Consider the following 143,832-nt stretch of genomic DNA (forward strand, 5'->3'; position numbering starts at 1 on the left):
TTGTGGAGCTTCCCGGGACTCTGGATCTTTGCAAGCTGTTCTCCAATCGGAGTGGGGAATTTTGAAGCCTTCAGGCGCATGGACTATGTGAGCTTGTGTTTGAATGCAAAAATTTTCTGGCTGGCTTCGTGGATAGGGAGGCAAAAGAAGGCATCTCTTAGGCCTAAAACAGTGAACCAGGTTAGCTCAGGTGTTAAACAAGTTAGTAAAGTATATGGATTTTCTACCACAGGGTATAAATTCTGTGTTATCTTATTGACAGACCTTACTCCAGTACTATCAATTACTGGGCTTATTCCTTCCTTATCATCCTTTTGAGGGTACTACTCAACTCTCACTGGTTATGTTCTTTTCTTAAGCTTGATTGCCATGGGGGGGCATTGTTCACTCTCCCTGGTACAGCAGAGGCCCATACCCTTGAAAACACTTTTTTACTTATTCTAATATCTCCTTACTAATGTCTTTCTTAATTTCAATGTCTGTTAATGTTAAGCCTAACATCTTCATTTGCCTCCAGAGTAACCCTTCTTATTTGAGAATGTTTAGCGAATTGAGCAAATTGTACAAAAGCTTCTAAGTGCACATAGTGCACGTTACTTTAAAGGTTTGCAAAAGTATGCCTTCTCAGACTGGCCAGTTGTTCAGTTGTTCCCCACACGACAACATAAACATTCTCCACAGGTACTAAAGCTTTATTTAAAACTTATTATATGTCCCTTGTGTCGACTAAAATTCTTCCCTTTTGGGTAGGTCATCTTTATCCTTCCTCCCTTACCTTAGGAGAAGCCTTTAACAAATCATATGTACTCATTTTGCGAACTGTAATCGCTTTTCATTTCAGCATGATAATCTTGCTTGACTTCATACGTTGCTATCTTATGCTGCATTCTGAACAACACGTTTGATTTGCTTTCTCTTTGCCTTGTTTACCTTTTCAAGGGCCAAGACCAGAGGGTGGTCTGATCTCACAGTCTCTTTGCCATTCTGGGTGATTTCTTAAAACAAAAAGACATATCAGCAAACAAAAACCCCATTCCATTTACCTTCCCATTTTAAAACAGTACTAACTGCAATGAAGTATTATAAATCTTTTTATTTTCTGAGCTGCTCCTACTGGCAGCCTTCTCCCAATGAGCCCCTCTCAAAAGGGGCTAATTAAGGAACCTCTTTGCTCTGGTCAGTTCTCATTATCTCTTTCTCCTTGCCCTATCTCACTTCCAGTTTCTCAGTCTTCCTCCTACACACACACAGCTCCAGGTGTCAGGTATCAGATGTGATTCCCACACACAAGCTCTAAGATCTTAGGTTCTGAATCAGCTTGATCAGAAACCTTTGATTAACACTCAGGGCATGTGCTCTGACGCATATTAGAACAGCAATACCAGTGTTTCTCACAAACACTGCACTGCAATAATACCTGCACATCCAGCTTTTGCCCACAGGTCATTCCCATGTTCCCTGGGGAAACAGCGCAGCCAGAGCTGTCCCTGTGCTCAGGGGACAGCCACTGTCACTTCACGCAGTGTGCCTGCCTCTTGATGCACCAAAGGCTCCCCAAAATTGTCCGCAAAGGCAGGCTATTCTGTTTATTACAGAGAACTCTCAATCCCTACAGCAGACTGTTCCCAGTCCAGACTTGCTATGGTACCAGCTGAAGTCTCATTAACTAATTCATCGCTTCTATCTAAACTCTGTTTTACAAAATATCAGTCTTTTCTAGTTCTCTTCTTGCACAATCTAATTAAGCACTGTGTCTACTTACACTTGTTTTACTGCCTTGCAAAAAGGCTGTGCTTGTCACAGCCAAAACTCTGATATGCCTGTTGAAAGCGAAGGGAGACGACCCATCTTTGTTGATCAGCATCGACTCTGATTTATTGATCAAATCAGTCATCTTTTATAATAGTGTTAATTAACTTCATGCATATTGCAAAATCCGAGCTCACGATAGGTTACAGAGAAAACTCTAACTCCTCCTTTTGTTTACAATGTCCGTGGTTGTTTATTGAAACCCAAATTAGTGTTCTCACTGTGATAGGAAAAATTCTCAAAACCTTCATATCTGTTCCCAGAGCAGCCAAGGACTGTTATAAGAAGACTGTCTGAGAATCCTGCTGTTTATAAAAAAGGTGCCTGAGAACCTAGTTATTTACAAAATCAAGCCTGGGAACTGCTGCTTTACAGCTACCTTTTACTTTCCCATCAGCTGTATACCTTCATGGCCTCTTTCTTTAAGCCATGCTTGAACCAGGCTCTCCACTTATGCCCACAGACACAGACACACATGTACCCCCCCCTCCTTTATTTACAATTCACTAGAGCCAAGGCTTGAATTGCTGTGAGATGGAGAATTCTTGGAATTCCTTTAATTCGCTTTATCGTAGCTAAGCATAAATCACCATACTATAGTTCTCCTGTGTAAAATACTACTCTTGTTGCAAACAAAATCTTAAAATCTCCACAAACACTACTATACAATCTGAGAATCAAATTACCACAATGCAGTGGAAGAAAATCACCACACAAAATCACTGGGAAAGGGCATATCTCTCAAAGTGCTCACTTTTGTCATCACAACACAGCATAACATAATTCAGCATTTACTCACATCAGTATTTCCTGGACACAATCAAAATAACAGCACACAGTCTAGAGATCAAGTCCAAACATCCAGGGCAAAGGAACTCTTTGAGCTCATACTCATGGTAAAATGTACCAAATCTACAAAAATCACTACATTTAAACACAATAAATACCATCACTGATGTTCCTCCACTCGCTTCTCTGCGGGGCACTTCTCTCCCTGCCCCCACAGCCTGCTGCAGCCTCAGGCCTCACTTGGCTGCTTCAAACATGGGTAGTACTCACCCCCCCAGCACTGTAGAGCACTGTAGATCTACTCACTTTTATACACCATACACTTGTACACTTGCACGATTACAAACACATTGCACTGACCACACACTGCATTAACCATACAGCGACAGAGTGTCCAGACGCCACACACACACACACACACACACACACACACACAAACAAAACACGGTGGGTTCAGCAGCTCTGCCCTATCAGAACAATGAACCCCGCTACACACATACACGGGTTCACCCGGCTCACCCCCAGAGCCACTAGCGCTTCCGCCCTATCAAAATGATGAACCCTGTCTCTAATAAAACTGCTCAAACAGCTGAACTCAGACGTCTCTGAGTCATTTTCTGCCTTCCTGTCCTTTCCCCTGGGGGCCCCTCAGTACATACCGTATTCCCCACCGCAGGCCGGCAGGTCCTTGTCTGTCCTCGCAGGAGGCAAGTTGAGACAAGCGGAGCCCCACCAGGAAAAAATCCTGGGGCGTGCCTTGGAGGTCCATCTATCTTCCCTGCCCCTGCGGGGACAGAGAACTCCTGGCTTGGCTCGCCATAATGCTTTGCGGAGAAAAGAAGAAACCTAACAACTTTATAAAAGTTATTAAGCTCGGTATGCTTTTATTACGGCACGCGTCGGATGCATGCAGAGCAAATCCTTCTCAAAAGGCATGCGTACCCCTGAGGATTTCAGGTCTCCTTTTATCCCCCTTCCAAATGCATATGCATACAGTTTCAGAATAGGTTCATGCATATTCATTCCACGTGACATTTATCGCCAGTTCTTTATCAAAGAAATTCCTAGGTCAGGGCAAATCGACCTTGTGGTTGTTTCTGGTTTTCTTTTTTTTCTGTCTCCTCACTGTCTCTGCCCTGCAGTTTTTCCTTCAGCTTTGGCCTCACAGACTTTTCACCTCTCCTAGACACAGACTTTTCACCTCTCCTAGACACTTCACCTAATTCAGAATGGATCTCTACCCTGTCTCAATGGGCACTGCTGGGACAGCCCTGACGCCTCAGCCCAGGGCCTGGGGGCTCCAGGGTCCTTGCCCAGGCTCTCTCAAGAACATGCTCAGGCCAATGCTCAGCACAGAAAAGCCCCGTGAGCAGCCCCAGGCTGGCTGTGGGCAGGCTGGGGGCAAACAGCATGGCTGGGGCTCTGCAAGGGCCCTTGGGCAGACGGGAAGGAGCAGCAGAGCAGGGGCTGATCCATCCCCAGTGCGCTGCACAGCCCAGGGCAGCGTCCCAGAGTGTCCTCATGGAGCTGCCAAGCTGCCAACAACATCCCCCCTCCGCAGCCTTGGCCTCTCCCCCCAGCTCACACAGGTGCCCCATACTTGCAGGCACAGACACAGCAGCACTGGCTCAGCAGCCCCTGTTTGCATTGCACACAGCAGGCAGGAGCACGCCCATGCTGTTGGTGTGGGCACATGAACCTGAGGGAGCACAAATGCCATCAGCCCCTGGGGCCAGCAAGGGCTGGGGGACACCAGGGAAATCACTCAGCTTTGTCCTGGCCTCTGCAGTCAGACAAAAAGTTTGATCCCATCTGCTGGGAGTTTCCTGTCCCACTGCAGATGCTGTTGCTCAGAGCCAGGGCTGCCTGGCAGCCATCCCCAAACTGCCCTGAGCAATTCCTTGGCTTCACCTTTGCTTTCTTTCCTCTTTCCTGGTCCAGATTTCTTCCTATTGCCATTGCTGTCCCTTCCCCTGCAAACAGCCCATCCCTGTTTGCCCTTTCCTCTCTGGCCCCACACCCCATTGCAGTTCCTGACTTGGCCCCATGGGAACGTCCCTTGGGCAGCAGGATCATCCTACAAGTGCTGCAGGAATTGTCTGCAGGCTGCTGCAGTGCCTGGTGCTGCTCCCTTGCCAGAGGCACCCCAGGCCAGGGGGGCACATCTGGGCTGCTGTGTCTGCCTCTGGGGCTCCCTGTTCTGGGCAGTGAAGAGGAGCTGGAGAGGCTCTGCAGGACTGACAGGATGGGCTTTGGGGGTGGGAGGAGAAGCTGAGGGACCTGGGCTGCTGGAGCTCCTGAAGAGGAGGCCCAGGGCTCCTCCTTCAACTGCTCCAAGGGTAGCTTCAGAGAATCACAGAATCAGTAAGGGTGGAAAAGACCTTGGAGATCATCGAGTCCAACCTGTGCCTTGACACTGCCTTCTCTCCCCTGAGCCTCTTCTTCTCCAGGATAAACAACCCCAGCTTCCTCAGTCACTCCTCACAGGACATGTGCACCAGACCCCTCACCAGCCTTGTTGCCCTTCTCTGGGCACGCTGCAGCCCCTCCATGACCTTCCTAATTTGGGGGCCCGGAACTGGACACAGCACTCGAGCTCTCCTATCCTCCAGGAGATCCACACTTGCAGTCAATTTGGTCACCACAGTTCCATGATGCCCTAGAGTGTCACAGTGGTCTCCATGATTCCATGAGTCCATAAAGGTTCAATACAGCCTTTTTGGTCTATGGCAGCTAGTAGTGTCAGGAACTCCCTGGGATCCTTGCGTCCCACAGTGTCACAATGTCCTTTGGTCCCAAGGGGCACCATGGTGTCACAGATGTTCCTTCATTCCATAAGTCCCTGCAGAGCGACCCTGGCCCATTGCTTCCAAGGGGCCCTGCAGTGTCACCATGGCCCCATCATTGCACAAAGTCCTGCAGTGTCGCAATGGCCTCCATTGTTCCACAAGATCACACAATGTCACATTGGTCCCTTGGTCCCATGAGGCCCCAGAGTGCCCCAATGGATTTCATGGTGGTGCAGTGTCACATGGACCCCTGCTTATACAAGATCTTGCAGTGTCACGAGGCACCCTTGGTTTTATGACACCAGAGTGTCACAACTGTTCCCTTATGTGCTGGTTTTTCATTAATTGAAACTTTGTGAGGAGAGAAGAAGCCACCAATGGAAATGATTATTCTGAGAAGAGCTGCTGAGAGCTTCCTCTGTGCCTAACAGCACCAATCAGTGACTGGTTTTGAATACTGACACCTTGTTAAACCACTAGAAAGGTGAACACACCTCCATGAACACACATGTTAAAAATGAACAAACCCCAGGAAAAGGTCTCTCCCTTCCAGCCTTGGAACAGGTAAGAAGGCCAGCCTGGCTCCTGTCTCAGCCAAGCCAGGCTGGATGGGCACTGCCGTGGGGCCAGGCCCCTTCTCAGGGACCCTGCCCAGCCCTGCCCTGGCAGGGCCGGGCACCAGCAGCTGCCAGGCAGGGGCAGAGGAGGCCATCAGCCCATGGCGTGTTCCAGCTGAGATCTCAGCCATTTCCCCCCAGTGTGGCTGCTGCACGAGATCATGTGGCTGAGGCCAGAGGCGGCCTTGTATCCCACACAGAGAGTGGCCCTGTGCCTGGAATTAAACACAGCAGGGGCCAGAGACCAGCCATGGGGCTGATCCTGACACAACCACCAGGGCAACCTGAAAAATCTATCACCGTGATTGCTTCGGCCACCACATGGCAGGAATCACATGAGCATCTGCAGGCCCTGGGGCAGATATTGACTCTTTCAGTGCATAGATAAGGCTTACAGACCTTCAGTCCTCCCTTGGGTGAGAGAAAATGACAGAGTGAAGACACGTAGAGAACAAGATGAGACATGAAGGTCAGTAAGAAGAAGTCAAGTCCCAGATGGAAGGGTTGAGGAGATGCCTCAGTCCTGGGCTGAAATTCTCTTGTAAGGCTACGGAGAAAATATAATTGATACATCAGGCTCTTTTTTCCCTGTAACTCATTGAAAGTATGCGAGGATGAAGTGTTCAAATTGTAGATATAAGCAAAGGCATTTATGCTAACGCAAGCAAATGGTGAAGTAGCTGTGATCCTATGAGAAGTTTTAACAGAGAGAGAGGGAGTAGAGTGATGAAGATCCTTTGCCCTCAGGGAAAGAAGAAAAATATCTCTGTTCCTGGAGATGAAGATAATGTCAGAGACAGATAAAGAGAATTTTTGCTCTTGAACAGCTCTTCCTTAAATTAATACACCATAATTTGACATAGCCCATAAACACAGCTGTGGAAAGGCTGCAAAAGATGGGAGACATTTCACAATTGCAGAATCCTAGGCAATTTCTATTCATGGAAATTAAAGGCCATGAGAGAACAGTTTTCTTGTGGAGAAGTCTCCATAAAATGACAAGAGGCACTCGGCTCCCTAAGTGAACTGAAGACTATTCTAGAGGTGATAAACTGACTGAATTGTTTCTGGACATTGTTAGTGAGAAAGGTGTAGGAGGGAGGACAAGTGTTTTAAAAGTTTTCTTCTGATTCTCTTTTTTTTTTTTTTTTAGTTACTGTCAATAAAATTTTCTTTATACACTTTTAAAGTCTAAACCTGCTTTGCATTCTTGCTAATCCTATCTCACACCAGCAAAGGAGTAAGTATGTTCTTTTGGGGGCACTGGCATTTAGCCAGCACTGAAGCCACCACACCTTTGTTCCACCAGTCCCTGCAGTGTCACAATGGCCCCTTGTTACATGGCTTTGCAAGGGTTCCTCAGGGTGAGAGAGATGGAGGAGAATCTTGGCTTCATGATCAGAAGGCTGGATTTATTAATTTATGATATATAATACATTATGACTATACTAAAAGGAATAGAGAGAAAAGAGTTGCAGAAGCTGCTAAGCTAAGAATAGAAATGAATCAATAACAACGTTCTGTGTCCAGGTAGAAAGCAAGGACAAACTCTCCCGTGAATGGTCAGCAAATCCAAACACTCACAGAAGACCAACCACAGATGCACCTGTTACATTCCACAGCAGCAGATAATAACTGCTTACATTTTTCTTCTAGGGCCTCAGCTTCCCAGAAGAGGAAAAACTCCTAAAGAAAAGATTTTTCACAAAAGATGTCTGTGACATTACACCCTTTTCACTGTAATAAATTAAAAAGAAAAAATGCTGATGTGAAATGAACAGGAAATTTCTTCACCTGTATAACATACAATACTAACATATCACTGAAACAATCTTACAATCTAAGAAAATGCAAAAAACAATGCAAAGAAAATTCAAGTCCAAGCAGCTGAGTTTCAGGAACAGTCCATGGGCTGAAGACCTTTTTCCTGGACATATCTGAGAGTCCTTTTTGGTCCTGAAACAGACTTGCTGTAAAACAATTTCAAACAATTTCAAACAATTTGAACAATTTTGGAATGTCCTTTTCTTCTGGCCGTTCAATGCTTCAGTGCTTCAGAGCTGCTACCAGCTATTTCTTTTTTTTTTTTTTTTTTCTTTTTTTCTGATCGAAAAGAGCAGCAGCAGCAGCAGAGCAGAGCAGAGCCAGAGAAAGAAAGGCCCAGGGGGTCCCGGCCCATGACGGACCCCAAAGCTGGCCCACAAAAGGGCAGGCCAGGACTGGTAGCAGAAATCACAACCCCCAGAGACATCAGGAGGCCAGGCAATGGCCCTGGCCCAGAAACTTTGGCCCAACAATCCAGGCCAAACCCACGAAGCAGGCTCTGCATTCCCACAGGCCCGCACCCTGCTGCCAGTACAATGGCAGCACGGGTGGTGAGACACTTCCTTTCCCCAAAACCACTGAGGCATGCCAGCAGTGAGGGAATAGAAGCAGCCCCAAAAATCCTCATCTCGGATCTGGAAATGTCTGCTCCCCACAGCAAACAAGCCATGGTCTCCTCCAGCTGTGCCCCCTCCCTCTGCCTCCCTCTGCAATGCAAATGCATCAGGCGTGTCTCCCATCTGCCTCCCGGCACCACCCCACCCCCTCTGGTCTGGGGACCAGAGACAGAGCTCTCTGAATGCACCTGCCCCCTGCCACTTGGGCACAAGTGGGGCGGCAGAGATGGCAACCTCCACAGGGCAATCCCCGAAAAAACACCCCCCAACCCACCAAGAATGCTGATCTTGAAAGCAGGCAGACGAGCTGCTCCCGCCGTCAGCTGGTGAGCACTTCCTGCTCCACAGAAGGGGAGACTAGCTGCCGGGCCCGCTGCTGCAAAGGCAACCGGCCCGGGGCGCTCCGAGCTCGAACAAGCTGCCGGTTCCAGGGCAGCCTCTGACGCAGACATGGAGGACAGAATCTCCGACAGCGGCAGAACTACTGGGGCAGCCGGTGCAGGCGGTGGGGGAGGCGGAGCCAGGGAGAATCCCTCCTCCACTGAGCCGGAAGCTGCAGACGCATCTTCGTCGCCTAGCAACAGTGGCTCAGCTGCAGGAAACGGCGGGGATGTGTGGGAACATGCCGCTGCTTTGACCCTTGCCTCTGAAAGCGGCGGCAGGCATGGCGCGGGGTTGGCGCCGTCTTCTGCCGCTGACTCGGAGGTCAGCTGTGGAGATGCAGTCGCCGGCGGAGTGCACACGGACAGCGGCAAAACAGCCAGGAGGGGCAGTGGTGGTAAAACAGCTGGGAGGGGCGGCGGTGGATTGCTGTTGCTCAGCAACATCGGTGCAGGCGGGGAAGCCGGCAGAGGCGGAGGTGGGATCGCCCAGAGAGGCAGCCGCTGTGCTGGTAGGGGCAGGGGGCCCTTGGGGACAAGTACCACCCCAATCTCTGAGCGGGGCAGGGTCTGAGAGGCCAACTGGGGAGACACCGCCCATTCCCATTACCCTGGAGAGAGAGAAGGGGGGGAAGAGACCGCTCCATCTGCGCACGCTCCTGACACAGAGTGAAAAAAAATTCTTCTCGTGGCGAAGTTTCACCCCCCCCCCCCCCCCCGCCAGGAAGCAGGGGGGGCTGGGAAGCAGCAGCTCATCCCCCAAAAGGTCTTCTCTTGCTGAATTTGGGGGGAACGAAGCTTGCCCAATGCAATTAGCAATCATTGGATAAACAGCTGCTCTCTGCTTCAAAACTGGAAAGAGCTTTCTAAATGCTGGGTAAATGCTAGGGAAGTTGCACCCCTGGCCCCAAATAAATTGGAAAATAGAGTTCATGTACTCCCACACGAAAACATCGAGGGCCTATAGCACATCAGTAAAGAATCCAAAAAGCTTTGCCCATCGAAAGAACTCATAGAGATCTGTTTCTGACAGGAAAAGTCCATCCTCTTCATTCCATTTTTGCCAGAGGGCAATAATTTTCTCCTCTGAAGGAGAAAAAGAAACCTCATTGTCCAAAGGGGATGTTCCCCATATGAACAGCCAGAAACTACGAAAGGCTGGTTCATCAGGAAGGGAAAAGCCAACAGTACCTTTTGAAAAAGTCCAGCATGCTCTGGCCCGCTCCACGGTTCTGCTGCTCTTTTCAATCATCTTCCTGAAGGGTTTGCAGGTTCTCTTGTGGTCAGCCTTGGCTGTGAACTCTGCCTAAATCAGGATCTTCAGTTCTTCAGCTCCTGGCTTGAATCCACTTCCGTGGTCACTTCTAAAGCAACCATCAAATGCTGCACATACAGGATTTACCCAGTACAGCAATCTGCTCCTCTGGTCTTATCAAATTAATTTTTGTCCTTACACGAGGGGTCCACCAGATGTTACATGGCTTTGCAAGGGTTCCTCAGGGTGAGAGAGATAGAGGAGAATCTTGGCTTCATGACCAGAAGGCTGGATTTATTATTTTATGATATGTAATACATTATGACTATACTAAAAGGCATAGAGAGAAAAGAGTTGCAGAAGCTGCTAAGCTAAGAATAGAAATGAATCAATAACAACGTTCTGTGTCCAGGTAGAAAGCAAGGACAAACTCTCCCGTGAGTGGTCAGCAAATCCAAACACTCACAGAAGACCAATCACAGATGCACCTGTTACATTCCACAGCAGCAGATAATAATTGCTTACATTTTTCTTCTAGGGCCTCAGCTTCCCAGAAGAGGAAAAACTCCTAAAGAAAAGATTTTCCACAAAAGATGTCTGTGACAGCCCCCTGGTTCCATTGGGCCCCAGGGTCTCACAAGGGTCTCCTTGGTTCCATAGTTTCACAATGGCCCCTCAGTTCAACAAGGCCCTGCAGAGTCACAGTGGCCTCCATGGTTCCACGAGGACCCAGAGTGTCACACTGGACTCCTTGCTTCCATTCAGGCCCACAGTGTCACAATGGGGCCTTGGTTCTGTGGAATCTTCAGCATGCAGTGTCACTGTGATCCTCTTAGTTCCATGAGGCCCTGCAGTGCCACAATGGCCCCTTGCTTCCCCGGGCCCTGCAGTGTCACAGTCATCATAGAATCACAGAATTAACCGGGCTGGAAAAGGCCTTGGAGATCAGCAACTCCAACCTGTGACCCAACACCAGCTTGTCACCCAGACCATGGCACTCAGTGCCAGATCCAGTCTTTCCTGAAACACCTCCAGGGACGGAGACGTCACCACCTCCCTGGGCAGCCCCTTCCAGTTCCCAATCACTCTTTCTGTAAAGAATATTTTTCATTTCCAGCATTAATGTCCCCTACTGTAGCTTATGGCTTTGTCCTCTTGTCCTGTCACTGTTCCCTGGGAGAAGAGCCCGACCGCCGCTGGCTGCACCCTCCTGTCAGGGAGTTGCAAAGAGTGATGAGGTCTCCTCTGAGCCTCCTCTTCTCCAGGATAAACAACCCCAGCTCCCTCAGCCACTTCTCACAGGACTTGTGTTCCAGACCCTTCCCCAGCCTTGTTGCCCTTCTCTGGACATGCTCCAGCCCCTCCATGTCCTTCCTAAACTGGGGGCACAGAACTGGACACAGCATTCAAGGTGTGGCCTCACCAGTGCCGAGTGCAGGGGAAGACTCACTGCTGTACTCCTGCTGGCCACATAATTCCTGATCCAGTCCAGGTGCCATTGGCTTTCTTGCCCACCTGGCTCAGCAGGTCCCCAGCTGCTTCCTCCTGTATTGTAGGGGGGCTGTTCTGCTCCCTGTCCCCATCCACCAGCTCAGGAGAACACTTGTCCTGAGGACAACCTGTCCTAATGTTGAAAACTGGGGCAAAGAAGGTGTTAAGCAGCTCCACTTTTCCTTATCTTTAGTTACTCTATTCCTCACTTCATCCAATAAAGAGTAGATGTTCTACTTATCTGTCCTTTTGCTATTATTTTATTTTTAAAAACATTTTTTATTATTTTTAACAGAAGTGGCCAGGTTAAGATCTAATTGACCTTTCACCACTCTACTTTTCCTTCTGCACAACCTAACAACATCCTTAAACACTTCCTGAGATGCCCGACCTACTGTCCAATGGTGACGCACTCTCTTTTTTTCTGAGTTCCCACAAAAGCTCATGCCCAGCCAGGACAGTTGTTTTCCTCCTAGGCTCAACTTTGGCACAAACGGACAGACAGCTTCTTCCACCTTAAGATTCCTTTCTTGGGGTATGTCCATCTTTCCTGGACACCTTTGTTTTTAAGTTTTTTTCCCTTAAAAAATCAGTACCTGATTCGGTACTCTCCAAACCTGCATCCTGAATCCAAGGTCTGCCCTGCATAATTCCAGTGATGAAGTTTTGTTTCTGCCCCTCCTTCTTTCACAGAATATTGGAATCTTGATTATTTCATGGTCACTGTGCCCCGGCAGCCTCCAACCACCACATCTCCCACCAGCACTTCTCTGTTTGTGACCAGCAGCAGACAGAGCTTTGCTAGGGAGTGGGAGTGTTACCAGAAATTTGGCAAAATAATAAAACTCCATAACCCCAATGTAGCATTAAGAAGCAACATTCTTTATTTGGCCAGATGCATGGGGGGATAGCTCCTCCCAAAGCTGTACATGCTGAGTACAGGAAAGTTTATATTTATATTCTGTATTTTGCATACAAATTCATTGATTGTCCTGGGCTAAACACACATATGATAATCAATTCCCCAAAGTCATTAATATATTTCCCCTCGCATTTACCCATGCATTCTCCTGTCCTGGGGGTCTCTCTGGTGGTCCCTGGTGCTCAGGGACCCCAATGTTCCAGTCGGCCTGGCTGAGCTGGCAGGACACTGAGGCTGGTGAATTTCAGTTGCCCTTCTCACACAATGGGCGTTGTGTGGTTTCCATAGGCTTGGCGTTTTGGAGAATCAGCATTGTGTGTGCTCACCTGGTGTAGACAATTGATCATCTGGTAGCATGAGGTCACAGAGTGGGCTATGACATCACAGAGTGGGTTTTGTGAGGTCACTGAGCAGCTACAGCATCATAGGTTGACTCTATGACATCACAGAGACAGCTGTGACATCACAGGGCAGAGTTCTGACATCACAGGGTAGAGTTCTGACATCACAGAGTTGGCTGTGACATTAGATATCAGCTGTGTGACATTAGAGATAGGGCTGTGACATCACTTGTTGCCATTGAGGGATACAACTGACACTAATAAAGGCTTCAAGCATCAGCCCTTTGTTGTTCTTCAGTACAACCTTTTATATCCTTCATCTGACACACATTGCACCTGTGTGCCCTCTGTACCATTTTGTGATTGGTCAGTACACCTCAGCACTCCATGTCTCATTACCTTTAATACTGTTCACTTGTCCTACATGGTTGTAGCCCCTAGAGATGAGGCTTAGCCATAGCCCCACTCCCAATTACCACAAACTGTGTACCTACAATTAATTCCCCTTTATTTTTTTTCTTTTAAATAAATGCCATGTCTACCATATCTCTACAGGGCCCTTGCAGAAGAAATAGCAACCATGGTACAAGTATCCCTTGTGTAGATTCCACTAACTCTGAAATGCATCCGTGTCCTGGCTTTGATTTATTCTCCAAACTTACATTATCTATCATCAAAAATCCTTTTATCTCCACTTCTAGACTATTGACAATACCAATAGTTGTACAAATTTATAAGGCGACACACAAGAATAAGCTAAAGGCAGTATATTAGGATAGTAACAAAATCAACAGCTACATAATTTTATCAATAACTATACAACTTGAACAACATCAATAACTATACAATTTCATAAAGTAACATACAAGGATAACATAGAGTCTGTATGTTCCTATCACCCTGTTGTGGTTTGAGAGGAAGTGATTTTTTTTTGGGATGCTGTGGTCAAACCAATAGGTGCTCAGATTTGAATATTGGCCCCTGGTGTGGCCACTGGGGACATGGATACGCCTCTGAGAACACAGGGGTTAAAAGCAGAGAACTCCCAGGAAAACTTTCTCTTAGGTTCTGGTGGTGAAAGAGTTCAGACCTCTCCCCTGCCCAGCTGCTGCCAGTTGAGTGGGGGACGGGAGGCCATACGGCCGGGTGAGGTAGGCCTGGGCCTTGGACAGAGATGGGAGGTGAAGATGCCCTGAGGATGGAAGGGTGGAGGAACAGTGGAGAGTCATCGGGCATCCATCTCCCACCCCCAGGAGAGAGAGAGAAAGAGAGAGTGAGCTGGTGTCTGTGCCTGTGCCACCTTGGAATTTGATAGCACGGCCAGCAAGAAGGAGAAGGAGGGGTGCAGCAAGAAGGTTCCTGGCAAGGCAGCCATGGGACTTCTGGACAGGCAGAGACTGAGATTTTTAACTGTTTTTCTTGGATGATGGAAACCTTACAAATGCTGATCCTCCTGGAGTTGGATGAGAAGAGAGATAAGAGATAAGATAAGAGGAAATGGGCCACAAGAGAAGTGAAGAAGAATCTTAGATGAGAAGAGGTCCTTTGCAAAGTCCTTTGGCTGGACTTTTCTTGTATAGCAATGGACAGAACTGTTTTTTGCTGTGACACAGAGACTGCATTTAGGGGGGAGGCAATGGCTTGGAGCCAAGTGAGTGCAGTGATGTGATCTGAAGGAGTGTGTGAACAGAGATGACAGGCAAGGAGGGTGGTTGGTGCCCTCAATCTTCAGGGGAAGAGAAGAACTCTGTTCTTGAGACTCCTCGGCCCCAGGGGGTGAAATTTGGAGGGGGACAGGTGTCCAGAAAGTGAGAGACTGTGCTTTTTTTTTTGAAACTGGACCAAGCACCCTTAAAAGGAAAATCCTAGAAGCAGCTCTGATCCATGCACAGTGGTGAGAGCACTGGACATGGAAGGAAGAGGTCACGATGGCAATGATCTCTGGGCAGTGCCACGTATGACAGGAAACACAAGAGGTCTCAACTGTGTTTCCAGGGGAAGCCTATGGCACAAGAGGAAATCCTCACTCCTTGATGAACTGAGAATTGATATCTAAAGGGTGGTGATGGACTGAGAGTTGGTGATCTGAGGGATGGATGTATTGGAAATTTGGTGGGGGGGGGGCAGAAATGTTTTTGGAAGGTTTTCATTCATTCTGTGTGTTTCTTTTTACATATAGTTGTAGGTTAATAAAGTTTTCTCTTCTCTATTTCTAAGTGGGAGCCTGTTTTGCTCTATTCCTGGTCACATCTCACAGCAGACACCAGAGAAAATGTATTTTCATGGGGGCACTGGCATTGCGCCAGCATCAAACCATGAAAGAGTGTAAGAATTGTGAATGCAAGTGGTTTAGGAGTTATTTGAATGGTTTAGGTTTGACTTAAATACTGAAAATAAGAAATAAGTTGAAAGGGCCAAACAAGCTTGAGTTGTTTAATCATTGCCTTGTCTGTCGATATTCCTTGGTTTGGGTAGAGGCACATTAGAGTTTCTTCGAAAGCCCATTGAGAAGGTATGGGGAAGTGTTATAGTAAGAAAGTAAATTCCCCAAGAAAGAATAAGAAGAAAATTAAAAACATCCCTCCCAATATTCCCTTAAGAAAACTACTTAACAACTGGGACAATTGGGAAATAACAGAAAGATTAAATCAAAAAAAATTGGTTCACTATTGTCAAGGATAAACTTACAGAGGGAGTGGCCATGGTACAGTACATGAGACAAGCAGTTGTGTAGCCAATGACATCAATACTTGAGTACTCAAGAGGACCCAGACATATAGCAGATACAGAATGTCACCTGTGGGCTAAAGTACATGTCAGAGGAGGAAAATACAAGAGTCTATAAATTGAAAGAGGGAAAGCAAGCTAGTAAAGTAAAAGAAGAAGAAGAGACTGGGAAGGCTGACAAAAAACTTGGACCTCCGTGACCACTCACTTCCTCCTACCCTTGCAGTGCCTCAAATCCTTCCTCCAATTCCTCTTTCTGTGGACCCAATTCCTCTTCCTCTCCCAGCTCTCATTCCTTTACAACCTCCTAACCCAGTTATATCTCCAACACCTTCCCCTCCACTCTCTGCTTACTCTCTTTACCCTTCACTACTGTTCCCTTACCTCAACCATCTCATGCACCCCTTATTCACCAGCAAGTTCCTGCTCTGCCTCCCCCACCACAAATGAGAAGCCAAACAACATCTCAGAATCTCATGCCCAAGAGTGAAGTTAGCCAGTCAGCCTCCACAGCTGATGTTGTAACACCCAGTCCAAAGAGGCTAAAGTGGAAATATTGTTCCCCCTCAGAGAAGTTCCCATAGGTGGGGTGACCAGTGAGATTGGATTTGTAAACATTCCCTTGACTGCGTCCGAAGTTGGAAACTTTAAGAAAGAATTGTGAAATTTAATGGAAGAATCAGTAGGGATAGCAAATCAAATTGATCAATTTTTAGGCCCTAATATTTATACATGGGGAAAATTGTACTCTATCTTTAACATCCTATTTCCCCCAGAAGAGACTCGAATAATATAAACTACAGGAATGAAAATTTGGGAGCAAGAAAACCAACCTGAGCCCCCAGGGTGACCAAAAAATGCCTTTAGTGGAGCCTGACTGGAACCCTAATCAGGAAGAGGGGAGAAGGAATATGAGAGATCACAGGTCTCTGATGACCAGAGGGATAAAAGAATCAGTCTCTAGAGGGAGTAATACCAGGTTAGTGTTTGACAGCACCCAGCAAAAACACAAGACCCCAGCACCATGGCTTAATAGGCTAAAGCAAAACTTCCAGATTTACTCTAATGTTGACCTGGATAGCCCAGAAGGTTAAGTCCTTCTCAACATACAATTGGTAACTAAATCCTGGCCAGATATCACATGAAAGTTAGGAAGATTAGAGGACTGGCAGGAAAAAAGTATAATGAACATCTGAGAGAAGCCATAAGAGTATATCTGAGAAGAGAAGAAAAAAACACAAAAACAAAAGCTAAAATTATGGTAGCCATAGCCAGAGAAAGTGTGGGAGCCAACAAGAATGGGCCAGTAGAACCACTTAGAAGAGACAAAGGTTTTATTGGACCAAAAGGGGCTAGGGCTCTACTCAGTGACAAATATTGCTATTACTGTGGAGAGAAAGGACACCTAAAGAGAAATTGTAAGAAACTCCAATTAGATGAAGCCATAGCCTGGGAGCAAGAAACTCTAGAGAACATCTTAAGAAGAGATGAGAAATATGCAGAATAGGGATGTCCAGGGTTCTATGCTCTGGGGAATTTAATGAACCATCTAGAAGAGCCCTTAGTAAATTTCGAGATTGGTCCCCCGAATGATGAATTTGAATTTTTAGTTGATACCGGAGCAGACAAGTCATGTGTGACTAAAATACCAACAGGAATCACAGTCGGTAAAATGGTCTGTAAAGTATAGTGGCCAAAGGAGAACCATTTGAGTCCCAGATTATAGAAGATGTAGAAATTAGAGGAAATTCAAGAGAGTGTCGAGCTAAGTAAATTTACATCCCCAAGTTAGGTTGTAATTTATTAGGACATGATTTACAAATCAAATTGGGAATTGGAGTAATGCCAAAAGAAGAAAAAATGGTAGTACAAATAATGGTCTTAACTAAAGGAGACATAGATGAAATCAACCCAAATGTGTGGGTGTGGGAGGGGAAAATTGCTTGTTTGTATAGGCCACAAATAAAAGCAGAGATGCAGAAAGACATCTCCCCCATTCGGGTAAGGCAGTATCCCATTGCCCCAGAGGGAAAGAAAGGACTCGCCCCAGTAATTGACCAGCTATTAAAGGAAGAATTTTAGAACCATGCATGTCTCCACATAATACTTCCATACTAGCGGTGAGAAAAGCTAAAGGAAGGTATCGATTAGCACAAGATTCAAGAGAAGTTAATAAAAGAATGGTTACAAGGCACCCAGTAGTACAAAACCCGTACACCCTTTAAAGCCAAGTACCTAAGGAGCATGCATGGTTCTCTGTCATCGATTTAAAGGATGTCTTCTGAGCGTGTCCCCTGGCTGAAGAGTGCTGGAACTGGTTTGCCTTTGAATGGGAGGACATTGAAAAGAAAAGAAAACAGCAACTAAGGTGGACAGGTCTTCCCCAGGGGTTTACAGAATCCCCAATCTCTTTGGCAAGCTCTAGAAGAACTCCTAGAATAGTTTAAAAATGAGAATGGGGTACATATTTTACAATCTGTTGATGATTTACGTGTATCAGGATAAGAACAAGACAAAGTTAGAAGTTCTAGCATACAGTTCCTAAATTTCTTAGGGGAAAAAGGTCTAAAAGTATCACAAAAGAAACTGCAATTTGTGGAACAAGAAGTAACATATCTAGGACATATAATCACCCAAGGGTATAAAAGGTGAAGCCCCAAGAGAATGTTGGGAATTCTGTCCATCCCTGCCCCAAAGACCAAAAGAGATGTTAGAAAATTACTAGTTTTGTTTGGGTATTGCAGATTATGGCTTGATCAGTATACTAAAAGTGTTAAATTTCCATATGACAAATTGATAGACTCAGAGCCTGTAACCTGGACCTCAAATGATGAGGAACAGCTTTCGAATCTGAAAACTAAATTGTCCTCTGCCCCTGTACTACATCTACCAGTCCTTAAAAAGAATTTTGACCTATTTGTAAACGTGGAAGAGGGGATAGCTTGTGTAGTCCTTACACTGGATTGGGGAGGATGCAGGAAGCCGGTCTCATCTCTCTCCAAGTTACCAGATCCAGTAGCCAGAGGGTGGCCAGCCTGTGTACAAGTGATAGAGGCAACAGCCACCCCAATAGAAGATACACAGAAACTAACCTGAAAGGGGAAGATCCAGGTTCATACCCCACGCAATGTGAAAGATGTTTTAAGTCACAAGGCCTCTCAGTGGCTAACTGAAGCCCAAATACAAAAGTATGAAGTAATCCTAATAAATACCAAGGGCCTTGAATGTGTCACTTCGAAATGTTTAAATCCAGCCCAGTTCCTCACGGGAGAGCTGTTAACAGACCTGGAGCATGATTGTTTAAAAGTATTGAAATGCAGAATAAAGTGAGCGAAAATTTAGAAGATGGGCCCCTCCCATATGGGAGAATTTTTTTTACAGATGTATCATCATGAATGGTACCCAGTAAACACGTCTCGGAGTGTTCAATCATAGATGGGCAGAACATGCAAGTTGAGGAAATGGGAAAGCTACCCTCAAATTGGTCTGCCCAGTGCTGTGAAATCTATGCCCTGAAGAGAGGACTAGATTTACTAGAAAAAGATAAAGGAACAATCTATATCGACTCCTGGTACCCATTTGGGATTGCCCATACATTCAAAAAATATGGGAAGAATAGGGGTACCTAAATTCTAAAGGCAAATATTTAATACATTAAGAGCTAAGAAAATTAGTAATAGAGTCCCTGAGGAAACCAACAGAGATAGCCAAAGTTCACATAAAAGGACATAAAAAAGGGGACACCCAGGAAATAAAGGGAAACCAATTAGCTGATCAAGTAGTGGAAGAAGTAGCTTTGGAACAGGAAAGTCCAGTTAAAATTCTTAAGATAGAGGGAACACCTGGTAGAGAAAGACGAGAGGAAAGACCCGTCTTCGACGAGAAAGAATTAAGAGAGTTAGAAAAGATGAGAGGACAGCAAAAAGAAAATGGAGAATGGTGGACCCCTGATGGACAGCAAATTTTAAATAAAACTCTAGCCCGAAAGGTGGTGACGGAGTTACACGAGTTGACCTATTGGGAAATACAAGGATTATGTGACCACTTTCCAAGAGATCATACGTGCATGGGAGTACATAACATAGTAAAGGCAGTTACCAAGGGTGTGGTAGCTAGGGAAGAGGCGCTGCAGAAGATTGTCGCGATGTCACGGAAAGCCAGGACCCTCTGTTTCCCATAGATAAGACCCTCTGTTACTCATAGATAAGAAACTAACATAGGAATGTGGCCCCACTAACAATAGGAGTGTTGCCCCACTGAAACCAGTAACTTTCCACTCCTTACCCAGTACTTTTCCATTCCCTACTAACCATAGATAAGAAAGATAAACCCCTTTTGACGTAGAGACCCCTAAGACTGTAAGACCCCAGGAGAAGAAGTAATAAACGCCATTTGACCGTCCACCACATTGGTGTCTGCTTATGTCATTGGCCTGAACGGCCCTGGAGAGTGGGCTGTCAAGCTGTACCTCAGAACCAGGTAGCCTGCCTTGATCTAGAAGGCAACATTTTGGTGCCTGAACCTGGGAAAGCGGCTTGCACCTGGCGAACGGGGATTCTCCTGGAAAGAGGACGGCGGCTGCGGCAGCAGGTCTGACCGCAGCGGAGAGGACGCTCCCGGACCAGCTTGGACAATGGAAGCCATAGCGAAGGTCGTAACAGAGATGCATGCACAATGGGGTATAGAATGTAAACTTAGGGATTTAACTCTCGCATTGTCGAGATTAATTAAGCTTAGGGCTATTGAAAGCCCCATGGACGTCCTACATTCGGACGTGTGGGATAATTGTACAAAAGCTCTGGCAGAGGACACTATGTCCTTGGGTTCAGGGAAAGCCCTAAAATCATGGGGCAGAGTTGTCCAGGCTCTGCAAAAAGCTCGACAAAAGCAAGAAACCTGGAAAGCCGCTCGAACTTGTTTATTAGCCGTGCCACAGTTGGGGGTGGGCGCGGCGACACAAACCATGGAGGTGCTTGACCCGGGCGGGCGCGCGGAGCCGCAAACGCCAGATCCCCCTCAGTGAGCGGACTCACCATCGGAGGGGGGAGAGCACACACGGGCGTTCTGGCAGGGGCTTGCGGAGGAGGCGTGGAACGCGGCCAGAATGTCGGATCCCATAGGGACCGATAAAAACGGCCCCCCACCATATCCGTTTGAAAATGGCGCCGGACCGCATGGTCAGGGCGGAAAGGAGGAGGAGGGGGGCGGAAACGCAGTCAGCCCACTTAACAACACATGAGCGGGCGAGCGGGGAGACGGGGCGGCCCCCGCGGAGGCGCGTAAGACCAATCAGAGCGCTTTAGTCAAAATAAGTCCTTTTAGGGCAAGGACCTCCCCCAGCAGGAGGCAGGGGGACCCCAGGGGGAGGGAACGGCCGGACCCTCGCAGGAAGGGGTGGGGTCGGAGCCCGAGGAAAAGGCAGAGCAGCCCGGAAGCGTCTCTTTACTCGACTTCCTGCTCAGACTCGGACTCGAGCTCGGAGCCCGAGACAGGGTCGGAGGATTCCGACTCAGATTCTAGCTTTAACAGAGAGAGAGCAGCGGCATGTAAGGTCACTAGCCACAGCGCTCCTGCATGGGTGAAGGGGTTACCAAAGAAAAACCGAACCCTGCTTACAAATTGGCGGAAAATAAAAATGGCTTGCTTGGAATGGGCTCCGTCTGCCACTCTGGTGTTCCCGGTTCGTGGTGGGGGGGGGGGGGGGGCAGGTGGAAACCAAAAGACCTATTCACCGGTCAATCCAAAAGATGTGCAGGCAATCGTTAAAGCGATTGCGGATAAGGGAATTAATTTGGCCATGGTTTGCACACTCATTGACGGCCTTTTCGGTGGGGACGATATGCTTCCCTTTGATATTAAGCAGATGTGTAGAATGATATTTGACGGTGCGGGGATGATCGTTTTTAAACAAGAATGGGAGGACAATTGCATCAAACAGCTAGCCTTGGTAACAGGGGCAGACCACCCACTGCATGGCTCCAGCATACAGAGGCTAATGGGCACAGACCCCACTATGATCACCCCCCAGCAACAGGCTGAGGGCTTGCGGGCCCATGAGGTCATGACAACAACCCATGCTGCCCGAGAAGCCATCCGTGACGCTTCTAAAGTGGTAGCCAAACCATCTCCGTGGTCTTCCATAAAACAGGGTGAGAGTGAGAGCTTCACTCTGTTTGTGGACAAACTTCAGGCCGCATTAGATTCCTCTGCGTTACCCTCAGAGGCGAAGGGTCCCGTGCTGGCAGAGTGCCTACGCCAGCAATGCAATTCAGCCACCAAAGACATTTTAAGGTCACTGCCGCAGGGGTCTAATATAGCTGCCATGATCAGACACGTTGCAAAGGAGGAACATCTAGCTCCCATTCAAGCAGCAGTTCACACCGCGATAACCAGTGTGATGGCGTGCCTTAAGTGTGGCCAGGCAGGCCACTTGGCAGTAAACTGCCCCCAGCCAAGGCGCCTATCAGCAGATGCTCCACCACGCCAAGGGGGAGGTAGGGGGCCGTGCTGGGTGTGTGGAAGGAAGGGACATTTAGCTAAGGAATGCAGATCCAGGCCCCAGGGAAACGGGAGAGGGAGGGGGTGGCCGGGTCGTGTTCAGCCCCCTCCCACCTGGAATATGCAGCGACCCAGCTACAGCAACCCCCAGTGGGGCAGGGGACCCTCATACCCTATGCCCCCACAGGGAGCAGTCAACTTTTCATCCCCTCCAGCAATACAATGGCAGAGTTGTGCAGCACCGCCCTCAATACCCTCGCATCCCCCACCGCCACAAGCCGCGCTGGAGTCACAGGAACAGCAGGGGACGCCCCAGAGCGGGATCCCTCGGTGGCCCTGGCCATGAGAATAGGGAAGGAACCCCTGATGGTGTGGGGGACATGCCGCCTTTACGGCAGCCAGGATCCCCACGTCATAGGGTTTCAGTTTTGGGCGGACACGGGATCAGACTGCACGATTTTTCCCCAAGCACATTGGCCCGGACACTGGCAATTCAAAGAAGTCCTTCCAGTGAACGGAGTGGGGGGGCAGTCCCGGGCATGGAAAAGCACCCAGCTGGTGGCTATAACACTTCACACGAAAAAGGGACCAGAACAGACAGTAGCAATCTACCCCTACATTTTGCAAAATTCTCCACCCCTGTTAGGAAGGGATGTCCTTTCCATGCTCGGATTTCGGATTACAAATTCATCCTCAGGGCCACTGCCGTACACCCTCCGCTACTAATCAAATTGACTTGGAAATCATCAGACCCTGTATGGGTTGAGCAGTGGCCCCTGACAGAGCCTCGAATGGCAGCCTTGCTGGAACTGGTCGACCGCGAACTGAAAAAGGGTCACATAGAACCCTCCACCAGCCCATGGAACACCCCTGTATTCGTGATCCCCAAGAGGTCCGGACAAGGCTATCGTCTCGTCCACGACCTGAGAGAGGTTAACAAGACGATCCGACCCCTGGGTCCAGTCCAGACACTGCTACCCACGAACTCAGCCATCCCCACAGGGCAGCAGTGCGCAGTACTGGACATCAAGGACTGCTTCTTTTCAATACCCCTGCACCCTGAGGACAGAGAACGACTCGCCTTTTCCATGGCGTTTCGGAACGGTGAGCGGCCCAACCTTCGCTTCCAATGGAGAGTGCTTCCCCAAGGCCTGGTCGACAGCCCGACCATATGCCAGATCACCGTGGACAAAGTACTGATGCCAGTCCGACACTCCCATCCCGACACAACCATCATCCAGTATATGGACGACATCCTGGTCGCAGCACCATTGACAAGCCAAGTGGATGACCTGGTGACCACAATCACGGAAACCCTTCAGGCCAACGGCTTCGACATCGCGAGTGCAAAGATCAAGAGAGGACCCTGCGTGACCTTCCTGGGAGTAGGAATTACAAGCTCCTACGTGACACCCCCGAGATGAAGGTCAGCTGAGAAGTCGAGACGCTCCACGACGTGCAACGCCTGGTGGGATTGCTGCAGTGGCTTCGCAACATCGTCCTGATTCCTCCTGAGGTCATGGACCCTCTATATGACCTCCTGAAAGGGAAGAACCCCTGGGATCCCAAGGAGCTGACACCGCAAGCAACGAGCTCCCTCGACTTCATCGAAAATCAGATGTCCACTGGCACATTTGCCAGGTGGAACCCAGCCATGCCACTGAACCTGTACGTCCACTTTACACCGAAGGGAGGAGTGGGAGCACGGGCTCAAGGACTCGCTGAAAAGGCCCGACCAATCCAATGGGTGGTCCTCGGAAGACCTGCTCGTGCATTTTCCCCAGGAATCGAATGCATCACCAGCCTCATCATGAAAGGCAGGAGACTCGCCTTGAAACACCTAGGGACAGAGCCGACAAGCATCCACCTTCCGTTTCGCAAGCAGCCGACCTCGGAGTCAGCCACAATATCAGAGTACCTGGCCCTTGCTCTCTCCGGCTTCGGAGGAGAAATCTCCTACTCCTCCAAGCCACCCTGGACGAAGCTGCTGACCGTAGTCGACATGGACATGCCACCGAAGGTCAAGGACAGACCGCAGCCAGGACCAACGGTCTTCACAGACACTTCCTCCACGACTTCAACCGCAGCAGCAGTGTGGCAGGCAGGAGAGCAATGGCACTGCATCAAAGCGTGTGACCCCACACTGTCGGTGCAACAGCTGGAGGCAGCAGCAGTGGTTTTGGCATGCGGACTCTTCCAAGACGAACACCTCAACATCGTAACAGACTCTATATTCGTGGCAAGGCTCTGCCTAGCCATGGCAGGACCGGGAGTGTCGACATCAGCAGCAGCCCTAATGCTGGAAGAAGCGCTTTCCTCGCGACAGGCCACCGTGTCAGTCATCCACATCAACAGCCATGACCCAGTCAAGGGTTACTTCCAGATCGGCAATGACAAAGTGGACGCCGCAGCAAAAGGCGTTTGGACCTTGCAAAGAGCTCGTCAACTGCACGAGTCGCTCCACATCGGAGTCAAAGCACTGGCGAAGAGGTGCGGAATCTCGACGGCGGACGCAAAATATGTGGTAGCCACCTGCCCTCACTGCCAGAAGTCACCCCTTTGGACCTGCGGGGTCAACCCGAGAGGTCTCAAGCCCTCAGAAATCTGGCAGTCGGACTTCACCTGGTGCGAACTGCTGAAGCCCCGAGCATGGCTTGCAGTGACAGTGGACACTTATAGCGGAACGATCATAGCCACACAGCACCCCAAAACTAACTCCAAAACCACAATTCAGCACTGGCTGACAGCCATGGCTTGGCTTGGTATCCCCAAGCAGATCAAAACAGACAACGGTTCCAATTTCACCTCCAAACAAGTACAGGAATTCGCCTCGAAATGGGGCATCACGTTAGTGCAAGGCATCCCATATAACAGTACTGGGCAGGCCACAGTTGAGAGAGCAAACCAAACCCTGAAAACCAAGATAGAAGTGTTGGCAAAAGCAGAGGGCTTTGCCAATGCCATTCCCCCAGGAGATCAGGCACGTATGCTGTCAACCGCTTTGCTGGCACTGAATCAATTCCCTAGGGGAGATGAAACAAACAGTACCGTCCAAAAACACTGGGCCACTCGAGCACTAGAAGAGGGCCCACAGGTGATAATCAGAAACGAGCTGGGCAAGTGGGAACGGGGTGGGAGGCTGATGCTCACAGGGAGAGGGTACGCGGCTGTCAAAAAAGACGGCAAAATCAGGTGGTGTCCACTTAAGTCGATTAAACCGGACCTTCATAGCGAGCAGAATGAGACTGATGAGAATTGCGAGTCTTTGTTTACAGGACCTGCTCATGGGACGTCCTCGTGACGCGTACATCCCGGTTCCAGACGAAAGTGACAGACCACCAAGCCGTCAGGCAGCACCCGAGAGACCCGCACGGGTGAGACCCAAGCACCAAGGGTGTTTCTGTGTGATTTTGCTGTTGGGGCTTGTTGCCAGAGGGCAAGCCAGCCCAGACCACTACCCCCATCGGCCCTTCAGGTGGGTCATGTGACACCTTAGTAGTGGCAAAGCACTCAGAGAAATCACCACACCAAACACTCCATCCTTCGTGCTCCGCATCATCGACCTGTTTCCAGGACAGCCAAGGGTAAACCCCTATTCCCCACACGTCACACACTCGTACCTATCCTACTGGTGCCCAGCTTCAAACCCTGGGAAAAGCTACTGCAATCACCCAGGGTGGGGATATTGTGGGCACTGGGGCTGCGAAACCATAGTTACAGATGCCAGACCGTCGGGGCCTGGGTGGGATCCACAAGAGCCAGACAAATTCTTACAGTTCACCTGGGCACCCATCAGCGGCAAAACACCCTTCTTCTTTCACGAAAACTTCCATCGAAACCAACATAAAATCCCTAGATTTCCGGCATGCACTGATTACAACCTGACGGTCTTGCAGCCAGATCACCCTAGCTGGGCCACAGGCAAGACGTGGACAGTAGTCCTTCAAGGGTCAAAAGAGAGGGTGAACGTGCAAATTATCAGGCTCCAGCCGTCAACACCCCGAGCAGTCGGACCCAACAAAGCGATTAAAAGCGTGCCGAAAGGGAGAAACATAACCTACCCCAAAACCTTACCCACGGGGGTCAGCAATGTCCCGACCGGTCAAGCCGAATGCTTTCAGATGAGTCGCTTAACCGAGTCAGACGCAGACCCAATCCTTCATATGTTAGAAGCTACCTTTGTATCCCTGAACAAATCCAACCCTAACCTAACTGAATCCTGCTGGCTTTGTTACGATGTCAAGCCCCCTTTTACGAAGGAGTCACTTTAAACACTCCCTTCAGTTATTCCTCAGCCAACGCCCCTCACCAGTGCAGATGGGATACCCCTCGCAAAGGAATCACCCTGAGTCAAGTCACAGGCCGAGGCAGATGCTTTGGCAATGCAGCCCTAGCTAAGCGGGGAGGCAACATCTGCACCAAAATTGTCAGGCCTAACAGGAAAAACAATAAGTGGGCAGTCCCATCCGTATCGGGGATGTGGGTTTGCCAGCGATCCGGTGTGAGTCCTTGTGTGTTCCTTCCCAAATTCAATGACTCTAACGACTTCTGTGTCCAAGTTCTGATTGTTCCTAGGGTCTTGTACCACTCAGACGAGGAGATGTACCATCTTCTTGAGGGACCCAGCCAGCTCCACAAAAGAGAAATAATGACAGGTGTAACTATCGCAATGCTGCTCGGCCTGGGAGCAGCAGGAACGGCCACGGGTGTCTCAGCCCTAGTGACCCAGCACCAAGGACTGTCCCAGCTGCAGGCATTGATTGACGAGGACCTGCAGAGGGTCAAGAAATCCATCTCCTTTCTAGAGAAGTCAGTCTCCTCACTCTCAGAAGTGGTCTTGCAGAACAGGTGAGGCCTGGACCTCCTGTTCATGCAGCAAGGGGGCCTGTGTGCCGCCTTGAAAGAGGAGTGTTGTTTCTATGCAGACCACACGGGAGTCGTGAGATACTCCATGACAGAACTCCGGAACCGACTGGCTCAGAGGCAGAAAGACAGGGAAGCCCAACAGGGCTGGTACGAGTCCTGGTTCAATCAATCACCATGGCTAACCACTCTGATTTCTGCCCTGATAGGTCCATTGGCGATGCTGTTTCTAACAGTCACCTTCGGACCATGCCTGCTGAACAAGCTGGTCTCGTTCGTTCAGAGCCGCCGGGAACGGACCAACATCCTGTTCATAGGGCGACGACATTTGCTGTGAATTCAACCAGGGAATTCAACCAAGAAACACTGCCAGTCACAAGATTTTCCAAACTTGTCTGGCAAAAGCTTACTCAGGTTTCCCAAAACCCCTTTCCCTTGTCAAGTTACAACCTTATACCTCATTTTAGTACCTATGTACACTACTACCTCATTCATTTGTGAAAAGGGGGGGGGAGATGTGGTAGCTAGGGAAGAGGCCCTGCGGAAGATTGTCGCGATGTCACGGAAAGCCAGGACCCTCTGTTTCCCATAGATAAGACCCTCTGTTACTCATAGATAAGAAACTAACATAGGAATGTGGCCCCACTAACAATAGGAGTGTTGCCCGACTGAAACCAGTAACTTTCCACTCCTTACCCAATACTTTTCCATTCCCTACTAACCATAGATAAGAAAGATAAACCCCTTTTGACGTAGAGACCCCTAAGACTATAAGACCCCAGGAGAAGAAGTAATAAACGCCATTTGACCGTCCACCACATTGGTGTCTGCGTATGTCATTGGCCCGAACGGCCCTGGAGAGTGGGCTGTCGAGCTGTACCTCAGAACCAGGTAGCCTGCCTTGATCTAGAAGGCAACACAAGGGGTGTTTAACTTTTCAAAAAATTAATCAGAAAGCAATGAGAAGAGTACTGTCTGATTTGGGGGAAGAGAGTTGGCCTTGCGGCCATTCCTATATGTACAGGTAGACTTCACAGAAATGTCCCCTGTCCGGGGACACAGACACTTATTAGTGATCGTGGATCATCTCACCCATTGGGTAGAGGGGTTCCTGACCAAAACAGAGACAGCCCAAGTAGCCACAAAAGCAATCCTAGAAAACATCATTCCCCAATATGGGTTGATAAATAATGTCGATTCTGACTGAGGTCCACATTTTACTGCCGAAGTCTTAGAAGAAGTTGTTGAAGCCCTGGGAATGAAATGCAGGTTGTACAGCCCATGGGCATCCCCAGAGCTCCAGAAGTGTAGAAAGGATGAATAAAACCATCAAAAACACGTTAACTAAATTAGTTACAGAAACCCAGACGAATTGGCTTAAATGTTTACCCTTAGCACTGTTACAAATTAGAACAAGGCCTTGATCAGGTATAAGAGTTTCACCTTATGAAAAGATGTTTGGACTCCCCTTCTTGATAACCTCATATAGCATTGGAATTTATCCAGAAGGAGAGACAGCCAGCCAAAAATATCCAAAGGCTATAGGAAGTATGTTTGAAGGTCTTAGGAAAAAGGGCTATCTCCCTCAAACCTCTCCCTAAGACACTAAGGGACATAACATCAATCCAGGGGACTGGTTGTTAGTTAAATCATGGAACACTGCACCCTTAACCTCTAAGTTTGAAGGCCCTTTTCAGGTTCTAGTCACCACCAATACAGCCATACGACCGAAGAGAAGGGGTGGACACATCTATCCCAGATTAAAGGACCTGTACCACCTCCCACTGAAGATTCAAAACCAACCACATCTCCTACTAAGTCTTCTAATGAATGGATTGTGACTAATCACTCAGACAATCTAAAGCTAACCCTCCAGAGGAGACCTAAAGACTATTAGAGTGTTTATAGTCAAAAACTTGTTAAGAACTGTTTAAATAATTAAAACTTGTTAAGAACTGTTAAAAATTGCAGTTAATGGTATTTATATTTTTCTTTTGAGTTTGAAAAGTAGATACTTTCCTGTTGCATTTATTATTAGTTAGTGTTTATTAATGAATGTACAGTTTTTAGTTTGTGTTGGAGCCTTTGTTTCGGCGTATATTGTGATTTTGTAGGATTAGGCATGAGAGTAAATACCTTATTATTTGTTTGGAGTATTTTTTTCTATCATTTTGAATACCGAAAATTCTTAAAGTCATCCAACCATTGAGTTCAAGGTTTTTAGGTCATGTTTTTGTGTGGAAAAGTTTAAATACCCCAGTTAATTCCAATCTCAGTGGACAAAGCAATCTCCTATAAAACATCCATCAGGGCAAAAATAAATTAGTAAATAAAAGTCAAATGTGTTGACACTGAGAGAATAAAAACTCTGTACTAAAACCAATGAGCTCTTCTGTAGGAGAAAAGCATAACCAGGAGGCAAGGCTGGGTGAGTCTACAGTCCGCCTAAAACCAGCCACTCCAATCACTGGGTGCAGCTCAGTAGTTGTAGAGTTTAGGGGAATGCCTCATACCAGACTCCTGGGAATGCTCTTACTGATCTAACTTGTTAACAACACGCTGGGAAGTCAGAAGAGCCCATTGTCATTATCATTATCATATTAAAATAGTAAATTAAACACTGAAAATCCATTGGGAAGAAAGAAATGGGGTGAATCTATCGAGAAGGATCTGAATTCCATGAGTGTACTGGAAAAGGAATAAATAAAGGAATAAATAAAGAAATAAAAGGAATAAATAAAGGAATAAATAAAGGAATAAATAAAGGAATAAATAAAGGAATAAAAGGAATAAATCCATTCTGGGGAGTGAGAGAAATATCCAAGTACTGGGAATTTCCAACGACTATCAGTGATGCTTCTTGGAAAGCTCCAGAAAACCTGGTTTGGATATGTGGGAATGTGGCTTACACTGAATTACCCGGGGAGCGCAGCAGCACTTGCACTATCGGAATTATTAAACCGTCTTTTTCCTTACACCCAAAAGAGTCTGGATTGAACCAAGGGGTCCCAGTATATGATTATTTGAACAAATCTAGCTGATGAAAAAGAAACTTAATTGAAATTGGAGGAACACAGACATGGAAAAACACAGTATGGATCCCCCAGGAAATAATTTGCACTTATGGACCGGTGACCGGGGCTCAAGATGAGTCCTGGGGACACCGGACCCCAATTTATACGGGGTTAAATTGGATTCTGATATTACAAGCAGTTCTCGAGATGGAATCAAACTGAACCTCCATGGCTTTAGACCACATAAACGACCAACTGTCCCAGACTAGAACTGTAGTGCATAAAATCAGACGAGCAGTAGGTTATTTATTATTTGTGGAAAATTTAACTCCTCTGAGCACTGCTTAGAAATAGATGACTGCAGTGAAGTCATTAGAAATATCTCAAAGGAAATCTGGAATTTAGTTTATGTTGGAACACAAGAGTGGACCCCTATATTCGATACCAGCTGGTGGGATAATTTCTCGTCATTAAAAGGAAACTGGTGGAAAAAACAGCCTTTTTCATCTTATGTGAAATTGCTAGTTTAATCCTCCTACTTTGCATGCTCCCCTGTATAATCTGAGTTGTAACATCTGCTGTACAAGCAAGTGTAATGATACCAAAAGAGCTTAATAAGAAAGAAGTAAAAGTAATCATGATAATGAATGATCAAGAACAGGAAGGCTCCAAGCAAATTTTCAACCAATATTAAAAATTGTACTTTCAAGAAGAAGTAATTGCTAATTGATGCAGGCTTGAGCCCAATTGAAAAATTAGAGGGAGAAATTGTAGAGAATTGATTATTAAAGGAGTTGATATAAAGTTCCAATGTTAGTTATAGATTGTTTGTTGAATGTTTTATAGTTATGTCAAATTCCAATGCTAGTTAAAGGATTTATAATTATGTAAATCCCCTCACTGTCAGGTGTTACACCCACTGCTCCTGTTAGCATTCAGAAGCACATAATCATGAGAATGATTCTATGCAGGTGCTTTTATTGAAGAGCTCTGGGTGTCAGGGGTACAAACCCAAATCTGTCTCCGACATGCATTCGGGATGAACATGTTTTTACATTCTATCGTTATATAACTTTCATGTAATTATTAAACACATATTGTTCTATTGTATACATAGATTTCATCCAAGCATGGGCTCCTCGTGGTCCCCCTCAAATTTCTAACATAGTTTCTCATGATTCTTCTAATGTTTGTACAATAATTGTATTTAATTACTAAACAATCATCACATCAAAGAATTATATCATTTATCAATACTGCTTAAGTAAATGCAATTTCACATGATCTGGCAAACACAAAGCCTTAGATTTTCAGAGTCTATTTTTAACATTTTTCCAGGGCCCCACTAAGTCCAGCTTCTTTCTAATTCCCCAAATTTTATGATTTTAAAACCTTTTACTATCACTCCCACTCTCATCTAAGATGGCGAACCACACGACACCATAAAGAAGAGGATTATGTCATAATAACCAAATATGAAAATCTCATAAGACCTAACAGAAAAGAATGACCTAATGAAAATCCCTAGAACAACAAGCCACCATGCAAATAAAGAATTAAAATAACACCTCTAACCAGAGAAAACATAAGACAACATCAGGACCACGGTCAGAGCTTTTTGCCTTTGTCACCCTAACAAGAGCCGGCCAAGAGCAATACAGGGACCATGGACCTGAAACCAACAGTGTCTACCCAGGGACTCTTGAAAGGAGAGAAAACCCAGCTCTGCCAGGCCTTGCTCAGCATTGCAGTTCCCTGCTCAGAGCCTTGGGCTCCCTGCAATCCTGCCCTCAAGGATCTGCTCTCACCAGGCCCTGGGCAGCCTTTGGCACTCCCTGCCCTCACTGGGGCCCAGCCATGCTCCAAGGCACTTGGAGTTTTGCTGCTGACTCCTTGAGCAGCTTCTCCATCCTTCTCTCCGTGCCTGAGGTTCCTGGAGCCAGCCTCAAATCCAGCGTGGGGCTGATTAAAATACAGAAAGCCCACAGGAGATCTTTGTCTCCCTTCCATTGTCTTTGAGTCTCCAGGGCTTGTCCAGTGATTGAAGTCAGTTTGGAGTTGTCTTCAGGAGGGAGATTTCAAAGTGCACTTCTTGATTTTTGGTAATAGTCAAGGAAATAGTTTTTTGTTTTTATTTTAGAGAAGAGGGGATAGAAGCATGTCCCAGGTGATCTTGATGCTGAATGTCTCCTTAGGGAGGTCTGGGCAGGGAGAAGAATGAGCCCCTTGCAGGCTGAGCCTGTTTGGCCAAGCTGCTCCTCACCCCCAGCCTCACCATGTCTGACAGCATCCACCTGGGACTGACAACTCAAAACTCCCAAAAATATTAATGGAATTTATTATTTTCTTTTTATTCTGTAACACATTATTTAGTGTTAATATTTCATTATTTATACATTAATTATATTTATTGATATTTATAACAACAGCATTAGCTTTTATAACCTAGGTTTTATATTTATATAAAAAAGCAATACAGTTTTATCAGCCAAGAAAATTAATGCTCAATATTTCTAAGTAACACAAGTCCCTTCATTATTAATTAAACTCTATTAGCTATATATTTATTCCTCTTTCTTACAAATAGTTATATTTGTACTCTTTTCGTCATCTTTTTTATAATCTTTTTACAATACAGTGTCAAGGGGGGGCAACATTGGGGTCCCTGGAGACATTTCTGGGGCACATTTGGGGCACTTTTGGGTCTGGGCAGGGAATTCAGAGAGAACTTGAGGGTCTGCAGAACACTTGGGGGAGCTGGGTGGGCACTTGGAGGGGCACTCAGGGATTCTGAGGGACAGTTCGGGGTCTGGGGCAGTACTTGGGGGTCCAGGGGGGCCCTTGGAGTTCAGGGAGGGGAATTTGGGGCCCTTCGGGGTCCGGGCGAGCCCTTCGGGGGCTCGAACGGGGCTCTCTGGGGCGTGGGGGCAATGGGAGTTGTAGGTGCGGGTATCATAAGGTTTAAAGAGGCCGCGGAGCATCACGGGAGTTCAAGGTGCAGCTGCAACGGCTCCCGGTGGGGCGCGGGGCATGATGGGAGATGAAGTCCCAGAAGTCGTTCGAACACGATGTTTGGGGGTCCAGGAAGGCTCTTGGGGGAAACTTTTGCGTCTGAGCTGCGACTTCAGGTCCTTGGGGGAACGTAAACGGTTTCGGAGCCCTTGGGAGGAGGTCTGGGACCTCTGACCGGGATCTTTAGGGCTCAGGGCACGGCAGGACTTTTAGGCGCGGGACTCTGTTCTGAGGAGCTCTGGGGCCACGGGGGATGAGAGAAGATGAATTCCCAGAAATGGCTGTACCGGACATCTGTGGGGTCAGGAGCACTCAGGGGGTCCAGGGTTGCTTTTGGGGTTCCCGAATGGGTGCTGAGGGGGCACTGAGGGATCCTGGAGGGTCTGGGGGACACTTAAGGGACAAAGAGGGGGCGGATCCCGGGGGTTCTGTGGAGCACGGTGCATGACGGGCATTGTAGTACCGGCTCCAATGCGATTCAATCGGGCTGCAGAGCATGACGGGAGTTATAGGCAAAAAAAAGGTAGTGCAAATATCAGGCAGCGCTTTCGAGGTCCTAAACCAGGTGCTGATTGGTTTTTGGCGGTGATGGGTGGGAGCCCATGCAAATGGGATGCAGCAGAGGTGGGAACATCCGATTCAACCTTTCCAGTCCCTCCCAGTACAGACCAGTTCATCCCCAGACCAGTCCAGTTCATCCCAAGTAGAACCTAGTTCAACCCCAGTGCCCCTCCAATCCCTCTCAGTACAGCCCAGTCCCTCCCAATACACATGAGTTTATTACCAGTCCCTTCCAGTTCGCCCCAATGTCATCCACAGGATGCCCCAGTGTCCCCACTCTTCTCCACAATGTTCCCAGTGTCCACAGTTTGCACCGGTATCCCCCAGTGTCACTCCCAGTATGTCCCAATGTCTCCCACAGCGTTCCCACTGTCCCCAGTATGTCCCAGTCCTCCCCAGTGTTTCCAAGTACAGTTTCATTTCTCTCAGTGGCCGTGACAGCCAAACCCAGCAGTGAGGTCAGTGCAGTGCCCATGGCCACAGCCCCTTGCAGTGGCCCAGTGCAGCTTGGGCTGATGATCCACCCTCACAGCTGGCCCAGGGCAGCTCTGCAGCACCTTTGGGGCACCTGGGGCTGGTACACACCTGAGCAGTGTGTCTGTTTGCAGTGGGGAAACTCAGAAGTTTCTGATTGCTGCAAAAAGTACAAAAAGGTAAAACCCCTCTTAGGCTGGGTGCAGCCAGCTCTGCAAGCACAGCAGAGCCCAGGGCAGTGAGGACAGACAGGATGGGGCCGGGCAATGTGGAGCAAGGTTGTCCACACTGGGTCAGAGCTCCAGGCACAGCTTCTGTGAGCAGGCCAGAGCTGCTGAGGAGAGACCCTGGGTCAATATAAATCACAGAATGCTGCAATGACCTCTACTCTTAACAGAAATTTAATAAAATACACCTTTACAATAGGAATGTATATTTTATTACTGCTCTTTGAAATCTTTCTCCATGACTGGACTAGGAAAACTTTATTGAGCCTCTCAGGGCTTTGCTGTTGTTTACATCAGACTCAGTCCTTGAGAGTGTCTTGAAAAAACTTCTCAAGAACTCAAAGTTAAATTTAGACTCCAAATTTTCTTGAAGTTTTAATGGCTCCCACTGAGGGACACAACTGCCTGCCTCTGCCTGCCCACACAAAGGCTCCTGCTGGGGGACATGCTGCACTACAGCCCTGCCCTGGCAGGGAAATTCCTTTCCGTTTGGGTTGTGTCTGGCTCTCCCTATCTGACTTTTGCATTAATTCTTTCTTCCTCTGGCTGTTCTCTATTATGCAAAAGGATCCACCATCTCTGAAACCTCCCTTCAGTCCCTCCCAGGGCTCCTCTGCTCTCCTCAGTCTCCACCCAACTGAACACAGAGTTGCTTTGTCTCCGTACATGAAATGGCTGTTTCAGAGGGTGTCATTCAAGCCTGAGCTCTAGTGAGGGATAACTCCCAATCTCACATGGACATGTAATTCTACCAGTGTGTTGCTTCTATACAGTCACTAAATGTGAATTACAATTTATCCATTTCCATAAAACCCACCCCAAGTTTCCAGATTCACTCCTTGTTTTCTCTATCCCTGCACCCTTGAGCCAGATGTCTTCATTTTCTCTTCCAACCATCCTTGCAGGGAAAGCAGCCCCTGCATACCTTGTTCCTGTGCTGAAAGTTCACAGGCAGGGTAAAAATGGAATTAACCCTTTTGGTATCAGCCCCAGGCTTTGTGTGGGCAGGCAGAGGCAGGCAAGAGGAAGAGCTGTCAGCAAAGGAAGGGCCCAGCCAGGTGGGGAAGCCAGGGGATGCTGACAGCCTGCAGGGACAGAGGCGCAGGGCAGGGACACCGTGAAACAGCCTGGGCTGCACAGGGCACTGGGAGGGGCAGCAGCTGCAAGACAGCCCTGCCAGAGCCAACTTGGGCAGCACTTTGGCCATGGCTTCTGGGCCTGGGCCTGAGGCAGGAGCAGGAGACAAGTGACCCATGCAGGGCTGGGGCCTCATTGCCTCCTTGTCCCTGCTCAGCAGCCTGGCAGGGGCCGCCCCATGCTCCTGCCCTTGCCATTGCACATTCCCAGATGCCAGTGCCCATCCCAGGAAGAGCCCTGAGCAAGGAGGGAGGGACAGGATCTGCCTGGCCAGGGGCTGGGGTTCAGGCCTCAGCCCTTTGCATTCCTCAAACACATCCAGCTTTGCTCAGCACCAGAGACAACTTGGCCTTGTTTGTCCCCAGCTGTCAGCACTGCCTCCAGTGTTCTGCTCTAACTGGAACCTGGGGACACTTTCTCAGTCATGTCCCTCACTGGGAGCCATTAAAACTTCAAGAAAATTTGGAGTCTAAATTTAAATTTGAGTTGTTGAGAAGTTTTTTCAAGACACTCTCAAGGACTGAGTCTGATGTAAACAACATCAATGCCCTGTGAGAATCATTAAATTTATCCTAGTCCAGTTATGGAGAAAGATTTCAAAGAACTTGTATGAAATACATATTCCTATTTTAAATAAAGTATTTTATTTTATTTCTCTTTAAAGCAGAGGTAATTGCAGCATTCTGTGATTGATATTGACCCAGGGTCTCTCCTCAGCAGCTCTGGCCTGCTCACAGAAGCTGTGCCTGGAGCTCTGACCCAGTGTGGACAACCTTGCTCCACATTGCCCGGCCCCATCCTGTCTGTCTTCATTGCCCTGGGCCCTGCTGTGCTTGCAGAGCTGGCTGCACCCAGCCTCAGAGGGGTTTTACCTTTTTGTACTTTTTGCAGCAATCAGAAACTTCTGAGTTTCCCCACTGCAAACAGACACACTGCTCAGGTGTGTGCCAGCCCCAGGTACCACCAAAGGCACTGCAGAGCTGCCCTGGGCCAGCTGTGAGGGTGGATTATCAGCCCAAGCTGCACTGGGCCACTGCAAGGGGCTGTGGCCATGGGCACTGCACTGACCTCACTGCTGGGTTTGGCTGCCACGGCCACTGAGAGAAATGAAACTGTCCTTGGAAACACTGGGGAGGACTGGGACATACTGGGAATACTGGGAATGCTTTGGGAGACACTGGGACACACTGGGAGTGACAGTGGGGGGGACTGGGACATACTGGGGACACTGGGGTTATTGCAGAGAAGATTGGGGACACTGGGGCATCCTGTGGATGACATTGGGAGAAACTGGGAACAACTCGGAATGTACTCAGGTGTATTGGGATGGACTGGGCTGTACTGGGAAGAACTGGAGGGGGATTGGGGTTGTACTGGATTCTACTTGGGATGAACTGGGCTTTACTGAGGTCATATTGGTCTGTACTGGGAATGAACTGAGCTGTAGTGGGAAGGACTGCTGGAGGCTGATTTTGCTGTTCCCGCCTCCACGGCATCACCGTTTGCAGTCAATCAGCACCAGGGATACGGGACTACGGGTGGTGCCTAGATTGGCACCATATTTTTATTTGCCTACATCTCCCATCATGCCCCGCGGCCGGATATAGCCACACTGGAGTCGCAACTAAAACGCTTGTCATGCCCTGCGCTCCACAGAACCTGCGCCATCCGCCCCCATCTGTCCCATAAATGTCCCCCAGACCCTCCAGGATCCCTCAGTGCCCCTTCAGCACCCATTCTGGACCCCCCAAAGTTTCCCCGGACCCCCTGATTGCTCCCAACCCCACAGATGCCCGGTAGTGCTACTTCTGGGTATTCATCTCCTCTCATCCCCCGCGGCCCCAGAGCCCCTCAGAACACAGTCCTGCGCCTGAAACTCCTGCTGTGACCCGCGACCTAAAGAGCCTGGTTAGAGCTTTCTGAGCTCCCCCCAAGGGCTCCCGACCAATTTAATTTCCCCCGAGGACTTCAACTTGCGTCTCGGACGCAAAAGTGTCCCCCAAGTGCCTTCCTGAACCCCCAAACATCATGTTCCAAAACACCTGTGGGACCACAGCTCCCATCATCCTCTGTGGCGCCTGTACAGCGCTATTCCAGCTGAGACTTTATCTCCCGTCATGCCCCGCGCCCCACGGAGAGCCATTGCAGCAGTGCCCAGAACTCCCGTGATGCTCCGCGGCGCCATCAAACTGTATGATACCCGCGCCTTCAACTCCCTTCACCCCCCGCGCCCCAGAGAGCCCCATTCGAGTCCCCCAAAGGCCCGCCTGGACCCCGTAGGGCCCCAAATTCCCCTCCCTGACCTCCAGGGGCCCCCCTGGACCGCCAAGTGCTATCCCTGGACCCCGAACTGTCCCTCAGAATCCCTGAGTACCCCTCCAAGTGCCCACCTGGCTCCCCCAAGTGTCCTCCACACCCTCAAGTTCTCTCTGAATTACCTCCCTGACCCAGAACTGCCCCAAATGTGCCCCAGAAATGTCTCCAGGGACCCCAAAGTTCCTCCCTTGAGTCTGTGTGAGAAAATAGGACAAAAGATGACAAGAGTGCTAAATTATTTGAATAAAAAAGGAGAAATCAATAGCTGATAGCTGACAATTAACAAAGGGAATTTTGTGACTTAGAATGAATGAGGAATAATTTTTTTGGTTGCTAAAAACGCATTGATTTTTCATATCACTTTAGAAATTGGGTAATAAGAATTTTGAATAAGAATATAATAAGAAAAATATTACTATAATTTTACTAATTATTATATTCTAATTTTCAAGTAAAATGTTATGAACAAAAATTCGGTTAATGTTTTTTTTTATGAGAAAATGTTTCAAAAAGGCAGCCAGATCACTGGCTCTGCCCACCTTCTGTGTGTTTTGTTATTGTAATCACAGGTCGTTGAGGCTAATCGCTCCTTTTGTATCAGCAGAGCCTTGCCCGAGGCTAAGTTGTACCTTTCTCATAGTGAAGACACCTGAGAAGGTGGGGGGGGGTTATGCAAAGTGACTCCAAGACCACAATGCAGCATGGATCCCCCACTATACTGAGAAGACCCCAAAAACAACGAGCCAAATAAGAATTGAGAGACTGGAGTGATGTCTGGATGTGAGGAGCAGAGCGCTAGACCTGCAGAGATGCGGGAAACCTTCATCGTTCCTCACCCTGTCTTCGAGATCCCCCGGGCCAGGTCTGGGAGGGAGCGAGACCCGGACCGAAGCACCATCTGACGGGGATCAGCAGGCCCTAAAGCCTCCCACGAGGATCTGATCCCCAGCTCTGCCCCTTGTGGACGAAGCTGTGCATATCCTCCTCCTCTGAGTCGCCCTGGGAGACGACGGGACGCTGCAGACCCGCCGAGCCGCCCAATCCTGAGCTGATCACTTTTAATAAAGGCATTAAAAAGGAGAAGAAGTCTCCTGGCCCTGTTTATTTCATAAAATGCAGAATTTTTTTAATGTTTTGGGATGTCAGACCCAGGTGTGTGATGTCAGACATGGTGAGGCTGGGGGTGAGGAGCAGCTTGGCCAAACAGGCTCAGCCTGCAAGGGGCTCATTCTTCTCCCTGCCCAGACCTCCCTAAGAAGACATTCAGCATCAAGATCACCTGGGCAAGGCTTCTATCCCCTCTTCGCTGAAATGAAAAGTAAAAAAATATTTCCTTGACTGAAACCAAAAATCAAGAAGTGCACTTTGGAATCTCCCTCCTAAAGACAACTTTCCTTTTTCCTCAACTTGCATGTTCTGTCCATCTATGATTGCATACCCTGAGACGTGTTTACTGGGTACCAGTTGTGATGATCCATCTGTAAATAAAATTCTCCCATATGGGAGAGGCCCTTTTTCTAAATCTTGTACTTTAGTCTGCATTTCAATAATTTCTAAACAATAATGCTCCAGGTCTGTTAACAGCTCTCCCGTGAGGAACTGGGCTGGATTTAAACATTTTGAAGTGACACATTCAAGGCCCTTGGTACTTATTAGGATGACTTCATACTTTTGTATTTGGGCATCGGTTAGCCACCGAGGAGCCTTGTGACTTAAAACAGCTTTTACATCATGTGGGGTATGAACCTGGATCTTCCCCTTTCAGGTTAGTTTCTGTGTGTCTTCTATTGGGGTGGCTGTTGCCTTTGTCACTTGTACACAGGCTGGCCACCCTCTGGCTACTGGATCTGGTAACTTGGAGAGAGATGCAACCGGCTTCCTGCATCCTCCCCAATCCGCAAGCTATCCCCTCTTCCACGTTTACAAATAGGTCAAAGTTCTTTATAAGGCCTGATAGGCTCAGTACAGGGGCAGGGGACAATTTAATTTTCAGTTTCTTTTCATTTGAGGTCCAGGTTACAGGCTTTGATTTGTTCAATTTGCCACATGGAAATTTAACACTTTTAGTATACTGATCAAGCCATAATCTGCAATACCCAAACAAACCTAGTAATTTTCTAACATCTCTTTTGGTCTTTGGGGCAGGGATGGACAGAATTCCCAACATTCTCTTGGGGCTTCACCTTTTATACCCTTGGCCAATTATATGTCCTAGATATGTTACTTCTTGTTCTACAAATTGCAGTTTCTGTTGTGTTACTTTTAGGCCTTTTTCCCCTAAGAAATTTAGGAACTGTATGCTAGAACTTCTAACTTTGTCTTGTTCTCCCTCTGATGCAAGTAAATCATCAACATATTGTAAAATATGTACTCCATTCTCAGTTTTAAACTATTCTAGGAGTTCTTCTAAAGCTTGCCAAAGAGATTCGAGGATTCTCTAAACCCCTGGGGAAGACCTGTCCACCTTAGTTGCTCTTTTCTTTTTTCTTTTCTTTTCTTTTCTTTTCTTTTCTTTTCTTTTCTTTTCTTTTCTTTTCTTTTCTTTCTTTTCTTTTCTTTTCTTTTCTTTTCTTTTCTTTTCTTTTCTTTTCCTTTCCTTTCCTTTCCTTTCCTTTCCTTTCCTTTCCTTTCCTTTCCTTTCCTTTCCTTTCCTTTCCTTTCCTTTCCTTTCCTTTCCTTTCCTTTCCTTTCCTTTCCTTTCCTTTCCTTTCCTTTCCTTTCCTTTCCTTTCCTTTCTTTTCTTTTCTTTTCTTTTCTTTTCTTTTCTTTTCTTTTCTTTTCTTTTCTTTTCTTTTCTTTTCTTTTCTTTTCTTTTCTTTTCTTTTCTTTTCTTTTCTTTTCTTTTCTTTTCTTTTCTTTTCTTTTCTTTTCTTTTCTTTTCTTTTCTTTTCTTTTCCATGTCCTCCCATTGAAAGGCAAACCAGTTCTGATGCTCTTCAGCCAGGGGACACACCCAGAAGACATCCTTTAAATCAATGACAGAGAACTATGCATGCTCCTTAGGTACTCGGCTTAAAAGGGTGTACGGGTTTTGTACTACCAGGTGCCTCACAATCATTCTTTTATAAACTTCTCTTGAATCTTGTGCTAATAAATACCTTCCATCAGCTTTTCTCAATGCTAGTATGGGAGTATTATGTGGAGACATGCATGGTTCTAAAATCCTTCCTTTAATAACTGGTAAGTTATTGGGGCTGGTCCTTTCTTTCCCTCTGGGGAAATTGGATACTGCCTTGCTCGAATGGGGGGGATGTCTTTCTGCAGCTCTACTTCTACTGGTGGACTATTCAAACAACCAATTTTTCCCTCCTCCGCCCACACATTTGGGTTGATTTCATCTATGTCTCCCTTTGTATAGACCATTATTTGTACTACCAGTTTTCCTTCTTTTTCCATTACTCCAATTCCCAATTTGATTTGTAAATTATATCCTAATAAATCACAACTTAACTAGGGATGTAAATGTACTTAGCTCGACACTCTCTTGAATTTCCTCTAATTTCTACATCTTCTATCATCTGGGCCTCAAATGATTCTCCTTTGGCCCCTCGAACTTTGCAGACCTTTTTACTGACTGTGATTCCTGTTGGTATTTTAGTCACACATGACTCGTCTGCTCCGGTATCAACTAAAAATTCAAATTCATCATTCTGGGGACCAATCTCAAAATTTACCAAGGGCTCTTCTAGATGATTCATTAAATTCCCCAGAGCATAGAACCCTGGACATCCCTATTCTGCATATTTCTCATCTCTTCTTAAGATGTTCTCTAGAGTTTCTTGCTCCCAGGCTATGGCTTCATCTAATTGGAGTTTCTTACAATTTCTCTTTAGGTGTCCTTTCTCTCCACAGTAATAACAATATTTGCCACTGAGTAGAGCCCTAGCCCCTTTTGGTCCAATAAAACCTTTGTCTCTTCTAAGTGGTTCTACTGGCCAATTCTTGTTGGCTCCTACACTTTCTCTGCCTACAGCTACCATAATTTTAGCTTTTGTTTTAGTTTTTTTTTTTCCTTCTATTCTGAGATATACTCTTATGGCTTCTCTCAGATGTTCATTATACTTTTTTCCTTCCAGTTCTCTATTCTTTCTAATTTTCATCTGATATTGGGCCAGGATTTAGTTACAAATTTTGTGTTGAGAAGGACTTGGCCTTCGGGGCTATCTAGGTCAACATTAGAGTAAATCTGGAAGTTTTGCTTTAGCCTATTAAGCCATGGTGCTGGGGTCTTGTGTTTTTGCTGGATGCTGTCAAACACTAACCTGGTATTGCTCCCTCTAGGGACTGATTCTTTTATCCCTCTGGTCATCAGGGACCTGTGCTCTCTCATATTCCTTCTCCCCTCTTCTTGATTAGGGTCCCAGTCAGGCTCCACTAAAGGCATTTTTTGTTACCTTGGGGCCCAGGTTGGTTTTCTCACTCACAAATTTTCATTCCTGTAGTTCTTATTATTTGAGTCTCTTCTGGGGAAAATAGGATGTTTAAGATGTACAATTCTCCTCATGTATAAATATTAGGGGCTAAATATTGATCAATTTGATTTGCTATTCCTACTTGGTCTTCCACTAAATTTCACAATTCTTTCTTAAATTTTCCAACTTTGGACGCCGTCAAAGGGGCGTTTACAAATCCAATCTCACAGGCCACCCCACCTATGGGAACTTCTCTGAGGGGGAACAATATTTCCACTTTAGCCTCTTTGGACTGGGTGTTACAACATCAGTTGTGGAGGCTGACTGGCTAACTTCACTCTTGGGCATGAGATTCTGAGATGTTGTTTGGCTTCTCATTTGTGGTGGGGGAGGCAGAGCAGGAACTTGCTGGTGAATAAGTGGTTCATGAGATGGCAGAGGTAAGGGGACAGTAGTGAAGGTTAAAGAGAGTAAGCAGAGGGTTGAGGGGAAGGTGTTGGAGGTATAACTGGGTTAGAAGGTGGTAAAGGAATGACAGCTGGGAGAGGAGGAGGAATTGGGTCCACAGAAAGAGGAATTTGAGAAAGGATTTAGGGTACTGCAAGGGTAGGACTAGGTAAGTGGTCAGGGAGGTCCCAGTTTTTGTCAGCCTTCCCAGCCTCTTTTTCTTCTTTTACTTTACTAGCTTTCTTTCCTTCTTTTAATTTATAGACTCTTGTATTTTCCTGCTCTGAGGCATTCTTTAGCCAACAGGTGACGTTCTTTATGTGATGGGCCTTTTGCAGGAACATGGGGCAAAAAAGAAAGTGCATCAACTTTTGGACAGAGAGGCAGGTAACTCAGGAAATGTTTAATGATGTTGTTAGGTCATGCAGAAAGAAGAGAGGTAAAAGCTTAAAGTTTAACCAGGCCACTTCTGTGAAGAATAATAAAAATGTTTCTATAAATACATTAATGGCAAAAGGAGGTACAAGGAGAATCACCATTCATTATTAGGGGAGATGTGGTTACCAAATATGACAGAAAGGCTGAGGTACCTAACCCCTTCTTTGCCTCAGTTTTCAAGACTAAGTCAAGTTGTCCTCAGGACAAGTCCTGAGCTGGTGGATGGGCGCAGGGAGCACAACAGTCCCCTGTAATCCAGGAGGAAGCAGCTGGAGACCTGCTGAGCCACTCAGATGCTCACAGGTGTCTCTGAGAGCAGATGGGATCCATCCCAGGGGGATGAGAGAGCTGGTGGATGAGTTCCCCAGGCTGCTCTCCGTCATTTACCATCAGTCCTGGCTCAGCAGAGGGGTCCAAGAGGACTGGAGGTGCCAGTGTGAGCCCAAGAAGGGCTGGAAGGAGGAGCTGGGGAACTCCAGGCCTGTCAGCCTGACCTGGGTGCCCAGCAAGGTTATGGAACAGATCACCTTGAGTGCCATCACAGGGCACCCACAGGATGGCTGAGGGATCAGAGCCAGCCAGCATGGATTTCAATGTCTGCACTGATGATCTGCATGAGGGGACTGAGTCCAGCATCAGCAAATTTGCAGATGACACCAAGCTGAGTGTGAGTGTGGGTCTGCTGGAGGGTAGGAGGGCTCTGCAGAGGGCCCTGGACAGGCTGGGTCCAGGGCCCAAATCCAACAAGGTGAGGTTTAACAAGTCCAAGTGCCGGGCCCTGCATGTTGGCCACAACAAGCCCTGCAGCTCTACAGGCTGGGGACAGAGTGGCTGGAGAGCAGCCAGGCAGAAAGGGACCTGCAGGGACTGATGGACAGCAGGCTGGACATGAGCCAGCCGTGTGCCCAGGTGGGCAAGAAGGCCAATGGCTCCTGGCCTGGATCAGAAATGGTGTGGCCAGCAGGAGCAGGGCAGGGATTCTTCCCCTGTGCTCAGCACTAGTAAGGCCACGCCTCGATTAGGAAGGACATGGAGGGGCTGGAGCATGTCAAGAGAAGGGCACCAAGGCTGGTGAGGGGTCTGGAGCACAAGTCCTGTGAGGAGTGACTGAGGGAGCTGGGGTTGTTTATCCTGGAGGAGACTCAGGGAGACAAGGTGGTGTCAGGGAACAGGTTGTACTTGATGATCTCCAAGGTCTTTTCCAACCTTGCTTCTTCTGGCACACTCTGAAACCACCCTTGGAGCAGTGGCAACAGCATCTGCAGTGAGACAGGAAACTCCCAGCTGGTGGGAACAAACTTTCTGGCTGACTGCAGAGGCCAGGACAAAGCTGAGTGGTTTCCATGCTGTCCCCCAGCCCTTGCTGGCCCCAGGGGCTGATGGCATTTGTGCTCCCTCAGGTTCATGTCCCCACACCAACAGCATGGGGGTGCTCCCCCTGCTCTGTGCAATGCAAACAGGGACTGCTGAGCCAGTGCTGCTGTGTCTGTGCCTTCAAGGATGGGGCACCTGTGTGAGCTCAGGGAGAGGCCAGGGCTGCAGAGGGGGGATGTTGTTGGAAGCTCCATCAGGACGCTCTGGGACGCTGCCCTGGGCTGTGCAGCGCACTGGGGATGGATCAGCCCCTGCTCTGCTGCCTTTTCCCATCTGCCCCAGGGCCCTTGCAGAGCCCCAGCCATGCTGTTTGCCCCCAGCCTGCCCACGGCCAGCCTGGGGCTGCTCACGGGGCTTTTCTGTGCTTAGCATTGGCCTGGCCGTGTTCTTGAGAGAGCCTGGGCAAGGAGCCTGGAGCCCTTAGGCCCTGGCGTGAGGTGTCAGCACTGCCCCAGCAGTGCCCATGGCCTGTCCCTGCTGCAGCCCCAGCACCGCCATCCCCAGGACTGTGCCCGGCCCCGAGAGCACTCAGGCCCTACAGCAACACCAGGGCCACCAGGACAGCGGGGCAGGGCCATGGCAGCAGCACTGGCAACAATAAGTGCTGGCTGCTGCTGGGCACAGCTGCTGGGCCAGCCCTGATCTGTCCCAGCTCTGCACACAGACATTGCTGCTGCAGCTCCAGAGAAGGGATCGCCTGTGAAAAGTCTGCTTGGAAGTCCTTGAGGTCATTTAAACCCACCAGGAGCATCGCTCCTCATTGACAGAGTCTGTGGGTAACAGTGAAGGTGTGGAGGAACAAAATGAGATATGTCAGGATAAATGGTTTTTGTTTAGGGACAATATTATAAAAGTAAAGCAATGAAACCAACAAGAAGTATCAAAGATGACTTCTATAAAAAGTAATTCGCAGAATTTGGCACCCAGTTTAATCCTTCTGAAAGCATCCACTCATCAGTCTCCACACTGCAGCCTTGAGCTCCTGGATCCTCAGGCTGTAGATGAGGGGGTTCAGGGCTGGAGGCACCACCGAGTACAGAACTGACACTGCCAGATCCAGGGATGGGGAGGAGATGGATGGGGGCTTCAGGTAGGTAAAAATTCCAGTGCTGACAAACAGGGAGACCACAGCCAGGTGAGGGAGGCAGGTGGAAAAGGCTTTGTGCCGTCCCTGCTCAGAGGGCATCCTCAGCACAGCCCTGAAGATCTGCACATAGGAGAAAACCATGATCACAAAACAACCGAACAACAGAAGAGCGCTAACCACAATGACCCCAAGTTTCCTAAAGGGTGGAGTGTGAGCAGGAGAGCTTGAGGATTTGTGGGATTTCACAGAAGAACTGGCCCAGGGCATTGCCATGGCACAGGGGCAGGGAAAATGTATTGGCTGTGTGCAGCAGAGCATTGAGAAAGCCACTGGCCCAGGCAGCTGCTGCCATGTGGGCACAAGCTCTGCTGCCCAGGAGGGTCCCGTAGTGCAGGGGTTTGCAGATGGACACGTAGCGGTCGTAGCACATGACAGTCCAGAGGGAAACCTCTGCTGAAATGAAAAAGGCAAACAGAAACACCTGAGCAGCAAATCCTGAGTAGGAGATGTTCCTGGTGTGCCAGAGGGAATTGTGCATGGCTTTGGGGACAGGGGTGCAGATGGAGCCCAGGTCGCTGAGGGCCAGGTTGAGCAGGAAGAAGAACATGGGCATGTGCAGGTGGTGGCTGCAGGCTATGGCGCTGATGATGAGGCCATTGCCAAGGAGGGCAGCCAGGGAGAATCCCAGCAAGAGGCAGAAATGCAGGAGCTGCAGCTGCCGCGTGTCTGCCAATGCCAGCAAGAGGAAGTGCCTGATGGAGCTGCTGTTGGACATTTGCTGTCTCCAGATATAGGAACCTTTTGAAGAAGGAATGACAGTGATAACTGAGGGGAGATTTCTCACAGAAAAGTCAAAGCCCTTTCTCATAGACTCATTTCTGCAACTAAACACCTCCCCCTGTCCATGTCTCTGAGATCTTACTTCACCTTGATTGCTGGAGCCCTGATTGCTGCTGGCCAATGTGTGAGGAGTTGGACCTTGCCCTGCAGGACACCTGGGAGTCAGCCCTGACCCCCAGTCAGTGCAGAGGAACAGTGAGGGCAGGGGCCAGTCCTGGTGTTGGGACTTGGATAAAGAATCTTCCCCTAAGGCAGAGGAGCTGCCTGGGTGAAGGCATAGGGATAACAGAAGGCAGAACGAGAGATTCTGCTGCACCTGGGAAGAACAGACAGTCCAGAGAGGCAGGAGGATTGTCTGAGGCTTAGTGCAGACTGAGGGGAGCTGCTCTGTCCCTCTCTCCTGGTTCGGCTGCCTGGGACTTGCACCTTTCTGAGATCCAATCCCATGTTACCCTGGACAGCCAGGAGACACAGCTGAGAGCAGAGGGATCCCTGGCACACAAAGTGGCTCCTGCCTTTCCCAGAGTCAGGAGAGTGGGCTCATTGCCAGCCTCCCAGGCTGCCCTGCCCAGAGCTGCCCGAGCACAGGGAGCTGGGACACCCCATTGCTGTGCTCAGCCTGCACAGGAGGAGCCCAACCGCTGCGCCTGGCCCTGCAGCAGGAACTGCCATTGCACAGAACCCCTCAGCAATGCCAGCAGCACCTAGCAAGCCAAGGAGAGGGAGAGAGCCGGGTCTGAGGAAAAGCCTTTCCCTGCCCAGCCCTGCCCAGCCCCTGCCGAGCAGCAGCAAGGCAGGACAGCAGGGAATGGGTACATGGCCACAGAGATGCCTTTCATCTCTGGGGCTGCTCTGCCAGCCCAGGAGGGACTGAGGGCCCCAAGCCCCCGGGCTGAGGGCTGTGCTGGCTGCGAGGGGACACAAGAGCTGTGCTGTTCAGGGCAGTGTCTGCCCTGCAGGGCAGGCCCAGCAGGTGCCACATCTGCCCTGCAGCAGGGCTTCCCTCAGCACTCTCTCCCTCCCTCCCTGCCCACGGCTCTGCTGCTGGAGCTGCCCCAACCCCAGCTGCTCCTGTGGCCCTGGGCTCCTTCCCTGCCAGAGCTGCCAGAGCCCAGCCCAGCCCCTGGGCCGGCCCTGCCCTGCAGCTGCTGGGCCCTGCAGGGATTAAAGAACAGCTCCCCCAGCCTGGGCACCACGGAAACGTGATGCTGCATGGATCTGGAGGCTGGGCAGGTGCAGGCACTTGCTGAGGTGCCCAGGAATCCTCAGGGTGATGGTTTAAGCGACTCAGCCCCTGCTGTGCCCTGCATTGCTGAGTTTCTATTGCCACCAAGCTGAGACAGGGAAAAGTGGGAGCACAGATTCAGGAAAGCAGAGACCCGAGCGGGAAAACCCAGCTCTGAATGAGCTCATGAAAAGTCCCCTCAGAAATGAGCTGGGCATGAGCTGGAGCTCTGAGCAGCCCTGGCTGCAACCCCAGCTTCTCCCCCTGTAGCCGTCCCTGGCAGCTGGAGCTGTCCTGCCCTGTCCCTCTGACGGTGCCCAGGGCAGCCCCGCTCTGCAGCAAACCCCCCCCCTCCTCCTGCTCCTCTGCCACAGAGAAACTGGGAGAGTCCTCCTGGCACATCCCCCTGGCTGTGGGGTGTTCTGGCTTCAGGAGATCCCTCCAGGAGCACAGGGGACATTGCCCTGCACTCACACACTCACCATGCACAGGGCTGTGAACATGTTTCCCCAAGTGAAGGCTCCGCTCAATGTCTTCCTAATCCTGATTGCCTTCAGCGTGTCTCTGCCTGGCTCCTGTCCCCTCAGTGCCTGCAGGCAGAGCCCTCAGCCCTGCTGGGCTGGGAGAGGAGCTGGTCCTGAGAAGAGCTGTTCCTTTAAAGCTCAGCAGCACAGACACAGCACAAGGATTTTAATGAGCCTCTAGGGGATTTGGTGTTGTTTACATCAGACTCAGTCCCTGAGAGAGTGCACAAAAAACTTCTCAAGAACTCAAATTTAAATTGAAACTCTGAAGTTTCTTGAAGTTTTAATGGGTCCCACTGAGAAAGTTTCCCCAAGTTAGTTAGAGCAGAACAGTGGAGGCAATGATGACAGCTGGGGACAAACAAGGCAAAAGTATCTCTGGTGCTGAGCAAAGGTGGATGTTTTTGAGGAATGCAATGGGCCGAGGCCTGAGCCCCAGCCCCTGGCCAGGCAGATCCTGTCCCTCCCTCCTTTGTCAGGGCTCTTCCTGGGATGGGCACTGGCATGTGGGGATGTGCAATGGCAAGGGCAGGAGCATGGGGTGGCCCCTGCCAGGCTGCTGAGCAGGGACAAGGAGGCAATGAGGCCCCAGCCCTGCATGGGTCACTTGTCTCCTGCTCCTGTCTCAGGCCCAGCAGCCATGGCCAAAGTGCTGCCCAAGTTGACTCTGTCAGGGCTGTCTTGCAGCTGCTGCACATGCCTGTGCCCAGGCTGTCCTGCTTTCTCCCTGCCCTGTGCCTGTTATACATGAGAAGCTTGACTAGGCCAATATTCAAGCAGCAATCAATTCATTTTTTAATATGGTAAATATGAGCAATACAGCACTGGGTACAATGGGGGAAGTTTTCCCTCCAACTGCAAACCAATAGTTGAGACTTACAGGTATTTATAGGAGTACTCCTCAGCTTTCTCAGCAGTTTCTATTCCAATTTTTACTTAGCAGCGGTTTCTATTCCCAATTTTTCTGTCGCAATTCTATACACTATTGTGATTTAGTTTTTCTCTGGATGTATGCCAAGAAGGAGTATCCCCAGATGGTGGTGGTCCAGTTTCCGAAAGAAGAAAGACAGATCCCATCTAGTGGAGTCCAGCTCCTCAGATGTGGGTCCACCTTTTGATTGCAGAGACTATAAATCTCATAACAGTGACGTCCAGCTTCCCTTGGTCAAAAATGTAAATCCTCGAGTTTATGTTCATCTTCCTTTCTCAAGCTGCTTTTCTCTTTTTTGTTAAGGTGTGAGATAAACATGTTTCCTTTATATATATTCCAAAGCTATAGTTTCAAGTATACAAGCAATATTCTAAAATTACACTTCAAAAGGTTATTATTGCAGAACTCTTTAAGGATTAGCTAGAAGCAAAGAGCAACATCCTTAACGCTTTAATTCAAATGCTCCTCAATCAACCAAGGTTAATTGCAAACAAAAGATAGGTTCAAAGGCCTTCTTCCCTGCTTTACTTTGCTCTGTTATTATTAGAATTCAAAACTGTCCCATTGTTGGTCTCCACACATATCGAAATCACAAATACACACGTTGCCTGTTTGTACCTGACACCAAACACAGCTTTGTATGTCTACCTGACACCAAACACAGCTTTGTATTTCACATGTGTCACAGCTGGCACTTGAAACACTGCATGTCCTCTGGGCAATACAGCATGGGCCATATTCCACCATCCAAAGGCTGCAAGATCAGCTGCACAGGGCATGGGAGACATAGCCTTGTCTGTCGGGGCTCAGCTGGCTGCACTGCTGGAGCTCTAAGGAGAACTGATCCTGGAGGCCACTGTCTGCTGGGGCCACCTTAGCCAGTGGGAATCTTCCTTTTCTTTAAGATTTTTCTTTTCAATTTTTTATCTCTATTGTAAATAAATAAATTATAGCGTAAATATAATTCTATATATTATTATATATTATAGATTACTGTAAATAAATAAATTCTAGAATGCGTTATGATACACAGATTGCCAGGAACATTCCTTTGCTGCACAGGGTCTGTAGGGCAACAGGCAGGAAAGGGTAAAAAGGGAGCTTGTGCTCAGCAGCACAGCAGGCTGAGAGGTGGTGAGGCCCTGAAGGGGGAGAAGGGTGCTTGTGCTCAGAAAGCTGTCCAGGCGTGCAGTGTTGCAGGGGAAATGGCCAGAAGCCCCTTTGCCTTTGGTGGTTCTGCTGAAACAGAACTTTGGTGGTTCTGCTGGTGACAGAGCGGCTGGGCAGGGGCTGGGGCTGCGGGGATCCCTGTGAGAGCGGAGCCTGGAGATGGCCACAAGCCCTGTGCCAGGCAGGAAGTGCCATCCGTGTCCTCCTGCCTGTGTGCTGCTGGCTGCATTGCTGAGGGCTCCCAGGTGCCTCTGGATGGGGCTGCTCTGGAGCTGCTGTGGGGCTGCGGTGCTGCTGCCGGGCAGCTTGGCCAGGCTGGGGCAGAGCCTGAGGGAACGGAGCCAGGAAGGGAAGAGAGGCTGGGAAGCCATGACAGGACATGGCAGTGGGAAGGCACGAGGGGGATGTGTGAGGGAGTGGGTGGCTGTAACGTTGGCTGGGGGGGAGTGAGCTGGAGACAGAGAGAGCACTCACCCCTATGTTCATGTGGCAAACAGAGAGCGTTCATTCTCAAGCCCTTCATTCTAAAGGGCTTTTGAAAAACCCAGTCTGGATAATTTCATTGCTCTGATCTCTATGCCTTGTCATATTCTGGCCAGTGAAATGCTGCAGCCCTGGGAGAGATGTGACTGGGTGAGGCCCCTGGCAGTCAAACCAGGGCTGGTGTATTCACACAGTACGAGCCAGCCTGCACTGTGACACACCGCAACAGAGTGCAAGGCACAGTTCTGGGTGCTCCCCAGGAACCTCAGCTCTGGAAGCACTGTCTGCCCCAAGCTCCAGGGGCTGCAGTGGGAGCCCGGCTGTGCTCTGCCCTGGGGCCATCCTGCAGGGACAGCTGGAAACAGGGAGCATTTCCTTGCCACAAACAGCCAAGCCAGGGCTGCAGGGCAGCTGCTCCAGCCCAGACTGCACTGTTGTGTGCTGTGCTCTGGGACTGGGGTTCCCCACACAGGGAACTGGACTGGTGTGCCACAGGAGACAGAGAATCTTCAGCTTCAGCCTAACTGAGGGGGGTGCATGGGCTGGGAAGGGTGGGGAGGCTCATGGGAATTAACAGAGCTCATCCTGCTGCAAGGATGAGGAAAAGGGAGTGGGAGCTCAGCAGTGAAGAGAGTTGAGGGCTGGAGAGTGGCTCTGAATGACACTAAAATCCCACTGGACCTCTGAGACATTGCTGCTCCTCAGCCAGTGACAGGATGAGTCCCTAAGCCTGGGGCTGTACCTTCCTTGTGGTGAGGGGCATCAAGGACCACTTGGGAAGTAAAAGGCAGGTGGGGGAGAGAACTGTTCAGAGAAGGGCTGAGCTAGAGCTTGAGCAAGCTGAAAAATGTCATTTGGGGTCATCCCAGATTGATTTAATTTCAGAAGTTACTGAACAAGTTTATTTTTTGGGTGGCGTCATGTTTTCCCTTGTAGGTGTACACTCTGTAGACTTGAGCTCTGCTGCCAAAATGCTCAAGCAAGTCTGTGCTGCAGGTCACACCATTTCTTCTTTGGCTGTCTCCAGTCCAGTGCTGAGCTCCAGCAGAGCCCTGGCAGAGCCCAGAGCAGCCTCAGCACCCACAGAGCCCAGCAGCAAGGAGAGAAAGCAGAAACCGCCCGTCAGCTGAAGGCTCCTGTGCCCTTGTCCCAGCTGCCCACAGTGCCCAGGCCGTGCTGGCCGTGCTCAGAGCCGTGCCCAGAGCTGCCCATCCCTGCTGCCTTTGGCACAGAGCAGGAGGGCAGGACATGTGCCCAGCCTGCAGCCAGCCACGGCACATCCAGCCCTCAGCAGCTGCCCAGAGCAGGATCTCCTGTGCTCGCTGCCATCTCCCAAAAGCTCTGATCCCACCATGCCAAGCACACCGGGACCCACCTCACACCCTCCCCCGCTGGAAGAAAAGCTGGTCCCAAACGATGTCCTCAGCCTTCTCCAAGGGCACGGCCCATCCACGCTGCAGCTGCTAGCAAGAACTTCCTGATCCAAACTGGAGCCCACCCAGAATGCTTCCCCTACAAAAACAAACAACAAATTACTGAAAATAGATTACAGACAAAAAGGGCAAACAAGAAGAAAGGTAAAAAATGTTATCTCTGCCAGGGCCAGATACAGTTTTATACTCTATCGTTACATAACTTTCATGTTAATTATTAAACTTATATTGTTCTATTTTATACATAAATTTAGCCCCTCTCTGAATTTCCAACATAGTTTCTCACTATTCTTCTTATGGTTATATAATAATTACATTAAATTACTAAACAATCATCACATCTAACAATTATGTAATTTATCATACTGCTTACGCAGGTGCAGTTGATCTGGGAAAGCACAAAGCCTAACATTTTAGATTCTATCTTTAACTTTTTCAAGGGTTCCACTATCACCACCATCACCATCGAAGATGGATGACAAGAAGAAGAAGAAGAAGGACAGGACACGTCCTAATTCCTCCATCTTGTCTCCTAGAACCCCCCTGTACTGAGATTCTAAAACCTGTGTTTTCACTCTATAATTAATCTATCCCTTCACCACTTCTCCCCGTGTGATCCTCCCATCCTCATACAAGTGTTGCGTCCCATGCAGGATCAAAGTCTAGCCACCAAGCACTTCTGGAAATGTTCCAGGACTTCCAAGCTCCCCAAGGGTTGTCTCGGCGACTCTGGACATCAGGAATGATGTGCTGAGTTCCCACACTCACTGTCCCCAGCACCAGCAGTCCCACCTGGTACAGCTTCTCCAGGGGCTGCTTCTCCTTCCCTGGGGTGAGACCAGGCTCTCAGGGTTCTGCCCAGGGCCCCAACTGTCAGGGAACCAGGACAAGCAAAACCAGCTCAGATGGCGGCCACAAGTGATGGGCAGAGCAGCTCAGTTCCAGCACATGGGCTGCGTGTTCCAATCTGATGAGCCCTGAGCAGTCACACAGGCAGTACAAAAAGTCTGGGTTCCTCTGCTTCTGATTGCCAAGGCATGTGTGCACCTGTAAATTACCAGGGCCCTGCATCACAGTGTGCCTGTGGCTCTCTCCCTTCTTCTAGGGCAGATGAATATCCTGCATCCAAGTATAACAGAGCAGCTCTTCTAATGAGGGCCTTTCCAAGTCCAGCATGGATAAACACCACCTGATCAGATCTTGGCACTCTGGGCAGAGAAACCAGAAACCGTCGGGCAGTTGGAGAAGGCTCCTGTTGCCTTTGCTCCGCTATTCCCATGCCCAGGCCATGCTGGATGTGTTCAGAGCTGGGCCTAAACTTTCCCACCAATTCCCTGTTTTGGAGGAGAGCAGGAGAGCAGGACATGTGCCATCTCCTCAGCAGCTGCCACAGTGGGATGCCCACGAGCCCACTGCTGTCTCCCAGCACTGGGATTCCCCCTGTGCCCAGAGATAAGGATCCACCTTGAGAGAAGCCCTTGTGGCAGCAAGAGCTGATGGTCCCAGCTGATGTTCTGGCCCCTGCTGAAAGGGTGCTCCCCACAGAGCATCTGGTGCAGCAGGATGCCCAGGCACCAGATGGTAGCTGGCTTGCCATAATACCAGCCAAAGTGGGTCCATTTCAGGGGGCTGTATGACCGTGTTGTTCCTATGGAATACAGATGGAGTTCATCAGGGGGATGCTGCTGCTCCCAGAGCCCGGCCCCAGCATCCCTGGGTGTCCAGGGGCTGCCCCAGTGGCACACAGGGTGACCACTGCCCTCTCACCAGCACCTGGGACTTGTGTACATGCTTGGGGTTGGGAGAAAAGCCACTGGTGATGGAAGAGGGAAGTGGAAACCATGGCAAGGTCCAACCATGACAATGAAGAACCCATTCAATGCTGGGAAAAACTATGCCCTCATCCTCTCTGCCTGCATTGGCACAAAAAAATTATGAACCCAAGATAAACCAGGTGAGTGGAGGAGTCCAAGCCCTTTCTCACCTGAACACCAAACTGGCTGGGGCACCGATTCTGCCCCCCCCACTCTGCTACCCCCACCCACGGGTGTTTTTGTTGGGCTGGCTGCCCCAGCCCCAGGCCCAGTTCTGGTCAGAGTGGTGGGCATCTCCATTTGCTGCTGCTGCTGCTCAGAAAAACAATGGAGGGAGTAAAGACACTCTGGTTTCTCTTTCTCCTGGTAGATTTTTTCATTTGATTAGATGCTCCAGAGGTAATTCCTGTAATTGTCTCTGTCATTTGATTCTATTTCAGCAGCAGCAACAGGGCTGTGTTTTGGCACTGCAAGTGCAGCCTGTGTGGCTTTAATTCTTCTTGACTTAGTGCTCAGGGACTTGGGAGCATTTCAAGATCTACTAACCATGATGCCCGTGAATCACCTATTGCTGGCTGAGGGCCATGTACAAATCACCAACAGGGTGGGACTGCTAAAGAACATGTCTTTAGCAGTTTGCCTTCCAGCATCAGTCTCATTACATGGTTATGAGAAGGGGATGATGCCAGCAGCTCGTGTCCTCGGCATCAGACAAAGAACTCAATGTTACAACTTACTTTAAAAGTTTTTTTACCAACCACACAAAGCAAAAGCATATTGACGGTAGTTCCATCCAACCACTATAAGCACATGTACCTTTGGTTAAAACATTGCTTGCTTATTTTGAATGCAATACCTCCTTGTGAGCCTTAAAACACAATGCACAGAGCTCAAGCTTCGAATTTCCTAATATACTTTTCTATAGCTTAGGGAGTTATTCTACCAAGCATTAATATAAAAACCATTTTTCTATTTTCCTTACTTTCTACGTATAATAGAACTTTTCTGCTGACAAATCTTATGGCTACCTCTTAGCTCTAATCACAGTTCTGCTGTCTCTGAGGCCCACCTTTTGCAGGTTTCCCAGAACCCTCTGATTTTAAGGATTCCCACATTCACCATCATGAAAGTGCTCAGGGTAGAGCTGATCAAAAAAGGCAATTGCAGTTTTACAGATAAATTTCAAGTGGCAAGCAGAAGAGTGGCAAGAGAAGCCAGGATCTCCAATTCACAAGGCAAAGGCAGCAACAGCCTCCTGCTGTCATCTCAGGCTGAGTATAACAGTGCTGAAAACAGCGCTGGAGCCCGATCCTTTCTTTCTCTGAGGGCTGGCTCAGTGCAGCACAGGCGGGCCCTGAGCAGTCAGAGCCGTGTGTGGGTGATTGCTGCTCTAGTCGAGAACTGAGCTGGAAAAAGCTCTTGGGAGCTGAGGCAGGAGCTGGTGGGAAGGGGCCGGTGCTGCTGCTGCTCCTGGCCGGGAGCCCCGGCTGGGCCGGGCCAGCGCCTCCTGCGCTGCGTCTGCTCCTGCCAGAGCCGGGTGGGACAGCAAAGGCCTGGCGGCTGCAGGGATGTTGGCTCTCGGGCCAGGGCCAGCACAGAGCTTCAGCCCGCAGTTAACCCTGAGGGAAACGCTGGGGAAAGGCTCCATTTCAGCCTTTCTTTACTTGTGGCTGTGAAGGGACCGAAATAAAAGGAGAACAAGCAGGGCCCAACTCCTTCTTCTTTGGGAGGAGCCCTAGGCCTGCAGCTGTGAGGGGCCATGAGGGGCTGTGAGGGGCCATGAAGGGCTATTAGGGACCTTGAGGGGCAGAAGGTCTCTGAGAGGCTGTGGGTGGCCAGGCACCTCATGGAACCAAGAGTACATTTTGGCCCTGTGGAACCAAGGAGACTGTTGTTTGCAGTATGGAACCAAAAGTCCATTGTGACATTCTGGGGCCCCAGAGGACCCTGGAGAACATAATGGCACTTCAAGACCCACTGAAACCAAGGGCTCATTGTATCACGGCAGGGCCTCAGGGAATCAAGGGGATCGTATTGGGGCTCCATGAGACCACAGGGACATTCTGACTCTGGGGAACCAAGGATACCATTGTGACAGTACAGGGCTGCATGGAACTAAGAACTGATGTGACAGTGAGGAGCCCAATGGAATCAAGAGGCCATTCCATACTTCTGGGCTTCATGGAACCAAGATGCCCTTGTGACACTGCAGGGCCTCATGGAATCCTGGAGGCCATTATGTCACTTTGAGGCCTCATTGAATCAAGGGGGTCTGCAGGCCTTTGTGGAACCAAGGAACTCTTTGTGACACTGCAGGGCCTCATGGAAGTAATGATACCATTCTGTCACTCTGAGTCCCCATGGCACCAAGGGGCCATTCTGACACTATGGGTCCCTATGGAAGCAAGAGGCCAGCGTGACACAGCCATGCCCTGAGGAACCAAGGGTCCATTGTGATCCTGGGGAGCCCAATAGAACCAATGGGCCATTGTGGCACTCTGCACAGTCCCATGGAACCAAGGAAACCATTTTGACACTGCGAGGCTTCATGGAAGCAGGGGGGCCATTGTGCCAATGGGGACCCAACAAAGCCACTATGATATCACTGGACTTAGGGAAACAAAGATCTTTTGTGATACTATGTGGCCTCATGGAACCAAGTGGATATTGTGAAGCTGCAGGGATCCAAGGAGCCAAGAACATGGAAAAGTTCTGGTTGGCTTGGCCTGACTGGTGCAGCTGACCTTGGCATGTTGAGTGTTGCTTGTCATCTGCCCCTAAAACTCTGGACTTCAGTGCTTTCCTTCCTGTGGGAAAGAACTCTCCTCCTCCAGGTGTTCATGGCTGAAATTGGGATTCTATGTCCAAATTCCATTATATCAAAGGATGATTCCTGTATGAAACCTTCAAGAATAGAGAGCTCTGGATGGCCTTGGAATCTTGGGGGCCACCTCTCATCTGCCTTCAAAACAATTAGGGGCCAAGCTTTTCTTTCCATGGAAAAATCACCTTTTAAGTCCAGGGGCCCATAGCCAAAATTGGGAATCCACCTCCAAAATACCTTACATCCAAGGACAGCTCCCAGAAAAAAAGCTGCCAGGACTGTCTATGTTCCCTTGGCTTCCTGAAGGCCAGCTCTCTTCTGCCTGTAAAACACTGAGACTCTGTACTTTCCTTCCTATGGAAAAGAACTGTCCTTCTCATCCAGGTGCCCATGGACAAAACTGGGATTTGGCCTCCCAAAGTTCATCTACCCAAGGACTGCTCCCAGACAAAAGCAGCCAAGACAAATAGGTGTGGCTGGCCTTGGCCTCCTTGGGGCTGTCTCTAATCAGCCTTCAAACACTGGAGCTCTGCCCTTTCATTCCTGTGGAGAAGAACTGTCATTCTGGTCCAGGTACCCATGGCTGAAATTGAATTCCACTCCAAAACTCCTCAAATATCCAAATGTTGCTTTCAGACAAAAGCAGGAAGGACAGAAAGGTCTGGCTGGCCTTGGCCTCTGGTTACTGCCTCTGATCTGCCTTCAAAACCCTGGGGCTCTGTGGTTTTCTTCCTGTGGAAAAGAACCGTCCTTCTTGTCCAGGCACCCATGGCCTCATGCACACGAGCACTGTACAGGGACAGAGGAAGCTCTGTGCTCAGTGGGGTGGGGACTGAGGACAGCAGAGGAGAGCGCTGGGAGGGACTGAAGGGTGGTGGCAGAGATGGTGGAGTCTTTTGACATAGTAGAGAAGAGCCAGAGGAAGGCCAAATTAATGCTAAGGACACCTGGGGAGGCCCAGATTCAAAACAAAGACAATGGAGTTTCTCTCCCAGGAAAGGGCTGTTGTGCAGCACATCACCCAGAAGGAGCCTGGGTCAGTCCCAGGCTTTGTATGGGCAGGCAGAGGCAGGCAGGAGGCAGAGCTGTCAGCAAAGGAAGGGCCCAGCCAGGTGGGGCAGCTGGGGGATGCCAACTGCCTGCAGGGACAGAGGCGCAGGGCAGGGACACCGTGGGACAGCCTTGGCTGCACACGGCACAGGGATGGGCAGCAGCTGCAAGACAGCCCTGACAGAGTCAACTTGGGCAGCACTTTGGCCATGGCTGCTGGGCCTGGGCCTGAGGCAGGAGCAGGAGACAAGTGACCCATGCAGGGCTGGGGCCTCATTGCCTCCTTGTCCCTGCTCAGCAGCCTGGCAGGGGCCGCCCCATGTTCCTGCCCTTGCCATTGCACATCCCCACATGCCAGTGCCCATCCCGGGAAGAGCCCTGAGCAAGGAGAGAGGGACAGGATCTGCCTGGCCAGGGGCTGGGGTTCAGGCCTCAGCCCTTTGCATTCCTCAAACACATCCAGCTTTGCTCAGCACCAGAGACAACTTGGCCTTTTTTTGTCCCCAGCTGTCAGCACTGCCTCCAGTGTTCTGCTCTAACTGGAACCTGGGGACACTTTCTGAGTTGCATCCCTCAGTGGTACCCGTTAAAACTTGGAAAACATTGGAGTTTCAATTTAATTTTGAGTTCTTGAGAAGTTGTTTGAATGCTCTCTGAGGGACTGGTTCTGATGTAAAAAACACCAAATCCCCTAGAGGCTCATTAAAATCCTTGTGCTGTGTCTGTGCTGCTGAGCTTTAAAGGAACAGCTCTTCCCAGGACCAGCTCCTCTCCCAGCCCAGCAGGGCTGAGGGCTCTGCCTGCAGGCACTGAGGGGACAGAAGCCAGGCAGAGACAGGCTGAAGGCAATCAGGATTAGGAAGACATTGAGCTGAGACTAGACTTGTGGAAGGATCTTCACAGCCCTGTGCATGGTGAGTGTGTGGGTGCAGGGCAATGTCTCCTGCGCTCCTGGAGGGATCTCCTGAAGCTGACCCAGGACAGGAGTGATGTGACTGTAAGTATGGCTCTGCTGCTCTTTCTACTTTGGGGGAGTATGTGCTGCAGATGGGGTTGCCATGGGCACCATCAGAAGGACAGGGCAGGATGGCTCCTGCTGACAGGGATGGCTGCAGGGGTTGAAGCTGAGGCTGTAGCCAGGGCTACTCAGAGCTCCAGCCCATGACTCAGCTCATTTCTGAGGGGATTTTTCATGAGCTCATTTAGGACAGGAGTTTCGTGCTTGGGTCTCTGCTTTCCTGAATCTGTGCTCCAACTTTTCCCTGGCTCAGCTTGGTGGAAATAGAAACTCAGCTATGCAGGGTAGAGTAGGGGCTGAGACACTTAAACCATCACCCTGAGGATTCCTGGGCACCTCCGCAAGTGCCTGCACCTGCCCAGCCTCCAGATCCATGCAGAATCACGTTTCCATAGTGCCCAGGCTGGGGGAGCTGTTCTTTAATCCCTGCAGGGCCCAGCAGCTGCAGGGCAGGGCCGGCCCAGGGGCTGGGCTGGGCTCTGGCAGCTCTGGCAGGGAAGGAGCCTGGGCCCACAGGAGCAGCTGGGGTTGGGGCAGCTCCAGCAGCAGAGCCGTGGGCAGGGAGGGAGGGAGGTAGTGCTGAGGGAAGCCCTGCTGCAGGGCAGATGTGGCACCTGCTGGGCCTGCCCTGCAGGGCAGACACTGCCCTGAACAGCACAGCTCTTGTGTCCCCTCGCAGCCAGCACAGCCCTCAGCCCGGGGGCTTGGGGCCCTCAGTCCCTCCTGGGCTGGCAGAGCAGCCCCAGAGATGAAAGGCATCTCTGTGGCCATGTGCCCATTCCCTGCTGACCAGGGCCTGAGGGCCACTGTCCTGCCTTGCTGCTGCCTGGCAGGGGCTGGGCAGGGCTGGGCAGGGAAAGGCCTTTCCTCAGGGCCAGCTCTCTCTCTCCTTGCCTTGCCCAGGTGCTGCTGGCATTGCTGAGGGGCTCTCTGCCATGGCAGTTCCTGCTGCAGGGCCAGGCGCAGCCGTTGGGCTCCTCCTGTGCAGGCTGAGCACATCAATGGGGTGTCCCAGCTCCCTGTGCCTGGGCAGCTCTGGGCAGGGCAGCCTGGGAGGCTGGCAATGAGCCCACTCTCCTGACTCTGGGAAAGGCAGGAGCCACTTTGTGTGCCAGGGATCCCTCTGCTCTCAGCTGTGTCTCCTGGCTGTCCAGGGTAACATGGGATTGGATCTCAGAAAGGTGCAAGTCCCAGGCAGCCGAACCAGGAGAGAGGGACAGAGCAGCTCCCCTCAGTCTGCACTAAGCCTCAGACAATCCTCCTGCCTCTCTGGACTGTCTGTTCTTCCCAGGTGCAGCAGAATCTCTTGTTCTGCCTTCTGTTATCCCCATGCCTTCACCCAGACAGCTCCTCTGATTTAGCTGAACATTCTTTATCCAAGTCCCAACACCAGGACTGGTCCCTGCCCTCACTGTTTCCCTGCACTGACTGGGGGTCAGGGCTGACTCCCAGGTGTCCTGCAGGGCAAGGTCCAACTCCCCACACAACATTGGCCAGCAGCAATCAGAGCTCCAGCAACAGAGCTGAAAGAAGGTCTGCGAGACATGGACACGGGGAGGTGTTTAGTGGCAGGAAAGGGTATGTGAGAAAGGGCTTTGATTATTCTGCGAGAAATCTCCCCTCAATTGTCAATGTGATTCCTCCTTCTGTAGGTTGAAATGTGCAAACAAAGCAAATGTCCAACAGCAGCTCCATCAGGCACTTCCTCCTGCTGGCATTGGCAGACGCGGCAGCTGCAGCTCCTGCATTTCTGCCTCTTGCTGGGCATCTCCCTGGCTGCCCTCCTGGGCAACGGCCTCATCATCAGCGCCGTAGCCTGCGGCCACCACCTGCACACGCCCATGTTCTTCTTCCTGCTCAACCTGGCCCTCAGCGACCTGGGCTCCATCTGCACCCCTGTCCCCAAAGCCATGCACAATTCCCTCTGGCACACCAGCACCATCTCCTACAAAGGATGTGCTGCACAGGTTTTCTTCTTTCTCTTCTTTATCACAGCAGAATTTTCCCTCCTGACCGTCATGTGCTACGACCGCTACGTGTCCATCTGCAAACCCCTGCACTACGGGACCCTCCTGGGCAGCAGAGCTTGTGCCCACATGGCAGCAACTGCTTGGGCCAGTGCCTTTCTTAATGCTCTGCTGAACACAGCCAATACATTTTCCCTGCCCCTGTGCCATGGCAATGCCCTGGGCCAGTTCTTCTGTGAAATCCCACAAATCCTCAAGCTCTCCTGCTCTAAATCTTATCTCAGGGAAGTTGGGCTCATTGTGCTAAGTGCTCTTCTATTTTTTGCTTGTTTTGTGTTCATGGTTTTCTCCTATGTGCAGATCTTCAGGGCTGTGCTGAGGATCCCCTCTGAGCAGGGAAGGCACAAAGCCTTTTCCACCTGCCTCCCTCACCCGGCCGTAGTCTCCCTGTTTGTCAGCACCTCATTTGTTGCCTACCTGAAGCCTCCTTCTATCTCCTCCCCATCCCTGGATCTGGCAGTGTCAGTTCTGTACTCGGTGGTGCCTCCAGCCCTGAACCCCCTCATCTACAGCCTGAGGAACCAGGAGCTCAAGGATGCCTTGGGAAAACTGGTGACTGCAAATTCAGAAGCAGTAAGTTCCCTTTTCTGCTACAGAGCCTTTAGAATATAAGTCTTTACATCTCGGCCTTTTTTCTGCTGTCTTTTTTTTACTATGATACCTTTTCTATTGTTGTAATATTTCTCACAAAATACAAAATATATATTACAAGTAATGTACAAATAATATTTCTCACAAAATGTATTTTTACTCTTTGCATTCCTATAATAATATCTGTTTTCTTTTTAAAACACGGAGACTTGCAAGAGGCTTTTTCCCTTGGCATTTAAATAAAAACAAGTGCCTGCCCCAACTTGTCTATCCAGGATTCTTCCTCAGCCCTTCTCTGTCCCTGCAGGGGCTGTGCCTGTGAGCAGAGGTGGAGGGAAGAGACTCCCAGCGCAGCAGCACAGCCAGGGACAATGGCCCTGGCTCTTCTCACATCTGCTCTGCCCAACTCCACCCTGTTCTTGCCAGCCCTGCTGTGGCTGTAAGGCTGGAGTGCTCTGGAAGCTTGGTCACTCTCCTGATGCGTGTCCCTGCTGTGGCCACAGGCAGAGCCAGGCCATGGGCACTGCTGGGACACAGCTGGGCTCCAGCACAGCAGTTCCATCAGCAAAGGGCATCTCCTGAGGGCAGGGCAGGGAGGCTTTGCTCCCCTCCAGAGCTGCTGTCAGCAATGTGCTCCAGGAATGCCCTGGCACAGCAAAGCCCAGTGCCTGGGGCAGGGGGGGGAGTGTGCAGGGGGGGCTCACAGCAGTGTCCTGGCACAGCCAGAGCTCCTGGCACGGAACCTGAGGCAGCAGCAGAGCAGGGCCTGGGGTGTGTCTTTGTTCTGGGACAGCCTGGGAAGGTGCCCCAGGGCAATTGTCCCACACCAGCCCCTGCAACCACCATTGCCAGCACTGGCCTCTTCCCTCACTTGCAGGAGGTTGTTTGTCCCTGCACAGAGGGACACCAAGTGACCAGGTAAGCAGGCCGTGTTTGCTCTGTGCTGAGGAGATCTCAGCAGTGCATCGTGTGTGTGAGGGGAGATGAACCCCAGTGAGCACAAACACCATCAGCAGCACCCAGAGGTGGCACAATTCCAGTGGTACAAACAGTGCCTTGAGGCCACTTCTCTCTGAGAGTAACTTCCTCTGGGAAAACACCTGAATACTTTGCTGGGTTGTGGTTATGACAGCATAGAGAGAAATATCCCAGACAGGGAGGGAGGCTCCAAGGAAAAATGCTCAGGGCAGCCATGGAGTGCACAGAGAGACACTGGATAGAGTGAGGGTCTGTGGGGAGAAATCAGAGCTGCCTCCCTTCTGAACCAGCCTGAGGACCTGGACAGGGCTGTGCTGTGTTGTGGGCACTGACCTGGAACTGAGGGATGTGGAAAAGGCCTTTGGTGTCAGGGCTATTGAGAAGGCTGGGCAGTGTCACTGTGGGACTTCTCCCAAACCCCTTGGAAAGGCCAGAGCCATCTCAGAGGGTCCTGGGCACTTGGGAAGGGCAGACATGGAACCAGTCTGCAAACAGGGCAGGGAGGGGGACTACGAGAGTCACAGCCTGGTCAGGCTCAGCAGGGAAGGGGATGTGGCAAATCCTCCTGCAGCCATTGCAGGCACTGGCAGGACTGGGCAGGGACTGCAGAACCCACATGGGAGGGAAAAGAAGGGGATGTTGTGTGCCCAGACTTCAGCCAGGCCTGGGAAAAGGTCTGCTGTGGTCTCCTCAGAGCCAGACTGGAGAGAGCTGGGCTGCAGGAGTGAAACATGGGCTGGGTGGGAATTTGGCTGAACAATGAGGGTCAAATGTCATCCATGGTACAGAGTCCTCTTGGCAGCCACGCCCTGGTGACATCCCTCAGTGACCAGCCCTTGGCCACCACTGTGGAATATTTCTATTGTCTCTAAAATGGCAATAAATGTACTTTCAATTCCTTTATGGATGCTGCCAAATTGCAGGGAGTCTGTGACTGAACTCATCTAGTTAATGGTGACTGCAAAATGTAATTGGGCAAGATGACTGAGTTATGTAAATTTGTCTTGCTTTCAGGTGCCAAGCAAGCCACAAGAAAGGGCAGAAAAAACTAATGCATCAGAACAAAGGCAGTTCAATAGGGAAAAACCCAAATCCGACCAAAAAAATCCCAAACCAAATCAAAAAAACCAAAGCAAGACCCACCCACAACAACAGGAAAAAAACCCACAAACAAACCAACCACAAAAAGAAAAAGCCACAGAAGAAAAGCAAATCCTCAGGAAATCTCCTACCAGCAGAAAATGTTTGACCACCTTGTGGCAGGAGAGGATTCTGTATGTGTAGGTGCTGTTTTGAAAGAATAATGTCTTAAAAAAGAAATTAATCTCCTACCCTCCTTCTCCCTCTGCTTCTCTCAGATGATTGCTGATCATGGTGTGACATGGAATGGAACATCGCTTGGGTCAGTACAGCCCAGCTGTCCCACCCCTGTTCCCCAGGAACACTTGCCCACCCCAGGCCCATAGGTTGGGGGGGGTTGCATACGCCTCATGCGGGGCGAGCACTGAGACAAGGACAGGAGAACAGAACAACATTTTCTTTTGTCAAGAACAGTAGAACAGAACAGCACAGCCTTGGAGAAACTGATTGAGGATGTACCTATGGCAAACAGAAGTCACACAAAATGCAAGTAGGATGCCAGCTCAGCTCTGCAAGGCTGACAAAACAGAAGTTAGGCAAAACAATAATATTGCCATTACTCAAAAAGAGGGGTCAAGGAACAGCCACCTAAAAAGGGCACTGGATGTTGAAGACAAAACACAATGAACCATGAAAGGATTTGAGATAAGGGGTGCAACTCTGTCAAATAAACTCAAAGGAAGTGGGGATAACTCATGAACACATAATCAATGTGTGTGACAAAAACTCTGTTCATTTGATGCTCAGTTCACTCCAATGGAGGAAGGATAGCCCAAGTGACCACCATGCTGTAATAAAGAATACCTGCTTTCAAATACTCAGAACTCTGTTCAGAAGTTTCTATCCAGAGGATTTCAGTATCAGTGGTGTCCTTGACTCCACTGTGCCCCACAGTTTCACAATGGCTCCTTGGTTCCATGAGGCCCTGCTGTAGCACAATGGACCCTTGGTTCTATTGGGTTTCGTACAGTCAAAATGGCCTCCTTAGTTCTGCACTGCCACAATGCTCTCCTTGGCTCCACAAGGCCTTGGTGTGTCACAACAGCCTCTTGGTTCCATCAACTGTCAGAGTGTCACCCTGGTCTCTTGGATCTGCAGTGTCACAATGGACAATTGGTCACAAGCAGCCCCACTGTGTCACCATGAATATTAGGTTCCGTTGCCCCCCACCACAGTGTCACAATGGCCCCTTGGCTCCACGAGGTTCCACAGCATCACCATGGTCTCCTTGGATCTGCAGTATCTCCATGGACCATTGCTTCCGAGTGGCCCTGCTGTGTCACAGTGGTTCCTTGGCTCCATGAAGCCCCACAGCATAACATTGGAATCTTGGTCCCGTGAGGCTCTGTACTGTCACAATGGTCTCTGTGGTTCTGGACTCTAACAATGGACCCTTGGTTCCATGAGGTTCCATGATGTCACAATTGTCTCTTGCTTCTGGACCGTAATAATGGACCCTTGGTTGCACAAGTTTCCATGATGTCACAATGGTCTCCTTGGTTCCACAAGGTTCCATGATGTCAAAATGGTCTCCTTGGTTCCACAAGGCCTTGTTTTGTCACAATGGACCCATGAGTCCCTAAGCTTCCATGCTGTAACTATGGTCTCCTCAGATTCACATTGTCACAATTGACAATTGGCTCCATGGACTCTGCTGTGTCACAATAAACCCTCAGTGCCATGAGGTTCTGTTGTGTCACAATGGTCTGCCTGGTTCAACGAGGCCCTGGAGTGTCACAATGGCTGCTTGGTTCCATGAGCTGCCACCACATCAACAATGGTCTGCTTGTTTCTGCAGTGTCACAATGGTTCCACAAGGTCCCTAAATGTCACTGGTCTCCTGGGTTCCATGTGGCCCTGCTGTGTCAACACAGCCCCTTGGTTCCATGAGTTTCTGTACTGTCAGCAATGGTTCCTTTTTTCCAATGAGGCCCTGCTGTGTCACAATGGACCCTGGGTTCCATGAAGTTCTTCAGTGTCACAATGGCCCCCTGGATCCCTTAGGTCCCACAGTGTCACCATGGTGTCCTTGGATCCACACTGCCATAATGGGCCATTGTTGCAGCCGCAATAGCTGCCAATAAATCCCAGGGTAGGGAAGCAAAAAGGGCCTTTGCATGGTACCCACAGATATTTAATTCAGCTGTGCGGTGAGATGTTCAGGGTCACAAGGCAGGACTCCTGCGAGGAGTCCAGGTTTCTGTATCTCCAGAGGAAGGGGCTGATCAGTGCCATGGAGGCAGTACAAAGATGGGGCCAATGAGGGAATGGGGAGGGAGTGGCTGAGGGACACAGAACAAGGGGAAGGAGCCAGCGAGGTCAAACAGCTTTTGAGGGAAGCTTCTTGTGTCTCCCTAACCCAGGGAATGCCTCTCAGGGTCTCCAAAGCTGCAGAGTGTCAAAATGGCCCCTTGGTTCTTTTGGGGTCCTCAGGATCCCAGTGGCTCTTGGCTGTAGGAGGCCCAGCTGTGTCACACTGGCCCCTTGCTTCCATTGGGCCCCAGAGTGTCACAATTGTCCTCCTTTAGTTCCATGAGGCCCCTCAATGTCAAAATAGACCTCTGGTTCCATGAGTCCCACACTGTTCCATGAATCCTTAGTTCCATGGGGATGGCACATCCTTAGTTCCTGTAGTGTCACAATGGACTCCTTGGTTCCATGGAAAAACAAAGTGCCACAATGATCCTTTGGTTTCACCAGGCCTCCAAGTGTAAAAATGGCCTCCATGGTTCCATGAGGCCCTGTTGTGTCACAATGGACCTTTGGTTCCATGATGCCCCAGAGTGTCACAATGGTATCCTTGGTCCCAGGGTGTCAGAATGGACCCTTCATCCCATGGACACCCACAGTGTTCCCTGTAGTCCCCTTGATTCCACCAGGCCCTGCAATGCTCTAATGGCACCTTGGTTCCAGTGGGTCCCAAAGTGTCAGAACAGTCTCCATTGTTCCATGAGGCCCCACAATGTCACTGTGCTCCCCTTGGTTCCACACGGACCCACAGTGGAGCAATGGTCTCTTGGTTCCATGAGGTTCCTCAGTCCCAATGGTCTCCTTGGACCCACAGTGTCACAGTGGTCCTTTGGCTCCATGTGGCCACGCTGTGTCACAATGGCTTATGGTTCCATGAGGCCACACAGTTTAACAAGGGACCCTCAGTCCCACGAGGCCTTGCTGTGTCACAATGGACTTCTGGTTCCATGAGCTCTCACACTGCCAGCAGCAGTCTCCTTGGTTCTGCAGTGTCACCATGGACCCTTTGTTCCATGAGGTCCTGCAGTAGAACATGGTCACCTTGGTTCCGAAAGGTTCTGCAGTGTCACAATGGACCCATGGTTCCACCAGGCCTGCTGAGTCACAACGGCCCCTTGGTTCCAAGAGGTTTCTCAGGGTCACAATGGTCTCCTTGGATCCGCAGTATCACAATGGACCATTGGTTCAATGTGGCCCCAATATGTCAAATTGGATTTTGGTTCCATGGGGTTCTGCTGTGTCACCATGGACCTTTTGTTCCATGAGTTTGCACAGTGTCACAGCTGACTCCTTAGTTCTGTGAGGAACCACTGTCACCAAATCTCTGAAATATAAGAATAAGGCTCCTGAACACTAATTTGCTATTTCAGAGGGTGTCATTTATCCAGGCCTGGAGCTCTACTGATGAATAACTCCTAACCTTATGTGGACATGTAATTCTACCATTGTCTTGCTTATGAATGCACATTCAGTAAATATGAATTACAATTTACCCATTTCCATAAAACCCACCCCAAGTTCCCAGATTCACTCCTTGTTTTCTCTATCCCTGCACCCATAGGCCAGTTGTCTTTGTCTTCTCTTCCAAACATCCTTGCTGGGGAAGCAGCCCCTGCATGCCTTGTTCCTGTGCTGAAAGTTCACAGGCAGGGTAAAATGGAATGAACGCTTTTGGTATCAGCCCCAGGCTTTTTGTGGGCAGGCAGAGGCAGGCAGGAGGCAGAGCTGTCAGCAAAGGAAGGGCCCAGCCAGGTGGGGTAGCCAGGGGATGCCGACAGCCTGCAGGGACAGAGGCGCAAGGCAGGGACACCGTGGGACAGCCTGGGCTGCACAGGGCACAGGGATGGGCAGCAGCTGCAAGACAGCCCTGCCAGAGCCAACTTGGGCAGCACTTTGGCCATGGCTTCTGGGCCTGGGCCTGAGGCAGGAGCAGGAGACAAGTGACCCATGCAGGGCTGGGGCCTCATTGCCTCCTTGTCCCTGCTCAGCAGCCTGGCAGGGGCCGCCCCATACTCCTGCCCTTGCCATTGCACATCCCCACATGCCAGTGCCCATCCCGGGAAGAGCCCTGAGCAAGGAGAGAGGGACAGGATCTGCCTGGCCAGGGGCTGGGGCTCAGGCCTCGGCCCTTTGCATTCCTCAAACACATCCAGCTTTGCTCAGCACCAGAGACACCTTGGCCTTGTTTGTCCCCAGCTGTCCTCACTGCCTCCAGTGTTCTGCTCTAACTGGAACCTGGGTACACTTTCTCAGTTGTGTCCCTCAGTGGGACCCATTAAAACTTCAAGAAAAATTGGAATATAAATTTAAATTTGAGTTGTTGAGAAGTTTTTTGAAGACACTCTGAGGGACTGAGTCTGATGTAAACAACATCAATGCCCTGGGAGGGTCATTAAAGTTTTCCTAGTCCAGTTATGAAGAAAGATTTCAAGGACCTTGTAAGAAATTCACATTCCTATTTTAAAGGATGTGATTTATTTTATTTCTCTTTAAAGCAGAGGTGATTGAAGCATTCTGTGATTGATCTTTACCCAGAGTCTCTCCTCAGCAGCTCTTGCCTGCTCACAGAAGCTGTGCCTTGAGCTCTGACCCAGTGTGGACAACCTTGCTCCACATTGCCCAGCCCCATCCTGTCTGTCCTCACTCCCCTGGGACCTGCTGTGCTTGGAGAGCTGGCTGCACTCAGTCCAAGAGGGTTCACTTTTGGGGGTTTTTTGAAGCAATCAGAAACTTCTGAGTTTCCCCACTGCAAACAGACACGCTGCTCAGGTGTGTGCCAGCCCCAGGTACCACCAAAGGCACTGCAGAGCTGCCCTGGGCCAGCTGTGAGGGTGGATCATCAGCCCAAGCTGCACTGGGCCCCTGCAAGGGGCTGTGGCCATGGGCACTGCACTGATCCCACTGCTGGGTTTGGCTGCCACGGCCACCATGAGAAATGAAACTGTCCTTGGAAACACTGGGGAGGACTGGGACATACTGGAGACACTGGGAACATTGCAGAGAAGCCTGGGGACACTGGGGCATCCTTTGGATGACATTGGGATAAACTGGGAGGGACTGGGAATAAACTCAGGTGTATTGGGAGGGACTGGAGGGGCACTGGGGTTGTACTGGGTTCTACTTGGGATGAACTGGGCTGTACTGGGGTTGTACTGGTCTGTACTGGGGATGAACAGGGCTCTACTGGGAGGGACTGGAGAGGTTGAATGGGCTGTTCCCATCTCCACCGCATCCCATTTGCCGAGGCTTCTGCCCACCGCCGCTCAAAGCCAATCAGCGCCTGGTATAGGACCTGGTAACCGGTGCCTGATATTGGCACCACCTTTTTTTTCTTTTTGCTTACAACTCCCGTCGAGCCCCGCGGCCGGATTGAGCCCATATTGGAGCCGGGACTACAATGCCCGTCATGCCCCGCGCTCCACAGTTCCCCCCACCCTGGGATCTGCCCCCCCTCTGTCCCTTAAGTGTCCCCCAGACCCTCCAGGATCCCTCAGTGCCCCCTCAGCCCCCCTTTGGGACCCTTCACAGCATTCCCAGACCCTTGAGTGCTCCCAACTCCACAGATGCTCGGTACAGCCACTTCTGGGAATTCATCTCCTCTCATCCCCCGCGGCCCCAGAGCCCCTCAGAACACAATCCCACGTCTAAAACTCCTGCCATGCCCTGCGCCCTAAAGAGCCCGTTTAGAGTTCCCCGAGCTCCTCCCAAGGGCTCCCGAACCATTTAAGTTCCTCCGAGAACCTCAAGCCACAGTTTGGACGCAAAAGTGTCCCCCAAGAGCCTTCCCGGACCCCCAAACAAAGTGTTGGAGCCACTTCCGGGACTACGGCTCCCATCATGCTCCGCAGCGCATGTCCAGCGCTATTCCAGCCGGGACGTTGTCTCCCGTCATGCCTTGCGCCCCACCTAGAGCCATTGCATCTGCGCCCAGAACTCCCGCGATGCTCCACGGCCCCGTTAAACCGTATGATACCCACGCCTACAACTCCCATCACTCCCAGTGCCCCAGAGAGCACCGTTCAAACGCCCCAAGGGTCCGCCCGGACCCCGAAGAGCCCCAAATTCCCCTTCCTGACGTCTGAGGGCCCCCCTGGACCCCCAAGTGCTGCCCCGGACCCTGAACTGTCCCTCAGGTTACCTGAGTGCCACTCTAAGTGTCCACCCGGCTCCCCCAAGTGTCTTCCAGACCCTCAAGTTCTCTCTGAACTCCCTCCCCAGATCCAAAACTGCCCCAAATATGCCCCAGAATTGTCTCCAGGGATCCCGAAGTGGCCCCTTTGACCCTGTGTGAGAAAATGATGATGAAAAAAGATGACAAAAAGACAACAAATATAATAATTACCATAAAGAGGAAGAAATAAATAGGCAGTTGATATTAATTATATAATCAAGGCAATTGTGTTTCTTAGAAAAAGAGATGAATAATCTTTTTGACTGCTAAAAAAGTATAGATTTTAAAAAATATATAAAAATAATGTAATAAAAACTAAAGGGTATTATATTAATTAGAATAATATATTTATGATTTCATTTATTAATTAATTTATAAGGAAAACTGCTTAAATTTTTCTTATGTTTTGGGATGTCAGTCCCAGGTGGGTGATGTCAGACATTGTGAAGCTGGGGGTGAGGAGCAGCTTGTCCAAACAGGCTCAGCCTGCAAGGGGCTCATTCTTATCCATGCCCAGACCTCCTAAGGAGATATTCAACATCCAGATTTCTTGGGGGAATGCTTCTATCCCCTCTTCTCATAACTAAAAAATAAAAAAATACTGATGTGATTAAAAAACCAAAAATCATGAGCTGCATTTTGAAATCTTCCTCCTGAAGAGAACTCCAAACTGACTCCAATCCCTGCACAAGCCCTGGAGTCCCAAAGACAATGGAAGGGAGACAAAGAGCTCCTCAGGACTATCTGTATTTTATTCAGCCGCACGCTGGATTTGGAGCTGGCTCCAGGAGCTTCAGGCACGGAGAGAAGGATGAGGAAACTGCTCAAGGAGTCAGCAACAACACTCCAAGTGCCTTGGAGCATGGCTGGGCCCCAGTGAGGGCAGGGAGTGCCAAAGGCTGCCCAGGGCCTGGTGAGAGCAGATCCTTGAGGGCAGGATTGCAGGGAGCCCAAGGCTCTGAGCAGGGAACTGCAATGCTGAGCAAGGCCTGGCTTGGCCGCAGGAAGCAGAAAGGTCAAGCCCTGAGCCCAGGCTGGGACAGCAGGGCCTGTCCCTCACGGCTGCCTCGGGGCTCTTGGTGGGCCAGGGGGATGTGAGGGGCAGCAAGGACAAATGGCATCAACCTACACCCTCTGCAGCCTCCCCAGGGAGGCCGAAGGAAAAGCAAAGCGCAGCCCCTGCCAGGAAAGTTCCTCCTGTGGGGCCTCCAGAGGCGCTGCCCGAGCCCAGGGCACAAAGGCCTGGGTGCCTGTGGCCCTGCTAGCCCTGCCCAGCCCTTGGCCATCTGTCCTGCAGGCTGTGCCCCCTGGGCGTGCTGCTCCTCTGCCCTGGCCGGCTTCACTTGCCCATCTCGCTGTGCCCCAGCATTTCTCACCCAGCGTTTCTGTGCCCTCCCTGGGCTCCCTGCATCCAGCGCTGCTGGCTCCTGGCACACAGAACCCGGCCATGGCCCAGCCTCACGCTGCCACACCTCCAGCACCGACATTCTGCCCTGCGAGGGACTTTGCTTTCTCCTCAGCTCCAGGCTGAACCTTCCAAGCTGCACTTTGGGGAGGTTTCCTGCAATTCCCACTGCCAAGGAAAGCTCTGTCTCCTGCTGGTCACAAACAGAGAAGGGCTGGAGGGAGATGTGGTGGAGAGAGCCTGTTTGGGGCACAGCGACCATTGTAGACATGATATTTTCTGAAAAACCCCTTTACTAGGATTTTTCTCCTGAGAAGCTGAGGCCTCAGGAACAAAATATATACAATAATTATCTGCTTCTGTGGAATGCAACAGGTGGATCTGTGATTGGCCTCATGTCGTTGTTTCTAATTAATGGCCAATCACATTCCAGCTGTGTCTCTCTCTGGTCAGACACAGGATTTTGTTATCATTCCATTCTTTCTCCTTTGCTTGCAAGCCTTCTGATGAAATCCTTTCTTTTGTTCTTTGTGTATAGTTTTAATATAATATCTATCATAAAATAATAAAATAGTCTTCTGAAACATGGAGTCAGATCCTCCTCTCTTCCCTCTTCTCGGAGCCCTGTCAATACCACTACAGACCATGAAATTATCAAGTTTTTAAATATTCTCTGAAAGAACGAGAGGCATCAACTAAACATCTACAACTGGCTGGATGGCCAGTTGAGTGGCGGTGAATGGTACACCTGAGAGTGGTGGTAAATCTGCTGCATCCAGCTGGAAGCCAGTCACCAGTGGTGTCACTCAGGGGTCTCTGCTGGAGCCAGTTCTGTTCAATATTGCTACTGACAACATGGATGAGGGTGTTGAGTCTTTCAGTAGTAAATCTACAGACAAAACTAAACTGGGAGTGTGTGTCCATCTGCTGGAAGGTAGGAGGGCTCTGTAGAGAGATCGGGAACAGTTGGATGGATGGGCAGAGTCCAATAACATGAAGATTAATAAGTCCAAATGCCGGGTCCTGCACTTTGGCCACAACATCCCTTGCAGTGCTACAGGCTGGGGACAGAGTGGCTAGAAAGCGGCCAGGCAGAAAGGGACCTGCAGGGACTGAGGGACAGCAGGCTGGACATGAGCCAGCAGTGTGCCCAGGGGGCCAAGAAGGCCAATGGCTCCTGGCCTGGATCAGGAATGGTGTGGCCAGCAGGAGCAAGGCAGGGATTCTTCCCCTGTGCTCAGCACTGTTGAGGCCACACCTCGAGTGCTGTGTCCTGTTCCGGGCCCCCAATTTAGGAAGGACATGGAGTGGCTGGAGCGTGTCCAAAGAAGGGCAAAAAGGCTCGGGAGGGGTCTGGAACACAACTCCTGTGAGGAGCAGCTGAGGGAGCTGAGGTTGTTTATCCTGGAGAAGAGGAGGCTCAGGGAGACAAGGCAGTGTCAGGGCACAGGGTGGACTTAATGATCTCCAAGGTCTTTTCCACCCTTGCTGATTCTGTGACTCTCAGGAACCACCCTTGGAGCAGTTGCAGGAGGAGCCCTGGGCCTCCTCTTCAGGAGCTCCAGCAGCCCAGGTCCCTCAGCTTCTCCTGCTGCCCAAGGGACGTTCCCATGGGGCCAAGTCAGGAACTGCAATGGGGAGTGGGGCCAGAGAGGAAAGGACAAACAGGGATGGGCTGCTTGCAGGGGAGGGAACAGGGGTGGGCAATAGGAAGACATTTGTATCAGGAAGAGGAAAGAAAGCAAAGGTGAAGCCCAGAAAATGCTCAGGGCAGTTTGGCGCTGGCTGCCAGGCAGCCCTGGCTCTGAGCAACAGTGTCTGCAGTGGGACAGGAAACTCCCAGCTGATGGGAACAAACTTTCTGGCTGAGTGCAGAGGCCAGGACAAAGCTGAGGGGTTTCCCTGGTGTCCCCCAGCCCTTGCTGGCCCCAGGGCCTGATGGCATTTGTGCTCCCTCAGGTTCATGTCCCCACACCAACAGCATGGGGGTGCTCCCCCTGCTCTGTGCAATGCAACCAGGAGCTCCTGAGACAGTGCTGCCGTGTCTGTGCCTGCAAGGATGGGGCACCTGTGTGAGCTGGGGAGAGGCCAGGGCTGAAGAGGGGGGATGTTGTCGGCAGCTCCATGGGGACGCCCTGGGACGCTGCCCTGGGCTGTGCAGCGCACTGGGGATGGATCAGCCCCTGCTCTGCTGCTCCTTCCCTTCTCCCCCAGGGCCCTTGCAGAGCCCCAGCCATGCTGTTTGCCCCCAGCCTGCCCATGGCCAACCTGGGGCTGCTCATGGGGCTTTTCTGTGCTGAGAATTGGCCTGGCCGTGTTCTTGAGTGAGCCTGGGCAAGGAGCCTGGAGCCCCCAGGCCCTGGCCTTAGGTGTCAACACTGCCCCAGCAGTGCCCATGGCCTGTCCCTGCTGTAGCCCCGGCACTGCCACCCCCAGGGCTGTGCCCAGCCCCGCGAGCACTCAGGCCCTACAGCAACACCAGGGCCACCAGGGCAGCCAAGGGAATCTAGATAGTCCTGGAAGCTTCTGTCTGGGAGGTACCATTGGATATTAGGAACTTTGGAGGCGGATTCTCAATTTTGGCCATGGATAGCTGGACTTGAATGTGTTTTTTTCAATGGGAAGAAAAGAACGGGCCCCCAGTGTTTTGAAGGCACATGAGGGGTAGCCCCCAAGGGGCCAAGGTCCAGTGATATAACAATGGTCTCCTTGGCTCTGCAGTGGCACAATGGCCCCTTGCTTTCCATAGGGCCTTGCAGTGTCCAAATGGTTTCCTTCTTTCCATAGGACTGCACAATGTTCTTTTGCTTCCATGAGGTCACAGTGTCTCCAAATGGCCCCTTGGTTCTATTGGGTTCCCCAGGATCACAGTGGCCCCTTGGTTCCAGCAGGCCTGGATGTGTTACACTGGGCCCTTGCTTCCATGGGGACCCACAGTGTCCCAATGGCCCCTTGCTCTCATGAGGCCCTGGGATGTCACAATGTTCTCATCGCTTCCATAAGGCCCTGCTGTTCCACAATGGCCCTTGAAGTGTCACAGTAGTCCCAGCGGGTTCCCCCGCTGGTTCACAATGGCCTCCTTTATTCTGTAGTGTAACAATGGTATCCTTGGTTCCACCATCAGAATGGCCCCGTGGTCACATGGAGCCCTACAGCCCTTTATAGAGCCCCACAGCCCCTTATGGAGCTCCACAGCCCCTTATGGAGCCCCACAGTGTCACTTTGATCCCCTTGAGTCCATGAGGCCCTGCAGTGCTACAAGGACCCCTTGGTTATACAAGGCCCTGCAGTGTCACAATGGCCCCTTGGTTCCAGTGGTCCTGAAGCGTCCTAATAGTCTCCATGGTACAATGAGGCCCCACAATGTCACAATGGACTTTTGGTTCCATGAGCTTTCCTACTGCCAACAACAGTGTCCTTGGTTCCACAGTGTCACAATGGACCCCTTGCTCCATGAGGTTCATTGGTGTAACATGGATGCCTTGATTCCCTGAGGTTGTGTAGTGTCACAATGATCTCCTTGGTTCTGGGGCCCTGCTGTGGCTGCTGAGTAACAATGGACCTGTGGTACAATGAGGTTCCATAGTGTCACCATGGTCCCTTTGGTTCCACAAGGCCTTGCTGTGCCACAATGGCCCCTTGGTTCCATGAGGTTCTGTACTGTCAACAATGATCTCCTTGGTTCCGCAGTGTCACAATGGATCCTTGGTTCCATGAGGAGCCTGGCCTCCCACAGCCCCTCACAGCTCCCTCACAGCTCCCCATGGCCCCTCACGCCCCTCATGACTCCCTCACAGTTCCCCATGGCCCCTCACAGCTCCCCATAGCCCCTCATGGCCCCTCACAGCCTCCCACAGCTCATGGCTCCCTCACAGTTCCCCAAGACCCCTCACAGCCCCTCACTGTGGATGCTCTGGAAGGGAGAGAGAGAAACAGCTAGTGTTTCTCACAGCAGTGTGTGAGAATTTTTAGGGTATTGTAGGGATGTGATAACTTGTTAAGTATAAACAATCTGCAGGTGGTGTTCTTCTACTTCGTCTTTGCGTTCTTCTCAAGGACAGTGTAATGTGTTTTTGTTAACCAGCCAAACAAATAGAATAAATCATCTCACGCTATAAAAACCGCAAGGTTCTCTTGAATAAAACCTTCTTTCACTCTCTCTACAAACTGCCTCCCGCCTGTTCCTGCGTCATTCTCGACTCAAGAGTGACATCTCACAGCCCCTCATGGCCCCTCACAACCCCTCACAGTTCCTCACAGTTCCTCACAGCCCCTCATGGCCCCTCACAGTTCCCCATGGCCCCTCATGGCCCCTCACAGCCCCTCACGGCCCTTCATGTCCCCTCACAGCCCCAGACGCGGGGCTCCTCCCAGAGGAGGAGGGGTCGGGCCCTGCTTGTTCTCCTTTCATTTCAGTCCCTTCACAGCCACGAGTAAAGAAAGGCTGAAATGGAGCCTTTCCCCAGCGTTTCCCTCGGGGTTAACTATGGGCTGAAGCTCTATGCTGGCCCCGGCCCCATCGCCACCATCCCTGCAGCCGCCAGGCCTTTGCTGTCCCCCCGTGTCTGTTCCCTGTCCCCGAGTCCTGCCCGGCTCTGGCAGCAGCAGCAGCCGCAGCGCAGGGGGCGCCGGCCCGGCCCAGCCGGGGCTCCCGGCCAGGAGCAGCAGCAGCACCGGCCCCTTCCCACCAGCTCCTGCCTCGGCTCCCAAGAGCTTTTTCCAGCTCAATTCTGGAGCAAACCAACCAGCACCCACACACAGCCCTGACTGCTCAGGGCCCGCCTGTGCTGCGCTGAGCCAGCCCTCAGAGGAAGAAAGGATCAGGTTCCAGAGCTGTGTACAGCACTGTTTTACTCACCCTGAGGTGGCAGCAGGAGGCTGCTGGTGCCTTTGCCTTGGGAATTGCAGATCATGGCTCTTGGCCCTCTTCTGCTTGCCACCTGAATTTTATCCAAGAAACTGCAAATGCCTCTTTCAGTTGGTGCTATCCACGATGCTTTAATGACAGTGAAGTCAGTATTTTTGTCGCAGGCATAAAGATCAACAGATACTGGAATGCTCACCAACCCCAAGCACTAAGGTGAGGGGAATTAAAGCCTCACAGGCCACATTTGCAGTGCTCAAACACAGCCCTGTTGCTGGCGTTGTTGAAATAGAATAAGCTAACAGAGGCCATCACAGAAATTGCCTCTGCAGTGTGGAATTAAACTAAAAAATCCACCAGGAGAAACAGAAACCAGAACTTCTCCACTCGCTTCATAGCTCCTTCCCAGCAGCAGGAAACAGAGATTCCCACAGGTGTTTTGCAGTGCTGCTGCCCCCAGTTTACAGCCAGGCTTGTATTCCCTAACAATTCCTGGTACCACCTCCTGTTTTTTTTAGCCTGGAACAGTAACAATGAAAACCTCACCAATGGCACAACTCCCCAGTCCACCAGCAAAATAAAGGACAAGTTGTCAAGTTCTCCAAACCTTTGTCCTGCTTTGCTGCAAGAGTCCTGCTGCAGGCACAGTGTGGAAAGCCAAGAGAAGCTGCAGTTGGTGCCACATCTTGTGACAGGAGCTCGACCTCATTCTCCAGGAAATGTTTTTGAAAAGAGCAGACAGGATTACAGAGAAGATTCCTGGAAAACTGAATCAGCTTTCTAGAAGTGAAATGAAAATGGAAAGAAATAATGTGAAATGTTTTCCTCAATTTATTTCTGTGCTCCCCTTTTCCATCTTACACTACTTCTCCATGCCATTAATTCCAAATGCATCTCACCTCTAAGATCAATGACTTAGCGAGTTTTAGACACTCTAAAATACCATGAGCTGCACAGTTTGCATTCCCCTGTTTTTGTTGGAAAGCAACGCTGGAGACACAAGTGCAGTGCTTGGGTCGGGCATGAATCCTGCAGGCAGGGAATGTGCCCCGGTGTTGGGGAAGATGGAACAGGAAAGCCTTATAAATATGATTGCCTGGCAAGAGATTTTGAGAATATAGAAACTATAAGCGAGATTGAAATGGAAGTTAGTTTTGAGATCCCTTAGTTACTGAACAACTGGAAAACAATGGTGTGGCCAGCCGAAGGTAATCCCCTCTTGATGAAACAATACCCTCTGCAAGCAGGCAGGTCCAAGGGTCAGAGCAGACCCTGCAGCTTGGCAGATAGGGCCCAAAGAGTAAGATTTAGGGTTTAAAATATAACACAGTATGGTAATGTAGTGATTCTTATAGGTTGTATGGAAATGTTATGGGATATGCATGCTGTAGTAGATTGGTTGAAGAGAATCTGAATATTCAACACTGAAGATGATTTATTGTACTGTAACGGGAACTTCGCTCTCTTCCACTTCTCTCTCTCTCTTCCCTTTCCTCGCTCTTCCACTGCCCTTCCTCCACTCTTCCTCTTCCTCTCCTCTTTTTGCGCTCACCTCTGCACTTCTTCACCCCCTTCTTTCTACATGCTCTCCGCTCTTAAACCTTTAATTCTCTTACACTTTAAGCCTCTCCTCTCTGGGCCCTGCTCCGAGCTGTGGCTGGCAGCTCGCAACAGGGCCCTGCACCCACGCCCTGTGTAATAAACCGATAGTTTCACGACTTGGCTGCAGAGATTTCTCGTCCCATCCGTACCGACAGTGCGTGACCCCCGACTCTCCTACAGACTGTCTTACAGACTGTTCTACACCCCGGCAGTGTGTGACCCTCAGCAGGAACAATGCTCAGCAGCAATTCTGCAGGCAGGGAATGTGCCCCGGCAGTGTGTGACCCTCAGCAGGGACAATGCTCAGCAGCGTTGCTGTGCTCGATCCCCATGGAGCCATGCCAGGAGCAGCTGCTGAGCTCAGAAGCCATCGCAGCCCCCGCCCTGCTCCAGAGCCCCTTGGGCTGGCTCTGTGCCAGGAGCCGGCAGCGTTGGGTGCAGGGAGTCCAGGGAGGGCACAGAAACGCTGGGTGAGAAATGCTGGGGCACAGCGAGATGGGCGAGTGCAGCCGGCCAGGGCAGAGGAGCAGCACGCACAGGGGGCACAGTCTGCAGGACAGATGGCCAGGGGGAGAAAACAACAAACTGCTCAGGAGTGTGGAGAACAAACTTTTAGTTGCAGACTTAGTTGCAAAGAGAATAAGGTACTTGGGACATGTGAAACAATGCGGAATTACAGTACATCACTTCATAAAGCACTCACTGAGCAAATTCTAACCTGTCCAACTTGAAGGTATCCAGATTTTGAGAAGACCAAGTCAGGAGAAGAGAGAGTGAGACAGAGATCCACAGTCAGTCTTGGATCTCAGCTGCTGTGAGCTCCGGGGCCATGGGACGTGTCAGTGTCACACCCGTGTCACAGCCTGACCTGCTCTGGTCCCTCTAACAATTGGGATTTTTGGGGTGCCAGGAGCTTGGCAGCCACTTTGGGGCTGCACCAGAGGCTGCAGTGGCTGGGGTGGGGCAGCAACCACCCCACCTATGCAGAATTCTCCCTGCTCCCAAACACGCACTGGAGATGTCTGGGGCCGTTCATCATTTCTCTACTCTCCAGCGCTGAGGCAATGGACTCTGGCTACAGCTCTGAGCTCCTGCGCAAGGCAACTACCCCTGGCAATGGGGCTCCATGGAGCTGCTCTCAGGAAACCCTCAAAAGCTGGGGAGTGCCCCAAAACTGCCTCAGAAACATGAGATGCCTCAAATTCTCTTCAGGAATGTGGATTCCTAAAAAATTCACTCAGTAATGGGCTCCCCCTCCCTTCATCATCCCCAAACTTTGGCTGTCTCATTCCAGACCCCAACCCACCTCCCCAGTCCCAATCTCAACCCATCCCACCCCTCCTGGACATCAAGACCCCCTTCCCAAACCATATGTTTCCCCATTTCCCACCTCCCAAACCCCATCCCACCCATCCTGCCCCACCTAATGCCCATCTCAACCCTCCTGACTTGAAGCCTGCTTTGCTCAATCCCCTTCCAACCCCATTCCACACCAAAGAGTTGTGGAATTGAGGAATTTTGGGGTGGGATTGAGTAGTTTTCAGTGGCATTGAGGTGACAGATTGAACCCTCTTGTCTCTTTCAGTGCCAAGAAAGGGAAACAAGTACACCAAATACCCCCAAAACCCCAAAATTCTCCCAATTATCTCCCTGAATCCCAGATTCCCCCAAAACAAAAGTAAAAAGTGAGGCTTTAGATGCCTTTGATGAATTTATTGATTTTTACCACAATTTTGTCTGTTTTAAAGGGATGAAGATGAATCCAAAGAAAATTAGGGCCAAAACAAAAGAATACCCAGCCCAGTGTCTTCCCAACATGGATCACAGGGAAAGTAGATGGCCAGGGCTCTGACCAATGTGGGTACTCCCATGGGGGATGAAGCTGGAGCAATGCACGAAGCTCTTCCTGCAGTTGGGGCACTCACAGGGCTGCCCTTACCCGTGACTCCGTTGGTGTCGGGTAAAGAACGAGCGGTCTGAGAAGCTCTTCCCACACTGGGGACACTTGTAGGGCCTCTCCCAGTGTGGATGTGCCGGTGCCTGATGAGGGTAAAGTTGTGCTTGAAGCCCTTCCCACAGTCAGGGCAGCGGAAGTGCCTCTCCTCTGTGTGAATGTGCTGGTGCAGGAGGAGATTGGAGCTGGTCTGAAACTTCTTCCCACATTGGGGACACTCGTAGAGCCTCTCCCCAGTGTGGATGCGCTGGTGCCTAACAAGGTTGGAGTTGCGCTTGAAACCCTTCCTGCACTCAGGGCAGAGGAAGGGCCTCTCCTCCGTGTGAATCTGCTGGTGGCAGAGGAGATCGGAGCTGGTGTGAAACCTCTTCTGACACTGGGGACACTTGTAGGGCCTCTCCCCAGTGTGGATGCGTTGGTGGGTGATGAGGGCGGAGCTGCAGCTGAAGCCCTTCCCACACTCCCCACACTTGTAGGGCCATTCCCCTGTGTGGATTATCTGGTGGCGGATCAGGTGGGAGCTCCGCCTGAAGCTCTTCCCACACTCCAAGCACTTGTAGGGATTCTCCCCATCATGAATTTGCTCATGAGCCACCAGCTCCAAGCTCTGGCTGAAGCTCTGTCCACCTTCCTGGCTCAATGTGGTTCTTTCCTTCTCAGAGCAGCCTGGGCTGGGTTTGCAGCCCCTCCTCTTGTGGGATCACTGGAACTTTTCCTCCCCATTGTAATTCTGCATTGTGGCACCACTAAAAACAGCCTCTTCCACGAGGTTCTGCTGCAGGGATTTGTCCTTCCTGGTCTCCATCCTCAGCTCCTTCTCTGGGGAAGGAAGGACAAGGAGAGGATGGGATTTGCCTCCGTGCCAGAGGGAAGGGGAAGGAGATCCCCCCAGTGCATCCCCAGCAGGACAGCATTTGGCAGCCGGGTTGTCCTGCAGCTGGGGGCCATGCTGGGCTGGGAGATGGAGCAGGAGAAAGGGGGAAAGGGCCACTGACTTCCTCCTCACCTGCTTGGGTGTCCTGGGGCATCTTCCTCTTCCTCCAAGCCTTCTCCTCCATCAGGTGAAGGTTTGGGAATGGGAAATCCTGGTTTGGGGAAAAACAAGGTGTGAATCCTTGGATTGGGAATTCCTCCCAACCAAATCCATCTCCAGAAGTCATCTGGTGTCCATAAAAACTTCCAAAAATCAAGAGTGAATTAAAAAAAGCCACCAGGAGCATCCCATTTCCAGTCTCATCCCTCTGGGGTTCTGGTGGTCCCCTGTCTCAGGGCTGCTGGGGATCCCATGGGTCCTGGGGATCCCTCTCTCCAGGGTCCTGCTTAGGGATGCTGGGCGATTTCAGGGTCCCCCACTCCAGCCTCCCCCAACTCCAGCCACTTGGGGGTCCTCTCTCTTCCCGCAACCCTGTCCTGGATTAGGGCAAATTTGGGAGAAAACCTCCAAAGGGGTTTTCTCTAAAAAGCAAATTCAAGCAGCCACTCCCCCAACCAGATCAGGAAAAGACTTCCTCGGAGAAAAGGGGAAAAAACCTCTTTATTTAACAGGCAAAGCATTCATCAGCACAAAAAAAATGAACAATATTAAACAATAAAACCTCTTGCCGCTACAAAAGAGATGACAATCTCAGAAAGTCCTTCTGTGGGCTGGAGCTCAGCTCACTCAGTCTCTTATCAGTCTCTTATCAGTCCCTCCACTGCTGGAAATGCTGCGGCCCAGGCTCAGCCTGGTGGGCCACAGGTGGGAGCTGCCAGCAGTGTTCTGGGTGTTCAGTCCAGAGCAGGTTTAAACAGCTCCAAAGAAAAAGAAAAACCACACTCCAGGGAACTTCTCTGCCTCAGAGAGAACTAAAAGCAAAGGAGAGCTCTGTCCTGCTGTCTGTCAGCAGACAACTGATACCTTAGGTTTTAAGTTTTTCTGTTCTGTTTTGGTGTGCAGCTTTTAGCTTTATATTAAGTGTTACTGGGATCTTTTCACAGAGTGTTGAAGACAAAACAATCCTGTTCTAGCTGGAGACTCAAGGACAATCTTTTCAAACTTCAGGCCCAAAGCATAAACAACATGAAAAGAGGAGGGCGGGCAAGCAAGCAAGGAGGATTAAACTTCATAATTTGAAGATATTAATTGGGCAGTTAACTCCTATATGCAAACAGACTAAAACTCATAAAAATGTGAGATCTCATGACCAAGCCCTCTATTGCTCCCATCTTGGAGCCATCCAGGCAGAGCCACAGCTGTGGCTCCAGTATGGCCAGGGTGTGGCCTTTGAAGGCATTTCAGTAAAAATCCACTTTATTCCTCTCAGCTCCATCTGGCCACTGTTCCAGCTTCTTAAGGCATCACAACAGTCCAGGAGCAGGAATGTGGAGGAGTGAGTGCAGTTTCTGAAAACAAACTGCAGCTTCTTCCTCCTCCCCTTCGGTCTCAGAACCAGCCTTAAAGGTGCAGAACTCATTTCTGGGCTAAACAGACTGATGGGGTACGAGCATCATGAAGTCACCCCAGGACACGCCCCTGTCAGGGTCAGGGGGTCCCTTCCCCGCCTCATCTCCGGGCTGCCGGGGGTCCCCCAGCTCCGGTATCGCCCCTTCCCCTCTCCCCGCCCCGGGGGTCCCCCATTCCACAGCCCCGGCTCTCACGGGGATCCCCAAAACCAATGTCCCGCCCCGTCGGTACCGAGCCATCCCCACGTGGACCCCCGGGACCCTCCCGAGGGGCGATCGCGGCTCCTCTTCCCCCGAAAAAGCTCCTCTTAGGGAGCCCGGAGATATCCGGGGCTCGAGTCCGGGATCTGCCGGCTCCGAACACTCTCCAAAAAATCCTCCTGGAGACCCCTGGCTGGAGCCGGGGCGAGCTCGGCCTCCGCCCTCACCTGCGGCTCGGGGCTGGGGGCGATGCTCCCGGGGCAGGGGGTGCTGCAGGCTCGGCGTGCGGGCGCTGCGAGCGCCGCGAGCGCCGCGATTCTCCCGCCCTGCTCCTCCTCTCCCTCCTCTTCCTCCCGCATTTCCTCCGCTCCCAGCCCGGACCCCCCTTTCCCACCGCTCTGCCCCGCGGCCCCGCAGCACCGGCTGCTGGGTGGGGGAGCCCCCGATCGGCCCCAGGGCTGGGCAGGGGCTCGGGGACCCCCCGGGGCGGATCCGTCCCCCCGGCCCGAGCCCCAAATTCCGCTCCGGGGCCGCGGGGCTCTGCGGGCCCGCCTGGCAACCGGTGAGAGTCATCGGCGAGAAAAGCTCTGGTTGGCTGGAATTTGGTTAGCGCGTCCTCTGATTGGCTGGAATTCTGAAAGGCGCTGCGCCCTGCGGCTGTCCCCGGGACCTGCAGAGTCCGGGCTGGAGCCTTTTATATTTCTTTCTCTCTGAGAAAGTTTCTGATTTCTTTCTCTCCCTCACTCCTTTCCATTTCTTGTTCAGTACAATCCAAGTTCGAGCAGATCCACAGGTTGCGTTCCCATGGTCTCATTTGCACCTTCACTCAGGTGCGAGATGGTCGGAGAGCCCCCCCAGCCCCGAGCACCCTCAGCGGTGAGAGGGACACAGAGCCCCTGGTCCCCAGCCCTGCACAGGCATTGCCTGAGGCCAGAGGGACGAAGGCCCCCCAGGCATCCCCCAGGGTGAGGGGACAGAGACCCCCAGGCATCCCCTGGGCTGAGAGGGACAGAGACAGCCCCGAGCACCCCCTGGCACAGGGGTGAGAGGGAGGGAGACCACCCAGGCATTCCCTGGGGTGAGAATGATGGAGACCCCCTGGGGAATGGCCTGGGGTGACAGGGACAGGAAAAACCCCCTCCAGCCCCTCCCAAGCATTCCCAGGGAATCAGGCACAGAGACCCCTCGAGCATCCGCTGAGCACTCTGTTATAAATAAGAAGCTTGACTAGGCCAATATTCAAGCAGCAATCAATTTATTAATTAATATGGTAAAGCATGAGCAATACAGCACTGGGTACAGTGGGGGTTGTTTTCCCTCCAATTGCACACCAATAGTTGAGGCTTACAGGTATTTATAGGGGTACTCATCAGCTTTCTCAGCAGTTTCTATTCCAATTTTTACTCATCAGCAGTTTCTATTCCCAATTTTTACGTCACAATTCTATACCTATTGTGATTTAGGTTTTCTCAGGATGTATCCCAAAAGCAGTATCCCAGATGGTGGGGGTCCAGCTTCTGAAAGAAGGAAGAAGTCTCCCAGATGGTGAGGTCCAGATTCAAGATGTGGGTCCACCTTTTAAATGCAAGGACTATAAATCTCATAACAGTGATGTCCAGCTTCCCTAGGTCGAAACTATAAATCCTTGAATTGATGTTCATCTTCCTTTCTCAAGCTGCTTTTCACTGCTTTGTTAAGGTGTGAGATAAGCATGTTTCCTTTTATATATTCTAAAGCTTAGTTTCAAAGATCCTTACTACAAGTAATATTCTAAAATTATACTTCAAAAGGTTCTTATTGCAAAACTCTAAGGCTTAGCTACAAGAAGAAAGTTCCTGTCAAAAAGCAGCATCCTTAAAGCTTGTCCTAGTTTAGGGCAAATTTGTTAAAGAATCTTCAAAGGAGGGCCCCTCCAGAAAGCAAATTCACACAGCCACTCCCCCACAACCGGTTCAGGAAAAAATTCCTTGGAGAGAAGTGGAAAGAACCTGTTTATTTGACAGGCACAGCACTCCCCAGCACACAAAATGAACAATACTAGATGACACCGCTCTGAAAAAGATGGCAAAATCAGAAAGTCTCTTTCGAGGGTGGTTGCTCTGTTCTCAGTCCCTCCGGCGCTGGGGCAGCTGCTGCTGCCAAACAGTGCAAACCCTTGGTGTTCCCAGGTCCCAGTCCGGAGCAGGTTCGAGATGGTCACAGAAACAGGAGAAGAGAACCAGTCCAGGAAGGAATTTGGACTGTTTAGCTAAACTAGCTAATAAGCAGAAGCAAAAGCGAGAGCAGAGAGACAGCAAGCAAAGCAGAAAAGCAGCCCTATGTACTGCCCATCTCTGTGTCCCTGATAAGAGAAACCCAAACAAAACTTTCACTCCTCAGAGCCGGTCTTAAAGGCACAGAACATATGAATGGGGATACAAACGTCATGACGTCACCCCAGGACATTCCACCCCTTATTCCCATATCATCAACATACTACCACACATCATGCATTATTCATACAAAATTTCCATCTGTTTCCCCAAAATTACAAGCAATACCCATAATGCCTTCATCACATCCTCACACTGGACCACTGAATCCAGGCCCTCTATTACAGAGCTGCAGGATTCCCCCTTTTCAATTTACTCACTTAAAGCTCCATCTATCACTTGCTCAGGCCTTCAACACTTACACATTTCCTTCTCCATCTTCCACTTGCCCAGACCTTCAACTCTCACACATTTCCTTCTGTCTCATGTCTGTATGGTTTAATGTACAGACAATGGCAGTAACATCCAACGAACAGTGATATTGCATATCATTCTTACCCCACAATCAGATCTCCCTGAGGTACAAATCGTGTCATTCCATCTCTTTGCATTATCCACCATGTGCAACCTGGTCCCTGAGCAAAGACAACCCCACGAATGGGTTTGTCTGTACTCGAGGCAAAATTGATCCACACAGTCTTCCCTAACAAACCTCTGATATGTACCACTGGGACTTTGTCTCCTTCTATTATATTCAGGGACTCAGACTGGGCAGGATGTGCTCGGTTGGTGGAACCTTGGGTGTTAACTGACCAGGTGGCCTTTGCTAAATGCTGCTCCCAATTTTTTAAAAATCCCCCACCGAAAGCTTTCAACTGGGTTTTTAGTAGTCCATTGTACCTCTCCACCTTTCCTGCAGCTGGTGCATGGTAGGGGATATGGTACACCCACTCAATGCCATATTCCCTAGCCCAGGTGTTGATAAGGCTGTTCTTGAAATGAGTCCCATTGTCTGACTCGATCCTCTCAGGGGTGCCATGTCTCCACAGAACTTGCTTTTCAAGGCCCAGGATGGTGTTCCAGGCTGTAGCATGAGACACAGGGTAGGTTTCCAGCCATCCAGTGGTGGCTTCAACCATGGTCAGCACGTAGCACTTGCCCTGGCGTGTCTGGGGCAGTGTGATGTACTCAATCTGCCAGGCCTCCCCATACTTGTAGTTGGACCACTGCCCACCATACCACAGGGGCTTCACTCGCTTGGCCTGCTTGATGGCAGCACACGTCTCACAGTCATGGATAACCTGAGCAATATGTCCATGGTTAGATCCACCCCTTGGTCTCGTGCCCACTGATAGGTGGCATCTCTGCCCTGATGGCCTGAGGCATCATGGGCCCATCGAGCTAGGAATAACTCTCCCTTATGTTCCCAATCTAGGTCTATTTTGGACACCCCTATCTTTGCAGCTTGGTCTACCTGCTCATTGTTTTGGTGCTCCTCATTGGCTCTACTCTTGGGTACATGGGCATCTACATGGTGGACTTTCACAGGTAGCCTCCCTACCCTGGTAGCAATGTCTTTCCACTCTTCAGCAGCCCAAATTGGTTTGTTGTCATTTAGCCTTTTTCCACCTCTCCAGCCATCCCCACAGAGCATTGGCTACCATCCATGAATCAGTGTAGAGGTAGAGCTTTGGCCACTTCTCTCTCTCAGCAATGTCCAGGGCCAGCTGAACAGCTTTGAGTTCAGCAAGTTGACTTGATCCACCTTCTCTTTTCGTAGCTTGTGCAAGCTGTCATGTGGGGCTCCATATGGCTGCTTTCCACTTCCGGTTCATCCCTACGATGCAACAGAAACCATCAGTGAAAAGAGCGTAGCGTGTTTCCTCTGGGGGCAGTTGGTTATAGGGAGGAGCCTCTTCAGCCCGTGTCACTGGTTCTTGTTCCTCTTCATCTGTGACACCAAAATTCTCACCTTCAGGCCAATTTGTAATTACCTCCAAAATCCCAGGCCGATTCAGTTTACCTACACAGGTGCGCTGAGTGATAAGAGCAATCCACTTGCTCCATGTAGCATTGGTGGCGTGATGAGTGGAAGGAACCTTGCCTTTGAACATCCACTCCAACACCGGTAGTCGGGGTGCCAGGAGGAGTTGTGCTTCAGTGCCAAGGCAGCCTGGACTCCTTCATAGGCAGCCAAGATTTCCTTCTCTGTTGGAGTGTACTTGGCTTCAGACCCTCTGTAGCTTCAACTCCAAAATCCCAGTGGTTGGCCTCGAGTCTCCCCAGGCACCTTCTGCCAAAGGCTGCAGGACAAGCCATGGTTCCCGGCTGCAGAGTAGAGCACGTTCTTCACCTCTGGTCCTGTTCTGACCGGGCCAAGAGCTACTGCATGAGCGATCTCCTGCTTGATCTGTGCAAAGGCTTGTTGCTGCTCAGGGCCGCAGTGGAACTCGTTCTTCTTGTGGGTGGGTGACCAGGTAAAGAGGCCTCACGATCTGACTGTATTTGGGAATATGCATCTTCCAAAAACCTATGGCACCCAGGAAAGCTTGTGTCTCTTTCTTATTGGTGGTTGGAGACATTGCTGTGATCTTGTTGATAACATCTGTAGGAATCTGACGCCATCCATCTTGCCACTTCACTCCCAGGAACTGAATCGCACAAGCTGGTCCCTTTACTTTGCTCTTTTTAATGGCGAAACCAGCTCCCAGGAGGATCTGGATGATTTCCTTCCCTTTCTCAAACACTTCTGCAGCTGTGTTCCCCCACACAATGATGTCATCAATATACTGCAGATGTTCTGGAGCCTCACCCTTTTCCAGTGCAGCCTGGATCAGTCCATGGCAGATGGTGGGGCTGTACTTCCACCCCTGGGGCAGTCGGTTCCAGGTGTACTGCACTCCCCTCCATGTGAAGGCAAACTGAGGCCTGCATTCTGCTGCCAGAGGAATGGAGAAAAATGCATTGGCAATGTCTATAGTGGCGTACCACTTTGCTGCCTTGGACTCATGCTCGTACTGGAATTCCAGCATGTCCGGCACAGCAGCGCTCAGTGGTGGAGTCACTTCATTCAATGCACGATAGTCCACAGTCAATCTCAATTCTCCTTCAGATTTTCACACAGGCCAAATGGGGCTGTTGAAGGGTGAATGGGTCTTGCTGACCACCCCTTGGCTCTCCATCTCTCAGATCATCTTATGGATGGGGATCACAGCATCTTGAGTGGTTCTATACTGTCGTCGATGCACTATGGAAGTGGCAATTGTTACTCGTTGCTCTTCTCCCCTCAGGAATCCTACTGCAGATGGATTCTCAGACAACTCAGGCAAGGTGTTCAATTGCTGGATGCCCTCTCTCTCTACAGCAGCTATTTCAAATGCCCATCTGAGTCCTTTTGGGTCTTTGAAATAGCCACTTCGAAGGTAGTCTATGCCCAAAATACATGGGACCTCTGGGCCAGTCACAATAGGATGCTTCTTCTACTCATTTCCCGTTAGGATCACATCAGCTTCCACCAAAGTGAAATCCTGGGATCCCACTGTCACACCAGCAATAGAAACGGATCTGTCCCCACATGTCTTCATGGGATTAATGTACATTGCACACCAGTATCAACCAAAGCTTTGTAGTCTCTTGGTTCCGATGTGCCAGGCCAACGAATCCACACAGACCAGAAAACACGATTTTCCCCAGCCTCTACCTGACTAGAGGCAGGGTCCCTCTAAGCCTGGTTATCCTTCTTTCCCTGGGCATATGTTTTGGATTTTCCTTCAAGGGGATCAGACATGTCATCATCATCATACCTGGCCGTTCAGCTACAGGCAACTGGAGCTGCTTTCCTTCTGGTGGCTTCCTTCAGTTCACGCAGCCGTTGTGCCAGAACAGCAGTAGGTTTTCTATCCCACCTTCTCATGTTTTCTCCACAGTCACGCAGGTATAACCACAGCTCAGCTCATGGGGTGTACCTTCTCTCACCATCTGGGAAACATCTGCCTTGGATACCACAACCTCTGATCTGTACTGCTGAAATTTGGAGAATGTCTTCTTTATACTCCTCTCTAAGCTTCTTGTGATTCTCCTCTATCTTATCCTCTAATTTCTTCAGACATGTTTCCACCGCTGCGATTCTGGCATGTGTCGAGCCATGTACAGCATCTGCATATGCTCGGAGCTTCCTTGCCATGTCAAGCACAGTCTCATCCCTCTCATCCCTCTTCATGATGGCTAAGGCAGAAGCATATTCTTGTGGCTCAAGTCGTACGAGTTTTCATCATCACAGACATGCATGGTACTATGTCTGGGTTCCTAGTTGTTACATCATCTGACAAGACAATCTCTGCCACTGCCATTTCTCTCAGGCGTTAGATCCCTTGCTCTATGGTCTTCCACTGAGTTGTTGCATATAGAGATCATCTGCACACAGGGATCTTCGTGCAACACTGTCCAAGACCTGTGCCCAGAGGTTGTGAGGGTTAGCTCCGCTCATCATTCCTTGGTCAATGACAGGATCCTGTGACAGGGATCCCAAATGCCTAGCTTCAGTCCCATCCAGAATTGTAGCCTCACCTGCAGCATCCCAGAGACGGACCAGCCAACTAATTATGGATTCATCAGGTTGTCGAGTGTAATCCTTCTGTAAGCCACCAAGGTCCTTCAATGAAAAGGACTCAATATTTTCTTCGGATCTTGCACCTGCTGCTTTGACTCCTGATTTTATGTCAGGAGACATTGAGGTTCCTTCTCCTTCATCATCATCATCATCATCCACCGGTTGATTGGTCTTGTCGGTGCATTTCCCACTTCTAGTGCTGGTAGCAACAGCCGTGGGTTTAGATGCTGGCTTCGAGCCTGGAGTGTTAGCTGCAGCCTGAGTCACGGGGATAGTTGCTGATTTATCTTCCTGCCCCCCTGCCTCTGTCTGCTGCCCTACAGTATCTAGCAGTGTGCAATAAGCATATGCCAGGGTCCAGCTCACTGCAATGACCTTCCTCTCCTTAGGCTCATCCTGGTACTTCTCTTTCAGATATTTCCCCACCTCAGCTGGGTTCTGAATTTGTTCATGGGGAAAGTCCCAGACTATAGGGTCAGAGAATTCCTTCAGGATTTGGCCCATATTCTCCAATTTTCCACACCACTCAGGATTTTCCACACTGGGGACTACTCCTGAGTCGGGGGTCTCATCAGCCCCTCTAGAAATCTCAGCCCTCATTCTAGAGAAGCAGCAGGCTGTATAGAGGAAGGTTACCAGATTGAATACCAGAAAGATGGTTTCTCTGACATTGAGGGGAAACTGAACACCCTTCACTAGTGATGCAACCGATTCATAGGAGAAGAAGGAAAGCAGAGGCTGAAAAACCTCATTCCCTCCTGCTCCTCTAACAAACTGGATGCATAACCATAGCCATGAACCATTCATACCTGGAGCAGACCCTAGCATGTTTATAAACTTCCTGCACATCATTGCCACCAAGCCCAGCAGGATAGCTACTGTGGTCACTGCCCCTCTGATGTAAAAACTACGTATTAGGGACAATACTAAAGCAATTTCTGGGTAAGAAAATAAACCTAGGGACCATAGAGGTATTAAAATCTCAAAAAACCCTAGGGACCAGAAATGCACGCAAACCTTCATCCCAATAGACATTATGAATTCAAAAAACATGGAACACAGAGTAATAGCAACCAAAATGCAGTCAAAACAGGGTTTTTCCACTCTCTTGAGCCACCATGATGGGCGCCAATATTTTGTCCTGGTTCAGGGCAAATTTGTTAAAGAATCTTCAAAGGAGGGCCCCTCCAGAAAGCAAAACCCACATGGCCCCTCCCCCCAACTGGTTCAGGAAGAATTCCGCAGAGAGAAGTGGAAAGAACCTGTTTATTGACAGACACAGCACCCCTAGCACACAAAATGGGAAATACCAGATGACACCGCTCTGAGAAAGATGGCAATGTCACAAAGTCTCATTTGAGGGTGGTTGCTCTGTTCTCAGTCCCTCCGGCGCTGGGGCAGCTGCTGCTGCCAAACGGTGCAAACCCTTGGTGTTCCCAGGTCCCAGTCCGGAGCAGGTTCGAGATGGTCACAGAAACAGGAGAGGAGAACCAGTCCAGGAAGGAATTTGGACTGTTTAGCTAAACTAGCTAATAAGCAGAAGCAAAAGCGAGAGCAGAGAGACAGCAACCAAAGTAGAAAAGCCAAAAGCAGAAAGCAAAAAGCGAAAGCAGCCCTATGTACTGCCCGTCTCTGTGTCCCTGATAAGAGAAACCCAAACAAAACTTTCACTCCTCAGAGAAAGTCTTAAAGGTACAGAACAGATGAATGGGGATACAAGCATCATAACGTCACCCCAGGACAGTCAAGTGATTTCAGATTTCCCAAATACCTCATTCTCTGAAGTTTGCAACTAAAATGTTGTTCTCCACACTCCTGAGCAGTTTGTTGTTTTCCCCCCTTGGCCATCTGACCTGCAGGCTGTGCCCCCTGTGCGTGCTGCTCCTCTGCCCTGGCCGGCTGCACTCGCCCATCTCGCTGTGCCCCAGCATTTCTCACCCAGCATTTCTGTGCCCTCCCTGGACTCCCTGCACCCAGCGCTGCCGGCTCCTGGCACACAGAGCCAGGGCAGGAGCCCACCCTGCCAGGGGGCTCTGGGCAGGCATGGTTCCATGGAGACCAAGCACAGCAACACTGCTGAGCATTATCCCTGCTGAGGGTCACACACTGCCAGGGCACATTCCCTGCCTGCAGGATTGCTGAGCATTGTCCCTGCTGAGGGTCCCACATTACCGAGGCACATTTCCTGCCTGCATGATTGCTGAGCATTGTCCCTGCTGAGGGTCCCACACTGCTGGGGTTCATTTCCTGCCTGCAGGATTGCTGAGCATTGTCCCTGCTGAGGGTCACACACTGCCGGGGCACATTCCCTGCCTGCAGGATTGCTGAGCATTGTCCCTGCTGAGGGTCACACTCTGCCGGGGCACATTCCCTGCCTGCAGGATTGCTGAGCATTGTCCCTGCTGAGGGTCACACACTGCCGGGGCACATTCTCTGCCTGCAGGATTCGTGCCTGACCCAAGGACTGCACGGATGGCTCCAGCATTGCTTTCCAGTAAAAAGAGGGGAAGGAAAACTGTGTTCAGCTCATGGTATTTTAGAGTGTCTAAAACTCGCTAAGTCATTGATCTTAGAGGTGAGATGCATTTGGAACTCATGGCATGGGAAGTAGTGCAAGATTGAAAAGGGGAGCATATAAATAAATAGAGGAAAATATTTCAGATGGTTTCTTTCCATTTTCATTTCACTTCTGGAAAGCTGGTTCAGTTTTCCAGGAATCTTCTCCAAAGTCCTGTCTGCTCTTCTCAAAAACCTTTCCTGGAAAACGAGGTCGAGCTCCTGTCACAAGATGTGCTACCTACTGCAGCTTCTCTTGGCTATCCACACTGTGCCTGCAGCAGGACTCTTGCAGCAAAGCAGACAAAGGTGTGGAGAACTTGACAGCTTGTCCTTTCTTTTGCTGGTGGACTGGGGAGCTGTGCCATTGGTGAGGTTTTCATTGTGGCTGTTCCAAACTTGGAAAACAGGAGGTGGTACCAGGACTTGTTGGAGAAGGCAACCCTGACTGAATTCAGAGAAAGAATTTCCAGAACCTGCAGTCAGAAATGGAGAGTTGTGTGATAATCATTCAGGTTGTCAGAGGCAGTTTCTTTCTGTTTTCACTTGAGATGATTCTACATCTTTCGTGCTGGTATAAATCAAGAGAGCAAACAGTTCATGATAAGCAGCAGAAGAAACTGCACATCCCAGAGTAGAAGACTGAAAGAATCTGAAAAGGAGAAATGCAGGGAATTACTTGGTGAACCTTGTCGCTAAGAGGGGTAATTTTTTCTAAGAATTTCTAATCCTTTTCCTCTGCTTTTCTCCTTCTGAAGGACATTTCCTTCCCAGGTTCCTCATTAAATGAGAAGCTGGAGCTTGTGGAAGTGCCTGAAAGATGCCCTGTTCTTCTGCAGGGACAGTCAGGGTGAAACAGGAAGCAGTTTTGAAATAATTGTGTGATAGATGAGTAAAGCCATGTTTGAGTCTCACAATTAAAAGGCAGATGTAATAGATATGTTAAGAGAAGTTTTATAGATTTATGGTTATGTTTTACGCCCCCTCGTGTTGTTATCACAGGGTTACCTGGTAGTTGGGGTATTTGGGAGGGTTGGCTTGGTAATATAGCAACACCTGACCTCCAATCAAGATGTAAGGAAGTGACCTCCACCACTGGACAGCAAATAAAGAGTTGATTAACAAGATTTTTAGAGGGGCTAAAGCGTTAAAAGGTGAAACATCCATTGTGTGGACGCGCACATGGTGGGAAAAAATCCTTTGCTCCCGGTGCCGTAATATTTTCTCTATTCAGTCTTCTGTTGTCTTTTTTGATAAGGTTTTAATAATCCTTTTGAATTTTTGGAAGTGAGCATCATTTCTCACAAATAGAGACCAATACACCTGGTGACCTTAGGAGTTTTCAAAAGGAGTGCCCCCTGCCATAGATTGGGCAGAGTCTGTCGGACTCTCCCTGTTCCACCAGTGGTTGCAGGTTGGAAGCCCAAAGACACCAGGAGACTGGATAAAGAAAAGAGGGGAAGAGCGGTGAGTACCATCCACATTACTATTTCTGGCCAGATTGTGACTCTGTAATTCTGGTGTATGAAAGTAAGCTTCACATTAGTAATATACTGGTACCATCCTGGTCCCTTGAAGCATCAGGATATTGGACAGTAGAAAGGAAAAAGGAACAGTGGGACACATGGGAGGGAGGAAAGTGAGGATCCTGTAGACAAGGACCCCATGACTGGAGGGACATGTAGGATTGAAGGGTTTGTGGGGACTTGGGAACTGGGTTCACCCATTGGGGAAACATTGTTTGTGCCGGGATGGGGACCCACAGCGGGATTCCTATCCAGCACACACCAAGGGAGCCAGTGAACTCCAAATGGCACAGTGACTCGTGCAGTGTTCAGAGCGGGAGCAGCCTCTGGGGTGCAACCAGCGCTGTAATTTCCAGGGCCAGCCAAAGCCAGGCTGGAAGCGGGGTGACTGCCAAGGGGTTTGCTGCAGGGAGTCACCCAGGAGCTGATGCAGCAGTTCATGTGCTTGAAGCCCCAAAACAGATAGCCTTCAAGAAATAACGAGTTAAAACATAGAATGTGAGGCATTTGAAGAAAAGCATAGCATTAGGAAACACATAAAGCAATAAGCATTAGGAAACACATAAAGCAATAAATCAGCTAAAGTATGAAACACAATGACAGGAAAGAGAGATAGGGGTAGGGGAACTGATGGGCTAAGCATGTTCAGAGCCAACAATGTCAAACTTACCCGAAGAGCTTTGCCAAGCCATAGGGACCAAGCCAAGTACACCGGGAATTGACCAAATTAGGAAAGGAGTTCAAGAGTTTAAGGAGGAAGACTCATCAGGAGACCCCAGCCCATGATGAAGGCAACCGGTATGACCACCAAGATGATCCCCAAAAGAGGTGTCCCTGCCCACGCTCCGCCTACACCACGCCCCGTATGAATATTCATGCAAAAATATGATTATGTATATGATCTGATGTAATCTTATATCCAAAACTGTATAAAAGCTTGCTTTTGTTACGGGAAACTCAGAAATCCATTTTGTGATTTCTCCGATGCATCGCAATAAAATACCTCCTGCTTATCTGACTTAAGCTGAGTCTCTTAAGCAGTTATTCTCGCCTTTTGGGGCAAAATTCGGCATCATTTTCTGGCACCCCAAATGGGACCAGACAGGAGATCCAGGCCTTGAGGGTCCTCCCGAGCTGAGTCCGGGGTCGGGACCCTCTGGGCGCCCCTTACGAATTTTTGTCAGAAGAGACTCCCCCCCGAACCAGCGCTTTTCGGTGGACGAAGGGTTCCCTGCATCTCCTGCTCCAATTAAGAGGTATTTTAATTGTTTATTGGTTTTGGGATAAAGCGCTTTGTTGGGAAACGGGGGTCAGACGTGACCGCCCGAAGGGAAGGCTGGGGGACGCCCCGGTAAAGAATCCCAGCTGGGTTAGAGTCCAAGCATTGGTTTTGCTAGGGTTAAATTCCCAGCATTGGTTTTGTGAATGCAAAAAAAAAAAAAAAAAAAAGAGAGAAAAAGAGAAAACGCAGGTTAAAGTCCTGCTGGAAGGAGTATTTGTTTATCTTGGTATCTTTGGTTCGTTTTTACGGTGTGGGAAACTGTTTTAACATTGTGTTTAATGTTATAATACTGTGAATTAAGGGTCAAGAACTAAGATTGCTCTCTGAGAGGTCTGTCAGCCGGTGATCTTCTCGTGTCTGTTCTATGTGTCTGTTGCCAAATCTTACAGGAAACATCTTGCCGCTCTCTCTGTAATCTTTTAGAAGAGAATAAGTTTGATAGACGCCCGGGAAGAAATTTTTCACCCCCTGCAATTGTTATACTGTCTACGGTTGTGATTGCATGAATCTGGCAAACCGGTATCTCACGGTCTGTAGGCGACCTCTCGTGACCAAAACTGGTAAAACTGTCTGTTCTGATATAGACCATAAGGTAGGAACTATTTCATAAAGGTGTGTGGGTATGGCTGAGAGTGAATGAGACGCAGCATTGCTGCGAAGTGAGACGGAGTCCCACTCCGCATTTCCTGTTCTTCGCGAGAAGCCAGGTCGGAATACGACAAAGCGAATAAAAATATTGTGTATGAAGTGTTAAAATAAATTGGCATACAGTACTTGTGAGAAGGAGACTGATCTAGTTAAACAGACACAGGGAATAGCCATGGGAGGTCAACAGAGTAAGGACGTAAATATGAAAACCCCCTTAGGATGTATCTTAAAGCACTGGAAGGACTTGGGAGGGATTCCAGGGGGAAACATAAGTAAAAAGACATTCCTTAAATATTGTACACAGTGGTGGCCCTTGTATAAGTTAGATGACAATGAGAAATGGCCACCGGAGGGAACAACTAATTATAACACTATTTTACAACTGATGCTCTTCCTCCGCCGACTTAATAAATGGGACGAAGTGATGTATGCTGACATGTTCTTTACCCTAAGAAACAAACCAGGGTGGCAAAAAGAGTGCGGGTAAACGTAGCACCTCAGGACCCCCTGGTGCTAGCCCTGGAAAAGGATAAGAAAGGTTCAAAGCCTAAAGAACGTTGCTGTGATGCATGTAGCATTGGGCAACAATGTCTTAAATTAACAAGAAGGGATAGTGGAAAGGAGAGCGAAATAAGCCTGTGGGAATACCATCCATTCGCCCCGGGACGGGAAGGGCCTCTTCCCAGGCCAAAAGAGGAACAAGGGGATCCTAGCCGGTTAAAGGAACTGGAAGGATGGTGGAAATCCAGGTTTGGGCACAGCCCTCAGAGACTAGACAACAGTTGGGAAGAGGATAGCCCATTAAAATCGGGGATTGACAAGAGGGAAAGCAGCCCGCAGGGACCAGATAGTCTACAGGGGTCAGGGAGCTACAGGGATGCTGACAGCCCACCCAGACTAGAAGTTGAGAGGGAAGAAAGCAGTCCACATCGAACATAGAGCCGAGGGGAGACACGCAGCCTACCTGAACTAAGCCCATGTGGGGATAGTAGCACACCTAGGAATGGAAGTTCAAGGAAACCAGGTTCCTGTAGAATAGAAACCAGCACACCGAGGACTGGAGACAAAAGTAACTCACTGGGAGGCAGTGTCTCTAAGTTGAAATATAGTGAGAAAAATGACAATGAGACATGCGAAAGGGAGGCAGAGAACAACTCACAGAAATTGAATATAGTAATTCAGATCGAGGATAAGAGAGATGGAAAGGGAACAGAAGATGAGGAGGACAGCAGCCCTGAACAGGATAGGCGCCGACAGATGCGGGAAGAAAGGCGACAGATGCAGAGCGAGAGGCGGTTGGACTGCGTAAACCATGTTAGGGGAGTGGTAGGAAAAGAGTTAACAGAAACAGAAGGTGAAGATGAAGAACAGGGAAAGAGAAAAGAGAAGAGAAAGAATAGGGAAGACATTGAGGCACAGGAAGAAGATCCCGGGGAGGGGACCAGCCACTCATATTATACCAGATCTGTAGCATGGAGGGAAGCAAAGCAAGGAGAGGAAGGGAACCATACAATAGCTCCTCTCCGACAACTTATGCCAATGGTAGGGGAAAGGACTAGGGTAAAGGTACCGTTCTCCACGAGTGACCTGAACAATTGGAGGGATGAGGCAAGGAACTTCAGGAGGAATCCAGAGGGAGTAGCGAAGAGGTTTGAACTAATGGCAAAGAATTTAGATATTGATTGGGAAGATATAGAGGTAATGCTGTCAGAATTGACAGATACAGAAAGGGAACTTGTATTGGAGACAGGAAAACGACATGCTCAAGTACTATCAGGGAGACTAGAAGATAATTTCCCCAGCAGTAAACCAGAATGGGACCCGGGCAAAGAAGAGCACTATCGCCGACTGGTGCAATATAGAAAACTGATAGCGATGGGCTTGCGTAATGCGATCCCTAAGGCTATCAATTGGTTGATGCTATATGACATCAGGCAGGGAAAGGATGAGACCCCATCAGAGTTTTTGGATAGACTTAGGGCAACCATGAGACAATACACACCCCTGGACCCAGCAACAGAAGAAGGGAAACAACACCTCTTAGGATTAATGATGGGACAGAGTAACCCAGACATCAGGAAGAAATTACAAAAGCTTGAACATCCAGAAAATAAAAACCTGGAGGCGTTGCTGAATGAGGCATGGAAGGTATATAATAATAGAGAAATTGAGGAGAAGAAAAAGGAAGACAGGAGGATAGCTCGAGTAGTGGCTGTGGCAGTGGCAGCTCAGAAGACAGGTTACTCAGAACCTGGAATCAGGGGACGAGGTAGAGGCAACCCAGTAGTAGGGGGAGGGAGACTCCAACCCCACCCAACTAGAGTAGGGCCAAATCAATGTGAGTACTGCCTACAGATGGGACACTGGAAACAAGAATGCCCCCAGTTAAAGAAAAGGCTAATGGCCACTACTACTACCACACATCAGGATAGTTAATGAGGGGGACCGGTGGGCCATACCCTAGCAGACCCACTGGTTAAAATGGATCTAGGGGAAGGTAAAAAGGAATTGGACTTTTTGATTGATACGGGAGCAACTTTTTCGGTTTTAAATCAAGAATTGGTACCTAAAAGTGATGAATTTGTACAAGTTGTGGGAGCAACAGGCCAACCAGAAAAGGCTTACTTTTTGAAACCCATTAAATACAGAATTGGGAAACAAATGGGAATTCATCAGTTCTTATATTTACCAAATTCACCAAAGCCCTTATTGGGAAGGGACCTATTGGAGAACTTGGGAGCCATAATAAAGTTCAACAAAGACAAATTGGAATTTCAAGTAAATGAGGAGCGACTGATTACAGCTCTAAGCCTAACAATCAGTTGTGTGGAACCTAAACCTGAGAACCACAATTTCGAGTGAATCCTGAGCGAGACATACCCATTAGTGTGGGCTACTGATATACCTGGAAAATCAAAACAAGCAGCACCGATTGTTGTTGAACTTAGAATTGGGGCAGGACCGGTGGTAAGAAAACAATACCCTCTGAGGATAGAAGACAGGAAGGGGATTGAGCCCATAATAAAAAGGTTTTTGGAACTGGGATTATTGGTAGAATGCGAATCGGATTTTAATACACCAATCCTGCCAGTAAAGAAACCTAATGGAGCTTATAGACTAGTTCAGGATCTGAGAGCAGTAAATGAAATAACTAAGACATTACATCCGGTGGTTGCTAATCCATACACGCTTTTAACTAGACTGAAGGATAACTTGGCCTGGTTCACCGTATTAGATTTGAAGGACGCATTCTTCTGCCTTCCCTTAGCTCCCAAGAGTCAAAAGATTTCTGCCTTTGAGTGGGAATCTGTAGATAGAGGAAGAAAGACCCAACTTACCTGGATGGTATTGCCTCAAGGATGGAGCAATTCTCCCACGATTTTTGGGAATCAGTTAGCCAAAGAATTAGAACAGTGGGAAAGGCCGCTGGGAGATGGCACCCTTCTGCAGTACGTAGACGACCTCCTAATAGCAACAGTGACAGAGGAAGAATGCATTGAATGGACTATTTCCTTATTAAATTTCCAGGGTGTAAGTGGATATCGAGTTTCTCAACAGAAAGCACAGCTCGTGCAAAAAGAAGTGGTGTACCTGGGATATGAAGTCTCCAGAGGACAGCGATCCCTGGGAGCAGCTAGGAAAGAGGCCATCTGCCAGATGCCTAAACCAAAGACAGTGAGAGATCTGCGCGCCTTTCTGGGGATGACAGGTTGGTGTCAGCTATGGATCTACCAGTACGGGATACTCGCTAAACCACTGTATGATTTGTTGAAGGAAACTAAGGACGTTCTAGTTTGGACTCCCGAGGCAGAAGGGGCCTTCAAGAAGTTGAAGCTGGAGCTAATGAGAGCACCAGCCTTAGGCCTCCCAGATGTATCAAAACCATTCTGGCTGTTCTCCCATGAACGACAAGGGATGGCCCTAGGAGTCCTAGCACAGCAGTTGGGACCACACAAGAGGGCTGTGGCCTACTTCTCCAAGCGATTGGATGAAGTAAGTAAAGGATGGCCAGGCTGTCTGAGGGCAGTGGCCACAGTGATAATTAACATAGAGGAGGCCAGGAAGCTCATGTTGGGCCAAAAAGTGACTGTGTTAGTATCTCACACTGTGTCGGCTGTGCTGGAACAGAAAGGCAACCATTGGTTGTCGCCTTCCAGATTCCTAAAATACCAGGCCATCCTGGCTGAATCAGATGACATAACCATTCAGGTAACTAACATTGTGAACCCAGCTTCATTTCTAGAAGGGAGAGCCCCAGCAGAACCCATCGAACACGACTGCCTGGAAACAATTGAAGCCGTCTACTCCAGTCGCCCAGATCTCAAAGAAGAGCTGCTCGAAGATGTGGACAACTGGTTCTCGGATGGCAGCAGCTTCGTGAAGCGAGGAGTAAGAATGGCTGGCTATGCAGTCACTACTACAGAAAGGGTAATTGAGTCGAACCCCTTGCCTGCAGGGACTTCAGCCCAAAAGGCAGAGCTGATAGCTCTGACTCGAGCCATGGAATTGGCAGAAAACATGCAAATTAATATATGGACAGACTCTAAGTATGCCTTTTCCGTTGTACATGCTCATGGGGCCATCTGGAAAGAAAGAGGACTGTTGACTACACAAGGAAAAACAGTCAAACATGCAGAGGAGGTTCTGCGATTGCTAGAGGCGGTCCAACTCCCAGCACAAGTGGCCATAATGCATTGTAAAGGACATCTGAAAGGTAACACTATTCCAGAAGTAGGGATCAGGAAGGCAGATACAGAAGCTAAATTGACTGCCACAAGAACTACGGAAGTGGAAATAGTGGCCCTAATACCAGGAGAGCTGGATACCAATATCCAGCCAGATTACCAGGAATCAGATCATAGATGGATTCAAAGAAATAAGGGCAAAATATTAGAAAATGGTTGGGGTCAATTGGAAACAGGACAGTTTGTAGTACCAGGAAACGTGATGTGGCAATTTGTAAAAGCAGAACATGAGAAGGCCCATTGGGGTCTAGACCCGCTTTACCAATATTTGCGGACCAGGATAGCAGGACCGAAATTATTTACTACTGTAAATCACGTTACATCCCAGTGCGAGCGATGTCTGAAAAACAACCCGAATACGGGAACCAAGGTACACCAAGGAGCCATAAATCGAGGTAAATTCCCAGGTGAAGTATGGCAAATTGATTTTTCTGAACTCCCAAGAAAAGGGGGGTTTCGGTATTTGTTGGTGTTAACGGATACATTTTCTGGGTGGCCTGAAGCATTCCCCTGTAGGACAAATAAGGAAAGAGAGGTAACTAAAGTACTGTTGAATGAAATTATTCCACGGTTTGGGGTACCGAAGAGCATTTCTTCAGATAGGGGTGCACATTTCTGTGCAAAAGTAGTGAGAGCAATAAGTAAAGCATTACAAATCAAACGGCAATTACACACGCCTTACCGTCCACAGGCCAGTGGGCAAGTGGAAAAGATGAATCATCTTATCAAACAGCAAATTGCCAAAATATGCCAGGAGACTAATTTGCAGTGGTATCAAGCTTTGCCTATTGCTCTGCTGAGGCTGAGAGTCAAACCAAGATCAAAAGAAAGGTTAAGCCCATTTGAAATTTTGTATGGTAGACCTTATGCTATGCAAGTTGTAAATGGGGACGCCATAGACAAAATCAGTAATCAATACATTTACGATTATGTAATTACGGTGGGGAAACAGTTTGATAAAAATGCTACTGTGATGATAGAGCACCAACCTAAACAACCTGATTGCAAATTGCATCCGTTTAATCCCGGTGATTGGGTGTATGTTAAGAATCTTTTAGGAAAACCCCTACAAGAGAAGTGGGAGGGACCTTTCCAAGTGCTGCTGACTACCTTCACCGTGGTTCGGATCAAGGAGCGACCTATGTGGATCCACTATTCACGGGTCAAGAAAGCTGTGGAGAACAAACAAGAGGAAGAGAACAAACAAGAGGAGCAGACGTCATGATCCTGACTCCACCTCAAACCTTCACAACTCTGATCATTGGACTCTCGATAAGTATAGCTCTTCCCCAAGACTCTTCCCCAATAGACCCATGGTCTCATGCACACCAGTGTATCCACCTGGAGTTGGGAATGAGCGGACCCTATTTCGAGGTTTATGCCTTACGTAACAATCAGCCATACGCAAGTGAAGTATGGGATCAGCCCTCCATGGTAGCATACAAGGGAGACCAAATCCAAATTGGGTGTCGAGAGCTTGACCCAGTAGAAGGAAAAACAAGGCGACTAGTATTAACAATTCAACCCTCGATGCCAGCCTCTGAACATAACCTAATTTCCTTTAGTCTAGTGAAAATGGGCAAGCCCACTGTCTGGATCCAGCAAAAGGGCCCAATTTCATGTCAGTGGAGTGACTTCAGGGAAGATCCGCCCGGATCACAAACCCGAAACTCGGTGATTTATAGAGAAGATTCGCTTGGGGAACTACGTCCTCAAAACATAACCCTTGACTTTCATCCCCTTCTCTCTCCTGCGGGAAAGATCGTAGCATTTAGTGGTCCTGAGGAAGGGAAAGCACAGTGTGAGATGGCATTTAGATTGAATCAGTCGATGACGTTCACATGTGAAAGGGAGTTGAAAACGCTGGAACGGGGTTTTAGCTTCCCTGGGCGTGCTCTCGAATATAAGGTGGAATTACCGGGAGACGTGATCCCATTGTATCCAGATCTAGACTTGCCCCAAGAAACCACTCTACTGGTGGAATGTAAAGCAGTACATAACCTAACCTTTATAGGGCGTCAGGTGATAAGCAAATCTAACGAACTAAAATTATTGTTAGACCCCACTTATTCCCTGAAAAAGGTGCAGATGAACATTCACGCCGATATTACGTATTTGCAGAAGGATTGCCGACCATTTATACAGCAAAGCCTTAAGGGATGGAATGCATGGCTAGCAACAAGGTCTCATCACAGAAGAGCAAAAAGAGATCTAAGCGGGTGGATTGACATCGGATTTGGTATAGTAAACACGATAGATCAAGAGGTATTAGTGAACAAATTAAGTACCGTCACGTCGAACTTAGGAAAGCTTAAGATGCCCCTCAGTTCATCCATGCTTACATTAGCTGAAACACAATCACTAGTAGTAAAACTACCAACCATGGTAGCAAACCATACTGCAGAAGATTTTGTGAAGCTCGCTGACTACACAGGGGAACTTAGCAGAGACATTGCACTTGCTATCCAATGCTCTCAGACGCAACAACGGGTACAATCAGTAGCGGCAGGAATAATGAGAGAAGGAACATCAGGTATATTACCTCAAGAAATAAGGGAAACGATATTAAAGTACTACCGCGACCTGAGTGGGTGCGGCTGGTGATAGAGAGACGGTGCATCTTGTATCTTGATCAGAAGGCTTATTTATTAAGATAATATATATAATACATTATGACTATACTAAATAGAATATAAAGAGAGAATTGCAGAGCTGCTAACTAGGCTAAGAATAGATAGAAAAGAATCCCAAACAAAGCTGTGTCCAGGGACTCAGTCCCCTAGCTTGTACTGGTGATTGGCCCTTAATTATAAACATAGGAAATTAACCAATCAAGGTGTCCCTGTTGCATTCCACAGCAGCTGATAATAATTGTTTACCTTCCCTTCGGGGGCCTCTGGCCTCCCGAAGACGCAGAAATCCAAAAGAAAGGATTTCTGTGGAGAAATGTCTGCGACATTAAAGGACAATCATACTACAAAATTTGAAAAGGACCACCAAGCTTGGTGGCAATTAGTAAACTTCACTTATGAGCCTCAACAAGAACACATTGAAGCATTATATCCTCACCATTAGTGCGGCAGAGGAAAGAGCTATCTTTCCTATCCTCACTCTAGGGACAATACATCAAGATGTCATTGTCAGGCCAATAGACCATAATGTCTGGGCCAGTTATGATTATATCAAAAATAGGTGGCAATCGGTTAGCACAGAAGCATGTATTCCTAGAGGACAATTAGGCTATGTTTGCGAAAATGCTGTGGTCGAAGCAGAAGAGTTATGCTTAGATGCTGAAAATAGTGTATGTACCTTAGAAATGCTTCCACATGATAGAACACAATCACAAGTTTACTATATAAGAAATGGGTGTGCTTGCGTAAAGACAGCTTGTGACAACGTCACTATAGATAATTACCAAGAAGAAACTAACAATACTAACTTCTGTGTATGTAACTTTACCAAGATCGTAAGTTGTGATTTTCATTACACTGTCCCAATAACTACCCAACAGCTAATTAACGCAGATTTCAACCTATATCAAGAGATACCGAAATTACAAATAGGGATGGACGTCAAGATTCTTAAAGCAATGCTCGCACATCCCAAAGTAAAAGAATTGGTGCAAAAAGTAAATCAAATGACTAGAATAGTATGGCAGGTAGAACATAATTCAGAAAAGATAAAGAATGTCCTGACCGAAGTAGAACAAGTGGGCCAGCATCATTGGTGAGATATCTTTACAAGATACTCCCCAACAGCTACACAGGTCTTCAACTACCTGGTGCACCCAATGCTAATAGTAATAGTAGTTCTGTTACTATTAACTCTCACAAATATTTGTATGTAGTAGAAACTAAGAGTCATAATGAAAAAGACCCAAATAGTTTAGGCTATAGTACGAGCGTATCAGCGCCCTATAGGATCAGAACTTGACAAAAGAATTCACAAGTTATAAGAAAAAGGGGAGAATGAAGCCCCAAAACAGATAGTCTTCAAGAAATAATGAGTTAAAACATAGAATTTGAGGCATTTGAAGAAGGCATAGTATTAGGAAACACATAGAGCAATTAATCAGCTAAAACATGGAACACAATGACAGGAAAGAGATAGGGATAGGAGAACTGATGGGCTAAGCATGTTCAGAGCCAACAATGTCAAACTGACCCTAAGGACTTTGCCAAGCCATAGAGACCAAGCCAAGTACACCGGGAATTGACCAAATTAGGAAAGGAGTTCAAAAGTTTAAGGAAGAAGACTCATCAGGAGACCCCAGCCCATGATGAAGGCAACCAGAACGACCACCAAGATGATCCTCAAAAGAGGTGTCCCCGCCCACGCTCCGCCTACACCACGCCCCCTATGAATATTCATGCAAAGATATGATTATATATATGATCTGATGTAATCCTATATTCAAAACTGTATAAAAGGCTTGCTTTGTTACGGGAAACTCAGAAATCCACTTTGTGATTTCTCCGACGCGTCGCAATAAAATACCTCCTGCTTATCTGACTTAGACTGAGTCTCTTAAGCAGTTATTCTCGCCTTTTGGGGCAAAATTCGGCATCAAGCTTATGAATATTCTGTAAGCCAAGCGATCTATTGGGTAAACTATACCATCAACTCTTCCTCATTCCTTTGGGCCTGCGTTCTCTATTTCTTACGTCTCTCTGTCCACTCGTTTTCATACTCAGCTAGGCCCAAGGACACGTTATCTTGCAGGTGCAGGACTTGGAATTAGCCACGGCCTTGTACTTTTCCATTCTCTAGTCGGCTAAATTCCCAACAGACACCCTGCCTGCAAAAAGGGCCTCTGCCCTAGTTAGGACATCTTTACCAAATTGATTCGGCTGTGTCCCCTCTCCTCAAACCACTCTTTGACAAAACTCTCCACACTTCCCCCGTTTTGTTCTTGGGCAAGGAGGTTAGTCTGCCAGGTTCTTTCTATCATTTGGCTGACCATGTTTTGAATACAATTAAAGATACAAGGCAAAATAAGCAAAAGCATCAAAATCACACCCAGTATCCCTATAGCATATGTCACAAAGTTTCTCAGCCACAGTCCAAGTCCTAAGCTTTTAAGCCATTTGTTGATTCCTAAACCCTCTTCTTCTTTAAGATTGTGAAGTCCCTGCTATAATTCTTTTATCTTTGCATGAATAGATACAGAGTGATTGGACAAATTCCTGCAACACATTCCCTCAAACTCTTCACATCCATGACCTTGTGCTAAAAGCAAAAAATCTATAGCGGCTCTATTTGCAAAACAGCATGATTAACACTTTGCACATCTGCGGTTAGCATATCTAAAATTTGTGACATCTTGTTTAGCTCATCCTTGGCCCAGCATCCCAATTGCTTTGCTAAGTTCATAGCTTTATTTGCAGCTCCTCCTGGCAAGATAGTTGAAACTATCACTTGCTTTAACTCACTCCAAAACTGTGGGTCTCCTATCTGGCTGCAGTCTGAGTCATGCAGGCTTCGTCTCTTCCTGCTTGAATTTTGACTCAATTGCATTAATAAAGACACATTGGGGTGAAACAATGACAATTTTCCCAAATAGCAAGGTCCACCCTGTGGCCTGGCTGGTATACCGTTCCAAGCTCTGTCTCCACAAATTCAAAATATCCCTGTGGGTAATTTCATCAGTGCCGTGATGTTAGTGCCGTTACATTGGCTATAAAGCTGCTGAGACACTGTACCCAAATTCAGGGATGAATCTAGGGTAGCCCATGTTCCTCTATGCTGATTTAAATTCTGGGGATCTAAGGGATCGAAACTGAACCATCCACCATTTGAGGTGTTAGTCATACTGGCGTTTGCACTTCCGAAGATATCCAACTCCTCTGGAGGAGAGTACAAAGTAGTATTAAGTGATAAGATTATTAAGCATTGGCAGTAACCGTCACTTTGACTTGTAGTGTACCCTTGTTGTGTGGGTAACCTAATGTTTGTCATATTCTGCATGCATAGAGTTTGGTTATCAATCAGACTACAAAATTCCCAAGGAGATCACACTGGAAGCCCCACCAAGCATGTTCTAAATGGGTTAGTAACCCCTCCAAGGCTAAGACAAAGTGATGATTGGTTAGTTTGATTAGCAAGCGTTATCCATATGTTATCTCTTGGCTGATTAAAGCGTGTTACTCCTACTGCCCCATCCGTCACAGCACTGAGCAGTATAACAAAAATAAGCCTCATTTTTCTGTTTTCTTTCTCGCTTTCCTTTTCTTATCTGTCTTTAACCTCATCGATCCTAACTCTTGCAATCTCCATCTCTGTAGGGCCTCGATGCAGGAGTCCAATGCCTGATCAGGATCTCCTCTGATGGGTCCTACAACCGAATGCTGTGTTAAAGGCACCAATTTTCTACACCTAGCAGAAGCTATGTATGACTTACTTTGAGCTTTAACTCTTTTCACAATACACTGTACCTCCCACTGGTAATAGGCCAAGATTTTGTGCTCGGGAGACTCATAAAGATTTAAAGCTAGAGCCGTACCTAGTCCCGTCTGTCTCCTTAGTTCCCTTTGCCAGTCTTCCCCCCATGCGTAGTCATGCTTGCAGGTGTTACACCATAAACCCCAGATCCCGGACCGTTCTAACCAAAAGGTTTTACCACAACCCCCATAATACAGAGCTACCCACGCAGCACAACAGTGGCTATGACACTCAAGGCAGTGCTCCCTTGCTGGTCCTTTTATGTGGAAGGTCGATAGTGTTTCAACATTGTCAATCAGCTCCCTGGCCATCCGGTAGCGGCGTGTCACTGCTCTGTCCACTGCTTTCGAGTGTCCCTTCAGCTGCAGCAATAAGGGTTGTAAAATCAGCAGCAGCTTCTTCTTCAGGCGCTCCTTGTCCCCCTCCTTAAGGTTGTTCACCAGATGCTGCATTAAAGACAGGTTTAGTCCACTTGGCAGACACCCACAAAGGCCCTGTTGGTGAGGAAACACAAGGATATCCCCGACCCCAATATAGCACTTTTGTGAGTTTTTCCCATATCCCTGTGCTTGGGTTCTTCACCCAGATCTCTGTTTCCTTAATAGTTTCCTGACCTGATCTCGGGTGATGTTTAACTGCAGGGGGGGCATCGTCCTCCCCAAAAATACATAAATGATTGATCACATACAAAACCTTAGCCAGGCATGCTTGTGGGTCCTTTAAATCCTGATGTTTGTCAATATATTGTTTGAGGGTACCATTTGCTCTTTCTTCTATCGCCTGTCCTGTGGGGGAATGCGGAATACCTGTCACATGCTTGACAGACCATTGGTCCAAAAACTTTCGGACTCTAGCACTTGTGTAAGCCGGACCATTATCCATTTTGATACCTTGTGGGACTCCCATAACAGCAAAGCAACTCAATAAATGCCTGATCACATGTATCGCTTTCTCTCCTCCCTGAGCTGTAGCCCATATATAATGGCTATATGCATCTATCGTAACATGCACATACTTAAGCCTGCCAAACCTAGCTACATGCGTGACATCCATTTACCATTTCTCATTCATTTCTAAACCTCGAGGATTAACTCCGCAGCCCAGACCTATTCCTCCATTATGATAACTGCATATTGGACATGGCCTGACAATGGCCTTGGCTTCTGATAAGCCCAGATCAAAGTTCCTCGCCAACCCTTTCACATTTTGATGATATCTACTATGGGCTTCTCCTGCCAATGTATGCTTATCAACAGGACAAGAGTTATCAAGGGGTAAGGTAACCAGCTTCTCTGCACGCTCATTCCCTTCCCCCAGACCTTCAGACCACTTATGACTCCTCATATGGATTACAGAATACACTGCACTTCTATCCCGGAGAGCTTTCTTTAATTGAACCAGTAACTCATACAGCTGTTTGTTATTCACTTCCTTAATTGCTGCTCCTTCTATACGTCTGGCTACTCCAGCGACATGCATAAAGTCTGTGACCACATTCAAGGGCTTATGCATGTTAGACATTGCCCATACTACTGCTAACAATCCTAAGGTTTGTAGGCTGTCTGCAGGGTCTGCTGTAAGAAGTTGATGCTTCCATTGTCCTTTTTCTTGTCAAGTGACAGCAGCACATCTCGATTTCTTCCCTGCGTCTGTGAAGTCTGTGGTGGCTCCTTCTATGGGGCGCTCTCTTCTCAGCGGCTGAGTGATCCAGTCCCATTCTGCCATCCATTGCAGGACCCTGGGCACTAACTTGCTTGTCTCCACCTTTGCAGATGATGTCAATAATGCTTCCTGTAAGTCCATTGAATTAACCAGGTACCAGTCCAGTGTCTCTTTTTCCATGGGTAACCTAATGGTGGCAGGTTCTCGACCGTCCACTTCTAATTCTGAGACGGCCTTTTTTAATCAACGCAGCCAATTGTTCAATTTTTGAAAATATTGTTCTTTTATGTTGTAATGGTGGTGACAGCCATTCCAATACCCGTATCTCCCCCGTTTTGTTCTCGTATTGGGAGACAGGGCCAAGCAGGTGACAAGGGCTATTCCAAACGGTGAGGTCAATAGGGCAATCTAGTTGTCGACGAAACACATATCCTTGTTGTACACAATTACTGATTTGCTGCAAGGCAAGATGGTGTTCCTTCATGAGGCACACAGGGGTAGTGGGGTCAGTGCCCTTTAACAAGGGTCGCAGGGTTTCCAACAAGCGATTTGGTATTCCCACAATGGGTTTAAGCCACTGTAAGTCTCCTAGCAACTTTTGAGCATCATGTAAAGTCTTAATGTCCAAGCGCAGTTCTAATTTTTGGGGTACCAATGTTTGGTCCATTAGAATCCATCCCAAATACTTCCATGGTTTTGTGGTCTGAATTTTCTCTGTGGCAATAACAAGTGAAGATGCTGCAAGAGTGTCTCTGATGCTGTCAACCTGTATATAGGAAAATGGCTGTTGCTGCACAAACAAGATGTCATCCATGTAATGATATATTATGGTAGCTGGCCACTGCTGACGTAATGGCTGTAATGCAGCGTCAACATAAAGCTGGCACAATGTGGGGGAGTTCCGCATCCCCTGCGGCAATGTCGTCCATTCAAACCTTTTGTCTGGTTCCCCACGATTTATTGCTAGTAGGGTAAAGGCAAACCTCTTCGTATCATCGGGATGCAGCCCAATAGTGAAAAAACAATCCTTTAAATCAATGATTAGAAGTGGCCAATCTTGTGGGATCATGGCTGGATTCGGAAGACCAGGCTGCAAGGCCCCCATCGGTTCCATCTGGTCATTCACAGCTCACAGATCGTGTACCAGGCAGTATTTCCCTGACTTCTTCTTGATCACAAAAATGGGCGTGTTCCACAGACTCGTTGAGAGTTGTAAATGTCCTTGCTCGTATTGTTCCTTCACCAATTCATGGGCATGCATAAGACTCTCCCCTTTCAAGGGCCATTGCTTAACCATCACCAGTGTATCTGTTTTCCAGGTGAGTGGAATGGTGAAAGTCCCAGCAATGGAAATTACCCCAAAGGGTCGTGATTGGTCAATACCACCCCCAGCTGTGTTAAAACATCCCTGCCTATCAGGCAAGAGACTGTAGGGGGCAACTGAATGACTGAGAACACAATGGACACTTGTTGCCCATCAGTGTGCACCGACAGAGGCGGTGTTTCTGCTTGCCAAAGTAAGTCCTCCTACTCCTGTGAGTATATTAATTGATGGGAGCAGGGGCCAATGCTGTGGCCATGCTTCTGGCGATATAATGCTGGTGTCTGCTCCCGTATCCAATAATCCATAAAGGGTTATGCTCTGATATCCATGGGTAATCTCAACTCTTTGTTTTTGCCTCTCTTGTAGATCTACAGTCAGAAGTGTAACACCGGTAGAGCCAAAACCCTTTCCATCATGCTTCTGTCCAGTAAGGGATGGAATACCCGATGTCATCTGCGGTAGCGGTACCAATTGTGCAACGCGTTGACCTTTTGTTATTTTAACTGGGGGATAAGGGGTGTAATGATTTGTATTTCTCCGGTATAGTCCGCATCTATGACCCCAGGCAATACAAACAGTCCCAGCATGGATGTCGAGGAACGTCCTAATAATAATGCTCCACATTTTTGTCCTTGTAGCATGAGAGGACCGTTCACTCCAGTTGGTATCCTTTCAGGCTGGTTCATCATTAAAGTGACGTCTACTGCAGCTGCTATGTCCAAGCTGTTTTGCGGAGAAAAGAAGAAACCTCACAACTTTATAAAAGTTGTAAAGCCCGGTATGCTTTTATTACGACGCGCGCCGGACGCAAGTCCCCCAACAAGGCATGCGTACCTCTGAAGACCTCAGGTCGTCTTTTATCCCCCTCCCAAATGCATATGCATACAGTTTCATAATAGGTTCATACATATTCATTCCACGTGACATTTAGCACTAGTTCTTCTTTATCAGAGGAATTCCTAGGTCTGGGGCAGATCGACCTTGTGGTAATTTCTGTTTTTCTTTCTCTGTCTCCTTGCTGTCTCTGGAATGCGGCCTTTCCTTCAGCTTTGGCCCTACAGACCTCTCACCTCTCCCAGGCACTTCACCTAATTCAGAATGGATCCCCACTCCATCTCATTCCCCCCTTTCCTAGGAAATAAGTAAATTCTTTTACTTAATGAAAACCTTCACAACAGTAAGTGTCTTTTAGTGCTTCACCATGTGCTTTTGACAAAGATGTTAGTACAGCTATTCGTTGTAGCATTCTCCAGTTCCAAATTAACAATATAATAGATATTCCTAAGCTTACCCCAACTAATAGTAGTAAAACTACAATGGGGTGGCACAACTTATTAAAGATTCCATTCGCAGTTGGTGACCACCCAAAGATCACATCCAATAATCTTAACAAAATTACATATACAGAGATTAGAATGGTTTCTACTAGACAGAATAACATCATTGCTATCAATTTGTACAGCAGCACAAGCAGTTCTCAAGCATACACCCTTTTCCAGTATATACGAGCACAGTTTTCTGGTCAGTGACTGGATGGACTTCGAACTGACAAATACTCTGTTCAGTGTCCAAACACACATCCTGAGCATTAATAGTATTGCTTTCGCAAATGAATCCCATCTGTTCTCTAGTAATGCAGGATTCTAAGTTTACTGTCTGCCACTTCCCATTCATCTTTCGTGCCCACACTCTATGTTCTGAAGGATAGAGTATTGTTTTTTCATGGTTTGATCCTAGAGCAATGATGGGATGGACAACATAAACAGTGGCATTATGTATGGTAAGCACAAAGGCAGTTACCACATTAGAAACAGGATCATAGGTGAAATTCACCATAGTCTGCCAGGATTGAAAGTTCCTTTCAAAATCAATTACATTATCCAACACAATTTCTTGAATTTCAGCTGGAAAATTACCTTCACCCCTTTCCCATATGATCAGAGCTGCTGTTGCTTGTATCCATAACTGTGCTTGTATACAACTGAAAGCTAAAGACACATTATCTTGTACTATACTAAGTGCTTCTACTATCAACTTGTGGTCTTGGTCCCCGGCCTTTTCATACTTCCTTACTTTAGCAGTACTTTGAAATCTGTCACTGGCTAGTTCCTAATGCCAATAGAGATTACTATAAAGGCTGCTTCAATTTTGTTAGGCTACCTGCTGCAGTGGCCAGTTTATTCACCAGTATTTCTGAATCAATTCCATTTAAAACTCCTAATCTTGTCCCTAATATGCCAGTTAGATGTTTGTTATGGGGAACAGGAACTGCTTTCTGTTTATGACCATCCCTCCCTGCCAGAGGGATGTGCTGGGCTCACACTGCAAATTCAGACACACTTCACAAGTGTATCTGACAGAGGTTTAGGTCATATTTGAGGCAGATGTTTGTTCTGAAATGTAGAGACCTCAGGAATCTCCTTCCCCCTCCAGAGCACCTGATTTCCCAGATGTGTGGCAAGCAGGAATGTCTCTCCTGGTCTACAAAACCTCACCCACCTTGCCCTTAGCTTCAGGTCCAAGCCTCAAGTAAATAATGAAGGGGAAGTCTGAGAGAAGAGCCTAAATTCATTGCAGTGCCTCAGAAGAAACTGGGATCAGGTTTCTGCTACTTGAAACACTCAGCACAAAAGTGATGCTCAAAATCTTACAGCCTGCTGCTGAGCTCTGAGGGGGAGTCTCTCTCTACCTCTTTTAAGCAGAATCCAACTGCCTCAGACTGGGACAATCACTGATCCAAATCTCAGTAGGAAAAGGGATAGCTATAAATAAAGAAACTCACCTTTCTTGCTTGGGTTAATTTACCACCTGCAGTTCAGCACCCTTTACCAGTCATTGCCTGGGTGTTCAGCCAACCGGCTTGGAAAATGACCTAAGGAAACTGTTGTTCAGTCACATTCTTTACTACGTTAGGTTCAAGTTTGGAGTTTGGGTAGGGTCTGAACTAGTATGGGGTGTATAAGGCCCTGCTGTGGTAAAAAGTGCAGAGTCCACTTTGAATTCAAATGAAAGTCTGATAGTAATTCGAACTCAAAGGCAGGTCACTTCTACAGGCTGTATCAAGGTGAAATTACACCAACAGTCTGATTCACTGAGGTTATCACAGACTTCCTGGTGTTCATATACACCAGGGGAGGTTCAGACACTAATTACATCTGATCTCTCATAAGCTACCCTATTGATGACCTGGCACCCTACTTTGATTTCTTCTCCTCTGATTCCTTGAAGAGCCCACAGTTCCTGCTCTTGCCATTCTTGCTCCTCACATATCTGATTCTCATGGATTACTACAGTAGATATGTTTAAATCTTTTATCTCAGAAGGTTTTCCTATGGATCCGGTATACTGATTAAATGCCAGGGACCAAGGCCATTTAGCATTACTTTGAACAGAGGTACTCTCAAGTTCTGAAACTTCAGTTATGATTACACACAATACAATTCTACAAACTAAAATATGAGCTACTCCCGACCGCAATATACTCAGTTTGCCCGAGTAAGTTTTAGTCTCAGTTCATTGTCTCCTGGCATCACTCCTTAAGGGGTTTCTGGGCTTTCTTCACCCGAGAGTGATGGATCCAGGCATTCTGCTCCTTGATTCTGATTGCAGTGAAGGTGGTGAGAAGTACTCGCAGTGGTCTGTCCCACTGTGGTTCCGAAGTCTTCTCTGTAAGAGACTTAACATATACATCATCCCCAGGCTATCTAACTCCCTGCTCCGAGTTCCAGCTACATGTTTCTCAATTACTCTGAGCTGTTTGCTTAATGCCACCATGTAGGTGGACATTCTGGACATTCCCTTTGTATTCTATATGGTCTTCTATAAGGCATTCCAAAAGGACTCAGCATTCCTTTAGCTCAAGGTTTAGTTTGAATTTGCAATGGTGCTAGTGGAAGAGCTTGGGCTAGGGTAGATTAACTTCTTGCCCCAGTCTTATGATTTGCTGCTTAATCAAACGATTCATACTCTCCACCTGGCCGCTTGATTGGGAGTGGTATGGGGTGTGAAGTTCCTGATCTATGCCCAGATGGCTACTAATCTGTTGCACTATTTTGGAAATGAAATGTGATTCTTTATCTGAGGATATCGTGGCTGGAACTCTGAAGCGTGGTATTATTCCTTATAAAAATAATCTGGTCACCTCTTGAGTTTTGACAGTTCTGGTGGGGAATGTTTCTGGCCACCCTGAAAATGTATCTATCAATACCAGTAAATACTGATACCCCCCTTCCCTTGGGAGTTCTGAAAAGTTAATTTGCCACTGCTGTACAGGCCCATGGCCTCTCCCAGTCTGACCGAGTTTTGGCCGGGGGCGTATTTTGGGGTTAGTCTGGAGGCAAGGATCTCATTGTCGGCTTACCTGAGTGATAGTGGCATATAAATTCCTGACAACGATACAACGATTGTTTCAATCAGATGTGTGTTCTAGAAAGCCTGTGGAAATGACTGCTTCAAAGTCAACACTTCATTTCAATGCACTCTGTATCACTCGCAGCCTTGGTCATTTCGAAAAGGAGCCACACTCTATAAAAGGCTTTTAAGTAGTTAGGCCCTAGTGTGTTTTCTAGTGCCCTTCCTTCACTAGTAACCACGAAAATGGGAAGGGATTCCTAGCTCTCTTTCAATGGTAGCCCACCCCTTGCAGTTGTACGTCTCTTTTGGTTAGTATTATTGTATTATGGCTTACCTTCGAGGAAAATCTGTACCTCACCCTTTGCTGCTTTCTTTGCCTCTCCATCCGCCAGCTCATTTCCTCCAATTTTAAGCTCACTCTCTAGTGTGCCTTAATATGCCTTTTCAGGTAGCTGAACTGCTTCCAGCAGCTGGATTGTCTCTTCTTTCCCTGTGAGGTCAGCAGTCCCCTCTCTTTCCAGATGGCTCCATGTGCATGTATGACTCCAAATGCATTCCTTGGGTCTATGTAGATGGTTATTCTCCTCTCTTTTGCCCTTTCCAGGGCACGGGTCAGGGCAATTATCTCAGCCTTCTGCGCAGAGGTACCTGTTGGTAAGGGTCCAGACTCGATTACCTCTCTGCAGGTAGTCACCGTGAACTTTGCAATGTTGCTTTCCTGTCAGTGAACTAGGTCTCTGCATCGTCCGGAGGAGTGTCCCTTAAGTCTGGGCAGCGGGAGTAGGTAGCTTCAGTGGTCTCTAGGCAACTATGGTGTCCACTGAGAAAAGAAGCTGAGTTGACAATATTAGTCACCGCTATCTCTACATCGTCTTGCTCTACCATGATGGCCTGGTATTTCAGAAACCTCTGTGGTGAGAGCCAGTGGCCACCCTTTACTTCCAGTGCTGCGGACACTGTGTGGGACACTAGCACAGTCATTTTGTCCCAGGGTAAACTTGCATGTCTCTTGAATATTCAGCATGACTGCTGCTACAGCTCTGAGGCAACCTGGCCATCCTTTGGCTGTTGCATCTAGTTGCTTAGAGAAGTAAGCAACTGCCTTTCAGTAAGGGTCCAAGTCCTGAGCCAGTATTCCCTGGGCAATTCCTTGCGTGGGAAAAATAGAAAGAATGGTTTACTTACATCTGGAAGTTTCAAAGCTGGAGCTGACATGAGGGCACTCTCTCTAGCTGGCGAAAGGCCCATGTGGTGTCTTGTGTCCACTGGAGATCTCTGTTTCCATTGGCAATAAGAGCATAGAGGGGTCTGGCGAGCAGTTCATAATTATAAACCCACAGCTGGCACTACCCTGTCATGCCTAAGAGGGTTCGGAGTTCTTTCATTGTCTGGGGTTTCAGGGTTTGGCATAGGGCTTCCCTGCCTTAAAGTCTGCTGCTCAGCACTCACTTCTTACCCCAGGTAGATTACCTTCTGTTTCACTACCTGTGCCTTTTCTTTGAGGCTCTGCGTCCTTGGAGCCCTAGGAAATTCGAAAGCCTTACCGTCCAGGCTTCTCTTGCTTCCCTCATCTGAGTGGCTACTAGAAGACCGTCCACGTACTGCAACAGCCTCCTTTCCTCTTGTGGAGCTTCCGGGGACTCTGGGTCTTTGCAAGCTGTTCTCCAATCAGAGTGGGGAATCTTGAAGCCTTCAGGCACATGGACTATGTGAGCTTGTGTTTGAATGCAAAAATTTTCTTGCTGGCTTCGTGGATAGGGAGGCAAAAGAAGGCATCTCTTAGGCCTAAAACAGTGAACCAGGTTAGCTCAGGTGTTAAACAAGTCAGTAAGGCATATGGATTTGCTACCACAGGGTATAAATTCTGTGTTATCTTATTGACAGCCCTTAGTCCAGTACTATCAATTATTGGGCTGATTCCTTCCTTATCTTCCTTTTGAGGGTACTACTCAGTTCTCACTAGTTGTGTTCTTTCCTTAAACTTGATGCTCATGGGGGAGCATCTTTCACTCTCCCTGGTACAGCAGAGGCCCATACCCTTGAAAACACTTGTTTACTTATTCTAATATCTCCTTACTAATGTCTTTCTTAATTTCAGTGTCTGTTAATGTTAATCCTAACATCTTTATATCATTTGCCTCCAGAGTAACCTTTCTCATTTGAGAATGTTTAGCAAATTGAGCGAATTGTACAAAAGCTTTTAGGCACACATATTACTTTAAAGGTTTGCACAAGGATGCCTTCTCAGACTGGCCAGTTGTTCAGTTGTTCCCCACACTGCAACATAAACATTCTCCACAGGTACTAAAGTTTTATTTAAAACTGAATATATGGCTCTTGTGTCAACAAAAATTCTTCCCTTTTGGGGAGGTCATCTTTACCCTTCCTCCCTTACTTTGGGAGGAGCCTTTAGCAAATCATATGTACTCATTTTGTGAACTGTGATTGCTTTGCATTTCAGCACGATAATCCTTGCCTGATTTCATACGTCGCTATCTTATGCTGCATGCTGAACAACACGTTTGATTTGCTTTCTCTTTGCCTTGTTTTCCCTTTTCAAGAAATCTGGGTGATTTCTTAAAACACAAAGACATTTCAGCATACAAAACTCTATCCCATTTATCCTCCTATTTTAAAACAGTACTAACAGCAATGAAGTATTATAAATCTTTTTATTTTCTGAGCTGCTCCTACTGGCAGCCTTCTCCCAGGGAGCCCCTCCCAAAAGGGGCTAATTTAGGAACCTCTTTGCTCTGGTCAGTTCTCATTATTTATTTCTCCTTGCCCTATCTCGCTTCCACTCAAACCTTTTTACAGACCTTCACAGTAGTTTCTCAACTTTCCTCCTATACACACAGCTCCAGGTGGCAGGTATCAGATGTGGTTCCCACACACAAGTTCTAAGACCTTAGGTTCTGAATTCGCTTGACCAGAAACCTCTAATTTACATGTGCCCTGACACTTATTAGAACAGCAAAATCAGTGTTTCTCATAAACACCGCACTGCAATAATAACTGCACATCCAGCTTTTGCTCACAGGCCATTCCCATGTTCCCTGGGGAGACGGGGCAACCAGAGCTGTCCCTATGCCCAGGGGACAGCCACTGTCACCTCACACAGCATGCTAATCAAAAACGTGACATAGACACTATATTCTGAGCAAACAAAATATCAGTCTTTTCTAGTTCTCTTCTTGCACAATCTAATTAAGCCCTAATTAACAAGTGTAAGTCTACTTACACTTGTTTTACTGCTTTGCAAAAAGGCTGTGCTAGTCACAGCCGAAATTCTGATATGCCCTCAGACACAAACACTCGCACCCGCACCTCCCCCTTTATCTCAAATTCGCTAGAGCCAAGGCTTGAATTGCTGTGAGGGGGGGGAATTCTTGGAATTCCTTTAACTCTATCGTAATTAAGCATAAATCACTGTACTATAGTTCTCCTATGTAAAATGCCACTCTTGTTGCAACAAAATCTTAAAATCTCCACAAACACTACTATACAATCTGAGAATCAAATTACCACAATGCAGCAGAAGAAAATCACCACACAAAACCACTGGCAAAGGGCATATCTCTCAAAGTGCTTGCTTTTCTCAACACAACATAGCATACCATAATTCAGCATTTACTCACATCAATTTTCTTGGACACAATCAAAATCAAACATCCAAGGCAAAGGAACTCTCTGAGCTCATACTCACGGTTAAAATGTACCAGATCTACACAAATCACTACATTTAAACACGATAAATACCATCACTGACATTCTTCCACTCACTTCTCTGCGGGGCACTTCTGTCCCTGCCCCCGCAGCCTGCTGCAGCCGGCGCCTCAGGCCTCACTCGGCTGCTTCAAACACGGGTAGTACTGACCCCCCCCGCACTGTAGATTTATTCTCTTTTATACACCATACACTTATACACTTGCACGATTAGAAACACAGTGCACCGACCACACAATGCACACATTAACCATACAGCAACACAGTGTCCGGACATCACACACACAAACAAAGCACACACGGGCCCAACAGTTCTGCTCTATCAGAACTATGAACCCCCAACACACATACACGGGTTCACCCGGCTCACCCCCAGAGCCTCTAGCGGTTCTGCTCTATCAGAACTATGAACCCCCAACACACATACACGGGTTCACCCGGCTCACCCCCAGAGCCACTAGCGGTCTGCTCTATCAGAACGATGAACCCCATCTCTAATACAGCTGCTCTATCAGCTGAACCCAGACGTCTCTTGGGTGGTTTACTCCCTTGCTCTCCTTTCCCTCCCCCGGGGGCCCCTCAGTACATACCGTATCTTCCTCCGCAGGCCAGCAGGTCCTTGTCTGTCCTCGCAGGTGGCAAGTTGAGACGAGCGGAGCCCCACCAGGAAAAAATCCTAGGGCGCGCCTTGGAGGTCCGTCTATCCCCCCTGCCCCTGCGGGGACAGAGAACTCCTGCCTTGGCTCGCCATAATGTTTTGCGGAGAAAAGAAGAAACCTCACAACTTTACAAAAGTTGTAAAGCCCGGTATGCTTTTATTACGACGCGCACCGGACGCAAGTCCCCCAACAAGGCATGCGTACCTCTGAAGACCTCAGGTCGTCTTTTATCCCCCTCCCAAATGCATATGCATACAGTTTCACAATAAGTTCATACATATTCATTCCACGTGACATTTAGCACTAGTTCTTCTTTATCAGAGGAATTCCTAGGTCTGGGGCAGATCGACCTTGCGGTAATTTCTGTTTTTCTTTCTCTGTCTCCTTGCTGTCTCTGGAATGCGGCCTTTCCTTCAGCTTTGGTCCTACAGACCTCTCACCTCTCCCAGGCACTTCACCTAATTCAGAATGGATCCCCACTCCGTCTCAAAGCCGAGGCTCCCTGCTGTTGCTGGCTGCAGACAGGAGGTGGCGCTGATGTCACGGCAGCAACTTGTGTCTGGGCGCTGCCACTGAACGCGCTCCGCCGACCTTTTCCCGATCAGCGCCGGCAAGCCGTAGTGTTATGGGAGCTGGATTGGCAACTTTGGCACCACACGCCGGCCGCTCTACATTCTTGGCGCGTGTGTCCCCCATTGCCGCATTGGTAACATTTGGGGTATGTTCTCAAGCCTCCCTGTGTGACTGCCATTGAGCCATTTCGGAGAGGAGCAAGAGCAGCTAACACTTGATTTTGAGTGGATTCTGCTTGCTTTTGCAGCCCTAATCCTAATTCCTTTAAGGCATCCACTAAGAATGCTTGTGAGGCTGTTGACTGTAATGCCATTCGCTCTAGCACTTCCTCAATGGTCCAATTTGCTCCCTGAGTGGCTAGCACCCTTTGCGTGGCCGGATGGCTATTCTGTAAGGCACACTGCTTCAATAGCGCCTCCTTCATATATTCTGCAACTCCCGCCCGGTCTATAGCCGCAGCTCCTTTGTCAATAAAACCCCCAAACGATTCCTCTCTACCTTGTTTTATGCCCATGTATGCCGGCAGCCCTCCTGGCTCTTTAACCCTGTCTATTGCAGCACGTACTAACTGCATGGCTTCTACAAGCTTATCCGCTCCTGATATCAACTGTGCCTCCGTGTGCAAATATACCCCTAAGCCCATGAGCTCATCCACTGTCACTCCATGCAGTGGGTCCCCCTGAGCTCACTGTGTCGCAACCGACTCATTAGCCAAGGCTTGCCAATGTGCATTAAACAACAACTTCTGATGCTGAGTAAATATTAACCGCACTATTCCCCTCAAATCATTCAGGCACAAAATTTGCGTATTAAAGAGATAATCCAGCATCTGCCTAACAGGTTCGCTTTTCACACTGAACTGACTAACTGTGGATCACAACTGAGATAACAACTTCCAGTCTAAATGAGTATACTCCGCCAGATTCTGTGTGTGGTCCCCTGAGCATCATACTGTGGCGTGTATGTAACCGGACAGGCAAGAGCAGAAGCGGCCTCCATTGCCTCATCATCCCCCACTTGCATTGCCTCTTTTGCCAGAGTAGCCCAAGCCTCTCTCCTCTGTTTAGCCATCTCCCCCCATAGGTCACTGAGTGCCCCTGGGATAGGATCGTACTCTCTGAGAGTTTTGCACTGTTGGCACTTCTGTGCAGGCCGTTCGGGTGGGGGAGGCAGCAGGCTCGGCTCGCTCTCTCTGCGGGGGGTGGCGGGCTTAGCTCGCGTTCCCTGTGGGGGGGCGGCGGGCTTAGCTCACGTTCCCTATGGGGGGGCGGCAGGCTGAGCTCGCGTTCCCTACGGGGGGGGGCAGCGGGCTCTGCTCGCGTTCCCCACAATCCACCAACTCGTCCTCCTCCTCTGACAGAGGAGGTGCAGACAGCCCCCCCGCGCCTGTAACAAGATTTTCCATACCACACTGTTGTGAACCCATCAGTATTAACACCTTGTTTACCGAAAGTTCGAGAGGATCGTCCTCACGACCATACCCTACATTCCTCTTATGAGCTCCTGTCGCCCTTTCTGCCACCTTACGCTCAGAAACATGTTGAAGCAGTGTATTGTGTACTACTCGCCATAGCTTGCCCAATTTCTTTGCTGTCTTATCATCTTCTAACACAGCTTCCCATAGTATATCCCCAAATTTTCTCCATTCCGCGAGTTCATGAACCGTATGTGGATTAAGGAAAGCCCCCTTAGCATAGCTGTAGGCTAACAACCCTGGTAGCTCCTTTTTTAAATCTCTCCCCTTTACTCCTTGCCTTTCTAAATACGCGGCAAAAAGATCATATGCTGCTTGCCTATCCATACCTATTCGTGAGCGTGCTCTTTGCAGCTTTCCAGGCTCCGGCAGCATGTATGGCTTGAGTCACCGATGTGAACCCCAAGGGTGCTTCAAAATTCCGGCACCGTCCCGGATGCAAACAGGACCCAACTCCAACTTCCTCGACCGTGGCGCGTCCTCTCCCTTTTTCTTTTAGTGTGAGACAAGGGGGTCAACGTTTGGGGTCACCATTTATTGAAGGAAGGAGACCAGGACACCAGATGGTTCATCACAGGTTCAATTTATTGATTAGTTCAGCAACTTAAATACAGTGTCTAATGAGTCTCATACATATTGCAAAAGCTGAGCTCAGGATTGGCTATTCAGCTACATGTCAGCCTCATGTAATCTAGCCTTTTAGTTACATTTCTGTCGTTAGCAAGCACAGCAGCTTCTGTATTCTTCTTATCCACAAGGACACTCTAGCCTTGAAGAGGCCTCTGCTCTAGCTAAGACTTCTTTACCAAATTGAATAAGCTGTGTCCCCTTTCCTCAAGCCACTCTGCGACAAAACTCTCCACAGCCCATGTCCCCTTGCTGGAAGGGTGCTGGGGAAAGATGAGAACTGGATGAGTCACGCCTGGGAGAGGTTTGCCTCACTAGCTCAGGCTCTTGTTTCCTTTTTCCCCTCTTCAGGGAAATTCGCCGTTTAGCCATCCACTTTTGTTCCACGGCTGCATTCTACCTGCTCGCCCTGCTCGGCAAAGAGATGCCATACTGGGATTTCCCTGCCCTGGCATTCCTTGTGGAGGTGAGCCTCAAGGCCAGCGCTGCCTGGCTGAGCTGCCTCCCAGCCCTCTGGCCTCTCGCAGCCACAGCTGCCAGGACAGTGCCCGTGCCCTGTGCTGCTGCCTGGGCCCAGCCCTGTGCGCTGCTGGGCTCCTGCCAGCCGGCTCCCCTGTCACTGCCCTGTGCCTTTCAGGTCCTCAAGTGCCTGGACTTGAGCGAATGCAGTGACAGCATTCTGGAGATCCTGGCACAGAACCTGCAGAGCGAGCACATGGCCACGCGTTACTTGGCAATCCAAAGCCTCATAGTGCTGGGCAAGGATCCCTTGATGGTGAGAAGGGAGCAGTGGCTGAAGCCGTGCAGGCAGCGTGGGGCTGGGCAAAGCAGTTGCTTGGCATTGTCTGGGCTTTGGCCGCTGGGGCAGCTGCTCCCATCTCTCCTGCCTCCTGCTTCAGCTACCCCAGGGCTTTGAGACAGGCCTTTGGCCTCTGGGCCCTGCGGCAGCAGGGCGGCCTTTCACAAAGTTGTGTTCCGCACAGGCTGAAAAAATGCAGAGCCTGACTGAAAGTCTTGTGGAGCTCCTGGAGGAAAATGACAGCGACATGATCAGGATGAGCATTCTTCTACTGAGATATTTCCTCCTGGATAATGGTGCCCCAATAGTCACCCCCATCGCTCTGCAGCTGGCTGAGGTGCTCCTGCCACTCTTTGACAGCGTAAGGCTCTGTGCCCACAGCCACAGCCACTGGCTGCTGCCCAGACCCTTGGTGCCCTGTGCAGATGCAGGCCTGTGCCCTGGGGGGACCAAAGCAGCTGATGCTCATGTCTTTTCCCCTTTCCTTTCATCCAGGATGATATCCAGGTGCAGCTGAGCTGCGTGGCTGTCTTTCAAGAGATGCTGGACCTGTTAACAGAAGAGGGAAGAAAGGCCCTCCAGTCCCACGTGCACCAGAGCCTGCTCCCTCTCTACTTCCACTGCCATGATGGGAATCAGATTGTTGTTGAGGTGAGCACTTGTGGTCACCTGCTTTCCTCCTGGCAGGGGCTTGGGCTGCCTCCTGCCCTGGCACCTTGTGGGCTGCAGCCTCCTCCAGTCTGTGCCATTGGAATGTTTTCCTCTGCCCTGGACTGTGGGGCCATCTGTGCATCTCTGCTGCTCTCCAGGCCTCCCGGGAAACGCTGCATTCCTCAGCCAGATTCCTGAAGAGGAGGGATATCGAACAAATGCTACACATGGATCAGAGCTTTGGCGAATGCCTGGTAAGAGCAGCCGAGAGCCCCCAGCCTCAGCATGGCCAAGGTCCCTGAGGGCGGTGCTCAGCGTGCGGGGCTGGCAGCTGTGCCCACTGCTGCAGCCAGAGGCTGGGCGGGCGGGCTCTTCTCCAGGCTCCCGTGGGCCAGAGCCAGTTGCCCATGGAACCCCGGCCCAGCCTGGCTGCGGGGCGGCACCACGGGTCCCCGGGCAGCAGCCGGCCCTCTGCCCCTGCCCCTGGGAATCCTTGGCCAGTGGCTTCTGGCCGCGCCTCAGGGCTGTGCGGGCAGGGGAGGCTGGGGCTGGGTGCAGGCAGCACCCGGCCCAGGGGCTGAGCCCGCGCCAACCCTTCCCTCCTGCCGCTCTCTGCAGCTGGCAGAGGACAGGAGTCGAGCGGCCGAGCACCTGCGCCGGGCACTGCGCTACCTGCAGAGCCCACAGGAGCCCCTGCGAGAGGCGGCCATCAGGTTCATGGGTGAGTCCCGAGCCCGGGCTCCTACCCCAGCCCGCCGCAGCTCAGCCCTGGCCCCGCCTGCTGCCCCAGCAGCGTCAGCCGGTCCCAGCGCCATGCATCCCTGCCTGGCCTGGGCATTGCTGCTGCTGCTGCCCTCTGGCAGCCATGCCCTGGGGCGACAGCATGTGGCAAGGGCTGGGCTGAATCCTGCCAGGCCAGTAGCCCATGTGGCCACAGCGCCGGCAGCGCCGCTGGCAAGGAGCTGTGCCGCTGGGGCCGTGACAGGCTCTGTATTCACAGGCATGGCCGGGCGGCGCCTGAGGGGGCAGCAGAGAGCTGCAGCTGATCTTCACTGGTGAGTGAGGGCAGCGGGCTGACCCAGGGGCTGGAGGGGGCAGCTGCAAGCCCTCCAGCGGCTGTGGAGGGCTCTGCTCCGGTGAGATTTCAGGGCCACGTGTGCCATTGGTGGCCAGCACCTTCAGGCTGATCCCCTTGCTCCCTGCTCCCTGCGGGCCATGGCAAGAGACGACCGGGATGGCCCTGGCAGGGGGCTCTACTCGGCTTCCTGCACATGCGGGATCTGACCTTGCCTCTGTTCCTCTCTCTTGCAGCCCTTGAAGAAATGGCATGTGACAGCAGTCCTGCAATCAGAGATGCTGCCATTGAATCGTGTCTAGTTCTCCGGGCTGTACAGAGAGCTCCCTACTCCCCATGGCGCAGGCTGCGAGATTGATTCCGCAGCGCATGGAGGAAATGGCCTCGTCTGTGTGGCACTGCCTTGCTGTTCTGCTGGAGCTCCCCAGGGAGGTGATCTGAAAGACTGTCTGCTGGGGCCATTTGAGCCAGCAGAAATTTTCTCTTTCTTCTTCAAGATTTTTGTAGTTTTATTTTCGTTGGTTTTGAGTATGTAAATATAAAATATCTTTCAATACACAGAGTCCCAGGATCTTTCTTTTCCTGCACCAGGTCTAGTAGGCATAGGGGAAGAGGGGGAAAGGGTGCTTGTGCACAGCCAGCTGCCAGGGCATGCAGTGTCACAGAGAAAATTGCCAGAAGCCCCTTGGCCTTTGGTGGTTCTGCTGAAGCCTTTGTGCTGCCCACAGAGCAGCTGGGCAGGGGCCAGAGCCGCGGGGATCCCTGCCAGAATGGTGCCTGGAGGTGGCCACAAGTCCTGTGCCAGGCGGGAAGGGCCATCAGGTCCTCCTGCCAGGGTGCTGCTGGCTGCCTTGCTGAGGGTTCCCAGGTGCCTCTGGATGGGGCTCCTCTGCAGCTGCTGTGGGGCTGCGGCGCTGCTGCCGGGCAGCTTGGCCATGCTGGGGGAGACCCTGAGGGGCTGAGGCACTGCTAAGCCCTGAGCAATTGGCTGGCAGAGGCCATAAGCAGCCCCCTGGCAGCCGCCTTGATCCCCACAGCCGGCTGCTCTTGTGCTTCCAGGTCGGTGGCCAGTTGGAGGGACCTCCTGGAATCAGGCGTGGAACTCTGGTCCTGGCCTTTCAGGGCTCTGAGGCCAGCTGTTGTGGGGCTGGGGGGGTGCCCTCCCTGTGTTCCAGACTGCAGCCTCCCACCCCTCAGCCTTAGGCATTGAGCTCCACTGCCTGATATCCAAGTCTTGTTCCTCTTGCTGTGGGGGAGGCCGAGCTCTGTGGCTTTAGGCCCCATGGAGCCAGAAGAGCAGCAGCTTTGAGCCCACAGGGGCCACAGAAAGGCCCTCTTAGACCACGGGCATTCCTGTCCTTCCCAGGCCAGGGACACATGAGAGTGCAGCGGGCACCTTCAGGGTGCTACGCTGGCTTTGCACTGGGCCACCTCCCTGTGCTGTGCACGGCTGACTCTTTGCTTTGCTGCTCTCGGCCTTGTGTCGTCGTACTCCTCTGGCTGCCTGCAGCCAGGGGCAGCCCTATCAGGAGGGTGAAAGGCCCCATCTCCAACATCTCAACGGGGGAAATGGAGCTCTCCCAGCCCTCAGCCTATGCTGTAAGCAGAGCAGAGCCTTTTCCCCAGCCCCGATGCTTTTCTGCCTGCTTCTGGCCCCTGGCCACCACGACCCACTGCACTCGCTCTGAGTCACCTACAGCATGGCTGGTGCCTCTTGATTTGCTGACCCTGGGATGTGAGGCTCACTGAGGGAAAGGTGGCTGTCCCAATGCTGAGGGCACACGTGGCTCACTGAGCAGACTTGAGGCTTCCCCAGCAGCTTGCAGGTGCCTTATGTGTCATGTTACAGTGCTTGTGCTCCTGCCTCTTCCTGTCCCTCTTCTCACCCTCACACAACCTGCACCCTCTGACCTACCTTCAATAAACCCTGTTGCATCAGACCCGGTGTCAAGAGCCCTCCTTCGGCTGCCGGTCGAGGGCACGTTACAACCTCCGGGCCTGGGAGCAAGGTGGGCTGGGGGAGCTGGTCTCTCAGACCAAGAGGGAACGGCTCTCGACAGCACCTGCCCATGGACATTCCCCGCACCAAATAAAATCATCTCCAAGCTTAGCTAGTAAGCTAGTAAGGTATAAACCATTAATTGTCTGGAAATCTGGCACTAGTCTCTAAGTTCCATTAGGTTTCTTTATTGCTAATCTAGCAGTATCAAATTTTGACTCCCATTCTTCCAATAGTCCTGATGTCAGGAATTTATTGATTGTTGGCTCTATTCCTTTCCTAGCTTCTAATCTTCAAGGGTATTGCTTTCTAAATACTGCCCTAACTCTTGTCTGTAGCTCAATTTTCATAGGGTCTGCTCGTTTTGATTTTCCTGGGCTATCAGTATCCCATACTCTTAGGTACACCTGATTCAATACTTGCTCTAAATAGTTCTTCTTGTTTGTTGGTCTTCTGTCAATTGTCAGTCCTCCTGCTAAAACTGCTCATTTGTCTTCAGGTACCTTCCATTTAGGTTTTCTTTTTCTAAACAGAAGTGTTGCTGCCAAATTTTCAAGCAAATCCCTGCATAGGACAGATTTGGGTGAGTTGGGTAAACAAAGAAACTGATGTATTCCCAGTTTCTTCTTGATTTTACATCAAAGTGGTTTCAGGAAGAAAACTTTTTCTGGCTGGCCTATAATGGCTTCTATTGCTTGAGATAGTTTTCACTTTTGGGTATCAGTTCTTGATTCAAGAGTGAAAATGTGTGTCCACAATTTCTTAAAAATTCAACTTCTTTATCATTTTATCATTCTTTAGCTGTGTTTTAACCGGTGGCCTGCTAGGGTAAGAATTGCCAGTCTTGGTCATTTCTTATCATCTAGAGTGGCTGCAAGAGTTTTGTGTACTTTGTCTGCTAACTCTGGGCACTGGAGTTATTTCCAGTGTCCTGATTTCTTACAAGATGCACATTGATTTGGCCCCAGCTTGGTCTGTGGCTGCTTTGAACCTCCTCTGCCTCTGATATTGTTGCCCCTGCCTTTGCTTCATCCAGAGGCATCCCACATCCTCTCCCTGGTGCTGATCCAGAGCTGCCACCATGGCTGCAGGGAGCTCTTTTCCTTTTTCTCTCTCTTGATTATCATCCACTTTCTCTGCTTTTCTCATTCATGCCTTTAAGTCTCTCATGACAGGCTCTTTCAGCTTCTCAAGCTTCTGCCTGACATCTGGGTTAGATTGCCCTGACATCAGGGGAACGCACTGCTGCTTTCCCATATCCGAGCAGGGATCCAGGGCTGTGCCTTTACGTGCAGCTGCTCAGAGCCTGTCCACAAAGTCAGTGGGTGACTTGTGCTGTCCCTGTGTAACGTTATCTATTACTGACCAAGTTATTGCTTTTGGAATGGCATTTTTTAATTCCAATGTGACTATGTCCTGGTATCTGGTTAACATTGCACAGCTGCCTGCATTGTTCGCGTCCCACAAAGTGCTTGCAATAGGACACAGCTGGTCCACTGTACCTTGTAAGGCTCCACTAGCAATTTGTCCCTGCACACATGCTCTGGCTACCTTGATCACCAACTCTTCTGCTGGTTTTGTTAGCTCTGTCAACATGAAATCAGTATCACCTCAGTCTGGCTCTTGATTCTTGACTATGAACTCCAATCTTTTTTCCACTTCGCTAGGGTTTTCTCTATCCATTGTAGCTTTCTTGGTTTTATTCCTTGAGTTGCTTGTCACTGGGGGTCTCTGAAATTGTCCCCTCACTTGGGGACAATTATTCATCGCATCCTCACTGCCATTTGGCTTTCATTCAGGGGGCGGAGTGGTTGCCTGAGGGGGAGTGTACCTGAGCTGGCCTGGACTAACTCGGCTCTAAGTCTTGGACACCTAGAACACAATTTTCGTGGTGCATTGGAGCCAATTTCAAACATCTCTGCCCTATGCTGAATTCTTAACGACATCTCTTTCTTTTCTGCCTCTTATCTGTTTCCAAAGTAAGGACTAAAGGTCCTGTGGGGCCAAATCAAAGCCACATTCTTTCTGACACTCAGGTTTATTCTTCAGTATTACAGTGACCTGATGAGGTCGTCAGGGGTGAGAGAAGTGGACGAGAATCTTGGTTGATGATCAGAAGGCTGGATTTATTGATATATGATATATAATACATTATAACTTTACTAAAAAAATAAGGAGAGAAGTTGCAGAGGCTGCTGAGCTAAGAATAGAATAGGAAAGAATGAATAACAAAGTTCTGTGTCCAGCAGAAAGCAAGGACAAACTCTCCTTGTGAGTGGTTAGCAAATCCAAACACTCACAGAAGCCCAGTCACCGCTGCACCTGTTACATTCCACACCAGCCGATAACAATTGTTTACATTCTTCTTCTGGGGCCTCAGCTTCCCAGAAGATGAACAAATCCCAAAAAAAGGATTTCTATGAAAAAATGTCTGTGACATTCTTCAGGGTAAAAAAACATGTCTGCATATATCACAGGATCTCATTTTTCTTCTTGTCTTAAAAATAGCATCAACTGTCACAGTGTATTGTAAAGTTCCATTAGGGGGTGACTTCTCACCACTTTCTAATGGATACCAAGCCTACCACTGGGAAGAGTATTTAATCCGATTACCTTTCCTTGAAAAAATACCCTCTGGGATTCCTCCCAAATCGTTCTCATCTGCTAAATTACATTCTAGTGTACTCTTTTTAATACCATCTTTACTTCTTGTGTTATTCATTCTTCATGCTATCTAAATTTCCAAACTTGTCAGGATGTATTAGTACTTCTCTTTTCCTTCCCTTTATCCCCTGTAGACTACACTGAACACACACGGGCTGTCTCTGAGTCATCCAGCACCAATGTTTTCTTTATAGTCTTAAAAATCAATGAAAACAAAAGCATTCCATGTGTGGTAAATAGGTATGATTCATGCTGATAAAATTTTAAAAGTAATCAATATTGATACAGAAATTTATATTTGGAAGTAATAAAACATTTAAAAGTTGTAATGCCAAAAAAGAAAGAGATAGGAGGGGTTCCACCCCCACTCCTTGGAGATGTTCAAGGAGAAGAGATAAAAGCAAGAGATAACAGTTACTAAAAATTAACAAAAAGAAGGGAAAATCTGATTGGGTCCCAGGAAAATGCCTGCTATAAGAGATTTATTGCTTTGATGCTTAAATGGAGTATTATGTTAGTTTTGGCTTACCTTGTACTGGCTTGGTGCTCATGTGTAACCCAAAGGTGAATTAAAGTGCATAGAGGAACAGAAGAGGCCTTCATCAGTGACGACCTCCAAGGACTTGTGAGACCATCAAAACAAGTGGTGGAGCATGCACGGTAAAGGTGGTGATGAGGGCGGAGGTAGAGGTGTGATGAAACAAAAATGGGAGGAGTTGACATCGATACATGGCATATAAGGGGTAATCTTCACTTGACAAGCTCCTATGTAAGGTGGCAAGGGTCCAAGAGCCCTGCACTCCGAACCCCGTGGTTATCTTTTTCTTACAGGCTATTATTGGAATGAAATTATCTCTTATTTTTAGTCCAATTTGATTGTAAATATTTCAAGTGTATTCAATTCTATATATTTTCTAAACTATTCAATTAAAATTGCTGCTACCTCTAATATTATTTGGTTTTTTGATGATGGGATAATTGGGCAAACATAACAATATGGAAAAACAGGCCTGGGAGCCTCCCTCATGACTGATTACCACACAGCTCATCTTTGACATGGGCGCTTCACCTTTTATACCTCTGGGGGTTGCATCAGCCAACCCTGGCCCCTCCCAAAGTCTGTCAGTCAACTCTTCTTTGCCGTTTATTGGTGCAGATTGCTTTCCTGCAACTTGATTGGTGGGTCAGGTGGTGCCATGCTGTGCCCTCCAGTAGCAACGAGCTTTTTCATTCTCAGCTGCCCTGTAGGAGGGGCAGAGGTACACGCCTTCCTTTTACCTCTCCTAAACGACCCAGGCTGTCCAGTGGCGACAATACAGAGGATGGGGAAAGGGGACTGTGAGGAGAACTGAGGGCATCTAAACAATAAACTACAATAACATACCTATACATCAATAAAACTTCTCTTAATGTTCACACAATATTCGTTCCTTAATTGTTAGAGCAAATCATCTCATTATTCATCTATAACAATTTTTATTTTTGTTTTTACATTTTCCTATTCCTACTCCCATATCTTTACCTGAGAGCCCCTTAATTCCAAAATTTTAATAATTCAGAGGGAAGGGGTTTATATTTTCCATTTCCAGAGAAGCTCCTTCCTTCCTTAACAGACACCTGTCTTTCAAACCAAGATAGAGCCCCAAAAATCCTGCAAATCCCACAAATATTTGCACAAAAACCTGACCAGGTTCCTCCTTCCTGAGCCAAACAGGGCAGACCTGAACAAACAAAAACCATTTCTCCTGGTTTAATGAAAAAGCTGCGTTTTGGATCCCATAAGAGGGACAAGGGTCCTGTGCCCCCTGCTACTGGGGGAGGGAGTGGGGAGCTCCTGGGGGTACTGGGAGCACTGGAATGGGAAGCTCTGGGCAGCCCCATATGGGACCCCACACTCGTGGCCACCCCCCCATGGCACGGTGGGCACCCACGGGAGCTGGGGGGCGGACACACAGTGGGAGGTGCCCTCAGGCAGGGATCTCCAGTGCCCCCAGTGCCCCAAGTGTCACAGCATGTTCTCCTAGATGTCACTGGGGTCCTGTTGTTGCCCATGGGGTATTGACAAATCTGCATTGGTCACCTGGGGGGATGTGGCACAGGGGGGCACTGCAAGAGACACCGGGTGGGGGAACCTGGATGGGAGGTGACACCCCTAGGATGACATGTCCCTGTCCCCCCACCTGTACTCACTCCCTGCCTTCTTCTTTCGCACGACCTGGCTGTACAGCAGCTCCCCTGCCTTTGGAGGGACCGAGGGCACTGGGGGGGCCCTGCAAGGATAAGGGGGTGTCTGTGGGGGTGTAGGGGGTCATAATGAACATAAAATGGGGGTTCAGGCCTGGACCCCCCACTCAACTTTCCTGCTGTTTTCTGAGGGCTGCAAAGGAAAGAGGGGAGGGGTGACTGTGGAGCCCTCAGGGCCTCTGAACATCCCTGAGACTTCTGACTGCCCCCAGGAGCCTGGTGCATCCCTGAAGCCCCTAATGAGCCTTGAATCACCCACCGAATCCACTGAGACCCCAAACTCCTCCAAACCCCTGACAGAACCCCCAGTGTCCCTGCACGACCCTGCAGGACCTCCCCAAATCCCCCAGGACCCCCAGGTGAGATCACTAGGGATTCAGCTTCACCCAAGTCAGGAGCTGTTGGTGCTACCCTCTGGACCTCAAACTCTGTGGGGGTTTCACCCCAGTCCCTGGGACCCCCATTCCCCCTCATTGTCACCCACCCAGGTGGTGCCACCAGTGCCAGCCCCTGATGACAGCCAGGAGCAGAACCAGGAACAGCAGGGACCTGCAGACCCCTGCGGCCACTGCTGAGGACAGAGAGGGACACATCAGGGTCACCCAGAACCCCGGGGGTCCTGCACCCCCCATGTGACCCCAAGTGACCCCACCTGTGTCCTGTTCCTGCGTTGTCACCTCCAGGGCCAGCTCTGGGCTCAGTGCCTGGTGCCCGTCCTGTCCCAGCTGGTTGGTGGCCATGCACTGGTAGGTGCCTGAATGTCCCACATCGACAGCCCTGAGCTCCAGGAGGGGACCTTGGGCCACCTCCTGCCCATTGTGCTGCCAGGTGAAGGTGACAGGGGCTGAGCCCCCCTGCACCGAGCAGCGCAGGGTCACATTGTCACCTGCACACACCCGGTGTGACAGGGGACTGAGAGTGATGGTGGCATTGGCCATGGGCACTGTGGGGACACAAACAGGGCTGGCACCTGGTGAGGTTGATGGGGGTGCCATGGTGGGGTCACCCCCAGCCTGACGGTCCCGCTCACAAAGGACAGTGACATTCAGGGGGACACTCTCAGCCATGCTGTCTCCACACTGGTAGTGGCCGCTGCCCTTGTCCCCAGTGTGGTGCAGCTCCAGGAAGGGCCAGTGCCAAGCGGTGCCCCCGAGCCCTCCCGGGAACCAGGAAATGGACAGGTGACCTGTCCCTGTGGCCACCGTGCAGCTCAGCACAAGGCTGTGCTGACAGAGACACCCCCGAGGGCAGAACCCCTGCAGGAGGGGGTGACACCAGGGACATTGAGGGACTTGGGGGAAGGTCAGGGAGGGGCAGGGAGAGACCAGTGAGGGAAAGGAGAGGAGGTGCAGAGCTGGGGCGGGGGAGGCTTGGATAGGTACCCCAAGGAAGGATGGGGGGTTTAATGAGGGGACACATGGAGCAGGAGATGGGAGGACCCCAGTGCAGATATGGAGACCCAGAGAAGGTATTGTGGGACTTGGAGACTGCAGGGAAACAGCAGAGAGGGGTGGGGTTGACTCAGAGATGGGTGAATGGACCCAGTGAGGGATGGGGGGAATGGGGCAGTAATGGAGGTACCCAGGCAGGGGGCCCAAGGAGGCCGTGGGGGCTCCCTGTGCCCATCTCTGCATTCACTGGGCACCGTGACACGGAGCAGGGCGCTGCTGTTCTGCACGGCCCCCCCTCGGAGCGCACCTGGCAGCTGTAATTCCCTGAGTGGGAGACCCCCACGGCGAGCACCAGCAGCTGCAGGGACCCCTGCAGGCCCCCCACCACCGTTCCGTCCCGGTGGAACATGTGCAGGAGGGGGCTCGGGGTCACAGGGATCTGGGGGTGCTGAGGCAGCTGAGAGTCAGGGGGGACCCCTCGGTGGGCTCAGAGGGACCCTCCAGCACCGGCACAGAGAAGAGCTCTGGAAAGGAGAGGGGAGGGAGATTTGTGAGCCCGAGTCACTAGGGAGGGGCTGCGGGGGGGGGTTGGAGTGGCAGTTGTGGGGTGCTCACCATGCTCTGTCACTGTCACTGATTCTGACTTCTCCCATCCCCATGATACCCTGGATTTCACCATGCTCCCACAGCTGTAGTGGCCGCTGTGTTGCAGATGCAAAGGGGACAAGGACAGCTCGGTCCCATTGCAGAGCTCCTGCAGTTTCTTCTCCTCATGGTAGAAGGACACTGATCTGACCAGGTTGCCCCGCCAGCACCGGCAGCACAGTGTCACCATGTCATCCTCCAGCAGCGCCCGCACTGGCACCTGCAGCACCAATGGGGCTGTGGGACACGGGGGTCCTGTTACACCTGGCGGGTCCCAATGCCACCACGAACCCCGTATTGGCTCACACACAGAGCACCAGGGATCCCCAAATCCACAAACAGGGTCTGCCAGCACTGGGATGCTCTGGGATGCCCCCAGAGTAGGGGACAGGCTCTGGTCACACAGGAGGTGACCCATGGAGCGGAGCCCACTCAGAGCCCTGGGGTCACTGCTGGTGCCAGGATGGGGACACCCAAACCCTCCTCACCATCTAAGATTGTCACGGTGGGGCTGAGCCCAGTGCTGAGTCTCTCACATGTGTAGTTGCCTCTCTCAGTGACAGTGAGGTGGTTGTGTCCCCCCCCGCCTCTAGCGCCGCCAATTCTTGTACCAGGTGGTGACACCAGTGTTCCCCGAGCCCTGGCAGGTCAGTGTCACCCGGTCCCACAGCACCGCCAGCCTCCAGGGGGGCTCCATGAGGAGTTGGGTGGTCTGGGCACCTGCGGGTGACAGGAGACACCAGCCTGCCAGGGCTAGCGTGGGGCTGGAGACAGCAGGGTGGGGACATGGCATCCCCCGAGGACTCACCAGTGAGGCCGCGGGTCTGGGCTGGAAGGGAGAAGGGACAGGGCTGGGTTGGGGTGGCACAATGGGGACAGTTGTGTACGTGGGGAATGGGTCATAGAGGCTGCCCCTGAACTATCCCCATGGTGACATTGGTGTGGCACAGATGTCTGGATGGGGACACTGTACTAGCACAGGTCTCCCCTGCCAGCCCCATGGCCTCTGTCTCCATGGCCCATCCACATTGTGCTTGTCTTCTTTTCCCTGTCCCTGCATCCCTGCATCCCTGTGTCCCTGTCCCCACAGCTGCCCCAGCCCCAGGATGTCTCTCCCCACATTCCTATCCGTCCAGCCCTGTTCACCCTCTCCTGTCCCCACGGCCACCCCATGACCCCGGTCACTTCAAGCTCTGGCTTTGCTGGCATTGGGAACCTCAGGGAACCCTACAGCCCCCCTCTGCCCCCTCCCCACCACTCTGCCTCACCAGCGCCCATCACCGGGGTACTATCAGCCTGGCCCGTGCCCGGGGCACTCACCCCACAGGAGTAGTGGCACCTTCCCGGCCATCCTGGTGTCCCCAGCCATGTGCACTGGCTGTCACTCACTGCTGTGGCCACCGCTCCCCTGGCTGGCGGCTCTTTGGATGAAGGGGAAGGAAGCGAGGTCAAGTCCATCCCCATGTGCTGGTGGCACCTGGTGGGGGCAGGGTGGCCCCAAGCTGGGGACAGGCTGTGGGCAGTGTGGGGACATGCTGGGGACAAGGAGGTCGCTAAGTCGGTGGGACATGGGCTTCCCAGGAGCAGGGGGGCGCTCAGGGGGTTTGGGGAGCCAGGGATGGGTGTCCAGGGGAATGGGGGGTCCAGAGAATGGGGATCCAGGTAATGGGTCCATGGGGAACTGGGGTCCTGAGGACGAGGAGCCCTGCTGTGAGAGTCTAAGATGGTGAGGGGGGTTTGGGTGTCCGCAGCCTGGCACACACAGGGACCCCGAGGGCTCTGAGTGTGCTCCGCTCAAGGGGTCACCTCCTGTTTGACCAGAGCCTGTCCCCTGCTCTGGGGACATCCCAGAGCATCCCAGTGTGGGGGGATCCCCATGTTGGATCTGGGGATCCCTGGTGCTCTGGGTGTGACCCAATGGGGGGTCCTGGTGCCATCAGTTGCGGCAGGACCCCTCTGTCCCCCAGACTTGCTGGTGCTGCAGGTGCCGTTGGGGGCGCTGCTGGAGGGGGACACGGTGACACTGCGCTGCCGGTGCTGGCAGGACATGTCGGTCACTGGAGTGCAATTCTACTCTGGGAACAAAGAGGTGGAGAGGTCCCTCAATGGGACTGAGGTGTTGCTGTCCCCTCTGCAGCTGAACCACAGCAGCCACTACAGCTGCAGGGGCTTGGTGGATTCTGAAATGTCACCATGCGCACAGTCAGAACCAGTGACAGTGACAGTGCACGGTGAGCACCCCCATGGCTAGAACTCCAATCTCCTGACACCCCCAAAGCCACTTCCCAATGCACTAAGAGTCACAGTCCTCACCTCCCCTCTCCTTCCCAGAGCTCTTCTCTGTGCCGGTGCTGGAGGGTCCCCCTGAGCCCACCGAGTGGTTCCCCCTGACTCTCAGCTGCCTCAGCACCCCCAGACCCCTGTGACCCCGAGCCCCCTCCTGCACATGTTCCACCGGGACGGAACGGTGGTGGGGGGCCTGCAGGGGTCCCTGCAGCTGTTGGTGCTCGCCGTGGGGGTCTCCCACTCAGGGAATTACAGCTGCCAGGTGCAATCTGAGGGCGGGGCCGTGCGGAAGAGCAGCGCCCGGCTCCGTGTCACGGTGCGCAGTGAGTGCGGGGATGGGCACGGGGAGCCCCCACAGATGCCTTGGGTCCCCTGCGTGGGGATCCCCATATCCCCCAGACACCTTTCCTGTTTTCCCCCACCTCTGCCCTGTGTCTCCTCACCCTTACCTGATATGACCCCATCCTAAACATTCCCCATCACACCCATCCCCCCCACCCCTATCCCCCCACACCGGCTGCCAGGCCCTCCCTGTGGCCTCAGCCCTGTCTGTGTCCCTGCAGTGTCCGTGGCCATTGTCACCATCACCCCTGGTCCCCAGGCACACCAGGTGCCTGTGGGTGACAGCGTGACCTGGCACTACTTGGTGCAGGTGGACTCAGCCCCTGTCACCTTCACCTGGCTGCACAACGGGCAGGAGGTGGCCCAAGGTCCCCTCCTGGAGCTCAGGGACATCGATGTGGGACATTCGGGCACCTGCCAGTGCGTGGCCACCAACCAGCTGGATGGGCACCGCGTGTTCCGGCCACTCAGCCCTGAGCTGGCCCTGGAGGTGTCACCTGGCTCACCCTGGGTCACAGGTGGGGTCACACAGGGTTTCTGGGGTGTTCAGGACCCCCATGGTTTAGGGTGACCCAAATTTGTTCCCCTCTGTCCCCAGCAGTGGCTGTGAATGTTGGCAGGACCTGCCTGTTCCTGCTCCCATCCCTGCCAGGCCTGGGGTTCTGGGGACCCAGAGGGTTCAGGGCACCGGGGGGTTGGGGGCCCTGCATTGGTGCAGAAGTTCTGGGGGGTTCAGGGGTGGTCAGAGTGTCCGGGGAGAGTCAGGGGTCCATTGGGAATTGGGGCTGCAGTGGGGATTTGGGGGTCCCGTGTGTGATGGGAGCTGCCGAGGTCCCAGGAAGGTTCAACGGTCCCGGTGTTCCCATGGTCACCCCCTCCCCTTTCCCTTGCAGCTGCCAGGAAGCTCCAGGAGAGTGAGTGGGGGTCTCTGGCTGGGACTCCCCTTTCCCACCTCCCCAGACACCATCAGCACCCCCCTTATTCCCACAGGACCCCCCCAGAGGAGGGGGCTGCGCTCAGTGCCCACATCAGGGGCACTGAGTGCTCAAGGACTGAGTATAAGGGAGGCAGGAACACATCACCCACTGGTGTCACCTCCACCCAGGTCTGCACCACCGGTGTCTCTCTCAGGGCCGTCATGGGTGTCCCACACCCATGCCCCACCTCGGGATGCCCAAGTGACTAACGCAGAGCTGTCGGGATCCTAGGAGGGACAGCGGGACCTCTGTGATTACGATGACGATGACCTGCTGTGACACTGGGGGCACTGGGGGCATTGATTCCTCTCAGGAGTCTCTTCTCCTTCTTCACAGCACATCATGGGGCTCCTCATTCCCCCTCCCAGTTCTGGGGAAGCACACAATGTTTTTCCCTCTTATTGTACCCAAAATTCTGTTTTCCGGTCAAACTGCGTGAGAAAAAAGGCTCGCTCATCAAAATTTAAAAATGTTTATTAAGGAATAAAAGGGACAGTAAACAGCATGCTGGGTGCCTGGAAACTGCCAGAGGCACATGGTTAACTACAGCAATTCTCCTTACATACCTTTTCATTGTAATGATGAAATACATACTCAAGTGGGTTATACATATTCAAACAATCTTTCCAGTTTACATGTTCTGGGAATTTTTTTGCTTGGTTTGACCCTTCATTCATTCTCATCAAGTACATGCCATACTGCAGATTAAATTTATATATTTTATGTCCTCACAAGGCCCCCCTGTTCTGTGGTTTGACAGTTCTTGATAACAGAAGGGTCAGTGGTAAATTCCTCTTTGCATTCTGTCTTTTGATATTTTTTCACTTGCTACTTTTCAATGTGTTCTTCTCATACAGATGAGATACACCACCAGAATATTAAATCAACATTAGCTATTTCACAAATTATCTGAGTTATTTTCACCTTTGTCACTTAGTTACACAAATAAAGGCATTAGCTACTTCTGCAACACTTAATGTTGTAATACACAGCATATTGTCTCTATATTGATATCTTGAGAGAGCATAAATTATAATATATTTCTTAAACTAAAATATATATTCTACACAGGGATTAGAGTAAAAAGGCTGAAAAATTGTAGTGTATCAAAAGCAGTTAAAAAGTGATTACAAACTGTATTATATCAAAATAATTTGGAAAAACCAATATAATAGTGAAAGCCAATGACTACAAAGTTATTCATAACAGGGAGAAGGTGTACTGAAGAGTTTAATTGACTTCTTCTTATTTTGTCGGCAATAAATTCAATTCATATTTCTAATTCCAAGGCAGTTTTACCCGTGACAGGATTTGATGAGTGATCTCTCCCGGTCCTTGTCTCAACCCAGGAACCCTTTGCTCAATTTTCTCTCCCACCCAGGTGTGGAGGGCAGTGACAGAGCGGCTGTGGTGGGTGCCGGGCATCCGGCCACTGTCCATGCACGGCAAAGCAGGGAGGAGGAGGAGGGTCCAGGTCAGGCTGTTGAGCAGATTGGTGTGGGATTTGCAGTAGTTTTGTGGTTCTCTCAGTCCCTTACCAAGAGGAACAAACGAACAATTGTTGCATTTCCGGACTGGTTCCCTCACAGCTGCCTCTGCAGGGTCATTCCCTGCTCTGAATACCATTAAAGGCCCTCGCAGAGCCACTGCTTGGACTCCCTTTGGGGTTTGTGCTTCTTGCAGGCCTGAGAAAACCACAGGCAGGCCTTTTTCCACCCACAAAATTTTCACCTCGGCAGCAGCTCTAAAGCTGCCAGAATCAAAGCCAAGGGGGCAGGGGGACACTCAGGTGCTGGCTGCCACCTGGGGCTGGCCAGAGCAGGGCTGGGCAATGGCCATCCCTGTGCAGTGGGGCTGGGCCATGGCTGGGCCCCACCCTTGGATGGCCACTGGCTTCAAGGAGCAGGAGTTTGGGAGCTCCTTCCTGCCCAGGGGCTCCATTCCCCAGCTGCTCTTGCTGGCTCAGATCCTGCACGGGATGAGCAAGAACGGAGAAATCTGGACCTCTCTGGAGCTTCCATGCCACAGGACAGGACCCTCTTGGCCATCACATGTGCCCCCTGGGACAGGATCCCCCCAGGAGAGGAGCCCTCTGGATGTGCCCCCCAGTAGAGAACCTGCTTCCCTGCACTGCGTGACAAACATGCCAAATGGCCTCTTCCTTCTGTGCAAGAGAGAGGAAGTGAAAGTCTTGAGGGGGGAAAGCTGAACACCCACATCCCCCACAGCCTCCACAGCTCTCTCTGCCAACCCCTCACCCCTGCTTCCCCCACCCTGGGCTTCCCCCGCTCCTTCCCTGCTCAGATGCCCCCCAAGATCGTCAAGGAACAAACTTGTGAAATTGAGGATTGAAATTATGGAAATGGAAAAAAAGAGAGAGAAATGTCATTGGGGACTGGGGGGACACTTATCCAGAGCACATTGGAATCCACCTGGGGTGATCCCCAAGCTGCTGGCACATTGTGGGGGCTGTGCTGGGCTCTGGGTCACCCAAAATTCTGAGCCACCCAGGGGAGGAGCTTTGACCCAAGGGCCCACCCAGCCACTGCTCAACCCTGGCAACCTCATTCCCCTGGGAATTGAAACATGGGCCCCCCATTCCTGATGTCTCCCTACTCTCTCCAACCCCTACCCCAATACTGATACTCCCCTGGATCTCCATGGCCCAGCACCCCATTCCCAAGAAACCCTCTGCCATTCATTCCATCCCCTGAAAAGATCCTTCTCCCAGCACCTTGATTATCCCAGGACCCCCCATTCCACTGGATCCCCCATTCCCCCAGCATCCCCATCCCATGACCCCAAATCCCTGGAGTCCACGTTGCCCTGGGACTCCCATCCCTGAGTCCCCCTAGCCCTGGGGAGCACCATTCCCATAGCACCCGCATCCCCAGTGACATCCCCTCAGCAAGAGCCCTATTCCCAGAAACCCCAATTCCCAATGGACCCCCCCACATTGCTCTGGACACCCATGCCCGCATTCCCAAACCCCTAAGCCCACCACTCCTGCAAAGCCCATGTCCCACCTTGTCCCACCCAGATTTGTCACCCCACCCACAGAACCCTAACCCTCCTCGCCCAGTGCCAGCCCTGTCTGTGTCCCTGCAGTGCCCGTGGCCAATGCCACCGTCACCCCTGGTCCCCAGACACACCAGGTGCATGCAGGTGACAACGTGACCCTGCGCTGCTCAGTGCAGGTGGGCTCAGCCCCTGTCACCTTCACCTGGCTGTACAATGGGCAGGAGGTGGCCCGGGGTCCCCTCCTGGAGCTCAAGGACATCAGTGTGAGACATTCAGGCACCTACCAGTGCTTGGCCACCAACCAGCTGGGACAGGATGAGCACCACGTGTTCTGGGCACTCAGCCCTGAGCGGGCCCTGGAGGTGACACCTGGCTCACCCTGGGTCACAGGTGGGGTCACACAACATTGTGGGGAGGTTCAGGATACCTGCAGTTCGTCCCTGTGTGTCCCCTCTGTCCCCAGCAGTGGCTGTGAATGTTGGCAGGACCCTCCTGTTCCTGCTCCTGCTCCTGGCTGTCATTGGGGTCTGTCACTGGTGGCACCACCGGGGTGGGTGACAATGAGGGGGATGGGGGTCCTGGAATGAGGGGAAGCCCCCAGAGTGGGGGCAGAGATCAGCAGCACCCGAGGCCCCTGAGCTGAGGGACAGAGCCCGCAGTGACCACAGCTGGGGGTCCTGGGGAATTTGGGAGGAATTTGGAGAATCTTCATTGGGCTCCAAGGCCTTCACTGGGTGGGCTTTGAGGAATATTGGGGTGGCACAGGGAGCTTCTGGAGGGTTTTGTGAGGTCCTGGAGGGCAGTGCAGGGATGTTGGGGGATCTTTCTGGGGGCCTGGGGGAGTTTGGGGGTGCCCCTCCCTTCCAGGCTTGGGGTTCTGGGGACACAGAGGATTGGGGGCACCAGGGGGAGTTGGGGACCCTACATTGGTGCAGAAGTTCTGGGGGGTTCAGTGGTTTTCAGAGTGTCCGGGGGGAGTCAGGGGTCCAGTGGGAATTGGGGTCCAGTGGGGATTTGGGGGTCCCGTGGGTGGTCGGAGCTGCCAGGGTCCCAGGAAGGTTCAGGGGTCCCGGTGTCCTCACGGTCACACCCTCCCCTTTCCCTTGCAGCTGCCAGGAAGCTCCAGAACAGGTGAATGAGGGGCTCAGATCAGGACTCCCCTTTCCCACCTCCCCCGACACTCCCAGACCCCCCTTATCCCCACAGGACCCCCCCCGGAGGAGGGGGCTGTGCTCAACACCCACATTAGGGGCACTGAGTGGGCAGGGAGTGAGTACAGGGGGAGAACAGGGACACATCACCCACGAGTGTCACCCCCTCCAGGTCTCCGGTGTCATTCTCCGTGCCCCCATGGGTGTCCCTCAGCCCTGCCCCACCTCAGGATCCACAAGTGACCAACGCGGAGCTGTCGGGACCCTACGAGGGACAGCAGGAACCCCGTGACTACGATGATGTGCTGTGACACTGGGGTGCACTGGGGGTGCTGGGTTTATCGATTCACCTCAGGAGTCTCTTTTTCCTCTTCACAGCACCCCACAGGGCTCCTCATTCCCCCCCCCCTCCCCCCCCCCTCAGTGCTGGGGAAGCACACAACGTTTTTCCCTCTTATTGTACCCAAAATGCAGTTTTTGGTCAAACTGCATGAGAAACAAGGTTCACTCTTTACATTTTGTAAAAGTTTAATAAGGAATAAAAGAGACAGTAAACAGCATGCTGGGTGCTTGGCAACTGCCAGAGGCACATGGTTAACTACAGCAATTCTCCTTACATACCCTTTTATTGTAATGGTTAAACATATACTCAGGAGGGCTATACGTATTCAAACAATCTTTCCAGTTTATGTATTCTGGGAATTCTTTTGCTTGGTTTGACCCTTCATTCATTTTCATCAAGTACATGCCATACTGCAGATTAAATTTATATATTTTATGTCCTCACAAGGTCCCCCTGTTCTGTGGTTTGACAGTTCTTGATAACAGAAGGGTCAGTGGTAAATTCCTCTTTGCATTCTGTCTTTTGATGTTTATTTATTTGCTACTTTTCAATGTGTTCTTCTCATACAGATGAGATACACCACCAGAATATTAAATCAACATTAGCTATTTCACAAATTATCTGAGTTATTTTCACCTTTGTCACTTAGTTACACAAATAAAGGCATTAGCTACTTCTGCAACACTTAATGTTGTAATACACAGCACATTGTCTCTATCTTGATCTTTTGGGAGAGCCTAAACTATTATGTATTTATCACACTTAAATATATATTCTACACAGGGATTAGGGTAAAAAGGCTAAAAATTGTAGTGTATCAAAAGCAGTTAAAAAGTGATTACAAACAGTATTATATCAAAATAATTTGGAAAAACCAATATAATAGTTAAAGCCAATTACTACAAAGTTATTCATAACAGGGGGAAGGTATATTGAAGGGTTTATTTGACTTATCCTTTTCCTGCTCTGATTTTGACAGCAATAAATTCAATTCATATTTCTAATTCCAAGGCAGTTTTACCCGTGACAGGATTTGATGAGTGATCTCTCCCGGTCCTTGTCTCAACCCAGGAACCTTTTGCTCAATTTTCTCTCCCATCCAGGTGCGGAGGGCAGTGAGAGAGCGGCTGTGGTGGGTGCCGGGCATCCAGTCACTGTCCATGCACGGCAAGGCAGGGAGGAGGAGGAGGGTCCAGGTCAGGCTGTTGAGCAGATTGCTGTGGGATTTGCAGTAGTTTTGTGGTTCTTTCAGTCCCTTACCAAGAGGAGCAAATGAACAATTGCTGCATTTCTGGACTGGTTCCCTCACAGCTGCCCCTGCAGGGCTGGTTTCCAGCCAGCCCTGCTCTGAAAACTACCAAAGGCCCTCACAGAGCCACTGCTTGGGCTCCCTTTGGGTTCTTCTTGCAGGGCTGAGCAAACCACAGGCAGTTCTTTTTCCCCCATAGAATTCTCACCTCGGCAGCAGCTCCACACACCCAGACCCTCTCAGAATCTGTCTGCCGTGACCCCCGGGCCACCAGCACCTGGTGGGGGCTGTGTTAGGCTCTGGGTCACCCCAAAATCTGAGGCAGTCAGGGAAGGAGCTGGGACCTATGGGTCCGCCCAGCCACTGCCTGTCCCTGGCACTTCCTTTCCGCTGGAAATCAAATCATGTGTACCCCATTTCTTATCTCCCCACCCTCCCAGGGAGCCATATCCCAGTACTGACATTCCCCAAGATATCCATGTCCCAGGACTCCTCCTTCCCAAGGAACCCTCTCCTACTCATTCCATCCCCTGAAATCCTCCTTTCCTCAGGACCTTGATTTTCCCAGGACCTCCCATTCCCACGGGAACTCCCAATCCCCAAGCATCCCCATCCCATGACCCCACATCCCTGGAGCCCACGTTCCTCTGGGACTCCCATCCCTGAGCCCCCGAGGCATGGGACCCCCATTCCCATGGCAACACCATCCCCAGTGACTCCTCCTCCTCAGCACCCCCATTCCCAGGGACGCCAATTCCCCAGGGACGTTCCATTCCTCTGGACACTCATTCCTGGGACCCCAGACCCTCTGAGTCCCACACTCCTGGGAACCCCATGTCCCACTGTGTCACACCCAGCATTGTCCTCATCCTGTCCCCACCCTGCCCACAGCCTGAGCTCAGCTTGTGGCCACCATGCCCCACCAAGGGCCACCTACACATAACGTGACCTTGCTTCCTTCCCCTTTGCCCAAAGAGCCACCACCCAGGAGACAGCCACCACTGGCAGCTGTGACAGCCAGTCCACATGGCTGGGGACACCGGGATGGCCGGGAAGGTGGTGCTGCTCCTCTGAGGTGAGTGCCCCGGGCATGGGCCTGAAGCGCCAGGGATGGGGAGGGAGGGGGCACAGGAAGCCTGCCAGGTCCCCTGAGGTCCCCAATGCCAGCACTGCCAGTCCATGTTACCCACAGTGGACCTGAGTGGGAACGGGTATGGAGGGTGGCTTTGGGGACAGGAACAGGGGGCAGGATTTGGGGATGGGGATGTGGGGACAGGAATGTGGGCACTGGCACCTTTGGGCTCAGGTAGCTCTGGTCATAGGGACAAAGGAACTGGGATGCAGGGACTGGAGGGGACAAGAACAGTGATGATGTGGCCATGGGGATGGGATCATGAACTGGTGGGGGTGACCTGGGCCAGCATGGGCTGTCTCTGTGGTGTCCTCATGCCAAGGGTGTCCAAACTGTCCCCATGTTCTGCCTCAGCCCAGGGTGGCCTCGGTGTCCCTGTTCCCAAGGCATCTGTGCCACAGGGATGTGATGCATGGGTGCCTGTGACACAGACATCTCCCCCTGCCTCTCCAAATCTTTTGGGGGCCACACTCATGCACTTACTCACAAGAACTGCTCTTCCCACGGGGACAGTTTGGCGACAATCCTCACACCCTGTACCCCTGTGTCTCCTTTCCCACACTGCCACCCTGTCCCTTCTCCCTTCCAGCCCAGACCCTAGGCCTCGCTGGTGAGTCCTCAGGGGATGCCATGGCCCCACCCTGCTGTCCCCAGCCCCACACTGGCCCTGGCAGGCTGGTGTCTCCTGTCACCCACAGGTGCCCAGACCACCCAGCTCCTGGTGGAGCCCCCCGGAGGCCGGCGGTGCCGTGGGACCGGGTGACACTGACCTGCCAGGGCTCGGGGACTGCCGGTGCCACCACGAGGTACAAGGACAGGCAGCACTGTTGGCAGGGACACAACACTGTCCATGTCACCAAGAGTGGCATCTACACGTTTGACAGACCCGGCAGTGGGCTCAGCCCCCCCGTGAGACTCCTAGACGGTGAGGAGGATTTGGGTGTCCCCAGCCTGGCAGCTCGAGGGCTCGAGGGCAGCTCGGGGACCTCGAGGGGTCTGGGTGGGCTTTGCTCCATGGGTCACCTGCTGTGTGACCAGAGCCTGTCCC

The 143,832-nt window shown here is 50.0% G+C and overlaps 1 protein-coding gene and 1 pseudogene across 1 annotated transcript; one reads left to right on the forward strand and one right to left on the reverse strand.

The window, feature by feature from the left end:
* Positions 1 to 8,764: 8,764 nt before the first annotated feature.
* Positions 8,765 to 45,815, reverse strand: LOC134413687 (olfactory receptor 14J1-like; annotated as a pseudogene).
* A 14,759-nt stretch (positions 45,816 to 60,574) lies between these two features.
* LOC134413688 (olfactory receptor 14A16-like) lies at positions 60,575 to 110,011 on the forward strand. The gene is made up of 3 exons (XM_063147731.1): positions 60,575 to 61,333; positions 109,770 to 109,830; positions 109,950 to 110,011. The coding sequence occupies exons 1-3, from the start codon at positions 60,575 to 60,577 to the stop codon at positions 110,009 to 110,011; spliced, it is 882 nt and encodes a 293-aa protein (XP_063003801.1).
* The last annotated feature ends 33,821 nt before the right edge of the window (positions 110,012 to 143,832 follow it).

This window comes from Melospiza melodia, unplaced genomic scaffold (genome assembly GCF_035770615.1).
Source record: "Melospiza melodia melodia isolate bMelMel2 unplaced genomic scaffold, bMelMel2.pri scaffold_48, whole genome shotgun sequence".
Lineage (NCBI taxonomy): Eukaryota > Metazoa > Chordata > Aves > Passeriformes > Passerellidae > Melospiza > Melospiza melodia.

Bases quoted from the DNA above. Each gene is read 5' to 3' on its own strand.
- LOC134413688 (XM_063147731.1), top strand. From the start codon at position 60,575: ATGTTCTTCTTCCTGCTCAACCTGGCCCTCAGCGACCTGGGCTCCATC. The intron at 61,334-109,769 runs GTAAGTTCCCTT...CCTCTCTTGTAG, and splicing joins TGACTGCAAATTCAGAAGCA to ATCTACAGTCAGAAGTGTAA. The intron at 109,831-109,949 runs GTAAGGGATGGA...TCTCCGGTATAG, and splicing joins TTCCATCATGCTTCTGTCCA to TCCGCATCTATGACCCCAGG.